General features: G+C 42.6%; 4 protein-coding genes across 9 annotated transcripts; 3 read left to right on the forward strand and 1 right to left on the reverse strand.

The window, feature by feature from the left end:
- Positions 1-9,579: 9,579 nt before the first annotated feature.
- Positions 9,580-53,020, reverse strand: CEP126 (centrosomal protein 126). Of its 2 annotated transcripts, none has more exons than XM_068930396.1 (12): positions 52,860-53,020; positions 51,712-51,837; positions 42,101-42,246; positions 40,630-40,735; positions 30,294-30,492; positions 19,182-21,312; positions 16,913-16,927; positions 16,260-16,384; positions 15,870-15,936; positions 15,164-15,373; positions 11,842-11,906; positions 9,580-10,034 (listed from the first exon to the last, which is right to left on the reverse strand). In XM_068930396.1, exons 1-12 carry the CDS (start codon positions 52,931-52,933, stop codon positions 9,939-9,941), a joined length of 3,360 nt encoding a protein of 1,119 aa, XP_068786497.1. In that variant the 5' UTR covers positions 52,934-53,020; the 3' UTR covers positions 9,580-9,938. The 2 variants fall into 2 exon arrangements, with proteins under 2 accessions (XP_068786497.1, XP_068786496.1); XM_068930395.1 differs by having other exon boundaries at positions 15,870-15,957.
- A 2,703-nt stretch (positions 53,021-55,723) lies between these two features.
- On the forward strand, positions 55,724-67,894 carry ANGPTL5 (angiopoietin like 5). The gene is made up of 8 exons (XM_009674342.2): positions 55,724-55,845; positions 57,548-57,695; positions 58,666-58,769; positions 59,333-59,426; positions 60,351-60,451; positions 63,173-63,293; positions 64,354-64,539; positions 66,788-67,894. Exons 1-8 carry the CDS (start codon positions 55,747-55,749, stop codon positions 67,105-67,107), a joined length of 1,173 nt encoding a protein of 390 aa, XP_009672637.1. The 5' UTR covers positions 55,724-55,746; the 3' UTR covers positions 67,108-67,894.
- Positions 67,895-126,180: 58,286 nt separating this feature from the next.
- On the forward strand, positions 126,181-130,300 carry LOC138065831 (PHD finger protein 7-like). 3 transcript variants are annotated; one of them, XM_068931235.1, is made up of 9 exons: positions 126,181-126,416; positions 126,886-126,977; positions 127,506-127,607; positions 127,898-128,022; positions 128,587-128,749; positions 128,838-128,944; positions 129,048-129,161; positions 129,580-129,698; positions 129,892-130,300. In XM_068931235.1, the coding sequence occupies exons 1-9, from the start codon at positions 126,383-126,385 to the stop codon at positions 130,065-130,067; spliced, it is 1,032 nt and encodes a 343-aa protein (XP_068787336.1). In that variant the 5' UTR covers positions 126,181-126,382; the 3' UTR covers positions 130,068-130,300. The 3 variants fall into 3 exon arrangements, with proteins under 3 accessions (XP_068787336.1, XP_068787338.1, XP_068787339.1); XM_068931237.1 differs by having other exon boundaries at positions 128,874-128,944; XM_068931238.1 differs by having other exon boundaries at positions 126,209-126,416; positions 128,587-128,701; positions 128,874-128,944; positions 129,892-130,299.
- A 4,723-nt stretch (positions 130,301-135,023) lies between these two features.
- Positions 135,024-139,143, forward strand: LOC138065832 (PHD finger protein 7-like). Of its 3 annotated transcripts, none has more exons than XM_068931239.1 (9): positions 135,024-135,259; positions 135,729-135,820; positions 136,349-136,450; positions 136,741-136,865; positions 137,430-137,592; positions 137,681-137,787; positions 137,891-138,004; positions 138,423-138,541; positions 138,735-139,143. In XM_068931239.1, the coding sequence occupies exons 1-9, from the start codon at positions 135,226-135,228 to the stop codon at positions 138,908-138,910; spliced, it is 1,032 nt and encodes a 343-aa protein (XP_068787340.1). In that variant the 5' UTR covers positions 135,024-135,225; the 3' UTR covers positions 138,911-139,143. The 3 variants fall into 3 exon arrangements, with proteins under 3 accessions (XP_068787340.1, XP_068787341.1, XP_068787342.1); XM_068931240.1 differs by having other exon boundaries at positions 137,717-137,787; XM_068931241.1 differs by having other exon boundaries at positions 135,052-135,259; positions 137,430-137,544; positions 137,717-137,787; positions 138,735-139,142.
- The last annotated feature ends 4,354 nt before the right edge of the window (positions 139,144-143,497 follow it).

A 143,497-nucleotide genomic window follows, 5' to 3' on the forward strand; every position in this document is an offset into this window, starting at 1 on the left:
ACGCGTTGCTGTAACACTGGGGCCAAGAGTTTATTGAGAAGATGTTGCGTTATTTCTTGGAGTCTCTAGCAGGAGTTCAGGTAGAAGAGAGCAAAGGGAAGATCTAGCTAAAAACCGTGCACCTTTACTGGGAGAAATGTGTTTTATTTTCACGGAACAAAATGCATAAATCAGAGACGCAGCTGTCTGTATTCACCACACCCCCTTTCCCTGGTGCCCCCTGCCCTGTAGTGTTATTCTCTTTCTTTCTGCACATGATGTGACTGGTCCCATGCTCTTTACTAGAGTCAATGGTCTGTAGCAGCAGTTTTCCGTGATGTGGAGCTAGCTGCCAACTGAAGATTTGCCTAACGTCTTTTTTCTGCTCTTTCTCCTCACATACTCTCAGCTGTTTAATACATGCAGACTGGCCACAGAATGTGGGCGTGACGTGCGCATCAGATGTCTGGGGGAACGTAACTCGGCTTACAGGAGCATTACTTCAGTGGTCAATATTGGACAGTGATTAACAGGCTAACTTCAGTGTAAGCGTATTTATACGAGCAACAGCACACAAGTCGGTGCAGGTGGGACTGGTAAGTCACATGCCTTGATAAAGACAAACCGTCTGTGTTTTGCGGGAGTATGGAAAAGCGGTGATGACAGCTGGTGGCACTCACTCACTGTGAAGGCAAATGCCTTCCGTACTCCAGATACCCTGTCCTTTAATCTCGCCCGAGCTGTGCTGGGTGTGCTGGCTTCTGTGTGACTTCAGCTTTTGCCATAGCAGGCTGAGGTAGCAGAACTGGCCCACAGGCTCCAGAGCTGCCTTGTCAACACGCATGCCTGCTTTCTAGCAGGGTGAGATTGGGGCTGGACCTCTGTCTTCTCTGTAACAGTGGTCAAACTGCTTGGCAGCGTTATTGAAACATTAATTAATGTGCTGTGCATCCTCAGCAAAGAACAGGTTTTAGGGCAGTGTCTTCATGACCTTTCATTCAGCACAGAGTCTCTGGTGGCTGGAGATGGAAAGCAGCTCTCGGGATATTATTGTTACTCCACCTACTAATGGTTCTTCTGCTTTGACAGAGAATTCTTTCAGTGACTATGTATGATTTGCAAATAATAACCTCTCTTAAAGTGACTTAATTGTGCACAAATGTAAGTATGAGAAAAGATGTTTTAAACCATATCTCCACAGATCCTTAAATGTAATCAGCTTGAGTGAGATGTTTGATACAGTAATCATTCTGAGTCTTACTAAGGCCAAAAACATAAGCCATAAATAAGTGCACATTGAGACCACTTTATATTTGACTGGATGCTTTCCTGAGAACTTTCTGACCTAAGTGTGTGACAGAAGCTTTCTTTTTTAAATAACTTTATGAATGTTTGCTGGCATGGCAAACCAAAAGAACAAGATACAATAGCCTCTTGGTATAAATCTCTGTTAATGAGATCAGGACTAGAAACCTCATTGTTCAACTCACATTCTGTCTGAACGCAATCTGCTTCTCAAATTATAAATCAGGGGCAAGACACTGTACCATTGTGTAACTCTACACCCTGGCTCTGGAATGTTTCCTAGTCACAAGAGGATTGTCATCATTTCATTTACGAGAGAACTATCAAACAGGCTTGGCCCATATTTGGTCTAAAAAACCCCCTCAGATGAAGACAAATCCTCCCCTCCCATACAGCTGGGTATTTTTGTAGCAACAACACAGAAGCATGCATTACAGTATGCCACATCCTGAATTCTAAAAATAATAGGAAAAGTTATTATGTCTATCACTTTTATTATTGTTAATTAGCAAGCATTGAGAATTTGTTTATATACACCCTATATATATCCCTCCCTCTGGAACACAAATGCACATATATGTAATAAGATCATGGAACTGGAAGGTTTTGTTGTGTCTTTAACAGCAAAGGATGCAAAGGCGATGCCATCCCACAAGACCATACAGCACATTCTGCTTCAGAAAGCAGATTCCTCCTGCAGATCTCGGACCCTCAGGAAAAGGGACTTCACCATAGGGTGCAGACGGTGCAGTAATTTTCAGAGATCTGAAGGAGATAATTGCTTTCACGTTTTCATCCAGCTTTCTAACAATCCAAGAATAGGAGGAGGGTCTTACTATATTTGTTACTGGCATAGGAACTGTCTAGGAAACCCCAAGCTCATGCTGTTCAGCTCCATCGAATCAAGGCTCTTATACCCTTACCCTAAATATATTATTTAGCTGGTCAACCAAGTCACCTTTTGTTTCTGGTGGGACTCAAGCTATGAGAATGCTCTAAAGGAAGGGAGAGAGGTTCACGCATAGCGCACCGCGGTCTTGAACGGATTGTGCAAGTAATGTTTACCTTTAGTTTGATGGACAAGCTGAAATGAAATGAAAATGAAAAGGGGAAATGAGAAATGAAAAGGGGAAATAATTTCCATTGGCAAGACATGATCAAAATATTTAACCGGACCCAAAACGAAACATATCATATAGCTTTTGGCTGATCTTTTGTTAAGGTAAATTTAGCCTCTAAACCTTGTTTTGAAGTCAGAACTATCTTTTAAATATAAAATATTTCAAAATATTTCAACAAAAATATTTCAACTTTTCTGAATTTTTCTTCTCTTTGACCAAAATCCTTAGCTGACTTTGAAATATTTTTTTCTTCTGAAATAAATGTTTTTATTTATTTCAGCCTTCTCAATGGCACCGTTCTTCAATAACCATCAAAAAACAGACAATATGTTCCATTCCACTGGCATTTTTACCTAACTGAGAGTACAATATTAAAGAGATTCAGTATCCCATCACTAATATGAAAAATTAAATATTAACTAGCATTGCTGAAAATTAGAGAAAAGACATAGGCAAGTAACTCCCCTCCCCTCCCCTCTCCTCTCCCCTCTTCTGTCCTCTCCTCTCTGCCCTACCCTTTTCTCTTTTGTTTGCCTTCCCTTCCCCTTCCTCACCTTGCCCCTTTCCTTGCCTTTTTTCTTTTTGCTTTGCTTTGCTTTGCTTTTCTTCCTGTCTCAAACAGCATGAACTGCTGGACACAGATTAAATAAAAATGTTGAATGATTCCTTCCTTCTCAAAACAAATGCGAAATAAATATATACAATAATAGGGATGTTATATGTAGAGTTGTATCACACACAGCCATTTCTGTCACCTGGATCACTGCCACCATTGTTTTTGGGTTCGGAATTATATTCAATACTGAAGGAATCCTGAGGCTATAATTTGAAATACAATTCCAGGAAAGCTGTGGAGTGCATATACTCCCGGCTCATCTCTAGTCATGTGGGGTCCGATTCACTCTGGGTGAATTCTCTTTTACAAAACCAGTGGAGTTACAGCAAGGATAATTTTGAGCTGATCTATTAATGACTATTATGATGAGGCTGATTGATTAAGGACATGGAATCTCCTGTCAGTTTTGTCAAGCAGATACAATTATTTTGGTGTATTTGATGACAAGTGGGTCTAATTATTGCCACACACCAATATATTTTAGATGTTGCACCCTGTATTCACTCTGCCCACATTTTGCTTATTTCTTTTCTAGTATGTGTTGTCCTTCTGGTTTTGTTTGCAGAATTCAACAGCATCACATTCTCTGCCACAACAGGAGCTTTACCATGGCTCCAGCCATGCAACTGAAGATTTGTGTATTAAAAATACTGTATTAATACAGGAAACTGAAGATACTAAGGGTGCCTTTAGTCTCTAATGTTTTGATATACCCGCTGTCCTAATAGCATGTGGACATATAGAAAGGCAGTGTTTACTTCTGTGATTTGACACAAATGTTGGCTGCTCCCATACAGTCTCATAAAGTTGAATTTTACTTGTTCTTCTTTTGACTGCAAAATACTGAGTGTTTAAAATGTTTGAACTGGATTAAAGCTGTCAATAGTGGTTCGGCTAAGGCATTCATCCCTTCACAAGGCTCCAATCCTGCCATTCTGTGAATCCAGTACCTACAGAAAATACTTTTTCCAAACGAGAGCAAATTGGCCCAGAACACGCTTCTAAATACTACTGGAGTTTGCTGCTGCCTGGACTTGATGCTAATGCAGTGCAGTGATGAGGATGGGATACAAATAAAAACTCTGAAATTTAGAAAGTATACAAAACCTCATCCGTCCAACATTTATTGAAATGAATAATATTGGTCACCGGTTCAGGCCATAGAGCCATGCCCCTATATCCTGCTTTCTATCATGGCTATAGATGGAGACACGTATATATGTCCTGAGATACAAATATATCCTGCTATTATCCTTTGTTTTTTCCCCGTTGTTCACTGCAGGATAAAGATGTACAGCAAACTGCTGGCATCCACCAAGTGGTTGACAAGGTAAAAATTGTTGCTGGGGTCACAGCACTTCATCTTCTTGCTTGTAACCTTCAACAGCCTGGATAGCCTGGGTCCTTGGCAAAAGTTCCAGGCTAAAATATCCCTTGGGATTCTCATCAGCCTCTTGTTATGTTTTGATTCTGGCGTTAGCCACCAAGTTATCATGAAGCCCTCCTTCATTTTCTCCATGATAAGCCTCTGCTACGGTAGCAAGAGCTCCTGTATGCTCAGCCGACCTGCAGCACCCATGGCTGCCTCCACCACGACCAAGGCAAAGGCAAGAAGTAGAAAGAATGCCCTGTGGCCCTTCTCTAAGGAAGGGCAGCCTGCAGACCTCAGGCGCAGACTAGAGTCTGAACCAAGCCGAAAATGGACAGAGTGAGGACAGAGCAGTCTCCTCCTACCTGTTCACTGCTGCTCTACTTCACTGCTCTGTTCTTCTCTGTAATTGCTATTTAGTTTTTAGAGAAGGGAAAAAAACAAACATACATGCTCCTTCCTCATAGTTTTTTATTTTTCTCCCCCACGTGTTCTGTTTCCCCTAAGTTTTCCCTCCTGCTATGAATGGGTTCTTCTTTCCCCTCCTTCCCTTTGCATGGATCTTCCCCATTTCATGTGTTCCTTTCCCTTTCCCTTCTCTTCCGCTCCTGCTACTATGTGCCATTTCTCTCTCTTCCCTTTTCTCAGAGCTGTTCCAGCCTCTTTTCCACTTGGGCCTGACAAGTCAGATCTCTTTAGAAACCCCTCTACTCTCCCCCACACTCCAATCCCCCTTCCATCCTGAAATGTCTCCCTTCAACATTAAGGTGGAAGCTTATATCCCACCATGAACAGGGGGCCTACTGCTACTGCTCATCCCTGAGAAGAGCTGAATGCAGGGGCGGGGAGGCTGAAGGAGGAAGGTCTCTGACCTCTTTTAGCTACCCTCTTCCCTCCAATCATCACTCTAGTTATTGTTATCACCAAGACCTTATCAACAGGACAGGCATGGACCCTGCTGCCCCACGGCCCTGGATGGCAGAAAGGGCCAGAAGAGGAAGGAGAATGAGAGTCTTGTTCAGAAACCCCACGTTGTTATGACAGCCTCAGCTGCAGCCCAGGCAGGCCCTGTCCCCTTGCCTGTCCCCCACCGGCTCTGAGGATCTGGTGTGGTCCCCATGTGGCTGCAGCTTCACCCACCCTTCACATCCTCAACTGCTGCCTTCATGACTGTCCCCTGTGCCTCCAGCATCAACAGCAGCCAGGGTCTCTTCCCACCTTGATCAGAAGGCCTTGTGTCCATTGCCTCCTGCCACCAGGGCTGGTGTAGATGGTGAGCTATCAGCGGGTGCTGCCGTCCAGGATGTAGAGGAAGATCATCTTCCTGGCTTTGCAGGCTGCTGCAGAGGCGCAGAAGGGGATGTTGGCAGAGGTGTTTTTATACTCTGCAAACCCCTGACCAGGGATATAGATTGTGTTAACCTCAGTCTCACGCTTTCTTCAAACTCTGGCCTTCTCTCAGCCTCATCTGTGCTCTGGAGACTGTTTTGTCAGGGATGCCCTCACCTAACTCTGCTCCATTGCCACGGGGAGCTGGGATATTCTCCCTGGCTGCTTTCTTGTGTTAGCTGACATGTTGAAGACAATATTACACTACCATTGTAACTTTTCCTGGGTAGAGTAAAGCTGCAATGGGTTTATTGTTACACACAGCATACTGACACAGAGGAATTATGGAATTGCTGCAATATTGCCTTCATTTTGCCCTGGAGTCTTACTACTTGTCTACAGGCCTCTGATTTCTGCAGTGTTTATTACAATTGGGTTTGCCTGGGCATTGCAGTAATATAAATAAAATATCAATGCTACAGCTAAATTTCCCTTATAAATCCATGATTTAAGGATAGGCCACTTTACCCAGAGTACAGAGGCTCAAGGAGCAAATTAGACTAAGGGAACCTCAGTGTAAAGCAGAAAATGTCTTTTCAAGGAGAGGAACACATTCATTTTCTGTCAATCTTATCAATGAAAAATGTTGTGCTCCGGTTCTCCTGTATGATTTTGTATGACCTGTTAGTCTTTAGCCTTTTGCTTAAAGAGTATTTTATGCCACATGGGAAAGGATAGGTACTGAGGATATATAGTTATTTTTGGAAGGTGACCATTTGAATGTATGTTTCTGTAAAAGCACGGAGGTGTACCTGCACCTGAAACTCTGTCTATGGGTAATCAATCAAGTTGAAAATCAGGCATATATGTGCATATGTAAACAAGCTTTAATTTTTTCTATTTAGGTCTGTATTGGAAAGCCATAATTTTAACCTGGTTTTCATGTTTTCCTCTCATACTGAAATTTGTTTATAGAAAGAAAATAGATCAATTTATTTAAAAAGTAGCCAAAATGGTAGGCAGAGTTTTTGAAAGAAATCAAAGGTACCCAAACGTTAATAAGTCCATGTCTAAACTAAACTCATTGGGTTTAACCTAGTGACCTCTTCTTCATACTTGAAAAATAAAATTAAGCCTTTTTAAATTTCTATGCAATAGAAAAGCCTGGAAACGTCAATCGGAAGAATAATCATCAACTAATAGGAACAAAATAACTTGCTGGCTCTTTGAAAGTGCTCAGTATCCAGTAGCTGCCACTGAGTCCACTGTAGCAGTGCACATTCCCTATTTCTGACAATCCAACTGTTTAGACACCTAAACAAGCAGTATATTTTAGTATCATTAAAAGAGCAAAAGTGATCTAGAATATAAGATTATTATATTTTAGCCTATGACTCTAAACTAACTACCTCTTGAAAACATTTTCCTAGAAACTTAAATGCAGGCACCTGTTTCTGAGAAATCTCAGCATGTAATTAAGAGAGGAAGCCGACTCACGGGCTTTGCTTTCGCCACCTAAACTGATTAACAGGAGAAGAAACCTTGTTAAGCTGGCATTCTGGCTCGCTGACTAGCAGGGTTGTTTTTGATCTGTGGCCTCTGGTATCTGGATTATTTGCTTTCCCTCTCTTAATCTCTGTGGGGAAACTTTTCCTTGCTATTTAAATATTAAATCCTCACCATACTGGAATGTTGCAGTATACTGCATACAAACAGAGATGCAAGGGCTCATTTTTTTTCAGTGCAAGCCAATTTTGAATTCAACTAGGAAGGCCTTTGTTCATCTGCTCTGAGGATATATACACCTCTTTTGCTGGGAATTCTCGATATATACATATATTTGAGTAACAAAGATCCAGTAAGTATTGAGGCACATCAGAATCCTTTAGGCATGTGGGCTGCAGCTACAGCTTCCCCCTTCTGGCAGCACTGGACAGGACAGATAGCAAAAGTTATCATAAGAGACACAAAGTTTCTGCAATTTTGATGTTAAATACAGTTTATCTAAACAGGCCCCAGATCAAAGTCAACCCATTTAAGTCTATTAGACTTTTCCTCTAAAGATGTTGTGAGGCCTAGCTGCAAGACAGCGGCAGAAGAAATGGTTGTTCCATTCTTCCAAGCATTATTTTGAGAAAATCACTCTTCTGCTAAGCCTCCTTTCTAAAATTTCAGCTGCTAACTACTTGCTACACACGTAGCTAGCTTTAATCTTCGCTGACGTGGGCAGCCAGCAGGGAGCTATCAACCCCTGATAAATTGTCCATTTTACTGATGGGCGCAGAAGAGAAAATACATTTTCTTCTTGACTTTTTACAGCTGGTTCTCTCCTAAGCACTCCTAAAGCACTTAACTAAAGATGCTGGTATGCTGATCTTGGTATTACGGAGAAATAGAAAGTTTAAAAAATACTTTTGTCAAATGTCGCTTGATGTGCTTCTCTTGGGAAGATGCATTCTACTCAGAGCAGTGCCTGTGTCCTTCCGGGTGCCTGTTTCCATGGTTGCACTGGTACAGCACTGAGCCCGCTCCTGAGAAATGACTTCTCTAAGCTGCCATACACTTTGACAAAGGCTACCGATAGCACTAAGTGTGTTACTGAGTGGGATTACTGACTGAGTGCGGTTCAGGCACATCTCCAAGGGAAATACGCTAGCGCTTAAATCCTGAAACTAAACCTGCAGTTCTTACTGTCTTGATATGAAGGAAAAAATCAGGTATCTAATATAGAGTTATAAATCCAGAGATTTGGTAGATTGTTTTTATTGCTTTTTGTTGCTGGCTACCAGCTTAGGTTTGTTGATTGATTCTGTATATTGTACACACCTTCCACAGCTTTTTACTTTGTACTGAAACAGCAGAAGAAGAGCAAGAGGGAGGGATTTTAAAAGTTACTGCTTTTTAGCTATTAACTAACTTTACAAATTTAGTTATCGTGCTAGTTAACTAACTAAAAGGCCTTTCATCTGGATCTGTTGCCGGTCATAACAATGCAGAAAGGTTTATCACCAAATGCATCAAATCTCTTGACATGCTGATAGTCACATTACAGATGAATTTAAAATTGAGGGACCAATGTATAATCTGCCAAACCAAGAATGCCAAGACCAATTTGCCCAGTGAAGTCACCACCTACAAAGACAATTACAAGCATCTAGCTCTGCAGAATGCCACTTACACATGCTCTTGGATTATATACGCCTTTATGCAGAATAATTAGTATTTGGCTCCATCTAGGTATTTAAACATAGAAACAGAGTCCTGATTTCCAGGCCCCTTGTCCCCACCTTTCTTGATGTATTCCCCACTATTCAGAGATTTTATAAGGTGGATTACAACGGTGAAGCCAATCAGGAAAACACAAAAAAGGGTTTTGCTGGTGAGCTGGCTGGGTCCTTATGGCTTTATGTTTCTAGAGTAATTGTTTTAGCCTAAAGCTGACATTGATGTGTAGAGGTTTCCAGAAGTGCTTCAGTGATAGCGCATCTACATACCAATAGCTTTAAGCTTCTTCTGAAGCATCTTTCTAATTTCCTGACAATTTCAGCTTGGGGTTCTTTACCTGAGGAGCTGAGGAAGAACTGCACTTTTAGTGCAAATAGTGACAGCCATTGTTGAGAAAATCTGGAGAATAGGGAGTCCAACAAATTCAGACAAATTCAGCAAGAACTGCAGGAGCAGATGGCAGGAGAAATACAATGTTGGGGGCACGGTCAGTTTTATAGCCATCAGAAGTAACTCATGAATAAGGGCAACAGACAGTCTGCAGTAATTTATAATACAACCACTAATATGAAGATAAAAGGTGAAACTCCATGCATCGTTTACTGATAATCAGATCACTTTTACAATATATCTTTCACAAACGTAATAGAATTTATTAGCAAATCTTAAAAAAACAGTAAGTTAGAAGATCAGTTTAAACATAATTTAAGCAGCAAAATAATTTTTTTTTCATTTCACTTTATAGATACAGGAAATTTACACTACCAATATAAGCACTAAAAATATGAGGTATTTTTACTATTTTAATATACAGCATTTTACAATATAGCATATAATACAGTAGAATTAAAAATATTTATCAGTCACTGACATTCATTACCTGAGTTACTTTCATCTTTATTTTGCTGCTTGTTTTATAGTGTCAAATAATATATACTTTACATACAAAGTACATAAGGCTGCAATCCCCTGGTGAAGCTTTTTAATGACAATGTCAGTATCTCCTCTGCAATTGCAATCGATTGCTAGCAGATGCATTCTGATACTGCTGTGAGTGTAGTGTAGTGTTCACAAAAGGGGTGGATATAGTCTACAATAAAATGAAGAATGATCATATATATATATATATATGTGATTATGTATAACATATAATTCAAAAAACATCATTTGACGATATCATGTGATCTATTTTTCATTATATGAACAATTGTTGACCTTAGCTGGATTTAGGGGTTGGTATTACAGAGTTCAATGTCATTCCTATGAAATACTGAGTAAAAATAGGAGAACTAAAGGGGGAGATCGTGTCAAATGACATAAACATTAAAAAATCAATGGCTTCTCATAGCACAAGATTTGACAAATCTCAGTCAACTATACATTTTCTGCAGCTGGGAACTTGTCTGACAGAGGTTAACTCTTATCATCAAGAGCAATGCCAGGCCCATGTGCGAGATCTGAATCTACAGCTACAGTAGACTACTGTTTAAATGCTTAAATATATACTTGTTGGGAAAGAAGGGTTTTAAATGTCCATCACAGAACTCATGGCTCCAGAAACTGGACAACCTGAGTAATGTCTAGTGTTTATTTATTACTCATGCAACAAAAATCTTGTGGATGAAGAATTAGGGGGAGAAAGGTTTCTCACAGACCAGCCAGCCAAGAAATCTGACTAGAAGAACCCAGGAAAATGTAATGGTGGGGAGTACAGCTATAAATCTATTATTATTTTATTTTTATTTTTTTAAAGTTGGATAGGATAAGAAGAAAGCCACAGAAAAACCCAAGGCTCAAAAATGCTTTAATAACACATAGTTAAACCCAATAAAGGTAACTATATTACACTAATTGCTGAAAAATACAAAATTTACACGTTATTTTGCCATAAAGAATTAAATTTTCAAGACAGGAGGCAGAAGAGAGCAAGCTGAGGTTCCAAGCCACACACAATACTACAGCTCACAGGAACAGAGCTAATGGACGTGCTCTGTGTTCTTTTCACACACCTGCTTCTAAAATAGACAATCAATCATTTGGAATTTAGGGGCCTGGATACTTTCTGGGGTTTTTCCATCTCAAATTCAGGAACTGGCAAAAACTTTCTGAATAATGAGTATTTTCTCTAACATTCTGGGTAACAATTTAACCAATAAATAACTGTGTGAAGTATACAGTAATTTATTTCTATTTTTTCCTAGGAGAGTGTGTGTGTGTGTGTGTATCTATCTATCTAGTAATGGAAGAGACAATAAAGAATTATAAACACTAACTTCTGAATTATAAACTGATAATTTGAAATATAAAGGTTGTGCTTTTTTTGGCAGGGGCACTCATCTGCCTTTTTCATCCTCTATATTCCAGGTATCCTGATATTTTTGTTTCAAAGTGACAGAATCCAGAATATATGAAACATAAAATATAAACAGTTACAGAAGAAAGGTAATGCCTATTATTTATAGAATATGGCATGTCTGCAGGTCAAAATGATATTGTATTACCAATTACTTTATGCACTCTCATGCATCATTCTCCTCCCTCCTTTCTGTATTGCTAAGAAACAGAAAACAACTATGAGCTCTATGTAGTTCAATTGATCCTACTGAATTCCAGTCCTTGAAGGTTCTCAGAACTTACTGGGTTTTTCCGGTGCCTTCAGATTCCAAGAGGAACTGAAGACAAACGACGAGACAGTTTGGTATAAACTGTTAAAACCTGATCACAATACTATAAAGTTTGTTAGTGGATTCTTTTTTGTATGAATGGAAATTTGAAAATCTGGAAAGCCATTTAAACAGACTAATGTCAATATTTTCAATTATATTTTTACTATAAAATAAGCCATAAGGTCAGTTTATAGAAACTAAAGCTGAACACAATTAAGTTAAAATTCTTACCAAAGGGGCGATTATCTGTAACACACTTGAAATAGATGTGTTTCTGGTAATGGCTTCTTGTACATCTAAAAATAGCATAAAATTATATCATTACTATTATTTAAACCAAATACTAGAAAAGAAGTATGATTTGCAGTCAAATATTTAGCATAAAAATTTCTGAAGACTGTGGTAATGTGATTTAATAGTGCTGTTCATTCCACCCCCCCCCCCACTAACAGCTGTTGAAATATATACCATATCTGTATTTTTAAAATAAACAAAGGAGGCACAATAGCCTTCTATCTAATTTTCTTTCCACACTGCATGTTGTTAAGATAAAAGGGGAATTGATGTAATGGTGTGTGATGAACTTTATGTATAATTTGTAGCAGTATGGAAAGTTAGTCACGTAAGTCTACCTGTAAAATTTCACAACTTCCTACTACCACTTTTAATTCCAAAATAATTAAGCAAGCTAAGTAAATGTCTAAATTTATATATGTGTATTCTTTTCATTTTTTTGCAATTACATCATTTGCCATCAGTTAACTTATATAATTCTGTCATTCTTTAATATTCCTTACATTTTCCTTATAGTTCTCACAACGTTTTCCTTTCACACTTTGCAAACTTAAGCTTTACTGCTTCCGGTTCCTTTGCTGTTTTTAGCTTTGCCTCTTTTTTTGTCCTTTCTCTGTTACTTATGCAGCAATTTATTTTCCATTTTCTTGTATTTCTCTCTTAATATGCCCTGTCTACCCTGAGCACATCATACTAAAACTCCTCACCTGCAAAAGAAGGAATTCTTTACTTCTATTTGCCTGGAAGCAATAACCATGAGTTACAGGGTAATGAAATTCTGAACCACTGTTTGACAGGAGTGGGAACTGTTGTTGCAGAGAGTTTCTAAGTGGTTGCAAAGTTCTTTTATCCTGCTGTTGCAGTCTAGGGGAAACTGAAGCCTTTTTCCCCAAAGCCATGCAATCCACCATTTGATGCAGGAACATATGGATAGTGTGGAGGAGCTTAATGGCATAAAATAAGCCTCAGTTTAGTTTAAATCCAGTCATCCAGAACTATTTGAAAGTGTGAGGGTGGAAGAGAACTTGGGTGACCTGACCATGAAATGATGCAGTTGACAATTTTTAGGGAAAGAAGTGGCACAGCAAAAGAAAGCCAATGGATTTAAGAAAACAGATTCTAGTAAATGCAAATAATCGGTATGTAAGATTTCATATGAAACAAATCCAAGGAAAGGGAAAATTCAGGAGAGGTGGCATTTCCATGAAGAGGACACATGACAAGCAGAAGTTAGGCCAATGATATGGAAAGCCAAGAAGTCCAGTAAAGAAGCCTGCACGGGCTAAATCACAAGCTACCCACTGATTTCAAATACAGGATGGAGCTCTAAAAACGCAGAAACTATGTCAAACTACTGACAATTTGTATGAACGACCTGTGTGACCATATAGGTCAAAGCAAATACTAAACACTAGATACAGTAGCAAAAGACTCAACAGGTCATTCCAGAAGCATGCTAGCTGAAATAAGAAGACCTATGAAAACATTAGCTCACTGCTCACTGGAGAGGAAAATTATGACGAGAAGAACAAGTACAGACTTTTCTCCACATTCTTCACCAAAATGTCAGCTGTGATCAGGTAGCTCATATAATTATCATCAGTATAAAGCAGGCAAGAAATCACAGAATAGTTTGGGTTAGAAGGGACTGCTGGAGGTCATCAGCCTGGCATAGAGAGAGAACAGGTTAGAGAACACTTGGGTAAGTTTGGCATTTTTAAAATATTTGGGCAAGTGATATTCACATAAACATTCATAGTTGGCTGTAGGAAGCTCAGAACTGTACTCATTGTCTTTTAGAATTCATGCAGAAGAGGTAGTCTTTTCTAAAAGACTAGAAAAGAGAAAATGAAAAGCCATTCCCTATACATTGAAAAAAAAAAGCTGGGGGATACAAACCAGTCACTTCAACTGAATTTGCAATAAGTACTGGAACGTATAATCAAACAATTTAAAAGTACCTTTATTCTATGATAAATAATGGTCGAGAACTGGGTTTGCCAAGAACAAACTGCATAAAATCATCCCGATTTTCTTCTAGGACAGGTTAAAAAGTTTTGGCAAGCCTTTTGCCACTAACACTCTTGTGAGAAGTCTACGAAGGCTTAATGTAAATCCATGCCAAGATTATCTTTTGTTTTGGATAGTCGAATGGGCCTTTGCACGCTTCTGATGTCCGCTCACTAACATGCATGGAATGTTATTCATAGTGTGAAAAGAAACCTGATCCACAGTCATGGGCTGTATGGAATGAAATTGCCACCCACATCCTTACAGACTTTAGGTTTTTCAAATCTGACCCAAAAGAAACTTGTAGAAATGTGTGCAAAATTGGTGGGAAAGAGCATTAAGATAGTGTCTATAGTATCTATCTGTAGTGGTGCATCGTCACACTGCAAGTAGAACCTTACCGCAGTCTGCCTGTGTCTGGCACCATTCAGTATTTGCATTAATGATGTGGATGACAGAATAGAAAATGAGCTTATTAAAACTGCAGACACTACCAAGCTTGACTAGGCTGCGAATCTGTTCAGAACTACAGTTCCAAAGTTTTTGCTATTGTAAGAAAGACAAAAGATACTGTGATGTGTAAACAGAAGAATAAGACAACTGAAGTGCTGTGTCCAGTTCTGGGCATGGTATCTTAAGGAAGAAATGAACCAACTGGAGAGAGTCCAGAGAATAACAACAGGACTATCAGAAGTCAATAAGACAATCAGAGGTCTAAAATTACCAATGGTGAAAAGTTGAAATAAAAGGGAAAATATTATAGCCTTCAAATGCATAAATGACAGGTGCAGAAAGGATGTTCTTTAAGTCTACTGTAATTAGGACAAAAAAAGTTGTTATGTCAAAACTTAGGATGCACAAGCATTGCAACAGATTCCTAAGTGAGGCTGGAATCTTTACCTCTGTACACTTTAAAGAACAATTTTGACAGACATCTGTCAAAAACAACAGCTGCAGTTGGGCTGATCTAGTTTCCATCTAGTTTCTGAAGGTGTCCTCCAGTCATACTTCTCCACAATTTTTTGACTGAGACAAAGTTGCCTTTATTTTTAATGAATTTCCATTGACAATAAGATGGGTTTCATGATTTTTGTCTACTGTTGGCTACATTTACTTAAAATAAAACGCAATGAGAAGAAAAACACTTCTATCCACTGAATTCGTGTTTTTAATCCAAACTAACTAATGAGAATAAAATACAACGTTACTTAATAATTTGATACAGAATCCTATTTATTATCAAACTCACTTTGTAGCCTTTGATTGAGGTGATCAAGAGACTGGAAAATCTTCTGTTCTTCTACTGAAAGCACACTCATGCCTAGACACTGAGCCTTGTTAAGAAGCATGGGTTGTTTGGCTGGTTGTGCGCTTTCCATAGCTGCCAGGATTTCATCTTCTGCACGTGATGTACCAGCTAGTTGTTCTGCCATAAGAAACTGAACAGTGCTCTCTGAAACTGAAGAGATTACAGAAGTAACTTTTCAAATGAGAATAGCTCGTAACATTCAAAGATATACTGCTTGCTTTCATGACTTTATGTCTGCAAAACACACAAAATACACATTAAAAAAACAAAGAGGTGGCTAAGTCAAGAAGCACCATTCGTAAGAAAATGGCCTAATTAAAATCATTTGTGCATCTTACAACGGCGTGACACCACAGCAAGTTCTACCAGCCTCACAAATATATAACAATAGTAACAAACACCTGTCCATATTGCTATAATATAGTTAAATACAAAGGGAAAAGGATTGAAACTTGACTATATTTCATAATGCTTTTAGAAAGCCATCAATATCATGATGCACATTGCTATGTCATACATTTCTGTGAAAAAAACAGGTCTATACAACATTAGAATCGCTGATGCCAAAAAACACAAACGATGTTACATAGCAGATATTTTATGGTCACTATTTTATCTATAACAAAGAACTGAAGTGCTACTGTACCTTCATCAGATTCATAGGTGTTATTCATATTTTGTGCTGGCTCAAATGCAGATTGAACAGGACTCAGCTGGACAGAATATATTGAATTCTATTAAAATATTACAGGAACATTTTAAATGTAACTTAAGGTAACTGGAACACTTTTTGCATATTTTTATTTATTATTTCATATTACTAACTAATATTTTCAAGTGCAAAAATATTAGCATATACTAACATAGTGTATGTGTTCTAGTTGTTTTTATTAGGTTTCATTATCTTCATTAGCAGTGACAGAGAGTTGACTAAGCATGAAAATCCTGTGGCACAAAAAAACTCTTTGATATTCCTGAGACTCTCTTTCCATTTTGGGGATTAATAATCTTTGTTTTTATAGTATCTAATATTTACCTGTGTATAATGAGTGGGCTTGCACCTTGTAGAGGCTACAATTTGTCGTCTTCGTTCCAAAAAAGCTCTACGTTTATTTTCACAGCTGTCAAAACCATAGTTTTGTCTTGTAACAGGAACAATACCTTAAATGAGATGCAGATAAAAATAAGCCAAAAGTATTTAAACACATAATAAAGACACTGATAACAAAACTACTAACGGTAGGTATATTCTTGTGTCCAAATTCAGATGTTTACCTTGTACATGTTTACTTCTGATCTCTCCGAGTATACTTTCTTATAGTTAAAGGAGAAAACCAGGCACTTCTAAGGCATATTTCATTTCATTTCATCTTAGTGTGGGACTATCAAGTCCATATGATTAGTTTGTATGTGGAGGTTTATAAGCAGGTTAGGTGAAACTCCACTTTGAATCCTAGATAATCAAGATAGTTTATACAAAGTAAGATGCACCATGGTCTTAGAAAAAAAGGGCAAAAATTAACAGACAGTCTTAATGAATTTTACCATTTGCAGAAGAAGTAAATTCATCCATCCTAGAAGCAGATTTGAAACTAGTCATCAGGCTGCCACCAATGATAGTAATATGGTTCACATTAGCTTTAGCAGCTTGCTATTTAGTTATGTATGAATTATTGTAATGTGACTCACCGTGCTGAATATCACCTGAAAGGGAAAGAAAATGTGATCATGTTATACTGAATATGGAGGAACATTTAAAAAGAAGCAAAGTACCTCCCTGCTGCATTAGTAATCACAGTGTTTTTCTGATAGATTAACTTCAGTTTTTACTTTTCAATATGCATCAACATTTAATTTAAGTAATAGGCATGACCTGCCTACGCCTATCTGTGCCTACGAAAAGACTCCTTCAGGAAATTTAAGACAAAAAATTAGCAAGTGGTAGGATCTTTAGGGCACGAGATACTGAGCAGTCTACTCCCGTTTAGCTCTGAGCATGTGAAGTAGCCCCACGTTTGTCACAGGCTAAATGTTAAACACATTTTTAAAGCATTTTACTGGCATCAAAGAACTTAAAATAATTATAGTATCCAGCTAAAGAGAATAATACATGCCAGCCAGAAAACACATCATTGAAGCCTAGAACCCCGTTTAAAGGAAGATCCTCATGTACAACAATTTTATTTATTAATCTTGTTCCAACCTATTCTTCTTTTAGCACACATTTGGCCACACATTGCAACAGATCGTACTTTTTAGTCTCCTCATGGACTTTATTGAACCCTGTAATACTGCTACAACAGATAATTCACTTAAGAAGAACAATGCAGTATTCAGTCTTCCTTAGCAAGCACTTCAGGACGAAGACTGCGATGCTCTCTATGCACGTGCAGGCAATTGAACAAATAATAACAGCAAGCCATTAGGAGTTATCTAGAGTATTTAACACAAAGAAGACTTACAAAATACCTAAGCAGATACTGAAAAAGAGCTACTCAAATTATAAAAGGAGGTTCATCAGCTCTTCCTCTACAAGAATTTGAGCTACATGACATTGGAAACGTAGCTTGTAAAATTGCAGTGAAGACAGTATTAGCAGTGCACACATGCCCAAGTTTGGACCATTAAGCTTCCTGTTTCACTGATTTGATGTCAAAATGAGGACATAAACAGGCAGGTATCTCTGCTGGAGGCATCAGGCATGGTAGCATAAGGCTTCTCAATTTATTTCCATGTGAAATCAAGTAGGTTAACTTAAATAACACACAGCTTAAGTTCATCTGTTTTATTTTGAACCGGAATGGACAAGTAGATTAAATTTCATTATTTCTTCCCCCTCCTTTAGGCCAAGAATATTCAAATACCTCTGCTTGTTTCCAACAGAACTGTTCCAAATCACCTGATAGCTAAAGCTATATATCTACTGTATATAAAACTAGAAACCCACTTTTTACATTATGGAAATTACTCATCTTGCTAGAAGGTATCTTTGAGCTGCATAACGGATCCTCAGAATGATCACAGTATGTACAGAAGTATGATATGCTGCTCATACATGAAGCAGGCTTCATAGCTTTAGGAGCTCAGCCTCCAGCTGCAGCCTCCAGTAGGAAGCAAAGCAGGAGACAACTCTTGTAGTATAAATTACGAGCAAAAGGATGCCATCACTGCCTGAAGGCACAGATATAGCTAGGCAGCAGAGGAGAAACAAGGCAAATCAAAAAGTTCAAAACACAGTCTAAAATGTGAAAAACAGGAGATTAAGATTTATTCTCCTGAACTTTCTGAGATCTCTCTCTTTTATCTTTTCAACAATTTTCTGCATCACAATGTTCCCAAGATTATTTTTAACAAAATGCAGTATTGGTCCTTAAATTTCTTTAAATTCTTTATAAAGTAGACATATTCTTCAGTAAAGCAGAACTTGTCTGGTAGGGGAATTCTTTCATTATTAAATTTAAATCCACAATTTTTTTGATCATGAACTGTATTAATGAGACTAAATCTTAACAATTTTAGACATTTACAGTGTCAGAATTTTAAAAACATATTAGATCTACATTTTTTCACTCTCAGGTGGCGTGATTGTCAAGACAGCAAGCTTCAACTCCCAGTCAGCTTATAAAACTTGCTCATATAAACTTACTCTCTTCCTATTATATAATTATTTAACCATCTGCCACATCTGCTCATTAGTTAAGAATATAATCTCAAGGAAAATACCTCCTTCTCATTTAATACTGTAGAGAGCTTATAAAAATGGCAATCTATGTTTGACAGGCCTCTGGGACCAACAGAACATAAATGATAACGACAAATTAAAAGTTGTTCATACTGGCTGTATTGTGACGAACAGACAGCTAAATGTTTTAACTGAAAACAAATTTGTGATATAATTTTAAAGGACTTTGTTCTGAACATCCCCCCACTCCAAACCCAGAAACATAATGATTCTTACCAGTAGCACACTCTTTCTGAGCTAGGGCATTCTGCACTCCTTGCCATGAAGTACTTGTTTTTTCACCTGCTGGGATATGATCTAGAGGTAATCCATTTTCTGCATTAACAGGTCTTCTTTTAGTGCAGGTTACAACTGAACAGTTTTGACAGGCACTTGCCTGAACGCTATTTACAGAACAAATATTTTTTGTCAAAGGTTTATATTTGGACTTGCTACAGGAAGGTGCAGATAACATCACACTGGCCAAGTCAGAAGTACAAGGAACACTCTTACTTTTTTCTGTAAGATCTGTATTTAAAATCCAATCTGCTAACCAAACATGCCTTTCATTTAAATAGTTACTGTTTGTATTGGTAGTTTGAAGATTTGAAGAAGGCAGTGGTTGACACCCAGGGCTGGCTACATTTTCCCCAGTTCTGTTTCCTGGCACAGGTGTAGATGGTGGGTGAGGTGCTAAAATTTTCTCTCGAGCTTTTAGAATTTTGTTGGCTTCAGTAGCAGACTGTGGACGGATAATAGTGCCTGTTCTATTCTTGGGCATAAAACTTGACTGGCCTCTTGGTCGTCTACTTATCTTCACCTTATTTTTGCATTGATTACTTTTATGAATTTTAGAATTGCCACTACTTACTGGGGGGTTAATTTCTTCACCTTTTGATGCCATCCAAGCTTGCTTAGCATAATAGGAGCCAGGAGACATTAAAGTATTCAGGGATAGACATGCATTGTCTGATTCTCCAGCGTTAACACTTGGTTTTGGTAACTGAGAGTATTCCTGATGATTTTTTCTGCACGCGGAATTTGAAGTGTGAGCAGCAATACTTAAATTAGTCTTAGGAGCATTACTTGTAGTTTCAACACACTGCAGCTGCGCAGAAGATATTTCACTGGTGTTCCCATCATTGCATTTTTCATTATTTTCTATTATTACCTGGTGCATTTGATCAAACCATCTTAGGTTTCTATTGTTTTTTTCATTTTCTGCATTCTTCTTTTTTATTTTTGCCAGTTCCAAACTGTCTCTGAGAGAAGACAGAGGTTGAGTTCCACAATGGATCCTGCCGTTCATATCTAAGGCTTTGAAATGACTATGTTCATATTTAGATTCTTTCTTTAAGATACCTTTGAATAACTCTGCTTCTTTTCTCTCATAAACGCTGTTTTTCAGGTTTTTGTGTTGCACAGGAGTGTCAGAATTGAACTCTGTATCAGACAACAGAGACACAGTTTCAATCATATTTCCCTTTTCTTCTTTATTCTTTGCTTGCTTCACATTGCACAGAACGGAGGCACTTTGTATGTCTTGAAACACAGATGATCTTGGATTGATGTTATCAATACCTTTAATATTTTCTTCTTTTGTTTCCGTAATTTTGCCTAAAGCATTTTTAAAAAAAATTGTACTGATGTTTTTGTCTTTTTCTGAAGTACTAGCTGAGCAAGATGTGCCGGGAATGCCAGCGGAATACCTCTGATTAGGAAATAAGATTACAGATGTTGCAATAGGTTGATAAGAGGTTTGTACAGACGCAGTTCTTCTTTGTGTGGTCATTTCAGAACTCTGATCTTGTATCAAATCCTGAACTCTATCTCCTGAAACGGCCCAGGTGTTGCTAGGCTTGAATACAGGATTATCAGTGGATAATGTGCTAGCCATTTCAAAAGACAAATTGTTTTTTCCTTCTTTTATACTTTTCAGAAAAGTAAATGGATTATTTATAGGGCTTTCTTGCTTATCAGAGGTAGAGACCTCTGTAGGTTTTTCTTCAGACCTGCAAGAAACAGATGATTCCTCTTCTGAATTGTTTATATGTTCAGCAGGAGTTAGAACGCTATGTTTAGCTGAAGGGTCATGAATAGGTAAGTTTTTCTGGTTGTTTTGGGAATCTGCATTTCTCAGACAATTATTTAGATGCATATTTTTAGAAGAAGTATTTTCAGCTGAATAAAGTAAACCACCATTTCGTGTCTGTGATTCTTCTGGATTACACCCAGCACAGGCGCCTTGTGTAGTTGAAGATGATTCACTTGATGTTACATAATTTCCATTTTGTTCTCCGGCTTCAAGACTGTCAAGGCTTGACAGGCTTTCAGAACTGGCTACTTTCTTGACTTCTTGATGAAAATTCTGAAATATAGACATAAAACAAGACTTAAATTTATTATACATTTTTTTTTCAGTAGTATTTTTTGAGTAGTTTTCATTAATGAGAGCTTAGGCTAAAACAGAATCAATATTGCACCTTGTGTTTTTAAGGCTTTGGGTCATAGCAACATGAGTGTTTCCATCAACTCAAATGATATCTGTGCACAACTGCAAAAAAAACTTGTCTAGGGAACAAGTTCTGAGGAACGTGCTGTATAGTTCAACAAAATCCTAAATTTTATATTAATTCTACAAAATCACAAAGGCACAAGATTTGGGGAGTCTAAAGAGGACTGTTGTGTTTCAGTCGCCCTATGACACAGGATGGTTCTTCTGCTCTAACATGAAAGGGAGTTTACAAAATGAAGGAGAATCTATGAAAATACAAGTTTGATATTGGATCTGCCCCAAACTGGAATTTTTGTATAGTACTAGACTGAGTAAGTTTATCTTAATAAAAAGTGGCACGAGTGATTAGGATTTACACCTTGCCATGGTAAACACGGAAAATATCTCTCAGCTATCATAACTATAATGCCTCGCTCTTTTTTATATTTCAGAAAGAAGAAAACACCATGTGATCTATAAGGCTAGATCAAGCCTAAAGGTACACAAGAGTTCCATCCACTTCCCCAGCTTCTTTGTGCAACACGAATACAGTGAAGATTAAGAAGGTCAGGCACCACCTGAAGCAACAGTGTGATGCCTTTAAATGTATATGTATTACACATATTTTCATTGCTAATACTGCTTCACCTAAACACTGAGATGATTGACATGGCTGAAAAATACACACTTTTTAAAATGTAGAACTTGAAAACACAGACAAAACATCAGAGAAAACATGCTTTCCCTCTCTCTCCCTCTCTGCTGTTATGTTCACTTCCAGAAAACAGAGTGGCTAAGTGATTTTAGAATGAATGTTGGAGAATATTCTGGTGAAAAAAATAAGAGAAGCTGCGCTGGGTATATAAAGCAACCCTGAGATTTTTTTTTGACTAGTTACTTCAAATGGGAAGTGTTTCATGTAGCAAGATCTGTCATGCCAGGTAAGTGATTATATATCCTTTGGCAATTACAACAATATAATTAAATTTTTGAAAACTTACTAAAGAAGGCATAAAATTAATCCATTCTAATAACACTGTTATAACATAATATTACATCATTTATAGCTGTACAAATATCTAAAATTGCAGAATAAAATGCTTAGTGAGTCCTGAAAGACTTTTTATGATTAAATTAAATTTTATCTTGCAGCAAATGTTCAGATATTGGTACCGACTTCTATTACAGTTATGATCTCAGATAAAGAAACCAAATACAAGAACAAAGAACCAAGTGTAGGCAAAGATTCCTTTAGGGAACATTTTCAAACTAAGGCTACACAAATTGGTGTCTTTTTAAAAGAAAAGAATAAATAATGCTCTGTTAGTTATTTATTAACCTTTATATTTAGCTAAATTATATTGTTAACCTCTGCTTGAACCTAATCAAAGAAGGAAAAGGCATATGCTTGGAGTATTCTATATAAGGCCAAATTTAAGAACTAACTCTGAAATATTCAGACAGGAAAAAACAGTAACAAGAAGTCATGGGTGTTAAGTCTTATTTCTTGTTTAAACAGGAAATTGTACCTGTTTAACTAAGGATGTGTTTCTAAAATGACTGAGTTAAATAGAGGAAACATTTTTCTAAAGACTATTGATTTAAAAACTGTTCTGGAGCAGGTTAGTTTGAACCGGTAAATGTGAAGGGTGCAAGGAAAGCTGCAACTTTTAGAAACAACACAGTACTACCCACTTTTGTTCCAGGCTGAAAACAGTCTTGGTCCTTCGTTACATATAACTTTGCTCCTTTTGTAAAATAAAATCTCTTGGAGACTAAATCAGCTGATGCAACCTTGAGAAAATAAGTTAGGAACTAAGATAAATAAAGATGGATTATTGACTTATACTCTTTATTATTATTATTATTATTATTATTATTATTTATTAATACTCTGCTTAACTCTCTAAAGAAGCTGTGGAGATCTAGGATTATTATAGAAAAGCTTTTTTATTTCCTGGAAGCTATGTCTACCTGCACTCCTACCAACACCACATTTTTTTCTACGCTAACTCCTAGGTCCTGACTCTTAGGACCCCTATTCCAGATGCTAGTGTTCTTCCACACACTAATTAAGGCATTCAGCTCCAAAAGCTGAATTTCTAATGCTAATTATTAAATGTTATTTAAATTATCAAATCATTAAATGCTGCAGCCTGAGCATCACAACGTATAAGTGTTTCTAGCCCGTTAATAAATAAATTTTCTTAAAGCAGGCATCATCTACTCTGCATTTAAGAGACGGGGTCATAAAAAATAGAAAGGGACTGCATAATCGAAAATTGTCATAAAGCAAAAACACGGAGGAAGATTAAGCATGCGCATGCAGTATTAATTCTGGAGCTTCTTAACTTTGAATTAATTAATAATCATTTCAATGTTATCTGTAAAATGCAATGATATAATTTAATTAGCAAATTCGTAGTTATTTACTAATCTCTTGTTACATTCAATGCCATTTTGGTTATTCCAAAAAGGAAGAAGAGAGATCAAGTAAAAAAATTATCCATTTACATTTTTTTGTAATTTGCAGATTGTAGGAGAAAGTCAAGGTAATGATGTTTTAAAAAATATTTTGTAGAAAAATCTAATTCCAGACAATAATTCACAGACAGAAATCAAAGGGGAATAACTCTGAGATTTTTTTCCATTTTAAGGCAAAGAAATAATCCTCTCTCTCAGCAATGGCTAAGGTCTTAATAGGGAGACTTAAAGCTCTGAAATGATCCTTTTTGGAAAATCTTTCCAACAAAGTCTGATTGATGGGGAAAGAATAACTGATGAAGGAAAGTATTTCTTCATCTTCTAGAAAACTCAGAATCTGCCTTCCTGCATTATTCTGATTCAGATTTTGATGTAAAATACATAAATAAGATAATAAAAGCATTAGGGTTTACAGATTTGAATGAACTTAAGCTGTAGTATTAAGAAGTAATTGATTGATATTATTTGACCAGCACACACCTCTTAAAAGTCTCACACCCATACAGAGTGTTAATATAATCTTTAGAATAATTGTTAGTTCAGATAAGGGATTATCCTAACTGGTCTATCTGACATGCTAAAAAATTAATACATTATTTTGCTTTCTAAAGAGCACTAATTTTTTTTTTTCAACAACGTAAATATATCACAGTTTTTCAAAAGATCTTGTGCACTACAAAGCAGCAGCAAAGGCAGAAAGCCAGAAAGTGTGGTTCAACGATTTACACGAGGAAAACCTAAAAGTCCATTATAGAAATATTTTTAATATTTTATTTATTTATACCTCTTTAGAAATAAGCTTTAGTGAGAGTTACACATAATTGTCAACATTCTCTTCATGTTTCATTAATCTAATCACACATTTTGCAAAAATTTAGTGACTCTTACATTATCTGCGTTACAAAGTTCATTTTTTCAAATTAGATATTTTTCAAGACACTTATACCACTTAAGAACTTTGGATAACATGAATTATAGGAACATGTACAAGATTTCTACCGATACCTTGCCTAAAATAGCCTATTGAATTTAAAAGGTGATTTTTTTTTTCTTGCTACTGTTTAATACACCATAATTCTTTGAGTTGCTTGTTACAAGGTCTTTCAGTAACCCGACTCTGCTTATTCCCATCCTCGGAATCCTGGGTGCCTGGTTTAATGCTCCATCTCCCAAATGGCGAGCCATACCTCCTTAAGGAGAGATGCCAATATTAGGCATGAACTGCACAGCAAAGCTCAAGCTACTAAGTCCTACAGCAGTGCTGCTGGGGATTTATAAGAATTAATATAGCACAAAACTGAAAGAAGTTGCCAAGTTTCTGCGCTCCCTAGCCACCACTAGCCTAACAAGACAGAAGAGGCATACTTGAAGAAAAAAAAACAAAGGAGTTAAATTCTGTTTCGCTTTCAACTCCACATAAAGAGGTTCATTTAAAAAATAAAAAATGAATTCTGCTATCTTGGAAAGGGCAGAATTACTCAGGACAGTGATACTTTAATTTTCATAAGAAAGCTTCCACTAAGACATTAGTATAAACTCTTTCTGACAATATCAGATGCTCATAGTATAATATAGAATACTGGCAGATCAGCACGCACAAAGCATTTTTTATCTTCCACTCCCTTCCTGCAAGTGAACATTCTATTACCTTAACTGCAGCAAATTAAAAATCAAATACTGTTATTTTTTCCTCTATTCCTCTCCTTTAGCTACATTTCTGAACCTTTTACTCTGTTCCAGTGTAACAAACCACTTCAAAGAGTTCAAAGTACGGTAAAAATAATTTAGTGCACAGATGCATGTATATATATATATATATATATATATATGTATGTAGATATATATGTGTGTGTGTTATGTGTACATATATATGAATATAGAAACAAAAAAAGGAGTCATGGCCTATCACGTGCGGCAGTTCTAACGAAAAAGTATACACTTCTAAAGGAGGAACAGGTATTTATTAGATTACAGTTCTTGCTTCTGTGGTTTGTCAGATATGTTATATGTAAAGCAATCCTAACTTACCCCCAAGCAAAGCATTTATTAATGTATTTACCCATCTTGAAATAAGTTCCTTTGTACTGAAAATGCCGTTTCACTTCAACCCTACATTATCATCTGTTAAAGCAAGGCTATGAATTGAGGCAAGATGTTCTTCAAATAACTAAACATCCAGATTGTCAAATACTGATACGAAGCTAGTAATGTCATTTTCTACAGCACAGGCTTAGAATATACCATGATTCCACTTAAATAAGACTACACTTAAGAATACACAATACAAAATAAATTATTCTGCATTTCAATGTAAATTAGTAACCTATACTGCAAACGTGAAGTTGCTTCAACATAGTTGAATAGCAAAATAATCTGGAAGACATTGGCATGCTGCAATATTGGTTGAAAGCCAGTAAGAACTGGAGGCTATCATCTTTCTAAAAGGATAAGGAGCAGGGAAATCACTCCAGTGTCATGTGATTCAAGTGATCAACACAGGATATGTTAACATGCACAATTAAAAGTCAAAGCTGGCCAACACTTTTTGATCTAAGGGGACCACAGAAACCTATTTGAGGTCTTTGAACGGTACTCTTCAAAATCAAATGTGACTTCAATTCAAATCCCATTTTGAACTAACCTCCCTTAATCCTCCATTTAAGAATCTGTTTTCCCATTAGCTAGCCCTGGACGTTCTACAATTACTTGAGAAAGAAGATTTTATACACGGGTCACTCACTTTTTCCTGTTCTTCTTGTCTATATAAGAGTAAGAACGATCAAATATACATTGCAGAAGTAACTCTTGTTTAACTCATTTCAATAATAATACAAATGCACTTGAAAATGAATTCAGTTTTTCCATCAGTTACCTAAAGCAATTCAATTTCATAGACACAGCTGAACCTCAAAAGTACAGTAACCCAAACAGCTAAGGGTCACACAGGCCAACTCATTCACGCAACTAAGGCTACGTCTACACTTACGTGTTTGCGGCATCCTGCCACTTTCTTTAACTATTTAATAAAAATATACATATTCTTTATTACTTCCTAGTCACTTATTCCAAATATGTAACATACAGAAATACATATACATTACAATAGGATACAAAATTTTATTGTATTAGAGATAAGAGAAAAATATCTCTCTGGCCTCATGGTTTGGGTTGCAGTTTCTGAGAAATGATGCTTGTGTTCCAGCCCTCCTTTATAAATACTGGAGTATTTTATGCCAAGTGGAACAGTATCCACGGAAAGACCAATACCGAGTACATCAATGGCTGCACAATATGCTTGAGAAAAGGACAGCCAAGTTTAAATTCCTGCTTCAGCTCAGTCAGAGAAAGGATTTCAATTCAGATTTCACAGACTCCACTTGAAAGCCCTAATTACGGTTTTATAAAGGAAGGAAAAGAAAAATATGATCTCCATGTTGTAACCTATAACTATTTTATCTTGTAAATTAGCTCCTCCTTCCAAATATTTTGTTTAAAAACATTTTACCTCTATCTTTTGGCTTAAGTTAATCAAACAGTCTAATTAGCCATAATTTACTTTGCTGGAAGAGCACAAAGAATTGGACTGGCCAAAAAATGTTTTCTGTGCCCACCAAATTAAAGAGGTGACGAGAAGAAAAAGACAATGTACGAATAATATTATTCCTTGACACAGTTGAGCCATTTTAATGGAAATTTTCTAAATTATTTAGTGCAATGCAGGTGCCAGAAGTGGAGAATTTCAACCCAAACAGTTAACATTTGGAAAAAAGATATGCAATTGAAAATAAAGTCTTTTGGTGAAAAGCTGTTCAGCTACAGACAGTGCTATCAGCTCCACCTTAAAGATTTTTTTTATGCCTACATTAAAATTGGAAAAGGACTGTGCAGCAAAACCTGTGCTTCTGAATGAAGTTAACAACACTACGATCTTCAAAATGGAGCATATTTATGGACATATAACAAATGATGATTTGATGCACCACTGAATTTGGTTTGATGGCTCAAACCTAACTGTCACACAAAATAAAAATCTATCACTAAGTATTTTAAGCACAAGAATTTCGGAAAATGGTAGAAGGGTCACTAAAAGCCTTGACTTACTGCTGAAACTATACAAATCGTTAGAGATGGAAAGCAGGAAATACAGCAGATCTAGTGGTAAGGGTCTACATAGAACTTTATTGCCCTGTAGGAAAGAAAAGAATTTTAGGAATCTTTATAATCCTGTTGGGCCTGTAAAAACAGAAACAAAGAGAGGTCAGTCAAAGGATCTCAATGGATGGTTAGACTGCAAAGCATACGCACAGAAAAACAGTTTGACGTTACTTTCAGAAAGACGAGAGCTGTTGAAATGATGGACAACAGACAATAACAGGACTATTGAAGCCCATCCATGTCAGTAACATTAGTAAGTGTATTACACTGATTCACATCACTAAAAGTCACAAAGCATATACACATCAGCACAATCCAAGTATTAAATCTTGAAACTCAGACCTCAGAACAACGACAATAGCTTTCCTAATGATAATTTTTCTAATTCGGGTCCAAAGCATGTTATTTCAAGAACAAAACTCCAAATGTTTCAAGTATAAATATTTATAATTTGAAACTATTTATCAGAGGGAAGAAGCTGAGCAACCCCTAGTGGTAGCAGAAAAATAAATTCTAGGAAAAAAAGGCAGAACATTTTTACCAAACCCAAAGCATTTTCAGAATTTCATTAAAACTTGTAAACATAAATTCCTGTATTATATGTAGTATCCATAAATGATTATTTACAACACTTAGAGGAAAAATATAAGGAAAAAGTTATATATAATTCAAGGCCATTTTTCTATAGAATTCAAATAGAACGTGATGATTTTGTTTGATGAAATACAGTCTTATGGTATACTAAGATTTTTTAAAAAACTTTTTATAATCAAAGATGATTGATTCAAAGAGATTGCTTCCCCCCCCCCCCCCCAATTCTACTTGGCTACTGCTTCCTTGAGGGAAGGAGTTGCAAACACTATACCAACCAAATGCACAATCTGGTATTTAAAAAAAAAAAAAGTGTAGAACTTTCTACATTTTTTTTGAAAGTGGCTATAATTCAGTTTTATAAGCATCAGCTGTCTTCTCTGAGTGGACATTCCCTCCTTCTTCTTTTAGGCTTGGAAATAAGAATGAATACAAACCAACACACTTGCCAGAACAAACTGTACTTTCAGTCTCCTCAACATTCATGAAACTTATTCCAGTGAAATGAGATTTTCTCTATTATCGAGAATTCTAGAGATTCCCATGAATACCCATTTGAACAAAGCAGGTACAAAGACAGAGATAAATATGTCTGAAGGCATCAATATGTATATCAAAGAACTCAAAATATGATATGTGACTGCATATAATCCTTCAGAAGTTATCTGTGCAGGTATATTAAGAGGTAAAGCCTTTGCTCTTTTGCCACTAAGGATCCCATAGCTCTAGGTGTCACCAACATAAAGGTGCTTCATTGTGCCAAGGTCATTTCAGACACCAACAGTCCAGTGGGATAGTATTTTAGAAATATGAGAGTTAGTTCAAAACTATGTCCTCTTGTTTGCAAAAAAAAAAAAAAATTAAATACATATTTCCAATATCAAAGACAACATTGACTGACCTAAAGTCACACACTTAAAAGTACAGTTTAAAGAAATTACTTAGGAGCTCAGTTCTCGACTTTCATTGAGTTTCTAAGGTGAATTTTGAAACCAATTTGGATCCAGAAGTTAGTTTAAGCCCAAAGTTAAGGAGTACTCCAGGGTTGTTACTGGAACACTTGCATCTATTCCAAAGATGACAAAAAGGATACAGAATCTCATGAAACTTGAAGTCAATGCCTAAGAAATTACCACACATCAGAACTAAAACGACCTACTATAATTGTAGTTTTACAATATTTTGTGCTGCTTTGTAGCATTATAAATATTTTGTGCTGCATTGTACAATCAGTGAAACAGAAACTTAAGTGTGAACTGCAAGTAGCCAATTTAAGTTTAGAGCTAGCACAAGACTCCTGTGATAGACTTAACGGCCAGCTACAGCCCAGAATTTGGACACACAAATTTTTGGTTTACAGAAAGAAAGACAACATGACAGGTATCTTTGTGGAATTTGGGACATTCTATGCTGGAAATGGCCCTAAATTGTAAAGATTTCTGATTTCTAATTGAAACAGTTTTATAAGCTATACTCTAAATGATCTATTGGTAGGGCATACGCAGTGTGCCCTCAGATGCTGTTTAACTGATAAAGCGTGCCTAATGGACTCTTCATTTTTATCGTACTCAAGAAACTTTCTATTGCATTTAAGAATCGTTATGAATCAAATGAAAATATCATACCTCCAAGCTGCTGAGATGCTGTTTTTCAAGGAGTTGTTGTATTTCATTCAGATTTTTTTGGAAGAGAAGCTGATTACAATCCATGTTTGTTCTACTGCTCTCCTGTATCATTTTATCACAGCCAACCATCGCTGAAATTTGCTTCTGATGGAAATAACTGTTTCTAGATGCTGATGAGGATGAAGTGTCATCTGTGGTTCTTGATGCAAGGAAATAACTTATTACTTTGACTTATTTCTATGCGTCAACTATATGCTTTCTAACATGTTCCTTTCCAAAAGTATACAGCATCAATAAATGCCTGGCAATTAAATGATAGCTAAATGATATGTAACTACAGGTGGTGCTGTTAGTACTGTAAGGTAAGTTAAAACTGTGCAACGCTTTCCATTCTAAACTTTCTTTTCCATTATTTATAAATTGCCAGACTTTTCTGATTGGGTTATTGGGTGACTGCCTCAAGATGAATTATTCTCGAAAATGTCAGCCAATAATTTGGTCATTTTCACGAACGGAACATGGAGGATTTTTTTTAAACAAGTAAAATGGCCTGTATCTTTCCATAAGGTTGGCCTTTATAGAGCATGACTATATACTGTTGCTCTCAGATATTCCCTTACTTCAGATGGCAAAAAGGCTTTGTATTATCTGAACAGCCCAACTCTACTGACACTACAGTTCATCAGTAATGTGGGACATTAAAGAATCTGTATTTGCGATCTGAAAAAAAAATCTTAGGAGTATCTACTGCAGCTGTGTACTGCGGTCAGGGTGAGCCAAAATCTCGACCGAGGAAACCACAGGTTTCTACAGGCTCAGAATTAGCAGGAACCATGGGGCTAGTTGACACCCAGAAATTAAAGAAGTCAAGAAGCAAGTTAAGTCAAATGACAAGGAAAATGCACGATCAGAGGCTGGGAAGACAGGGAGTCTGTAACAAGTTAGGGTCAAAAATAAATAGCAGACAGTATTGGAACAAAACTGGGTCAGATCACCAGGAACCAAGATCTGGAAAACAAGGGGTGAGAACTAGGTATCAACAACGACAAAAGCAAGAAATAAGTTGTTTTAATCAAGAAAGAAGGCAGGCAGGCAGGCAGGCAGGTGGAAGGAAGGAAGGAAGGAAGGAAGGAAAGAGAAAGAAAGAAAGAAAGTGACAACACCAGCTCATAGGCAAATCAAGCCTTAGTTTCTTGGAAGCATAACTACCACAGGCTGCTGGCTGTAAAGTTTGACTGCTTAGGCAGAATACTTTAAGAACTGACACTGACCCTACCTTTTGGCTCCAAGCTGGTTCAAGGTCCCTAAACGCACTTAGTCAGGCATAACCAAAGTGGGACTTACAGAAATCTCTCACTAGATGCAGAATGTGGATTCTGATGACTGTTCAGAAGAGCCATAACCCTTCCAATTGATTAGAAAGCCAAGCTCATGCCTTGCTGCTATAGGATCAGGTATTCATTCTACTTCATAATGATTACAAATGGTAGTAGGAGGAGAATAGATCTTGGAAACAGATTATCAGTATAAACTTCTACTGAAGTTATGTGTAAAATTGGTATATTTTTATGAAAGAGGGGAGATGCAGCCTTTATTTTACCAGACTGATCAGATCCAAGATTTGAAACGATACTTGGTCTCAGCAAACCCTGCATTATGAGTAACTAACCAAACCTTATTGTCTATTCACTAAGCAGATGCTTTCTAACAGTCCCCAGATGCATCTCTTATATAGTTCCTTAGTAGCATCAACACAGTCCTTCAAATATTGCGAAATCTGGCGAAAATGCTTGGCTAAGTTTGTACCGAAAGTGAATATTTATTATGTAGGCAACTACAAATGAAATCCATATTTCCAAATATTTCCCTTCTTTTTTTAATGGAACCTGGCCTGACAAGATGATCTATCATCCACATTTTACCACTCCTCATCTTTAGTGAAGGTGACGGTGGGGAGAGGTGTTCCTTTTCAGATCTGGGCAATATACAGTTAAGGAACTAGTAACAAGGTAAGACTTTTCGTGCTACACATAACTAACTTCCCTAAGAGCTGACACCCCTATTCAGTAAATTTCAACTTTTATGCAAAGTCACAAATATGGACACAGACCTTATCCTTTTCGGTTGCCTACCCAGCAGAGATGCACTATTAGGAGATGTGTTCCTAGTTGCAGACGGGTACTGCATGTCTAAAACATGTCAAAAAACTCAATAATCCTTTTCCTTCATTTTTCCCATTTCTTCAGCTTATGTTTCCATAACACCCTCTTCTGAGCCTTCACCTGCTTCATCGTCCTCTGGTATCTACAATTAGGGTCCCTATTAAAATCAGTCTATTTTCTTTTTAGTTCATCTATGTCACAAGGCGTAAATAGTATAACAAGACCTTTCCTGTATTTATTATAACTTTTAAAATTATAAAACCATGGAAAATGAAACTTTTATCCCATCAAGATTATTATTATCTCAGAGCGCAGCGAACAGAGGCAGTGAACAGACGCAGCAGTTTGCGCAGCAGTGTCTGGGCTCTGCCTGGGCCTTTTGTGGGCCTTGTTGGAAGTTGTGGAGACTTTCTGGGGACCCCCGAGGAACTAGACGGTGCTTGCTGCTAGCAGGAAGGGAGAGCTGGGCAAGGACTCCTGCAGGGGACCTTGACTTAACTTCTCCTGGGAAGTTCTAGCTAGGTGGGGCTGCTGCTAACGAGCTCTCTGGGCTGCCCTGCTCAGAGGGAGTTGGGGCTTTTGTTTCAGGTGGCTCCTGATTGGGTGGGTCAAGCACCCTTGTGAGTCACTGCTAGGCAGAGGCCTATATAAGAGCCAGGCCTAGAGCACAGCTCCCAGAGTGCAGCCAACAGAGGCAGTGGACAGATGCAGCAGTTTGCGCAGCAGTTTGCGCAGAAGGCGAAGAAGGCACCTCTCCATTTTGCACAGTGGTGTGTCCTTCCCTGGGGCATGGTCATGACACGCCGCAGAGCACGTTCCCCAGTGGCTGCGGGAGGTGCTGCATTGGCTGTGTCTGAGGCCTCAACCCAGACAGACCCTCTGACAGCAGATGCAGCTCTGCAGGTGTCAGGCTGCAGGCAGTGCCTGGGGCCTCTCCGCGAGGCCTGGGCTGACAGACAGCTCTCCTGTGTGAGGTGTGCTGTGGTTGACCAGTTGCGTCACCAGATAAAGGAGCTACAGGAGGAGGTTAGTAGGCTGCGTAGCATCCGAGAGGATGAGCAGGAGATTGACAGGGCATTCTCAGAGGCTGTGCAGCTCCAGGAGTCCCCTGCCCCCACTGCAGCGGAGGTGTCAGAGGGCTCAGCACCGTGTGTAAAGGTGCATCATAACGCTGTTGAAGAGGGCTGGAAGCTGGTGACCTCTCATAGAAGGAGAAAGGCTCTTGCTCCTCCTCAAGACTTACCCTTGAAGAACAAGTTTAGCGCCCTCCAAGCCGAGGAGGAGCTGGGCATGGCTCCAAGGGAGGCAACTGGCCGGGCAGACCCTGTGCCGTGCAGGAACCCCCGGAAGAAACGGCGAGTGATTGTTGTGGGTGACTCCCTGCTGCAGGGGACAGAGGCACCTATCTGCCGACCTGATCTCTTGTCCAGAGAGGTGTGCTGCCTGCCAGGGGCTCGAATAAGGGATGTCGTGGAAAGACTGCCAAGGCTTGTCCATGCATCTGACTACTACCCTCTGCTGATCTTCCATGTGGGTGCTAATGACACGAAAGGCAAACTGGAAACCATCAAACAGGACTTCAGAGCTCTGGGAATGGTGGTCAAGGGTCTGGGAGCCCAGGTGGTTTTCTCCTCAATCTTGCCTGTGAGGGGAAAGGACAGGAGGAGGAGTAGACAAATTTTCCAAATTAACAGCTGGCTGCGCCGCTGGTGTTGGCAACAGGGCTTTGGTTTCTATGACCATGGGACCCTGTTTGAAGATCAACAGCTGATGGGGAGAGATGGGATCCACCTTACCAAGCGGGGCACGCGTATCTTTGCCAACAGATTGGCCAGCCTGGTAAGGAGGGCTTTAAACTAGGCAAGATGGGGGAAGGGGAGTGGTATAGTGGCAGGGGAGTGGGTAAAACACCGCTCAAGTCAGGATGCCTCCAGCGGGTGCATACAGCCAGGGGAGACAGCATGGGACATGGCTATGGAGTCTCCTCTTGCACCTCTTCTGGGAAGCCTGCGTGCTTGACTGGCTCTCTCAAATGCCTGTATACCAATGCACGCAGCATGGGGAATAAGCAGGAAGAGTTAGAGATCTGTGTGCGGTCGCAGGGCCATGATCTCATTGCAGTGACAGAGACATGGTGGGATAGTTCACATGACTGGGATGCTGTCATGGATGGCTATGTGCTTTTTAGGAAAGACAGGCCAGGAAGGCGAGGTGGTGGAGTTGCTCTTTATGTGAGGGAGCAACTAGAATGTATGGAGCTCTGCCTCGGGGTGGATGAAGAGCAAGTGGAGAGCCTATGGGTAAGGATTAAAGGGCAGGGTAACATGGGTGACACTGTTGTGGGGGTCTACTACAGGCCACCTGATCAGGAGGAAGTCATCGATGAGGCCTTCTACAGACAGCTGGAAGAAGCCTCACGATCACAGGCCCTGGTTCTCATGGGAGACTTCAACCACCCTGACATCTGTTGGCAAGACAGCACAGCTAGGCACAAACAGTCAAAGAGGTTCCTGCAAAGCATTGATGATAATTTCTTGACCCAGGTGGTGGAAACGCCAACAAGGAGAGGTGCAATGCTAGACCTTGTACTAACGAACAAAGAAGGTCTAGTTGGAGATGTGAAGGTTGGGGGCAGCCTTGGCTGCAGGGACCATGAGATGGTGGAGTTCAGGATCCTGCGAGGAGGGAGCAGGGCAATGAGTAGGATTGCAATGCTGGACTTCAGGAGCGCTAACTTTGGCCTCTTCAGGAACCTACTTAGGGGAATCTCCTGGGGTAGGGCCCTAGAAGGAAGAGGGGTCCAAGAGAGCTGGTTAATATTCAAGCGTCACTTCCTCCAGGCTCAGGATCAGTGCATCCCTCTGAGGAAGAAGTCCAGCAAAGCGGGCAGGAGACCTGCATGGATGAGCAAGGAACTGCTGGCAAAACTCCAGCAGAAGAAGGAAGCGTACAGAATGTGGAAAAGGGGACAGGCCACTTGGGAGGAATACAGGGACGTTGTCAGAGCGTGCAGGGATGCGACAAGGAAGGCTAAGGCCCAGCTGGAATTAAATCTGGCAAGGGATGTCAAGGACAACAAGAAGGCCTTCTTCAAATACATCAATAGCAAAAGGAAGACTAGGGAAAACGTGGGCCCGCTGCTGAATGGGGCGGGTGCCCTGGTGATGAAGGATACAGAGAAGGCAGAGTTATTGAATGCCTTCTTTGCTTCCGTCTTCACTGCTAAGGCCAGTCCTCAGGAATTCCAGACCTTGGAGACAAGAGAGGAAGGCTGGAGAAAGGAAGACTCTCCCTTGGTGGAGGAGGATCAGGTTAGAGATCTTTTGTCCAAACTGGACATCCATAAATCCATGGGCCCCGATGGGATGCACCCACGAGTGCTGAGGGAGCTGGCGGATGTTATCGCTAGGCCACTCTCCATCATCTTGGAAAGGTCCTGGAGATCAGGAGAGGTGCCTGAGGACTGGAAGAAAGCCAATGTCACGCCAGTCTTCAAAAAGGGCAAGAAGGAGGACCCAGGAAACTACAGGCCTGCCAGCCTCACCTCCATCCCTGGAAAGGTGATGGAACAGCTCCTCTTGAAGGTCATCACTAAGCATCTGGAGGACAAGAAGGTGATCAGGAGTAGGCAGCATGGATTCACCGAGGGGAAATCATGCTTGACCAATCTGACAGCCTTCTCTGACGGAATGACTGGCTGGGTAGATGAGGGCAGAGCAGTAGATGTTGTCTTTCTGGACTTCAGCAAGGCTTTTGACACTGTCTCCCATCACATCCTCCTAGGCAAGCTCAGGAAGTGTGGGTTAGATGAGTGGACAGTGAGGTGGCTTGAGAACTGGCTGGATGGCCGAGCTCAGAGGGTTGTGGTGAATGGCGCAGAGTCAAGTTGGAGGCCTGTGGCTAGTGGTGTCCCCCAGGGGTCAGTCCTGGGTCCAGTCTTGTTCAAGATATTCATCAATGACCTGGAGGAAGGCACAGAGTGCACCCTCAGCAAGTTTGCTGATGATACTAAACTGGGGGGAGAGGCTAACACACCAGAAGACTGTGCTGCCATTCAGAGGGACCTGGACAGGCTGGAGAGCTGGGCGGAGAGGAACCTCATGAAGTTCAACAAAGGCAAGTGCAAGGTCCTGCACCTAGGCAGGAATAATCCCATGCACCAGGACAGGCTGGGGGTTGACCTGCTGGAAAGTAGCTCTGCCGAGAAGGACCTGGGAGTGCTGGTGGACAAGAAGTTAAACATGAGCCAGCAGTGTGCCCTTGTGGCCAAGAAGGCCAATGGTCTCCTGGGGTGCGTTAGGCAGAGTGTTGCCATCAGGTGGAGGGAGGTGATCCTGCCCCTCTATTCAGCCCTGGGGAGGCCTCACCTGGAGTACTGTGTCCAGTTCTGGGCTCCCCAGTACAAGAGAGACATGGCACTCCTGGAGAGAGTCCAGCGGAGGGCTACCAAGATGATTAGAGGGCTGGAGCACCTCTCCTAGGAAGAAAGACTGCAAGAGCTGGGCCTGTTCAGCCTGGAGAAGGGAAGGTTGAGAGGTGATCTCATCAACGTGTACAAGTATCTGAAGGGGGAGTGTCAAGAGGATGAGGCCAGCCTCTTCTCCGTGGTGCCCCGCAACAGGACAAGAGGCAATGGGCAGAAACTGAACCACAGGAAGTTCCATCTGAACCTGAGAAAAAACTTCTTCACTGTGAGGGTGACAGAGCATTGGAACAGGTTGCCCAGAGAGGTAGTGGAGTCTCCTTCCCTGGAGATATTCAAAACCCGTCTGGATGTGATCCTGGGCAATATGCTCTAGGTGACCCTGCTTGAGCAGGGAGGTTGGACTAGATGATCTCCAGAGGTCCCTTCCAACCTAAACGATTCTGCGATTCTGTGATTTTTAATTTTATATAACTTGTATAATTTATATAAGATTTTATATAATTCTCCAAAAATGTTGCCCGAATTGTACTAACTCAAGCACAGATATATGTTTGACAGAGTCTAAAAAGGAATCTCATTTTTGAAGAGATAGCTGATAGCAAAAAGGAAGAAAAACTTCTCATTTATTTATAGTACTCAGAGAACTGGATTTTCTATTCTTTTGAATGGCATATATCCTCCCTTTCCAACAACCCTTCCATACTTATCCTCTTTTAAAGACTTTGTTACTGCAGACTGGATTGACATATACCTGCCTCCCTCCCCCCATCCATTTTTTTGGAAAATGACCCAATATCTATTTGAATGTTTAGATCGTTATAAAAGTTTTCATATTCCAACTTTTTTTTGAAATAACATCTTTAATATGTCATAATTAAATTCTAACCCGAAGACTAAGCCTAATCAAATCCAATTGTTTTTAACACAATCAGGGAAATGTATCTCGTACAAAGAGCAGTAACCATTTACACACCTAACGTGCATACATCCCCTTGTCTGCCAATCATTTGGTCAAAATCTTTGCTTCAACATTTAATAACTAAAATTTACTGCAACCAACGTAATTTTACTGTATTTAAAAAATACAACCCCTCACTCCTTAGATACTGCAGCATTTTTTACCTCCCTTTAAGAACAGGTACTCTGCTCCATTGCATAATTTAATTTTTTACAATTATTAAAACAGACATTAAAAATTCTAGAACCTTATAAATTTCACCCATATCCCGTTGGCTTAGCAGCTGTATTTGTCTTCAACATTTAATACAGTATCCATCTCTCTATTTAGAATGGGACTACTAATGAATTCTAAACATTCTACTTCTGAGGCAGGGTAAATTGTAAAGATGAGACAAGTTTTTTTTTTTTTTGAAGGTTTAAAAAAATAAAAGAAGGAATAGAAACACAGAAGGAGATCTACTACCTCATCTGAGCTAGTTACTAGCTGTCCCTTAATTTCCAGTTAATGGGACTGTCAGATATTTTTTTAAGCTTTACGTCTCAGAACCAGTGCATGGTTAGCTTCTCAGAATGATTTCTCTATCAAAGCTTGTAATGCTTTACTGATTTGCAAGAAATACATCTTCCCTCTATCTTCCACTTTTGCAGTTTTTTGATCAAGTTTGAAAGCTATATAGGTCACCTTTGTGACCCATACTACGAAAGAACTCTGGCTCCCAGACCAAAACAGTTAGCTACTGAACTAGAAACTGCCTAGCACTAACATATTCTGGAGCAGACTAGAATAATCCATGCTGCATAGGATTTGTTCAATTTGAGCCTCAGTACTTACAGTGGGTAAAGTACTGGGTGAGATGCAGATAAAAATACACAGAGTACTTTCTGTCGCAAGGAATGAAAAAAATAAACAAATTCTGTTAGCGTTAAAATGAGCAAAGCCTTCTTTATTTTCCTCATTCCTATGCACAAGCCTGTAGGGCAATAACTCATTTCTTCTCCCCTTACTACTACACCCCCAACGCTCTCCACATCCTCTTTCACCCACCTCACATGGCTCCTTCCCAAGTTTCTTAGATACCAGCTGGACAAGAAGCAGCAGATTTTGTGGCTGGTTACAAGATATTGACATGCTGACAATCTTATTAGGACTAACTGACTTGTGACCTGCCAGTCAAAATGGCTCGATGTGGACTCAGCTTTTAAGCCTTTTTCATTCTGGGGTATTATGTTTGAATAATTCCTCCTTTACCCCATTGCCAATTTCAAACTTTTAGAAGTATAATTACCTTTGAGATTCTTCACTCTCTCTAAAATTTGGTTACTAGGGAAGACAGACTGTAAAAGAATAGGAGCATATAAAATTAATCTCCTTAGGAAGTCAGGTTAAAAAAATGAAAATGAGAAAAAGAATGCACTATCATTCTTATAGGACAGTGATTTTTTAAAATTATATGGATATAATAGGGAGTGCCAGCAGTGTTATACTGTAAGAAATTGAGGAAATAACGTGTGGTTGGAAGTCTTGAGAGAAAATTGAGAGTCCTGGAGGCACAAGGACCAGTTTGAAGGAAGATGGAACATTAAGAAAAAGGATGAAGGTAGTGAGCTGCTGTCCTTAACAGAGCCTAACAGTAAAACGAGACAAATGATCAGGGAAGAGACAAGTCTCAGAAACATCTACATTTTTCTCCATAATTTCAATTTATATTTGACAGGGAGATTTTTGTTTTGTTTTGTTTTTAAGGCTGCAATCCCCCTTATTATGTCAAACCAGTGTAGCTGTTGCAGAACTATATGCATTTTAACTTGTAAAGAGAGTGAATATTTAGCTCTGAGATGCATGAAATAGTCTGTAATTTTCTCAATTGCCTAATTTATTGCCTGCAATCATATTAATCATCAGCATTAGAACTGTAGAAGTGGTAGTAGCTTACAAATTGAATATTAAAGTTACATTGAAGAGCACACCGAAGCCTAAAAGTACAGAGAGACTTCTTTTAGATGGAATACATCTATATTCTGAACATCTGCACAACTTACAGCATGAAATAATAATAACAATAATAGTAATAACAACAACAGTGGTAAAATCCTGGACTGAGTGGATAAATAAATGAGAGGTGGGAAGGGGGATAATCAGGAAGGAATATCAAATATTGCAGATAAACTACACATGAAGAAACATTTTGTGATAGGTCAAGGTATCTCAGAAAAAATAGTTTAGGTAGAACAAAAAGACTAGAATCCAAATTGTATGTGATATAAAACAAAATTACAGGGGAAATTGTGATCAGGAAATGAATGGGTGTTCAGATTCTTATAGAGCATGAAAAATTGGATGGAATGACATCTGGAAAGAAAACAGGACCATGGGATGAATATACATGCTAAAATATCCTTGACTGTCAAACGGGAAAAACCTGGATGAGAAGAGGTAAGTTATCTAGATAGAATACTTTATACTTCATAGAATTACAGATGGTTTGATAACTATGCCAATTTGAGTCAAGCTATAACTGGATGGGGACAGGGTTAGCCCTGACTGTACCCAGACTTTCCCTAAAGCCCTGAAGGGAATAGTTTGTATCAGTTCCTTTGCTGTTTTGCCTAATGGACACAAACAATTTAAGGATGTTTCATAATATTTTCATTGGAATAGTTCATAAGAGTGCTTTCTTTGCCACTAGAGGGATTGCCTACAATTTCTAAGGGAGTAAATATCTGCTGTTTATTGAATACACTAAGCAATTTACTTCTTTTGATCATGAGAGTAAACAGAAATGCTTACCTGAAGTTGGTTCTGTTTCTGTTAGGCAAATAAAACCCCGGTGTTAAAACTGATCCTTTAATTTGGTCAAGAGCTTCTTCTAACTGAAAAAATGCTTTTGTCTGGACTAGAGAGATTAGAATAGAAGATGTAATAGGAAAAAAATATTTTAAAAGTTATATTATCTTACCACAAATGTTTTGATTAAGATTCTTAAGTTTGAAGACCCTAAATCCAGACTAAGTTAAAATAAACTAAATGGGTTGATCTTCAGAAATGCTTAAGCATCTGTGGTTCCTCTGAAAAAAAGCCATTCTACTTAAGCGCTTACAGTAACATATGGATTCAACAATTTTGATATTTGTTTTTAGACCACATTATTGAAAAAGTAGGCAGCTAAAAATACAGCACCAACTTTGTTTTTACATCAAGATTATTATGCTCACGTAACAAGCCAAAATTATAGCTTGCAAGTATTTTACAGAGGCCAAATTGTGACTTAATAATTGAATCGGAGAAAGAAAGAGTCCAGGCAGACACAAGTTTTTGCCTTTTACAAATAAGGAAAGGTAGGGTAGAAGGTCGTAGAAGCAGAATTGCTATAGAGGAAAATCAAGGGAAAAAAGAAAAGATTTGACATATTGCTAAATAGTCTGAGATGTTAGCAGAGCTATGAAGAAGCTCTAGAACAGTACCATTCTATTTTGTTTTTTTAATCTGACATTTGATCTTCAAGTCAGAGACATTACCTCACAGTTGGCGCAACTGCAGTTGGGAGAGTAAATCTGTTAAAGAGTATCTAAGTAATGTACCATATCTTAAGAGTTTCAACACTGGAAAGTTGACTTGAAATCAGACTTGGCTGAAGTCGTTAAAAACTCCTGCCAGTCTGCACTGATTCCAACAAAGAAGGCAGGAACTGAGTTGAAGTGATCATTACTTCCCAGCAGGGATAGAACAGCTTATAAAGCTGTCTAATTCAGTTAAAGTTATGTAATACACTAATATATTCTAAAACTGCTTTTACTTAATGATAAACAAAATCCTCATTCTTGAATGTTTCATATTCAGGGGTTCAAACAGGGGATCATTATATTATCCTAATAACTTTTCAATGACCTTATATAACACCTTATGCACAGCTGTGAAAGCACAATATTATAAGCAATAAGCACACTGGAATGAAAAAAGTGGAGGAGAGAGGAAAAAAAAGGAAGCTGCAACATCCCTGGGAGATCATTACATACTGTGATTGCAATATGATGAAATATCTCATAATACAATTTTTAGAGCAGAAGTGTATTTTTTCATTTTCTCTACCCAAGTTTGTTGTAAGTATCTGATCTGTGCTTCTTGTCAATCATGTTTTGCTTATACTAACGAATTCAACTGATTTGAGAGAAGTTAATTGTTCAATTTGGCCTCAATTATATTTTGTTGACAAACAGAAATGCATGCATCACATATAACTGTGAAATTTTAACTTACAAACCTATTTTCTTGTGCTGAGGAAAAGGGACACGAGCACGCTGGAACTTTTCAGTTGCTTCCTGAAGTTTAAGTTTCCTTTGCTGCAGAACTTGCTCTCTAAGTCTTTGTTCTTTTTCTTTTTCTTGCTTCCATCTTTCTTCAAGGGCTCTGTGTTTAAAAAGCAAATGTAGATGATACCTGTTTTTAATAACGACACTAACAGAAATACCTTTAATTTATTTACTTATTATCTTGTAATTTTAGTGCACAGGCTTGCTTCTCCACAAATTACATGCTGTAAACTTCTGCACAGCTGGATTTTTAGGGTTCATCTGACACTAAACCACTAAACCAGACAGCACAGGACAAAGAAGGGACACGCCACAATCATTTTATTTCCTTAGCTTTAATCAGAGATTTGATTCCTTCTTATGAATGAACATGTAGATTCAACTGTTTCTTGTCACCAACATCACTTTCACCACATTCTTTACATTACCATGCAAATTTGTCATAGCGGACAAATCAACAGGAAACTGAAGTGCAATTACTGTGTGTGCCTGCTTTTCAGGAGCTGTGGGGAAAAAAATACAGTTCAAAAGTGGTTATTCAGAAATAACACAAAGGAATTAGACCTTCATCTATAAATATATAACAGTTTGTATCAGCTTCCAATTGTTGAGAAACTTCCTTAAAGATTATTGGATTAGTAGCACAAAATGGAATAAAATAGCAACTTGAAGCTACCTTTTATGATTGACAAAATCAGTTATTAATATCAGCATATGCTGAAAACGTGTCCTTCTGCTAGCTAGAAAGCAAGCCAGGTTCTAATCTAAAACAACCATTGTCACCAAAGCTTTCCTTCTGCAGGCACAACCTTGGTGAAGCTATGTGGAATTTTTATTCCAGCTGACAAAAGCATTAACTTTTGCTGACAAAATTAGACTACATTCTTGAGTGAAATATACCCTCTACCAGTAAAACTGTTGGCACAGTGCCTATGTTGGCAAAGTAATAATTAAATATGTAACTCTTCAAGTTGAACTTCTAAAAAGTCTACTGCTCAAGGATCACAGCAACTGGAAGCTTCCTGTGTTTAAATTCTCTGTATGCGAGAAACGCTATCTGACGGGGCACTAGTGCACTAAGTAGGCTCCCACTCCAAGTCAAGATTAGTGGTAAAGGAGGCAGTAATTTTTAGCTGAAGGTTTTTTCTTTTTCTCATCTCATTCCATACCTTTAACAACTTGTAGTTGCTTCACAGAGCTTGTTGCTTAATGGAGCATAGCTGCTACTTAACAGACCTACTCCGCAACTCTGGCTATTTTATTTATTCTTCTCTTTTCAGGAAAAAAGTTCACACTGTAATATTCAGCTTTACCCTCCCCACTCCCCTTTCAAAGTGCTGACTGATCACCTTTAAAAACAAATAAACAAAAATTAATTTGCAAATATCTTGGAAGTCTAAAGGCCATAATTATACAATAGTAAAAAAAAATAGGAAAAGAGACAACAATAATTCCCAAATACACACTTTTATGGGTACATCAGCTTTAACCCTCTTGGAAGCCAAAGTGTAACAGACATAGAAATAAAGAACTTCCGCTTTTTTTGTAAATTCATATATGCACAGTTATCAGAATGCATAGTGAAACTAATTCCCAAATTTATGGACAAATTATTGTCAACAAAGAAATTGTAGACAATGAAGAAGAGGCAATATACATCAAAAAGATAAATACAGATTTTATGCAGCTATTCAACTCTTACATTACAAAGACTACATACGTGTATTTCTGGTACAGTGATGACTGTACCAGATTAGAAGTTCACCATAAAACTTCTCTCCATACCGTAAGGGAAAACTGGAAGTTGTGTCACAATACAACCTTCTTCTCTCCCCTTGACTGCCACTAGCAGGTGTACCTCCATATAGCTACAGAATTAATTCTTTACACCTCCCACACAATGTTAAACTCAAGAAAGACAGTGGAAAAGACAAAAACAAGAAGAGAAACAAAAAGTACAAAATGAGACACTACTTCTGCTAATGCATACAGCACCCTGGACCAATGTTCTTCAAGGTCAGAAGTTGAGAAGTTAGTGAAAAATACAACCAATTACTACTTCTACTTGGAACAATGATATCCTTCCTCACAAAGCTCCAAGCGTCCCAATAACCACTATTCATAACAACTGTCTTGGAAAATAGCTGCTGAGACAACATGTATTCAGGCTGTAGCTTACACTTTATGTTAACAATGTACTTATTACAAATGTTACTTAATATATTCGTACTTTCAAAACTCCAAGTTAGTTACTGCAGTTGAAGATACCTCATCTTCTAGAAAGGAAGAGTTATAAAATTCTGTAGCTTTGAACAAAGGCCAGCGTAGAAGGTAACAAAGATTCCAGCAAAGAGCAAACCTAACAAAAAGCGTGACTTAAGAAAGCATAAAAATAAAACAGACTTTTAGGCCAAATATACAGTTATTTCTAGAGATGCTAGAGGTACAAAAGCTTAGATAGCCCCCAATAATTAATAGCAGATGTATTTGTTCTGTTCAGAAGATAGCTATCTAAAACTCACTAAATTATTACCAGAATCTGTACGAGAATGATAAGGTACCTTCTGCTTGTTTGAGATAGTAAATAACAAAACAAACCACACTAAACTGTACCACAGAATGAATAGCTTCATTGGAAGTTTTAATATATCCCTTCATCTACTGGAAAAGGGAAACGTTCATTTGAACTTGCCTAAGAAAAATTAGCAAATGTAGATGAAAGTTTAAAAAACAGTTACTCCCTAGAGGGCAATATACCTTGCACAAACTAAGTTCTACTGACTGCGAAGAAGCATCATTAACTTCCACACTAGCTATCTTGACTTGCCTAAATTAGAAGTTTTGCCCCTACATAATCCAAGGAAAAAGACAGGTAGTCTGATTCACTGCCTGGAGAAGCCTAAATTAGAACCTTGCTCTGAATTGCCAAAAAGCTTACTTAATATTTCAGCAATGCTGCAAGATGTTGTTTTTGTCGTTCCTCAAACAAATGTGCAAAAAATCATATTAATCATTATTAAGCAATACAGATCATTTTCAAACAAATAATTGTTTTAAATCATTTATAATTTATGCCATATAAAAAATAGTATACTGAAATTAGGTCCAACAATATACAATAGAAAACAATTAAAGGAACAATGGACAATATGTGTTACTTCATTATTTTGATTACATATCATCGAAACATAGCATAATTCATATAACATGATCCAAATACAGCACATTTCATTTGCAAATTTCAGTTTCTCAGCAAATAGGAATGGTACGTCTTGAGGCACAAGGTGAAGACAGACAAGTAGTTATCCAAATATAGAAAGAATTTGCAGAGAAAGATATCCAGTTATCCAAATATAGAAAGAATTTGCAGAGAAAGATATCCACATAAAACGTCTTCTTACAGTTCAGTTAAAATCTCACAAGAACATTAATTGGTAGTACAATATTGAAGTTTCAGAAATAAAGTTCATTATCAACTTTTAATATTCTAATATTTTGCTCAAGGTAAAATCTACTATAGAAATCTGCAATATTTAATATCTTCATCCTGACTGAAAGTATAGGAAAATAACAATACAGGAAACAGACTTCTCATCCTGGAAAGTATTTTAAAGACATTCTTCTCCATCCCCTGAATCTTGCTAAGAAGTAACTCAAGAAGGAATTTATTTGAACTACAGTTGTTAAATTCAGACATGTGGGAAATTCTACAACTTTGCACCTGGAGTAATCGCAGAGAATAACACCAAAAAGGAAAGAGTAAATTTTGACAGAGCCTTTCACTATTTATTTTTTAAAACAATTTCAGAGTGTGGAGTAAAGTATACACTCTTCCACATTCCTAATAACTGGAATATAAAAAGACTCTTGTTCCATATAGCTGGAAATGGGCAAGTCCAAATGCTGATGCAAGAGGTCTTTCTCACCACAGCTCATCACAATCGCTATTTGGTTTGGATTACGATGAGAGGGAGGGAAAGCACCTTAATTTAAACGTAAGGAAATATATTAAAGACATTCAATGAAGCCTGCATCATTAACTTCTTGACCTCTCAGAATATAAATTGCAACACCCAGAAGCGTTACGTAAAACAAATAATTTTACAAATGTACAATGGCACCTTACAGAAAAACAGTTAAAACGAATGTTAGTTCACCCACTATCCTTAAACCACCAGCTAGGGTTCAGATCACAGATGTAATATTGGCAAAAGAATATGACTTAAAGATGAGGAGTTAGCAGAAGTATTTCCTGACTGGTGTTTTTTTAACCTAGTTTTTCTGTCTACTATAAACAATCCAGCAGAGCAGCAATTTTGCAATGGCTGCCAAAATGTTTATAGCAAACGTGGAATATGAAACTTAAAAGGTTTAGCAGTTTTGCATATGCATACACTATGTGGAAGGTATTCTTATGTTAAAAATAGATTAGCCAGATGGCGGAACCATTTCCTGGTTAATTTTATTAAATTATTTCCATAGTGAAGTGATGAATGCTACATTCTCAGGTGGACTAAATGCTTATTACTGCCTTGGATAAAAATAAAAAAAGAACATATACAGTGTATATGGAATACTAAGAAATGAATTTTTTGATACTGAGTTGATATTATTCATTAGGATAAAATTATCCACTGTCATATAGTGTTTACAAACCAGTGCACAGTAACTTTAAAATTGATACAGAATGGTGTTTGTATATTTAATGATTGCAGCAAGATCAAGAAAAGGGCATAAGGTCGTGTTAAGCTCAAAATCTTTCTTAGGGGCGAAGAGTAAATACACCTTGCATCCCTAAAAAGGTCTGCTTAGGTTGCTCATAAATCAATTATTTACTTTAAGTGAGATATTTGCCAGGGCCATAGCAACACACATTAACTGCATTCCTGGTCTTCTCTGATTACCTTATGCTGAATACAAAAGTACTGCCTCTTAAAATGCCACGAGGGCTCACAGAGCACTGTCTCTCAAAATGCTGCAAGGGTTCACAGAAGGATTTCCCACATTTTCCACCGATTTGCTATGCTCAAAATTTTATTTATGGGGAAGAAAAGGAAGCGCACGTTATATATATCTGTATCTATATGTAAAGCCAATAATTTATTGTTAGTAAGACTGATATCTTAGCGTTCTAATCATTATAAGGTTCTAATCATCATATTCCAGATTTAATTTTTACAGAAAAAAGAAAAAAAAAAACACAATTAGAGTACTTCTATACAGAAAAAGATTCAATAATAGAAACAATACAGTTTAAGTTGCTATACACAGTTTAAGTTGTTAGTTTCTACCCCTGCTCCTCTGGGTCTTACAGTTGGTAGTTTCATTCTGGTGGTGGTGCGGTGTTATAGCAAGTTGTCAGCATCTGAGTCCTTTGTTGGGAGGAGTATGATGTTCATGTTGACGGTTTCTTCCTCACTCTAGGACCCACTTGGAGCTACTTTTATATGCTTGCTAACACGCTTTTACACCTTTGCTCTTTCTTCATTGGTCTGCAGCTCCACATTACATTAGAATTTACTACATATGGTATCTTTTATGTTATGTTAGATACTATTTCTTTGTTTTCTTTGCTATCTCTAAAACCAATTTTGTCCAGTTCCTGGTCTGCATTTCTTTAACTGACCATTGGTGAATTATTTATAGCCATGGGGTCCCCAGTGCCCATCTGTGCGCCATCTCTTATCATCCAGTGCCTGTACTCCTCTATGCTGCGTCCTGCATCTCCATTTCTTAAGGCCTCTGCTGTCATACGGCCTGTGTTTCTCTACCATACCTCGTGTTAGAGTCGTAAATATCTCATTCCACATAGAGTAACTGCTTGTTACTTCTATCTGTATAAAACTATGGCTGTACCACACAAAGATAAATAAAAGCAAAATAAATTAGCCACAGGACACCTGGTCAATTAGAGAAACTGCTGTCACAGCTAAACCAAGTAAAACAAAGCTGCAGGCAGGTCAAAAAAAGTTCAGACACAGCAAGCCTGAGAAGCCTAAATAGCGAGGCCCTGCAAACTCTGCACAAAGCCTGTGGCCTGCTACTAGCAATGGCAATGTTGTATTACAGGTCTACTCGGTTACAGTGATCACTACTTTTTGCACTTTCATTCTAAAGTAGAATTCTTACCAATTTACCCTTTCTATTTAATAAATGCTAAAGTTTTTCTTCCATTTCTGGCACTAGACTGCTTTTCATTCTGTATTAACAATGCTGATAAATAATTTGAAGAGCTGTTATTAAATAATCAATGATAATCAGCCAGTAGGTGGAGCACAAAGCTTGTGCAAATGTTGAAAATAAAGTGTTTTTGAAAAAAGTACCAGTAATGTAAATAGATTGAAAATTGATATACTTAACAGGGAAAATAATTCTTTTCCCCATTACAACTGATAGTCTAAGCATTCAAATTTCAAGGTAATTCAGCATGTTTACCCAAGACAACTGACTGTAAGGTTTACTTAAAAAATGCGTATAGATAATTGCATAAAGAGATTTGCCACTTATGGAACCGACTATCTACCTGAAACCAGTAAAATCACAGTACAGCAGGATACACATTTTGCATTGAGCAATTACCATGGGATGGCTACAGTCCCCAGTAAATTTGCAGCTGGTTTTTCAATAGTACTGTGGTATATAAACGCAAGATATGATAGTTTATTCATTTATATCAAGTATGTCCTTAGTCAGTACCTCTTATTTCTGTAATATTATCGTTCAAACAAAATATTTATCTGTGAGCTACTGCCCCAGAGCATACTAATTTTTAAACTGGCCTCAAAATTGCACCATCATGCATTAGTGAGGCAATGAAGGAATGCCTTAACTGATATGCAGGCAAATCGTACAAAGATGTAAAGATAATCTTGGTTCATTACAGTTACACTACAGTAAACCTTGTTCATTACAGTTAAGTAAAACTGTCAAAACTAGAGAGTTGGGTCAGTATAGGAAATGCAAAGGACTGTTTCATGACATCAGATAGGATACAGCTATCCTTCCCTTTAGGTATTTATTTGGAAAAGATCTGTAACTTAAGTTACTAACACTTTGCTTTCCAAAGCTATACCTGTTCTTTGTTGTAAAAGTGATGTTTTTGTCTTTCACTAATAAACTAATTAACCAAGAGCATCTTATCAGAAGCTGAGTATTTTTAATGCTGAAACTGCTCTATTTTGGAGGTATTGACAACAGATCAATACATTAATTTCTGGGGAAATGTCATTATAAGTACATTTAGAAAAGGCTGAAAACAAAAGATTTAACTTTACAAGCTCTCTGTATATGGAATTCTCATTAGCTTAAACCATGCTAGGCAGTAAGGGTTATCAGAGTCGGAATCAAGCTTGGTATGTAACTTGTACTTTAAAGGTAGGCTTGTGGTGAATAGTTCTTCAAAAAGTGACAGGAAAAAAACGAAACAAAACACATACAAGTTTTCCTCCACAATGCAATAGAAACTGAATGAACCTAAAGGACACAAAAGATTGAGGACAGACTGGAAGCTGTGCTCTAGCTTCCCCACACCTACTTACTAAAGGAAACTCATTGCTATTATTTTTCAGCAGGGACTTTTTAAAATGTAAGGTTAGAGGGATAAAATGGATAGTCATACTTTGCGGTATGTGACTGTCTGCTCCACATATTGAAAGAAAAAAAAAAAAAACCACAAGAAACAATTTCCAATTTGAAGTTAAAGAACAACAGTGCCAAAAAAACTTCTGACACATGCCTGTAAGCCCTGCCAGGGAGAACTTAGGGTGCAGCCAGGTGCGAATGTAGACCATGAGGAAGTAATGCTACCCTTAAGAAGTCATCATCACAGCTAGCAACTTTACATGTTTAGTCTTAAAACATAATGGATCTTGGCTCATGCCCAGATCTGAGGCATGACTTGATGGCTGTTCCATTAGGAGATCAATCACCTCCTATCTACATAATTGTCTGGGAAAAAATATTCAGTATCAATCAACTTTTTATTTCCAAATTGCTTTCTTTTATATATGCAGTGAACCTTAATTTTGAATTTTGTTTCACAAGTTATTAACACTGTATACACTTACTATCTTTCTAACTTTAGACAACTCATTTTCAGTTATTAGGGGGAGACTCATCATGACACACTTCCATCTAAACTGCTTATTATGCTTGTAGTTATGCTATTATGTCATTCTCAATCATCACAAATGGAAACAATTTCATTTTATGATTACCACACCTAAAATTTTAACTGGCTCACCTGCGTAACTTAGATTTATACTGTGTTTCCTAAGGCTACAATGAAATTCATGTGGAAATGTATTTATATATCCGTGAGTATTAGTTTTGATTATACTAGTCCAGCAAAAATATGCAGACTGGCTAGTGTTTGCTTTTACATTGGAGTATAGTATTTCAAGACCAGTAATATGATAAACAGCATCCATTTCAGGTGCGTGGTGTTACAGCAGCACCATTTCAGAGAACTAAGATATTTTATCTTTCAGCCAAGACTCAGCTTATTACTATCTGCAAAAGCTGCAGGTCACACACTGTCTTTAATCAGTCCCAGGTGATTATACTTCCTCCTCCATTTTTCTTTATATTTTAAAATATTTGCTGACAGCACACTGTATCAAGCCATTGTCAAGCTATAAGGGCTGTATAAACAATATCTATTGCTTCTGTTCTGAGTTATCAATATATTTCAACTGTAAACATTGTGTAACAGAAATCATCTGACATGGAACTGCAGTGGACGAGCATTTCAGAGTCAACACAAGGCAGAGGAAACAGCTTTGAGGCTGCGGGTTCGCTCTGAACTGTCTCAGAGGGGAACCCTTCTGTCTCCGCTACACACACAGCCTAGTTTCTAGGTCTATGTGACAGTATCTTCTGAGTGCCTGGGAAGATCCCTCCCTGCCCGTTACACTGTTTACCGCACTTCACCAAAATGTCTCAGGATGTAGTTTATTTGATCCATTTGTCATAGAGTATTTCATCGCTTTGCATTTATCATGTATGTAGAAAGGCAGAGCATTCAAAGCTTCCTTTAAAATAAAACTTTATTACAAATATATTTTGGTACTAGAAAGCCTTAATTTTGAGTTTATTGGGAAGTGGGTGTACAAAGGCTCACCACATAGGAGAGTCACACAACTAAAAGTGCATACACTTCAGTAGACAATGGTAACGGGAGACTTCCTGCCCGCTTATTCTTATGGTGTATCTGCATTATTATACACTCACTGAAGCTAATACAAAAATTGAAGAAAATACTAGAAATGCAGGTCAGAGGCACAAAATGAAAGCACTGCTTACTTTTATTCTAAACAATAAAAGGGTGCCTACAGGAAGTTTCCAAGAAGTAATTCAGTAACTCTGAATATTGTGCTTTTTGTATGTTCTATAGCAAGAAATTAGATTAGTGAAACTTTAAGGCCTAGACTCTTTCAGAACAAAACAGTGACACTATTTAACAGACTATCTGAACATGCAAACAGTAGAAATATATTCAGCTGTCTCAAAGCTTTGACTCCATTCTTTACAGTCTCCTGCCAAAAGAACCTTATTTACTTACTTCCTTCTTCTATTTGTCTCTATGGAAAATTTTTGTGCCCTCCTCCGATGTGTTTTTTGATCTTCTTTCAGTGCCTGACGTTCTTCTTCTAAATCCCGTTCACAATGAAACTTTAAAGCTCTATCCCTAGTATCATGCTAAGGATAATGAAAACATCTGTATCAAACATCTCAGAAAAAGGTATAATGTCACTGAGGATTTATTATGTACCTCTTTGGGAAAGGGCAACCTTTAATCATGAGATACCAAATGTCACTATGCTTTTCAACTAATTATAAAACAGCTGGTCCCATAAATATATACTATGGTAGTACTTTACTTCTTGTTCATCCAGAACAAGTTTAATTGCATCTTACTATTTACAGTGACTTTAACAAACACCAGAGGCTTTGCATGCAACATTTATGATATCAGCTGATGAAATCTCACTTTCTTTGGTTTATTTGATGATACATCTTTCTGTTATCACAGAATCGTTTAGGTTGGAAGGGACCTCTGGAGATCATCTAGCCCAACCTCCCTGCCCAAGCAGGGACCTCTAGAGCATATTATTATCTAAATCTGTGACATACGGACACATTTATCACAGGGAAAGTCTGTCTGCATACAGAGCCCTCCCCAGTTCTAAGGGATTAGCTGAAATGCATTCATACCACTAGATAAAACAGCTCTCCTTACTGTAAGTACAGGCAGAGCTTAGAACTTTTATCAGTATCACTTAAATCATTACTCACATCCAAGTAAGAAAATAGGGATTCTGGAATTAGGATGGAAAATATGCTTTCCAACTGGCAGTATCTTCAAGAAGAAAAATAAAAAAAAATGCTAAGAGGACTGTCACTCAACTTTTCTGTGGTAGTCTAAAAGATAATAACGTACAACGAGCTCTCCTTCAAGTCATCACCGAAGCAATACCTGACAGACAGAATTTCTGTTTCACCAGCCACCACCCCGACAGCGGCGCTCCGCCTCCTTGGTTTACGAGCGTCAGGGTGAGAGAGATCATCAGGTTCAACGTTTTCAACTGATTCTGTCACGCCCCTGCCCCCCACGGGGCACCCCACAGAGCTCGCCATCCCCCGCGCGGCCTGCCCCCTCCGCGGGGCGGCCGTGCCCCACGCTGCCCGCCCGCGTACGCGGAAGGATACGCGGAGGCCCCACTGCGAACCGCGAAGTCCCGGCGGCCGCCAGGGAGGTTTCGGCCCTTCCCGCCAGGCTCCATTCAGCGGCGCGGGGCCGGGGCCCCGCTGGTCAGGGCCGAGCGCGGCCCGCCCGCGCCGCCATCTCGGGACCCAGGGACGCCGCTGCCTTGGCAACGCGCGGGGGCGGGGCCTAGGCGGAGGGGCGGGGCCTCAGGGCGGCTCGCGCCCTGTCGGGGCGGTGTCGCCACAGCGGCCTGCAGAGCGGCAGCGGCGAGGCGCCGCGCCGCGCCGCCTCCCGCCACGTCCCCCGTCCTGCATTCCGTTCACAAAGAGCAGGATTTGCTTTATTTTGTTGTGTTTTTAACTGATATCGTAGTAAACACATTTCTAAGTAGTTTTGCAGGACAAATGAAACCCCTTCCTGGCCCCGCTGCCGTTTGTGGGTGTGCGGAGCTCCGTGTGGACGCGTCTTAGATCTGTTACTTGAGGCTGTGGCTTGGAATTCACAACATAAGGTTTTTTTTTTTTTTTAAACGGGGTGCAGAAATAGCAATAAAAAAATTAAACTATGTGTGTGAAAATGAGTTAAAAAACTCACGCAAAGCAAAAAAGTAATTTGCTCTGAAAGAATGAAACACTGCATTTTTGTTTTCAGGCAAAGCAGGGTGTGTTGTCCTGGGATATTGCCATGCCTGGGATGAGTTGTCAGCACAAGGCTAAATGCCTTGGCGATTTCCTGGCGAGACGTTTCTTGGCTGTTCTATTTGAGTTTGCACCAATTCCTCTCTTTTTCAAAGAGTGCAGCTGTTCTATGTCTTTGACTAGAAGGGTAAAAATAGTATTCTACACTTGTAAAACGCTTTTTTCACAGCCCCCCAACAAATATTTTTAATGCAGCTTGTGAGGTAGGTGTTACTATTACCATTTTATACGAGGCTCAGATTACCGAACATGCTTAATGTTTATAGCATCCCAGTTTTATAGTTGAGAGGAAAACCCTGAAATGGAAGCCTTTCATCTCCAGTTCAGAACACCAGCCCCAAATTCTCCTTTCCAACCAATTGAATTAAGTGTCGCAGGTAGAAGCCTAGTCGCTGCTATTTCCTCCACGTGGTACTTTTCCTGTTCTTTTCAACCTACGTAAACTTTTTAAGACCCACTTTGCACTGCTTCATTTAGGATGCGGTTGAAGGCTTTCTCAGGATCAAGACCTGATCCACCCAGACAGGACTGTAGTGGAGCTGCGAAACTACTGTGGAGTTTGAGCCCACGTCACACCTGGAAAGATCATAGTCATCTCCAGCCTGGCAGGACTGGGACTTCTTTAGACTTTCTGCAAGTTTTGATGGTGTGCAGCATCAACTCCCACCTTCTGAAGTTTAGGATTAAAAATAGTCTTTACATATCTTCTAGTCTTTTTTTTTTAACTTTTTTACTTCTTCATAACTCTCTTTTAGATTTATTAACTGTCTTCTCCTGGTGAAAGATCTTAGATCTTTCAGTTTGTGGGATGAGAAGGTGGCTAGCTGAGGACCATATATTCTATAACTGTATGATTATTCTGGGACAGGAAGCAGCCTGATCTCATGCCGTTACAAAACAGAAGGTCTTACTCTGGCAACTGACTTCAAAGAAGTTTCATAAATTTTAATATGGGCTACAGACTGATATTCCAGTGAAGGATGAAGATCAGTTCCTAAATCTTTATGGGACAGATTTTGACATGATTACAAATCTTAAGGCTGGAACATAACTATGCTGCTGCAGAAACACGTTTTCTTTCCTTTTGGTCCAGGGGGGATTAATCTGCTTTAGCCCTTTACTTCATATCTTACTTTCCTCCAAGCTTCAGGTTAACTGAAGGCCACTGCATGGGGTGAGGAGAGATAAGAAGTTCAGTCAAAGTTCTGATCTTTTTTAGTGCTACTTTTTAACATTTGGCTCCTTTTCTTAGTTCTGTGTATAAAAAGAAGAATAAAAACTGTTATTTCCTCCTTAATGTCATATATGGGCAGCCATGAAATCTTTTCACTTTCTTACCTCCTTGTCAGAGACTGTATTTTTGGATCATAGACTACATCTTTTTACAAGAGCATCAGTCGGTGCACTAGTTACATTCTCGTGTTTCTTATTTTGGAAAAATATAACATGCTATGAAGTACGTTAGAACAAATTAAAAATTGGATTTTGTAAGATATCAAAAAAACAAAGTTGTTAGTAATTTCACCAGCAGCTGAATGTGCTCCACTCATGAGGAAACCAGCTGCAGGTGCTCCATACCTTTTTGATATTCATTTCCAAAGAAAACATTAGATTAAAAAAAGATTTTTTTTGTCCCATGTGTAAACAATCTTCAACATAACACAAACTATTATTTTAAAGTAATATTTTTCAGTTTTCTGTAAGGAATTTGCTTTTAAGGCATATTCTGAAATTGCCCCACAGCTGGATCTAGTGCATTACCACCAGACAAGTGTAAACAGCTTCATTTTAGTTACAAAAACCTTTGCAAAAAGATGAAAACAGTGATTAACACTTTTTCCTTTCAAGTAGCCCAGACTTGCCCAGATTCAGTACAAACATACATATATACCAATGCTCAAAAATAGCATTTAACAAGATCTGCCACAGTCTTATCACAATAAAAATACTTATACGCTCGTGTGAGTCATATAAAGATAATAAGCAGTAACTTCTCTCAGGTAAAAAGCAATGCAGTATATAAAATCTAGTGGAATGCATTTTATTAAACCCAGGCATTAAAGAAGTGGTGTGTTGGCTGCTCTTTGTGCTGTACACATTCCCAAATAGTTAGCTCAGGGCTTCGGAGTGTGCAGTTCTTTCCACAGAAATTCAAAACCCGTCAAAGCGTTTGCATTTCTTCAAGTAAAAGATGATCCCCTTTCGGGTAACTTCATTTGTTTGTCTCAGCATTTTTTTCTTCAGCTGGGGAGAGACTGTGATAAGTAATGTCAAACCTTGTTCCTCCAAGGTAAGATTTTCAATTATATTGTTAGCTAAGATAATGAAGGTAACTGAATAGTTTCTGAGAACAGTGACAGGTGTGTTTAAAATGTAGGTTGCTTTATTCGGGGTAGATATGAAAATATAGAAGAATCAGGTATTTTCATATAGCTGCATTGAGATTGTAGCAATTCTGTGTATAAGGAGAAGAACGTTTTTGTCTTAATGTCTTTCATTCACAGCTCAGCTGGTAGGGCCAGATTTTTATCTCACTTGCATCAGCGTAAATGCAGAGCAACTCTGTTGTCTTTGGCAGTTTCACGGTTTTTATTTGTATTGCTGCGGTCAGATTTAATTGTCTGTTTCATATCTGCTCCTTAACAAAATAAATGTTGATTTAAAATATTTGCTTGACAGTATTTAATTGAACATCTGGTGAGTAGCTGTGATAAAGCGATCTATTTATAAGTTTCAAATGATTTATTTATAACTCTTACAGAAATTTCCTTCCTTTATTTTGTACTTATTTCAAACTTGGAGAAACATACTCTTTAAATTCTCTAGCATTTATTTGAGAAACAGGATGCAATTAAATTAATAATTCAGACAATTTTTTGTAAAATCTGTTTGTTAACATTTTTCTGTAATTTTTACTTTCACTTTTTAAAAGCAAAAATCAGGAAAGAACTGTTCAGTGCTGTACCAGTGTAGTGCCAATACCAGAAAGAGAAATCTGAAGCAGGAAATGAGAACAAGTATGTTAAAGATGCAATCGAGTCTAAATAAGTTTTCTTTTTTTGAAGATCTGTATGTTTTCAAGGGTCCTATTTACATTTCAAAATACTGTGTGCAAACAGTGTACAGTGCTAAGATCATGCAATTAAAGCACAGAGACTCACATCAAAATATGTTTCATAATGCTTTCTGTGATGACACATATTTCAGGAATTACTTTTAGCATTTGTTTATGTGATGAGTCAGGGACATTCCCTTATTTCTTACACAGGTTTGTCACATGGCACCGTGGAAGAAAAAAAACATTAAGATATGCAAATATTATTTTAAAATAACATTTAGAGATGTAGCAGTTTGAAACTGCTTATGCCATTGTTTTTATTATTAGCGTTTCACCTGGTGGTATCCCTCTGAATAATGTCCCTTTGTTCTTTCCTCTACAAAAGCCTTTAAGATATTTTTCAAATGTTCGGTTTGTCGGCAAATCTGCTTGGGAGGACTTGTGTGCATAGCTTAATAACAGGTGCAAATATTTACAGTGGAACTGTTTTGATAATATGTGGTAAATGCAAAAGCCTGCTCCTTTCCAGTGAAAATAACTTTGTTAGCCTTTGAGATGTCTGTTGGGTATGGTGATCCTCAAAATGTGAGCTTCCTAAATGCAAGTGTTTGCATTTCAGGCCTCCAGTTTACAGTGCTCAGAGGTACAATACTTTTTCAGAAATGTTGGTAGTATTTTCAAAACTTATAGAGGTTATTCTTTACCTGTGACATGCTCTTGTGAGTTATGGCTAAGGAGAAGACATCTAACGGGAGTTAGTCCTGCAGCTGTGTAATCTTAGCTCTCTCAATTATTGCTTGATAGAGCTTTTTTTCAAAAAAAAAAAGTTTTGACAGAAGATCCATGGAGTAATCTGCTTCATTTTGGCAGACTGAGCAATTTTATGTATGCTTTATGATCAATTTATTTCCCCCTCCGTTGTTTGGTACAACAGGGCACAAGGAATGTTGGAGCTGTGGAAGAACCACTCAAGGCAGAAGAGAAAAATAAATCTGCAGATATTTCAAAACAAAAAGAACAATGCCTTGTACCATGTGATGTTCAAGCTAAAATTTTACGAGGGGAAAAACATTACATGTGCAGTATGTATTCATAAAGAATACTCTCAACGACAAGCTATGCAATGCCGTGCTATGTAATCCTTTGCTATGCTATGCTGCGCTGCGCTAACTTACTTGTTAATCTTCCTGAGCACATGTGACAGCCTTTGACCCTGCTGCTCAGGCTTGAGTATTGGTTAAAAGAAGGGTGCAGTGTAGGCAGCCGAGGTGCCAAAAGTAAAATATAATCATGCTAGCCTCTCTCTATAATCACTGGAGGCAAATCCAAGCAGCAGCTCAGCCCAGCTAAGTCTGTGTTGTCCTCTGAATGTCTGTAGCTCTCTCCGCTGGAGAGGAAGAGTAAGGTCTCTGTCTCTCATGTAGGCATCACAGACGCCTGAAATTAAGTGGGAAGAAATCTATACTTCAGCCTGCCTTTTATAGATGCCTATATAGAAGATGTGTCAGTATGCGCTGTTCACTGCCTTGACAAACCACCCAGCAATTGATCTAAACAGCCTCAGGATGTTTTGTCTTGTCTTTCCTATATAACTTTTAATATGTATTATTAATTACCTATATAGCTTACTTTTTGTATATTTAGTATCAGGGCAAAATCCAGGAGCATGAGTATAAGTAGTGAATGTCAAACGATTGACATGTAGGATGACAGGAAACCTAATGTATCTATCTTTTACCATTTGCATTTGTGTTTCTATGGTATCTATTACCTGGTTATCCAAGTAGCCCAAGGATAAGATGAAATTCTCCTTTGTAGAGGCAAATCTTCAGAAGAGTCATCATGTCTTCATTGCAACCAGTGAGTCTGAGGTTCCGAGCATCTTTGGGTTTAATCTGTGGTCTCTGTACTACTTAGATCTCATTTTTAGGCACCCTGAAGTTAAACACCTTTAGTATTCATTTAGACATCATAAATAAGCATGCCACTTATTCAGTCAAGAATGCTTCTAAATTTATGTTAACAAAGTGGATGAACATATTTCTTTTAAAGGAAATTTGCAGAACTCTCTTGTTGAATATGCAAGAAGTACAAAAAAAATGGTAAGAAACATGATGGATGATCAACAATCTTCTTTGGATTACCTTTCTAATCAGGTACATTTTTTATTTATCATGTGAATTTTTATTTATTTAGCACTACAATTATTGCTTAACTGGAGAAAATTAAGCATTTATAGTGTTATTGAAGCAGTAGAATTAGCGTCCCTGGTACCTATGCTTTTTACTTTAGGTAGAGCATGAGTGTGATTTCTACAAGGAGAGATTAGCACCACCTGGTACATAATTTAGTGGCACACATGACAGTAAGACAGGTGACAGCCCATTCCTCCACATAGTCCCGTTCTATTTGTGCAAATGACATGCATTATATTACCATTAAATTTGATAGTGTTTTACAAACACCGTGCACTCACTCAGCAGAGAGACAAAGCCTTAATCACACCAAAAGACTTTTCTTGAATTAAATTGGATTGTGTGCAAAAATGATGCATGCAAAAATAAAAACTCAGACCTGTTAATATGTTAAAGTTATGATTCACTAACATATCACAAAAATGAACTTCAGAATATATTTATCTAGGAGTCAAAGAGAAAATCTTTAGAATTCAAAATTTCTCATTGCAATCTATTTAAAGATCTTTTATTTGAACTTGCAGGTGAATGAACTCATGAACAGACTACTTCTTTTGAATGCAGAAGTTTTAAGAAAGCATTTAGATCCACTTCCTTACAAAGCAGTTCAATCTCATGGCAAGTTTTTTTTCCCATTTAGCCTTGCTATTTTTGATTTTTATCTTTGTGAGTATCTTGACAAAGAACTAGTTAAAATGAAAGGTAAAAAAAAGATAACATTTACAGTATTTATTATGTGTCAGCATGCACATAAACGTTGGAAAATTTGTGAACTGTTTAAAAAATCTCATTGAAAACAGTACTTTAAATCACTTGCAAACTGATAATTCTGGGCATCCTATTTAGCAACCTGTTGATTTTTATACAAAATATGATCATCAGTTCGTAAGTGGACTGATCTTTCTAAGTACTACTTTCTTTTGTAGTAAAATAAAGTGTGCAAAATCCTTCTTCAAATGGGATGGAAGCCACCTGTGCACTGGACTATCTTTCAGCTAATCTTTGTAGTGCCCACCTCAACTAAAGGAAATGTTACCTCTAAGCAGCCCTATTAACTACTTACTTGAATATGTTTAACAGGAATCTGGCTTAACACTTGGAAGCAAAGAGTTTTTATACATACAAATGATGTAAAAGCTTTTACAACTGTGAATACAAGTATTTGCAAGAAGTAATCATCCTTCTCCAGATGAAATGTCTTTTCACTCAGTAAGAGCGTTACCCAAATAAGAATAAGATCCATAAAACAAGACACAGATGTACAATCTTTATGTTCTGTGTAGTGTGAGTTAAGATTAGAAAGAACTTTCTGTATACCAGTTCCTACTTATGCTTCTTTCTGAGCTTACCGAAGTTGAGAGAATTTTCATTTATAAGGTAAATTCATGATAAAACAGGATGTTAAAGTTTTTGTGACAACAAAATGCAGTTTGGGATCATTCATGCATTCCCAACAAAATTCGTTGTCTCTGTGCTTAAACTGTATTTGCTTTTTTCCCAAATATTTTGCTAACAATCTTCATCAAATACTTTGTTCTCCAGGGCTGGATTGCACTGATATTAAAGATACCGTAGGTTCAGTTTCAAAAACTCCAAGTGGTCTCTACATTATCCATCCAGAAGGATCAAATTATCCTTTTGAGGTAATAAACTTATCTCACATAATAGTCAAAATTTGCTTGACAATATGCTCTATAGTATATTTAACAGATCTGAAATATTTCCCTTGACTGTTTTTCCAGAGGTGAATAAGTGTATTGTTATCCAAATGTGTCTGCTTTTATTATAATTTTGAAGATTTTCCCAGTTTCTGCAAAGAAATTTGTAGAAGTTGACTAACTTTATAGTTTTTCTTTATATATAACAAAGGGAGGATGAATCCCTTTATCCCCAGCCAATTGGAACCCAACAAAATACTACAGAAAAGAGCTCAAACTTGTTATGAAAAGGCTTCAGAAATATGTTAGGACCTGAAAAGAAAAAAGAGCTTGGTTCTGTAGCCCCCCAACAGAGGACCCTATCATACTATCTGCAAAATATAGGGAGCTTAAGGAAAAGATCTGTAACTCGTCAGTAACTTCCTTCAAGGTAAAGGAAAGGCAAAGATAGATACAAGCATTCACAGAACAATCATACTAGTACTGTGAAGAAAACGCTGTCTGCCTCACCCGCAGCTGAGCCATAGCACAAAATACATTTGTTTCAGTATTTCTTCTAGATTGAGGAACTTGTCTCTGATGGGGGGCGGGGGGGCTGTTGAGGAGGTATTCATACCTCACACAGATTACTGTTACTGAGAGAGAGTATGACTAATCTCTGTGAGAAAAGTGATTTCTTAGTCCACTTGTAGCTTTTAGCAAGTATATTTGAAATGATAAGGTTCCTTTCACTTCAAAAGTATTTTTGACACTTTTGCACATTTAAAATTACTGCCAGTGTCTAAAGAAGTGGGAATCAGTTATATGAGTGGAAAGATTCCTTAAGGAGAACAAGAAACAAAAGGAGAAATCATAAAAATTTGATTAAAACCATAGGGTAACAATAAATAATGAGAAGAAACATCTGCATGCATAAGAACGTCTCACTTGTCTGATAGAAGTTATACAGAACTGAAAAGACAATGCCAAAAAGTTATCAGAGAAAAATATCTAAAAGATGTGTGTTCCATAAAGAATGTTATTTTATGGAACACTCTTCAGTGCAAATCCTTCCATGTGCTGAAGCATAAAAAGAGTACAAGAACAAAAGACTCAAAACATTGATACATAAACAATAAATCATAATGCATTTTAAGGAGCTGATAGCCAAGAGTTTTGGAAGCTTTGAAAACTAGCTAAATAAGAAAAATGCACAGAGGCAGAATACTGTAGTAGCACACTAAAAAACAGAAAAGAAGGCCAGCTTGAAATAATTTATTTCAATGAGTACCCTTTCAGCAGTGAAAAATAAGCTGCCCCTTAAATGCAACTGAAACTAAAATTTTAGTCGTTAGTATCATTTGCATAAAGGTATCAGATGAATGAAGACAGCTATTTAGAAAATTTGATCCTGTCTTCATGTTTTCATGTTTGAAACCTCGTGTTTTCAAAAGTGACCTCAGATTTGGATTCCTAACCTGAGCTAATTTAAACTTGAATTCCAGGAGCTCTAAAAATATCCATTTTCAGCCAGAGCTGCAGGTTCTCATCGTCTCAGAAAATTAGTCCCAAATGGGCATTTGTGTGAGCATTCAAACATGAGGCAATTAAAAACAATTTCACTTCTGGAAAACTGAATTGTGATCACTTTCTGATACATTTTTGATGAGTAAACGTATATCAATGATTTTTCACAGTGGGTCAGAAAAACTAAGTGATTGTTTGGAAATATGTTTCTTTATGTGCACTAAAGATGGAAAGGGAAGAAATATTCAGTAGCGACATCCTCATGCCCATTTCATTTAAATTGCACTAGCGCAGTCGCACCCCTCGTACCTTGCATGATATGGGACATAAAGCAAGCTGTAAAGTAGATAAAATATTGTAAGGCTTTCAGAAAGGAAACCATTGCATCATCATTTCCAGCACATAAGAGATTAAGACACTATACAGCAATGACTGTTCTTACATACCTATCTCATATTCTTACTTGGCTGTTGTGTATTTAGGTGCCATATCAAAGTAACTGGCTGATAACCTTTCATGTACAGCCAAATCTGATCCTTTCAAAAGGTGTCAACACTCCCATTGATTTATGTTGGTTCAGAGTTGGATATTGTGCCCAAGCTGGCTTTTGTTTGTATTTTTGACTCATACTGAGACGAGTAGCAAAGCATGCAGTCATCTCTCAAGACAGTGGATAAGGCAACGGGATTGTTTTTAATGTGTTTTAGGTATCTGCATCTAAGTATTCATTTTGGAATCATATGTATTTCTTTTTATTCCAGTTCCACCCTCCTTGGGTGACTGAAATTACCATGTGATTCTCCTGGGAGTAAAGCCCATCATCTTCCAGTTGTCCTTTCAAGCACATGATCCTTTCTATCATTGATTCAGATACTTGTGCTGCAAGGGTTGTTCAAAGCCTCCATGACATTGAGTTATTTGAGAATCCAAAATTCTCCAGGTTGTATTAGATCACACTGCAGCTCTGTACTGATTGAGGAAATCTCCAACTGAAACAGTCTAACAAGAACATATAAGACAGTACTGCAGCTTCCGTTCAGTTCAGTTCAGTTAATTTTCTTTGGGCTTTTTGTTAAAATATTTGAAAAGTATGTTGCTTGGCAAAACATACTGAATAGTCCTCTTTGTTTTATTTAAAATGTTATTTTCTTTATTACAACTGCTTCAAGAATCCTCTCATCTTACCTGCGTCTGTTTTAGGTTTTGTGTGACATGGATTTTCAAGGAGGTGGATGGACTGTGATTCAGAAAAGAACTGATGGAATCATTGAATTTCGGAGAACATGGTCTGAATATCTGGATGGATTTGGTGACCTATCTGGTATTACTTTTAAATATTCTAAAGGCTTTAGACTCAAGTATTCTGCTGTCTGTATGTGAGCTACATTCACACTAAACTTAGTGGGATTTTTAATATTATAGAGACTACAGGGTAAAGATCCTGTTTCTTATTTATACTTAGAGTTTCTTTTTCACCAAATCGATTCCTTGATCTTCTCAATAATGATTCTTGCCCTAGTGGAATCTTTAGCCATGCCCCGTCCTCAGACTCTTTCTCACAAGACATGTTAAAAAAGTTGCAATATTTTCTTTCTGAAATAATTGAGAAATTATATTGCCCCCAAATTTTTCAAACTTAAAAAAGCCTTCGTTGGTTTTGATCACATTTTCAAAATATTTTCCTCAAGCAGAACAAATCAATGATATTTCACCACAGGGGATGCCAAGGTATAAACAGAATTGAAATATCTCAGTAGCTAAAACCAACACAGCTGTGGTATTATTTTTTCACTGCCACCATTCATCCAGCAAGTCCAAAGACAGTTGCTTTTTCTGGAGTTTATCTGGGAATGCAGTGAAAGCACACAACTTTTAAGCTATACAAGCAAGTGCGGTTCATATGGGACAGCCTTTCATGGAAAAAAGTGTTATTTACAGAGGCGGCAACTCTTGAGCAGAGGGTTTGAGTTTTGTTGCATTTCATACAATGATGACATTAATCATTTGCCAGTATTGCCTTTAGGAGTGCTCCGTTTAGCACTCCTGATGGAGAGCACATCCGATTTTTGCACCCTTTCATATTATACTGAAGATGAACACTTGAAAGTTACCATGTCGACAATTTACTAAAATTGTCACAGGGAAGAAAGATGGTGCACACATGAGAATTCTGTCCATGGATTTTATCAATGAAGTAAGGAGACTTCTCTTTACTTTCATTAATCTTTCAAAAGACTGTGTGCCTGTCAGACAAGTTTTATTGCACTTGGTTCAGGAAGTAAAGCAGTAAAACGAAAAGAAACCATTTTCTTTTACAAATTCTTTTTCTAGGAGTTTATAATATTCTGTTGTTATAAATAAACATAATATTTCTGTTGTAGGGGAATTTTGGCTTGGATTGAGGAAGATTTTTCATATAGTAAATCAAAAAGCAACTAGTTTCAGTCTCTATGTGGATTTGGAATCTGAAAATGACAAGCATGCTTACTCATCATATGATGGATTTTGGATAGAGGATGAAGCATGTTCTTTTAAAATCCATTTAGGGCGTTATTCAGGAAATGCTGGTAAGACCCTCCTTCTTAGTGTTTAAAGATAACTACTCCATTTCTTAAGGTGAAAAAACAAGCATTCGAAAAGTAATATTTAATTAGAATAACTTTAAAAATGTTTTCTCTATTTATAATGTATTTATGTACATAATGAATGCTTATGCAGGTAAATGACTAATGATGTAGTGTTTGGTTATGCCAACATCAATCTTTATATAGTAAGAAATCACTTTATCCTATTACTTCAAGGTGTTCAATGGAATAATAATTGAATAAACACTCCTTGGATAAAGAAAATGTAATAGATTCAAGTTCAAAGAAAATATAAATAATATATATGAGATTATATGTGTGTGTTTGTGTGTGTCTATCTAATGGTTCCATTCTTTATATGTCCATTACCTCATCCCACATTTGCTGATGTCAGTGGAAGTCTTCTTGATGTTACTGCTTTGCTTAGTTCAGAAATGCCCAGGTGAAGGGCATTCTGTGAAGGACAGAATAAAAGACTGATCAGAACAAATTAGGTCTATAGTGTGCAGCAGTTACTGGCTGATATATAAACACTGTCTCCCATCACATCCTCATAGGTAAACTCAGCTAGTGTGGGCTAGATGAGCGAACAGTGAGGTGTCATTGAGAACTGGCTGGACGGCAGAGCTCAGAGGGTTGTGGTCAGTGGCACAGTCTAGTTGGAGGCCTGGAGCTAGCGGTGTCCCCCAGAGGTCAGTCCTGGGTCCAGTCTTGTTCAATATATTCATCAATGACCTGGAGGAAGGGACAGAGTGCACCCTCAGCAAGTTTGCTGATGATACTAAACTGGGGGGAGTGGCTGACACAGCAGAAAACTGTGCCACCATTCAGAGGGACTTGGAGAGGCTGGAGAGGTGGGCGGAGAGGAACCTCCTGAAGTTCAACAAAGGCAAGTGCAGGGTCCTGCCCCTGGGGAGGAATAACCCCATACAGGCACCAGGACAGGTTGGGGGTTGACCTGCTGGAAAGCAGCTCTGCCGAGAAGGACCTGGGAGTCCTGGTGGACACCAAGTTAACCATGAGCCACCAGTGTGTCCTTGTGGCCAAGAAGGCCAAACCAGGTCTCCTGGTTTGCATGAGGCAGAGTGTTGCCAGCAGGTCGAGGTGGTCCTGCCCGTCTCCTCAGCCCTGGGGAGGCCTCACCTGGAGTATTGTGTCCAGTTCTGGGCTCCCCAGTACAAGAGAGACAGGGAGCTCGTGGAGCGAGTCCAGCAAAGGGCTTACATGTTGAATGGACTGGAGCATCTCTCAGATGAGGAAAGACTGCAAGAGCTGGGCCTGTTCACCCTGGGGAAGAGAAGACTGAGAGGGGATCTTACAGGAAGCTCTGCTGAATATAAGTTAAAACCTCTTTACTGTGTGGGTGACTGAGCACTGGAACACGTTCCCCAGAAAGTTTGTAGAGTCTCCATCTCTGGAGATAATTCAAAAGCCGTCTGGACGTGATCCTGGACAGCATGCTCTAGGTGACCCTGCTTGAGCAGGGAGGTTGGACTAGATGGTCTCCAGAGGTCCCTTCTAACCTCAACCATTCTGTGTGATTCTGTGAAAAACAGAATATTAAATTACAGCTACAGACTACCTGTGTTAATGTATACATATACTATTAGCTATACTAAATGTCTAAAGACTCTTGTTAACCATCGCACCATGTCTTACCGCTCTTTTCTAATTTTTTGCTTCATGTTTACTAGTATGTAAGAATGTTTACCTTGTCAAAGTACTAATTATTTTCTGTATGCGTTGGTGCCTTTTTCTACCTGTCTTTGTCAGAAACATTATTTCTTCGGTAAGATAATAGAACCAGTAATCACTGACCTCTGTGTTTTAACAATTCAGTTTTATGTCATGACTCATTCTGGGGCTTTGGGCAAATCGCTGGAACATATGAAGTTAACTACTTTTTGTTTCCTTATTTTTTCTTCCACTTTCTTTGAGGACAGAAGGCTTTACCTTCATAGGTAGTGTGCATCATTAAAAGTGACAACAAAATAAAGATATTTCATCAAATTTCAACTTCTTCCATACTTCTCAGTATTCTATACTTTTTCTTTCTTGTATCCTCAGCACATTACCAACTTCTTATTTGGTGCTGTCTTGAACAGTCTTTGAGAAATCTAGCTTCCTAATAAATTCAGAGGAAAAGTTTGCAAGGTATGCAATAAGTAAGAAATGTGTTTTTCCACAAATAACTCTTTTATTGTCATTCTGTTTTATCTGTTGTACTTAGGTGATGCATTTAGAGGATACAGAAAAGAAGATAATCAGAATTCAATGCCTTTCAGCACATTTGATGTTGATAATGATGGATGCAGGCCAATCTGCACTATTAAAGAACAGCCTGTAAAGAGCTGCAGTAACTTCAGTGATAAAACTGGATGGTGGTTCAGCCAGTGTGGCCTTGCAAATCTTAACGGTATTCATCGCTACACAGGTAGATTCCTTGCGACTGGGATTCACTGGGATACGTGGACAATGAACAATAAACCAGTCAAAATTAAATCAGTTTCAATGAAAATTCGGAGAACCTATAATCCCTATTTCAATTAACCTATGGAAATAGAAATATATCTCTTGCAGTTATGTCGAATAATGTATCAGGATAACATTAATGCCTTTCCTTTTCAGTTAAACAGTTCAGTCTTAAAACTTTATTAGCTATTTCCATAACATAGTTACTAATTTCCATTATGAATTGTCAGCATAGATGTTTGTAGTGTTTCTACTTGAGCGAGAAGGGCCTAAGAATAGAGTTTTGGAATAAGGATGGAGCTTAGAGTGTTTATCAGCTTATATTCAGCTCACTCTCAGAGGCACTGGAAAAATTGTAAAAAAACACATCACTTGATTTTACACTGAAAAAAGAGTAATGTTGGATTTTGAACAAATTTTTTTATGTTCTCTGCACATCTGAATTGCCAAGAAATTGCAGCATTCTTTTTTTTTTTAAAAGTCATATACCTGCTGTTTCTGTCATCATATTTTGGAAAAATACCTTTTCTTCACCTTAGCTTAATTTTCCATAACAAGCACTTCTTTCTAAACCCCTTCTCAGGCAAGATACACTGACTTATGTCAGCACATATGTAAGGTTCAATATACTCTCAGGGCCTGATTTTTAAACAAGGTACACACATACAAGAACTATGGTCTATTTTTTACTTAGGTTTCACAATCATCACGTTTCATAATCAGGTTTTGCTGCACCATTAGGATTTGTCTTTTTCACAATTCACTAACAATAAACAGGTGTAAACACGTGAACATGTGTAAACGTTTCATATAACCTTTGGAGTTCTAATTTTTGGAGATACAGACCTGATCTTGCGTTCTTCATTCTGACTGGCATTCACTTTGTGAACGTTCATGTAGTAATGAATAAAAGATTGAACTTGTACAAATCCATTTTAAATTAAGTAGTGTGAATTGTTTGAATATCTCTGAGTAAAAATGGGATAATATCAATAAAAATGTGAATGTGGTCAGTACAGTAGTGTTTCTGGAATGAGTATCCCTTCTGTAGGAGTTATGCATAGCTTTTTCTCTTCTCTGCTTCGGTTTCCATAGATCTACTCTGTAGTAACATGGAATTAAATGTGTTAAAAACTCTTATGGGTTTCCTCCTCATTGTCTCAGACTCTGTATAAGCATTAGGATAGTGAGTATAAACCATCATCAGCTCAGAATTACTATGTTTTAGCACTTCTTTCCATGGATATATAAAACTACAGGAGGATGGATAGTATGTACACCCTCTTTGTCCCTCCCTCTCTCTCCAGGCATATTAAGAATGCATTCCCTTTCTAATAGCAACATGGACCCAGAAGCCTGATAAAGGTAGATACTAAAATGAAAGAGCTTCTCTATTAAGACTAACAAGCATTAGAGCAATATGTGGCTCTTTAAAGGCCATTAACTCTGGCTGCAAGCCTGGGTGTGGTCACTGTGTTAGGGTTATTATGTCACCAGGAGTCCCTTGCAGGGGAAAGCACAAGTGGATAGATTTGATAGAAATTTAATGGTAGTGAAGAAAGCCTGAACGGTAGTGGGACTGATTCTCTGACAACCAGGTCCAAACCTGTGAGCAGAAAAGGAAGAGTCTAAGTACGGAATCTGGATGCTTAGTGTAGAGCTAGAGACTACTGACGCTCTTGGGGTCCTTTGGAGTTTATTAGAAATCCCTGCTTAAAAATGAAGGTGGTAAATGAAGACCATAGATGTGTGCTGGCAGATCTTACCGTGTTTAATAATCAGGTTTAAATTGTCCTTTGTTGACATCTGTTAGGTTAGCTGGCAGTAACAAGTCCCAGAGGAGAAGGGCTTGAAAGCTTGAAGAGTCATTCTTGCAAACAGACACTGGATCTTGAATCCAAGTCAAAAGTGTAAACCTATACAAGGAATGAATTGAACTCTAGATAGTAGTATTTGGGAGGCAAGGGAATACTTACAGTTCCTTAGAAAATGTAAACATTTCCAAGGCTCTCTTGAATTGAATACATATGCTTTAATATCATTAAGCACTATTCTAATAGCAAGGTCACAGGTAGACACTTGTGTTCTCCATGGCTTAGGGTTCCATTGCTTTGTAGCTAAAATGAATCCATTTTGCCTCAGTCCTGCCTTGTGTCTTAATTGTGCTGTGAGGTTTGAATTCGCAATAACGTGCAAGCAGGATAAAGTCCAAATTGCAAATGATACTCAGTTGTTAACTCCTTTAAATCACTCAGGTATGATTTTTCAAGATGCTGTTCTTAAGCAAAAGGTGGACAACACTCTATTCCTTTGCCAGATTAGAAATCATGTATGAAAATAGAGATTGTTATTAATTTCTCTTATGTGCCATTTTATCTACCTGTCATTATCACTCTTAATGCTTCTATGACATCTATAACAAGTATTTAGAGAACAATTTATAGCATTTAATGATTTTACTTCTTTTCATGGAATCTAGCAAGTGAGAAAATCTGAATAAGGATTCTATAAGAAGATTTTGTGCATGGGAATCTCAGTCTGTCACTATCTAAGTATGCTGAAGTGTGAGTATTGGTACAATCTGTTTTTGTTTTAAATGTGAGTGTATGCAGACAAAAGGAAAGCAGTACAAATTAGCTGGCAAATTGCCTGGTGCAAACAGACATTTTAATTTGGAGATAGTTTTCATCTGAAATACAGCAATGAAAATAGGATGTTTTCCATGTAATAGGTGGCTACTGTCTTCAAAGGTTCATTCTGTTTCCTCTCTTTGAATAAGACAGCTGAGAAACAAATAGTTTTTTAGTTAAGCATAGAGAATATTCAAGGGCATCAAACTGATTCCAGGGGCTTGTTTTTAGTATGTACAGCTGATGGTTCCAAACCATATATAAGATTTTAATTATCATATGTTTAGGGAATAATCAGCTAGTTGTTGCCCATACAGACTTCAACTAAATAAAAAGGATCATGTCGGGTGTGACATATTTAGATAAACTGACTGAATGTTCCAAATAAAAAGTAGCTTGGTTAAACTACACTTAATATCTATTCCAGGCATGATAGCTCAGACTATGAAAAATTGTCTTTAAAGGACATGTAATCTCTAATGTTATGAAACTGCATTTCTTTCTTTTGTTTTCTTTTTCCAAGAGCATGTCTTCAATTTGTAAATCCCCGTTTGGTGAACTCAAATGTTTTGACCCAGTTTATGATGCTGCAGTAATATAAATAAATGACAACATGGTTTCCATGGCCTGAGTACTACTGACGTGGCATTGCAGGGTTCAGTGTATTAGACATCTGGAAATAACAAAACAGTACAACCAAAGGCATTTTACTTTCCGCTTAGAAAGACCTTAATTGAACAGTTAAAGAGTCACTAAATTACTCAGATTACTTGCTCTTTTACTGTAAATTCTGAGATTGATTTAAAACTTTATAATCGACCATGTTTCATTAACAAGAATAAACATTTTCATCTTATTATTGGTGTCTGTTACAGAATGTATTTATAAAACATACACTGACTGTATTGATACTCCATTACAAAATATATAGTATGCTTATGTGCATTTTACAGTTTTCTAAGTTTTAAGTAGGAAACTTTGATTCATAGCTTGACTCTCCATTTTAGTTGGTTGCATGCAGAAATTGACACAAGTCTTCCCAGTTATTTAGGGATGGCTAACATAATGCATAATTAGTAGGGAGTTGTTTAAACTGCCGTCTCAAAAATTGTAGCTTGAAACGTACTATATCAGATATTGTGCAAAATTTGTTTGACAACCCTTGCCTTGAAGATGTATCAGCCTGAAACACAATATCAAGAAATTCTGATGCATGTCACTAGTGGATTAAAACATCGCATAGCTCTGCTGCCAGTGTACAATGCTATATGAAGAAGTTTCTGAGAATGAAGGAACATATTTTCCACAGAATCACAGAATTGTTTAGGTTGGAAGGGACCTCTGGAGATCATCTAGTCCAACCTCCCTGGTCAAGCAGGGTCACCTAGAGCATATTGCCCAGGATCACTTCCAGACGGGTTTTGAATATCTCCAGCGAAGGAGACTCCACTACCTCTCTGGGCAACCTGTTCCAATGCTCAGTCACCCTCACAGTGAAGAAGTTTTTTCTCAGGTTCAGATGGAACTTCCTGTGGTTCAGTTTCTGCCCGTTGCCTCTTGTCCTGTTGCGGGGCACCACGGAGAAGAGACTGGCCTCATCCTCTTGACACTGCCCCTTCAGATACTTGTACACGTTGATGAGATCCCCTCTCAATCTTCTCTTCTCCAGGCTGAACAGGCCCAGCTCCCTCAGCCTTTCTTCATAGGAGAGGTGCTCCAGCCCTCTAATCATCTTGGTAGCCCTCCGCTGGACTCTCTCCAGGAGTGCCATGTCTCTCTTGGACTGGGGAGCCCAGAACTGGACACAGTCCTCCAGGTGATGCCTCCTCAGGACCGAGCAGAGGGGCAGGATCACCTCCCTCCACCTGATGGCAACACTCTGCCTAATGCACCCCAGGAGACCATTGGCCTTCTTGGCCACAAGGGCACGCTGCTGGCTCATGGTCAACTTGTTGTCCACCAGCACTCCCAGGTCCTTCTCGGCAGAGCTACTTTCCAGCAGCTCAGCCCCCAGCCTGTACTGGTACATGGGATCATTCCTCCCTGGGTGCAGGACCTTGCACTTGCCTTTGTTGAACTTCAGGAGGTTCCTCTCCACCCACCTCTCCAGGTCGCTCTGAAGGGCAGCACAGTCTTCTGGTGTGTTAGCCTCTCCCCCCAGTTTAGTCTCATCAGCAAACTTGCTGAGGGTGTACTCTGTCCCTTCCTCCAGGTCATTGATGAATATATTGAACAAGACTGGACCCAGGACTGACCCCTGGGGGACACCACTAGCTACAGGCCTCCAACTTGACTCTGCACCATTCACCACAACCCTCTGAGCTCTGCCATCCAGCCAGTTCTCAATCCACCTCACTGTCCACTCATCCAGCCCACACTTCCTGAGCTTACCTAGGAGGATGTGATGGGAGACAGTGTCAAAAGCCTTGCTCAAGTCCAGGGAGACAACATCCACTGCTCTGCCCTCATCTACCCAGCCACTCAGCCTTCTCTGATGGAATATCAGATTGGTCAAGCATGATTTCCCTTTGGTGAATCCATGCTGACTACTCCTGATCACCACCTTGTCCTCCAGATGCTGAGAGATGGCCTCCAGGAGGAGCTGTTCCATCACCTTTCCAGGGATGGAGGGGAGGCTGACAGGCCTGGAGTTCCCTGAGTCCTCCTTCTTACCCTTTTGGAAGACTGGCGTGACATTGGCTTTCTTCCAGTCCTCAGGCACCTCTCCTGATCTCCAGGACCTTTCCAAGATGGTGGAGAGTGGCCTAGCAATAACATCCGCCAGCTCCCTCAGCACTCGTGGGTGCATCCCATCAGGGCCCATGGATTTATGGATGTCCAGTTTGGACAAAAGATCTCTAACCTGACCCTCCTCGACCAAGGGAGAGTCTTCCTTTCTCCAGACTTCCTCTCTTGTCTCCAAGGTCTGGAATTCCTGAGGACTGGCCTTAGCAGTGAAGACTGAAGCAAAGAAGGCATTCAGCAACTCTGCCTTCTCTGTATCCTTCATCACCAGGGCACCCGCCCCATTCAGCAGAGGGCCCACGTTTTCCCTAGTCTTCCTTTTGCTATTGATGTATTTGAAGAACCCTTTCTTCTTGTTCTGGACATCTCTTGCCAGATTTAATTCCAAATGGGCCTTAGCCTTCCTTGTCGCATCCCTGCACACTCTGACAACGTCCCTGTATTCCTCCCAAGTGGCCTGTCCCCTTTTCCACATTCTGTACGCTTCCTTTTTCTGCTGGAGTTTGGCCAGGAGTTCCTTGCTCCTCCACACAGGTCTCCTGCCCACTTTGCTGGACTTCTTCCTCAGAGGGAGGCACTGATCCTGAGCCTGGAGGAAGTGATGCTTGAATATCAACCAGCTCTCCTGGACCCCTCTTCCCCCCAGGGCCCTACCCCAGGAGATTCCCCTAAGTAGGTTCCTGAAGAGGCCAAAGTTAGCGCTCCTGAAGTCCAGTGTTGCGATCCTACTCATTGCCCTGCTCCCTCCTCGTAGGATCCTGAACTCCACCATCTCATGGTCCCTGCAGCCAAGGCTGCCCCCAACCTTCACATCTCCAACTAGACCTTCTTTGTTCGTTAGTACAAGGTCTAGCATTGCACCTCTTCTCGTTGGCGTTTCCACCATCTGGGTCAAGAAATTATCATCAATGCTTTGCAGGAACCTCTTTGACTGTTTGTGCCTAGCTGTGCTGTCTTCCCAACAGATGTCAGGGTGGTTGAAGTCTCCCAGGAGAACCAGGGCCTGTGACTGTGAGGCTACTTCCAGCTGTCTGTAGAAGGCCTCATCGATGACTTCCTCCTGGTCAGGTGGCCTGTAGTAGACCCCCACAACAGTGTCACCCATGTTACCCTGCCCTTTAATCCTTACCCATAGGCTCTCAACTTGCTCTTCATCCATCCCGAGGCAGAGCTCCATACATTCTAGTATGCTCCCTCACATAAAGAGCAACTCCACCACCTCGCCTTCCTGGCCTGTCTTTCCTAAAAAGCACATAGCCATCCATGACAGCATCCCAGTCATGTGAGCTATCCCACCATGTCTCTGTAACTGCAGTGAGATCATGGCCCTGCGACCGCACACAGATCTCTAACTCTTCCTGTTTATTCCCCATGCTGCGTGCATTGGTATACAGGCATTTCAGAGAGCCAGTCAAGCATGCAGGCTTCCCAGGAGAGGTGCAAGAGGAGACTCCATAGCCATGTTGCATGCTGTCTCCCCTGGCTGTATGCACCCGCTGGAGGCATCCTGACTTGAGCGGTGTTTTACCCACTCCCCTGCCACTATACCACTCCCCTTCCCCCATCTTGCCTAGTTTAAAGCCCTCCTTACCAGGCTGGCCAATCTGTTGGCAAAGACACGCATGCCCCACTTGGTAAGGTGGATCCCATCTCTCCCCATCAGCTGTTGATCTTCAAACAGGGTCCCATGGTCATAGAAACCAAAGCCCTGTTGCCAACACCAGCAGCGCAGCCAGTTGTTAACTTGGAAAACTCGTCTACTCCTCCTCCCGTCCTTTCCCCTCACAGGCAAGATTGAGGAGAAAACGACCTGGGCTCCCAGACCCTTCACCACCATTCCCAGAGCTCTGAAGTCCTGTTTGATGGTTTCCAGTTTGCCTTTCGTGTCATTAGCACCCACATGGAAGATCAGCAGAGGGTAGTAGTCAGATGCATGGACAAGCCTTGGCAGTCTTTCCACGACATCCCTTATTCGAGCCCCTGGCAGGCAGCACACCTCTCTGGACAAGGGGTCAGGTCGGCAGATAGGTGCCTCTGTCCCCTGCAGCAGGCAGTCACCCACAACAATCACTCACCGCTTCTTCCGGGGGTTCCTGCACGGCACAGGGTCTGCCAGGCCAGTTGCCTCCCTTGGATCCATGCCCTCAGCTTGGAGGGCGCTAAGCTTGTTCTTCAAGGGTAAGTCTTGAGGAGGAGCAAGAGCCTTTCTCCTTCTATGAGAGGTCACCAGCTTCCAGCCCTCTTCAACAGCGTTATGATGCACCTTTACACACGGTGCTGACAACTCCGCTGCAGTGGGGACAGGGGACTCCTGGAGCTGCACAGCCTCTGAGAATGCCCTGTCAATCTCCTGCTCATCCTCTCGGATGCTACGCAGCCTACTAACCTCCTCCTGTAACTCCTTTATCTGGTGACGCAACTGGTCAACCACAGCACACCTCACACAGGAGAGCTGTCTATCAGCCCAGGCCTCGCGGAGAGGCCCCAGGCACTGCCTGCAGCCTGACACCTGCAGAGCTGCATCTGCTGTCAGAGGGTCTGTCTGGGTTGAAACCTCAGACACAGCCAATGCAGCACCTCCAGCAGCCACTGGGGAATGTGCTCTGTGGCATGTCATCACCATGCCCCAGGGAAGGACACACCACTGTGCAAAATGGAGAGGTGCCTTCTTTGCCTTCTGGCACCCTGCTGCACAAACTGCTGCACAAACTGCTGCACAAACTGCTGCACAAACTGCTGCACAAACTGCTGCACAAACTGCTGCACAAACTGCTGCACAAACTGCTGCATATGCTCACTGCCTCTGTTGGCTGCACTCTGGGAGCTGCACTCTGGGCCTGGCTTTTATATAGGCCTCTGCCTAGCAGTGACTCACAAGGGTGCTTGACCCACCCAATCAGGAGCCACCTGAAACAAAAGCCCCAACTCCCTCTGACCAGGGCAGCCCAGAGAGCTCGTTAGCAGCAGCCCCACCTAGCTAGAACTTCCCAGGAGAAGTTAAGTCAAGGTCCCCTGCAGGAGTCCTTGCCCAGCTCTCCCTTCCTGCTAGCAGCAAGCACCATCTAGTTCCTCGGGGGTCCCCAGAAAGCCTTCACAACTTCCAACAAGGCCCACAAAAGGCCCAGGCAGAACCCAGACACTGCTGCGCAAACTGCTACGTCTGTTCGCTGCCTCTGTTGGCTGCGCTCATTTTCTTTCCCTCCTCCCCCTGTCCCTGATACATAAAAGGTAAACTAAAATACTGAAACGCTAAATGCAGTAACATTCATTAAAGTTCCCTTTAACCTGACCTCTATCTCTGTAGCTTCCCTTGTCAGGAACCCGGAACAAAATCTGAGGAAATGTTAGCACATTGGGATACGGAGCTCAACAAGAACTCTTAAAATGGTAGCAAGGAAGAAAGAATAAGAGAGATGAGACTAGGCCTGTAATTAACTTGCACATGACTGTGTTTGATAAGGCAAGAAAGAAGAAATAATGGCAGATGATTTGAATTCAGGTTCTCCCCTTTGTTGTTTGTTTTTAATGTCCAAGTCCAATATTCTTTTAGTGAAGGTGGTAAGTATCTATTACATATGGCTCATAATGTAAATGACCCGTTCTGTAACCATAGCTTCATTTGGAAACTCTGATCAGAGGCTAGCCTATGTTAGTTTTCCTGTTTACCTGAAAGTATACAAATTAAGCCCACAGCTAGGCTAACAAGCATGAGCTCTCATTCTCCTCTACGCAAGGTTGGTGGATGACCCAGTCAAATAGAAACAGTCCTGACTTGTCCTGATCTTCTGATAAAATAGCAATCCTGTTTTGCACAAGTCATCCGGTCATACCATTCCCAAAACATACTGTCTTTATCAGCCTTTAATAGGAACTTAGGTAGAACCTAGTAGCTCCCTGTGAATCCTGTGGTCAGACGATGTTGCTGAGTCTATTTAAGGGACCAGATTCCATTCAGGCGTGTATAAAGCTGTAGCCTTTTAACCCCCACAGCCCAGAGACGGTTTCAGTAACTGTGGCCGTCAATCAGGCTGGCCTTTACGTGACCCCAGGGCCAGTATCTCCAACCGGACTGGCCAAGGGGCTACCCCAGGTGCTCTGCTATTTTGGAGGACCTTACATCCAAGCCCTCCAACAGGTCCGCATTCAAATGAAGGATTGGCAACGGACCAACCAGCACACGCCACGTGCCCATAGGTTTGCCTACAGTCACCATTTGGCTGCCTACAGAAGGGCTGCAGCTGCATGGTGTGTGTGTGTGTGTGTGTGTGTGGTGGTAACGACGGCAGAGTGGGACAGAGCCAGAAGAGCTGGATCACTGCAGCTCAGCAGCCTTGTTAAAGGCTGGAAGGCGCCAAGTGGCCTTTTTCAAGGCCTTCACCAGAAGCCGCGGGACAGCGGATGGAGAGGCCGGGGCTGCCGTTCTCCATCCTGATCCGGGACACTGGACCGGGAGCTGCCGAAGGAGCCTCCGGAGGAGCCGCAACATCAGAGCCAGCGGACACGTAAGAGCCAAAATGGGTCAAATACCGGGGGACGGCGCACCAGAGAGCGTGGCGTGGAGGGGACGGCACACCCCCGCCCGTGCGGCCGGATCCACAGCACGGTCACAGCTACCGGGGGAGGCGCGTTTGCCCTGCACGGCCTCTTGGATGCCCTTGTTGTTAGTAGTAGTAGTAGTAGTAGTAGCAGTACATATACCCCTATATATATTTTATCTCAGCTTTTCCTTTGAACTGATTTGTTATGCCCTGTATATGTGTATCCTTATATTGTTTTATGTATCCACCCCTGCTGTAAATATTGTGCATATATTTGGGTATCAAAGTTTCAAGGTTTCTAGTTATAATTGTTCCTGTTATTGTTAATTGTTAAACTGCCATTAAAGGGTTATTTTGTTATCGGTATTGTAAATCCATTCATTGACACACAAACACCTATACCGCCACCTCGAATCTGATTACTTTGCGGTCTGTTATCCGCCATTCCCACCATGCCTTTTGGTTGGGGTGCCCGCCCCTCTGGGTCGGACCGGGACAAAAGCCAGGAGGAAAAGCTCATGCCCTTTAGAAGATTTGTGTGTTTGTGTGTGTATGTGGGCACATGGCAGTGTATAATATTGATGCTTTAACGTGTAATTTCTGGGCACCTTCACTATAGGCTTTCTCTCTCTCCTCGGTCTAGCTACCTATTGCATTTAGTCATGGTGCATGTAAAGAACTTATAGAAAGACGTATTCATTATATGAGGTTATAAAATTATTAATAAAGTTCATAGAATCATAGAATAATTCAGGTTGGGTAGGGCCTCTGGAGCACATCTAGTCCAACTGCCTGCTAGCAGCAGGTCTAAATAGATCAGGTTGCTCAGAGACTTGCCTCTTCGAATCTTGAACATCTCCTAGGATGATCTCCCAACCTCTCTGGACAACATGTTCCACTACTAGACCACCTTCACGGTGAATCTTTTTTCCTAATATCTTATTGGAATTTCCCATGCTCCAAATTGTGCCTGTTCCCTCTCATCCTATCGCTGTGAAGAGGCCAGGTCTATCTGCTTGTGTTATGTCAAACTGCATTAAGTGATCCCTAACTCTGTCTCGCTCTACTGTGGATATGGCTTCACTCCCACAGACTCTGCTAGTAAGCATGAGAAACCAGAGAAGGCTGAGGACAAGCCTTACCAGTGAAAACTGAGGGAAAAAAAGCACTATTTCAGCCTCTTCCATGTCCTTTGTCACTAGGTCCCCTGTCCCCTTGAGCAATGGGCCTACCTTCTCCTTACCTTTTCTTTTGCTGCCAATATACTTATAAAAACCTTTCCTATTGCCATTTACTTCCCTAGCTAGTTTCAGCTCCACTTGAGCTTTGGCTTTCCTAATTCCACTACTACATGGCAGACAATGTCTTTTTGTTCCTAGAAATAGCCTGTCACTGCTCCCACGTTCTGCACACTTCCTTTTTGTGCTTGAGCTCAGTCAGGAACTCCATGTACATCTGTCCTGGCTTTCTGACATGCTTGCTTGACTTTCTGTACTTTGGAATGGGTAAGCACATGTATGCATTTTGGGACATTTATCTATATTCTAAAGCTCTTTGAAGAAAAGATTTTTAATTGTAAATTTTTTATAGCAATTATCATAACAGAGTGAGGACCACTGGGGGCCTAAGGGTATTACTACATTTCACCTACAAGAATTCTACTTTTCTAAGAATTGATTGCACCCCTTTCTGGAGAAAAATTTGACGGAAGGTATATAATAAGTCTATGGTTAAAAAAGACACACAAGTTCATTGCAGTGCCATTATTTGTTACAAAAGTGGTGACATCATCCAGATTACAGAACTGCAGGCTAGCAGCAAACAGTAATATCATTTTCATTTGTAAAGTCAAGTTTCAGTAACAAGTCTCTAGTGCACAGGGAAATACATGTGAACCCTTCCTGTAACTATAGTAAATAGAATGACTTTGCCAAGAATGAAGCAAGAGGATAGGATTGGTATTTTCAAATATACAAACCTTAGAACTCGATCTTCACATGGTTTTATTTTTTCCATAATTCCAAAGTTCAAAGGTGACCAAAAAGTAATGTGGCAATGGCAAAAAATAAGCCTACAGTATAAAATATATCCACCTTATATCACGTTAGGCCCTTCAGGTAAGTACCAAAATTGCAATGTGGTGAATTTTGTTCTGAATATATGACTAAATTAGGAACTTAAGGTAGGATCCATTATTCACAGTGCAGGCCTAGACATACTTGAAACCCAGCTATCTAGTCCTGAGCTAAATTATAGTGATTCATTTCTTCTGTAGTGTTTCAATTTCCCATAAAAGCAATGGAGATTCACGTTTTGAAAACCTCCAGAGACAGTTCCAGTGCTTTGCTCTCTTCAGTGACGATAACAAAAAAAGAAATTTTAGTGTCTTCTTCCACTCAGGATCATAACTCCTCCCCTCTTGTGAGGATATGTTTGGATTTTATTTAAAATGATAAAAATGAATAGCAGTGGCCATATGTGCTTTGAATATTGGCTGGCAATTTCAGTGTCTACAATACTTGGCCATAAGGTAGGGGTTTAGATAACCTCAGTTCCAGAGAGTTTAAATCAGGTCACTTGTACCTAGAAGGTGACCTTGGCTGTAAGTTCTTATTGAACCTGAGCCACTCAACTGTTGTGAATGTACAAGATGAGAAGGAGATGAGGTAGGAAGGCTTTCTCCTCTGAGTATAAATGAAGTTTATTTTAGACAGGCTCTGGACAGAAAAACACAGACAAACCTAAGAAAAGGACACACCTGAATGCTCTGTTTTATGTGCTCTTTTTTCCAGACTGCTGACACTTGTATTGCTGATGACAATGTGTAATAGTTGACTTCCACATTGAGAGTAGAGATTGCTTTCAGTCCAAAATTAGCCTAGTAGATAGGACATGGGTCTGCTGGACTTCTGGCTGAAGAGTTCCTAAAATTAGATATTCCATTTCATGGGTGGCTGCTCTGACCACTGATATGTTAGGCAGAAGATAGTCACCACTATGGTCAGCCACGCCATGATAAAAATGCTTGAATGAATCTCTTAAAAATTGGTAGAAAATGATAGTTTCTGAGCTGGATACTGAGCTAAAACATAGCTTGATTTTAGGTGATTCCACTCCCAGTGATAGACTCCATTAGGTTTTGTAACACTTTATCTTAAACCAAAAGGTAAGGGAGTACACTCAAATGATGCATTTCTTCCGTACAGAGAAAAATGAAAATTGACTTCTGATGATAAGAAGAGCATATTACTAGTCTAAGTCTAGTAACGATTCAGTAATTGAGTCACTGTTCAAAACTTAGGAGAGATTTATCCGCATAAAAAGTTCCAGTATATAACAGTCTTATGGTGGCAGTTGAAATTTCACACAAGCGAGTTCATAAATGGGTGGAAGGGATAATTACAGGATTTCCATAGATGAGAAATATTCAGGAGTAAGATAGTAAAGATGAAGTTGGAAGGATAAAAAAATACACCTATGGTAGACTACGTGAAAAAAAAGAAAGAGAACATTGCCAATCTTCCTTGCTTGCAGATACCTTTGAAACTTGAAGAGACTCCAGTGCATAAAGCAGAAATTTCATACATATACAGCAGACATTTAGAAAAAAAATGTGCCAAGGCTCTGCACCTCTCTAATTGCCCTGACAAATTGCTTCCAATTCCTCTGATATTCATGAGACTGATGTGATGAAGAAGGTATGCTCTCTGCTAGCATTTTCCTAGTCAGAGCCAAGATACAAGCACTATGAAAGAAATAACCTCTATGGACACTGACATTATTTTTGAAAAATGAGGCTACTTGCTGGTTGACTCTGTAACTCCTAATAGTTAGAAATGCAACAGTCCCAGACAGTTGCATTTCGAAGAATAGATAACGTCTGCTTTGAACTTGCTAAATGTTGCAAAATTTTTTATAGGCATAATACACAAAAGTTTAATAACATCCTCTTGCTTTGGCAGGATTATTTTCATAGCAGAAGGCATGCTCTAATTGCAGATAAAGTGCATGACACTTGTCTTCTCTTTTAATTGCTTTTGAAAATTCAAGAGGAGACTGCAAAAGTTGTGTCAATGAAGAAAATAGAGCAGAATACAACTTCTAGTTGTTTGGCTTGATCAGTTGTAGCATTATGTTTAAAAGCAATTTTTAGGAGAAACATGCTAAAGAACATCTTTTCAAACTGATCACTACTAAGAAACCTACCAGAGAGTTCATGGGACCAACAAATAATGCAGATATAAATGCTGTGCCTGCATCTTGTACATTGTGTACAGTTCTGGCCACTCCAGATGAGTCAGTAAAATCAGAATGCTGCCTCAGAGCAGTGTTCCTGCAGCGGTGAACTTGTGCTTATGCAGAGGTTTCCATCTGGAGGTATCCTGAAGTCTTCTTTGCAACTTACTTTCTGAATTTGCCTACAATATCCAGGCCTAACTATCCGAGCAGCCAGATTTCTACACTGACCTCATCAGTGGAAAAAAAAGGGTTTAAATTATCATATGCTGGGACTTTTAACTCGAGAGTGTAGTTAGTCACTGCTCTCCGTCTCATCAATGGAGAGAGAAAAACATGCATATCAGGAGGTTGAGTCTTAAATGGATTTGAACTGCTTTTTGGAGATGTTTGCTTGTCTCTGTCAATTGTGTATGCAGCCAAGGAACCCTGTGCTTCTGACCTGAGCTCAAGTCAGTGCCTAGACCTAGGTGGGATGAACCAGGGCCCTGGTGCCTGGAGACCTCTATAACTTGATTCATTTGCCTACACATAGGCATCGATGCCACCCAAAATGCCCAGGTGCATCTGAGGTATCTCACACAGGCCCCATTGCGGAGCTGCATAGGCCAGGCAGGATGCTCAGGGACGTCTCAGAGGGCTTGAGGTGCCTGAACCCTTCCCAGTAGGAATGGTTCGGCTGTCTGCAATGACAGAACAGAGGTTAGATATATATTCTGCAGTGACATCCTGATAAGGGCAGGAGAGTATGAAATGGGTCTGCAAGGAAGTGAAACTGGATCTCATGAGCTCTTACATGATACATACTGATGTTAGCTCTTGTCTTTCTCAGTCTTTGCAGTAGAGGTTCATGCCATAGATGTATTTGTTGTCCAGATAGATGAGCCTCCAGCTGCAAACCGCATTTAGCTATACGTAAGTGATGTTGCAAGTACACCAATCCTACTTCTGACTTTGATCCTTTCTAAATGTAGCCATTGCCACTAGGTTTATATTTACTGCACCTAAAATTGAAGAATGGAAAGCATTTTAAATTTACAACTAGTGAATCATAATACCTTCTGGTGATCTTATTTTTGTTTTGCGTCACTCCCTCTGAAGAATGCTCTGCAGAAGCTACATTACAGGCCTGGAAGCTCGCAAAAAAATCCATAGGCAGAGAGGAGCTGCTTTTTGTGATTTTATTTGCATAATGCTAACATAAGTGTATAGAAATTTGAAGTTATTTATAAAAGAAGCACTGAAAACATGCACCTAGAGTTCCAAGCTGAGTATTGATCTGCCACATGTTTTTATCTGTAAACTGCACTTTATTTTACAACTCATTGTAAAATGAGACAAAATCGAGGAAGGAAAGGTATCTTTAGCTTTCAGTGGATGCAGTGAATTTTACTGTAATGTACTATATTTGTTTACCACAAGTTTAGTTCTTAGTTTATGACATGCTCTAGTAATCCCTTCTCATATGGAAAATGACAAATGTCAGTATATTGTGCAGGATTTCATAAACATGTAAATCCAGCTGCTTTCACTAAATAAAGCTCGTCTGCCCCATGAGTTCAGATTTTGACTTTGTACGTGTGTGGGTGTAGAGAGAGATCACATATGTGAAGACATACCTTGTTGTTTTTCTCTAATGCAAGACTCAACAAGAGAGAAACCTGGTAAGACTAATACACAGCTGGACTGCATGCATTTATTTTCCATGTACTTTTCTCCATTGCCTAAGCTTTTCCCCAGGCTTGTAAATCTGTTTTTTTTTTTTTTTTTTTTTTTTTTTTTGTAAAAGGCTCTGCTTGGCAGGTCACTTGCAGACAAGGCTGTACAACAAACGCAAGACCTCACAAGCAATTATCAGGCTCAGCTTTCAGGCCAGCAGAGCCTCCTTACAAACCCCATGCAATCCCTAAGAGTTTTTCCAAGTACACCTCTTTCTTCTCCTCTGTCAGCTAAGGAGAACTGCCAAATGGCTATACTGCACTTGATTTAGAATCGGAAGAATGTGACGGGATGGAAGATCAGCCCGGTTTTGACCCAGGGGTTTAGAGACGGGATGAAAGCACAGTGCCGGTCAGGGCCGGTCAGGCTTGAGGCAGAGGGCGGCAGAGCTCCTTCGGCCATGGCGGGCCATGCAACAGCGGCCCCGCTCCGCAGAGCCCTCACTACTGCTCTGCCTGACTGAATCTCGGCAAAAAACAGGACTACTTCCTCACGGCAGGGCCTGGCTGCCCCGGGGCTGCCCCTCCGCGGGGGGCTGCCAGGCCGGGCTCCCCCCGCCGCCGTGGCGCGCCCGGCGGGGAGCCGCAGAGTCCCGGGCCGGTTTGGCTCGGCTCGGCTCGGCACGGCTCGGCTCGGCCCGGCCCGGCCCGGCACAGCACGGCTCGACTCGGCACGGCTCGGCTCGGCTTGGCTCGGCCCGGCCCGGCCCGGCACGGCACGGCTCGGCTCGGCACGGCACGGCTCGGCTCGGCTCGGCTCGGCCCGGCCCGGCTCGGCCCGGCCCGGCTCGGCTTGGCCCGGCCTGGCCCGGCCCGGCCCGGCTCGGCCCGGCTCGACCCGGCTCGGCTCGGCCCGGCTCGGCCCGGCTCGGCCCGGCTCGGCTCGGCCCGGCTCGGCTCGGCTCGGCTCGGCTCAGTTCGGCACGGCTCAGTTTGTTGCGGCTGCTACGGCAGCAGTTTTTGCCTTCCACTTTCCACGAAGTGTTTTCTGTTTTTAACCTCAGTCCGCCTGGCACACATTATCCTCTTGCTTTGATATAAATTGTCTTTATATCCCTTCATTGCATCCACCAAGGAAGAAGCCGTGGAACAATAACATGGAAATAGTTGTTTCTGTAGAAACTAACGGTAGCGGGAGGGACAGTCCGTGCTCAGCGGAGCGCTGTGCTCCTTGTGTAACCCAGGCTGAAGTCACGGGTGTTTGCTTCCCGTGGTGCGCACAGAGCTACCCCCAGAGCCTACAGTGATTACTAGTGTGTCAGCGTGCTGTAGTTTTTATGCTTTTCTGTTTTTATTGTATGTTTCTATGTTTTTATATTTACTCTGTACACTGCCCGTGGAGAGACATATTTGATATGTAGTGCTAAGGGGAGAGGGGCTCATTGCAGTAAATCTTCACTCGTAAAAGTAACTCCATTGAATGTGCTCTGTATGTGCAGGTACAGAATGTTAATAAAATAGAAGATAGAAGTGTAATTGGACTGGTCGTTTCCAGGGTGTTCAAGCTGTGCTAATCAAAACTACTGAAGCGCCTTTGTAGGATGCAGCTACAGAAGGGGCTGGAGACAACTATGGTTACTACCTGTTTCTGGATGGGAGATGGGTCTTCAGGGCAAGTGCTGGAGTGGGTAGGAAGAAATTCATGTCTGTCTGTAGAAAATTGGACAGATGAAACTGTGAAATAAACCCAAAGAAAACAGTAAAGCGACCCCAAACTTGGAGTCCGCACAGAACCTGTGATAATGAGGAAGGGAGAAGAATGGGAAGCTATGCAGTCCAGTATCCTCAGTGTGGGATTTACCCTCTCCAGTCATGGTGGTGATGGTCATTGCAGAAATCCTGAAACTTATTTACCAATGAATTGCTAGCTAAATGAGGTGACACAACAAAGGCACATTGTAGTTCTAGATATGTTCTTACCATTCCGACTTACCTCGTAAAATCCATTTACACAGGGTGGGCAGTGTGGAGTAAACTTGGGTATGAATTTTTATCACTTTAGCTCTTCCACTGCTTGTTTCCTGCTGGTTTCCGTACTAGGGTATGGCAGCAAAATCAGGGGAACTGGGTGCAAGTCTGTGCACAAGCTGAGAGAAATCTGTTTCTGCACCATATACTGTAGTACTCTGGAGTCAGAAAGCTTCAGAGAGCTTGCTGCTCTATTCTGAACCCAAGATCTTGTTCCATGAGTACAGTTATATCAGGCAGGGACAGAGCCAAGCGTGTCAGAGACCAGTTCACCAGCACGCATTGCAAATGGGGATATATCCAGGAAGAGTGCAGAGATTTTGAGTCCAAGCAAACTGGAAGCAATGGCAAGGGAAAGTTTAGGGTCCTAAACCTTGATTTTTGCATTATGGACATAGTTTTGGTGTGCATTAAGTAGGTTGGTTTCCCAAATACGGTATGCAACTGGTTTGGCATAGGGACACCAGAACAGGTACAAGCTACAGAGAAAGACGATAAAGAAGAAAAAGATGATTCAGACTAAAAAAATCCTTTAAAATAGATTGGGCAGGTTCGTGGAAGATGAATGGGCCGAGGGGATTACATTCAAAGACATAGACACCAGATCAGGAAACTCCTGGACTAGAGGTTGCTGAGGGTAGGGTGCGTATTGCTTTATAACTTTCATAGGCATCTAATCTTGACTCCCACCTGAGATAGCATGCTTGCATAGGTGGACCTTGGTGTGGATATTCTATAGTTGGCATCAGTACTCTTGGTTTAGGTGTTGTAAGTGCCCAGAAGTTGCATTTACACCACAGAAACAGGAAGCACTGTGTAAGTCCTAAGGTGGATGGGTAAGGCTTGTCAGTGCCTTAACTGCTCTTGCCTAGAGCTTGGGTGTACGCTACACCCTTCTTCATCTTAGGGTTTTCATGCAAAAGTAGTATGTGGATTTCCTAGGCAGGAGTTATTGCCGCTTTGCCTCTGCTTGTGCCTCTGTTCCTGACCCATGTGCAGAACAAGGATCTGTACCTCGGTGCATGAGTTTGAGCCTGCATTTGATGCCCAAAGTCGGCCAGCGCCAGATGGTGTGAAGAGCCCTGATGTGCCGATGTGAGGAGTAGCCTAGTGTGCTATAAATGAGGCCATATCTTTGTTCTTGTCAACCTCTCCGTGTAGACAGGCCTTCAGGCTAAGACTGTCCAGACACTGTTAACACTAGCTGTAATCAGGTTAGTTCAGGCAATGACACATCTGAGATTCACTTTTGTTTCTGATATATTTAACTGTAGTTTCCCATAAACTAGCACATGGACACACTATTCTGAGATGACAATCCTTGGATCTTCGTTAATTTTATGCTACAGTTTAGGCAGCCAGCAATAAGCTTATGCAAAGCCTTTTATAAATTTTCAGTGCTCAGGAATTTAGGAAACAGCTAATATGTATTTTTTTGCCTTTGAACAGGAAACCAGGAAACAGTGTAATTGCCAGTGCCAGCAGAGATCACTTTTAGGAAGTTGTTTCATGACTGTTCTGAATGTGACAAATACGTATTTATAAATGGCTATATGAAAACATTTTCTATGAAGTAATTTCTTCCCATCTTCCTTTTCTACTTTCCCTATATCCTTTGTTGCAGATTATAGTTTTCTTTCACTTTTTTTTTCCAACAGTCAGTTGACAACAAACCTACCTCTGACGAAGCTATTCAACTGAACCAGGGATAGGGAAACTGAGAGATGTATAAGAGAATGCAGTAGTTGTTTCCAAGTCTCAGGTGCTTTATGATATATTGCTGCAGATAAGGAATTGCAAAAACATCAATTAAGTTTGTACAACTAGCAGATATAAGATATAAGATAAAAATAATTTTATCTTCTGCAGTTTTGGTAAGCAAGAGCAAATGTGTGAGTCATGAAACTGAGAACTCAGACTGGACATAAAAAGTGAAAAAGAATATTTAGAAAGTAAGGGTTCATTTTGTATATCTTCTGCTTATGACAACATATTGATTTTTATGTTTGTTACTATTTTTGCTTCATAACGCTCAATAAAGCCCTGCGTTATAGCAAGATTAAGTATATTGCAAGCCATCCTCTACAGCAAACATGCTCTGTGCATGCAAACCATGCTGTAACTTACTTGTAATATAGCTACATAAGATTGACAGTCTGCTAAAATGCAGAAAAATAAATAGAACAGAGTTCAGCAGACAAGGTTGTAGAAGCTGGAGAAGTAGTTGTAGTATTACAGAGTATTTTGATACAAAGCATATTAGATATACAATTTTAATAACTTTTTTCAGTTAGAAAATTGTAATCAGAAGAAAAGGCATACTTTTTATCTTCTATGAAATATGCGAAGAGAAATAGTTATCTAATTGTTTAGGTGTTTTTGTAGTTTGCTTTACTTTCTTTTGCTAATATATTTTTAAGAGCTTAAACAATTTGTGCCCGTTTCCTCTCTGTCCTTTTTAATTAATTTAATTGAAAGACAGAAGCAAAAATAACTCCTTCATTCTAAAGAAAATGAATGATTGATTAGTGCTCATCTTTCTAAAATATTTTTTATGCAGAGAGCTTTCAAAAAATGTTCAGATGTGACCCATTGTACAAATTGCTATTTTTGCCATAGCGTATAAAAGACAATCACTTTGCTTCCAAATGACACATAGATACCATGAAGGTGCAGTAAAACGAACTGCTCAGTAGCCTAATCCTTGACTGAACAGTAACCCAGGGGTGGCAGCACCTGCTTTGCATTCAGCAGTACCCACAGACATCTCACAACAGCTCAGTTCTGCAACGAGGAACAGCAAACACCACACATGCAAATGTGTTCACAAGGATCTGTTTTATAGGAGATAATACCTCCTGGGTTGTTTTTACCCTCTTCCAGCTTTGGAAAAGATGATCTGCAGCAGCGGGAATACTGAACCAGCACAGTGTAATACTGGTGCTTTATGGTCTAGAAAGCCCTGGAAATAAGAGTTTTCATCCAAAATTTTCAAGGTTCATTTTTTTGGATAAAAGTTTACAGTTTTATTTTTGGGGAAGCATCTTTCTCCTGTGCCCCTTGTCCATGTCCTTACAGAAGGACACTTCAGGAGCCTGTCAAGGCTGCTACCACATATCTCAGTGCTGGCTTGGTGGCCTTGGGTGCAGCTCTCTGGGGCTTTGGCTCCAAAGTTCCCTAGGTTTCCTGACTTTAGATGTTTTTTCATTACTGTCATAAAACTGTAATCTCTGAGCCAACAGGTGCCCCAGCAGGTTGCTGACAAGGAGGTCAGCATGGGGTGGCTTTGCTGTGGGGGCCAGCTTTGTGAAAGCAGTTCCCTCCATGGGGCACCGTCTCAGTAGATGGCTGAGAAATTTCCCTCGATCTGGCCAGACCTAGAGAGTAATGATGAACGTGCTGGGGTACACTATGCTCAGTCCAACTCCAAGCACAGGAGAGACATTAACAAACTTACTAAGAAAATTTTTAATCTGGAACTCTTTTTAAAAAATCAGTCAGTCTCATTATTTTTCCAGTGCAGATTTAACCTACCGCATGTCAATTTGTCTTTCTCTCCAGATATTGCTTTTCTTTTAGAGGTTTCTCTCTTCCACAAAATTGCCATAGATGGTGGGGCAGTTACACCACCTGGGAAGGTGGTGTTCAGTTCCCAGTTACACCACCTGGGAAGGACCATGGGGCAAGGTGGAGCACAGGCACTCCCCTGAGTGCAGAGCAGAGCGTCAGTGGCATCGCATCGGCAGGTGAAGGCTGATGAGATTTATTAATTCGGCTGTGACATGGGTTACTACTGCAGCGTCATTTGTGCTGTTGTATATTGGAGAACTTACCCCTGAGCTGAAGACTACCCTAGGAGGAGGTGTTGCCGTCACTCCTGGCTGGGGATACCTGGCCCGGGGAGGGAGAATGAGGAATCTGCCGTGGGAATTTCCTCTTTGCTCTCCTCCAGGGCGCGCTTTAAAGCCTCAGTCAGCGACGACACCGCTGTGCCTGCTGATGCTGTTCTGATGCTCACTCACATTCATGCAAGCGCTTAATTTAGCTGCCTCTGAAGCAGTTTGGCTGGTACACAGGCACACAGCCTTCTATGCCAAGCTGTTAGCACAGAGCCATCGAGGTCCCCCGTGCAGGTCAGGCAAGCTGCATCTTTTTTGTGGCTTTAAAGGGAGGTAGTCTGTAAACTAGCTCAAAGGGGTTAAAAACAGTACCTAATCCCATTCTGACATTAAATGTAGTCTCACTGAATGCAAATGAAAGATGGATACAGTCAGAAAGTTTAGGGAGGATAAATATGTTTGGAAGTACTAGAAAGAGAGGTCAGCTTTCAGGTTGTCCACTGAACTATGCTGAATAAGTTCAGGAAGTAAAAGTATCCTGCTCTTAATTGTAATAGGATTTAAAAATGCTATTCAAAGCACACAACTGAGAGGAACCAGAAAAAATACGAATTCAATTTAGATTTTATCTATGTAAATCCGTAGTAAATCCATTTTTTCCCAGTGATAGATTTTTTTTAACAAGAGGTTTTCTCAGAAGTGTTCCCAATTAGCCTATCTTAACTCCTGCTAGCATCTTTCTCATTAGTCTGCAATTAGGTAGAGGGTTTATTGCCAGTGTGTGCTGGAGGGAGGCAGGGGATTCTATCCATTTATTTTCTCATGTAATGCTTGCTTATTTTAATCACCAAAGAAAGAGGCAGTACAATTAGGCAAAATGGTTTTATAAAACAGTCTCTACTGAATAATTCTGTTTCTCGTCAGCAACTCCGATGTAGTGAGAGAGCAGCACATGTGAAACTGGACGTGGGGTGGAGGCTCTGAAAAGGGGAGTCTGCCCCTGACTTGAGAAAGAACTGTCCTCTGCCGCGATATGCTTAGTAGCCACTACAGTGTTTTCAGGCCTACAAGTAAACAATTACTCTTGGACAAAGTTTTAAGACATCAGGCTGGGAGGAGCGATCTCAGAGTACATATTGGTAGGATATTAATATCTAAATTTAAGTTACTTTTTAAAAAAGAATAAAAGAAATTGCTTCGAGCTCAGGACTTGTATTGCATACAACTAGGAAAACTGAAAGTAAAATATGAAATGCATTGAAATTGACAGATAAATAAATACCAAAAAAGAGCTAGTTCAAAAACCTTGTCTCTCATTTATTTGGCTATAACTGCAGGTGGAAATATAGTCGTGTTGCCTCAGTTTGATTTCTGTGACAAATGTGATTTAGTCATAGGCAAGCCAAAGCCTGAGGCCAATGCATTGAAAATGTAACTGCTTGATTTATACACATAAATAATCCTTAGAGAGGTCTATAAATATCAGTTTTATAATGTTATTGTCTTGAGACAAAATGTCCATAACTTTAGATTTGATTCTATCCTGCTAGCTGCTAATTTCTTTGAGCTAAGCTTTTTTTTTTTTTTTTGTCTGTAGTTTGGCGGAAAAGAAAAAGGAGGGGGAGAGTAAATTTGTGCTGTGACAGTTATAGAGTTTTTTGGCTGTCTTGCAGTTGCAGTCCCAATCTCCTAAAATGAAATGGAAACCTGAGTGAAATTAGGAAATGAAACAAAGCAGGAGAACATAGCCAGCTTTTTAATGGCCTTTGGGCTCTGATGGATTAAGGTAGGTACATGGGGAGATGCTAATTCCTTCATTGGGTACATCGCTGTTGGGGATTTGGGGACACTTGGCAGCACTCGGGGCTGCCCCGGGGCCTGACGGGGGAACGGCTCCGCACGCCGGCAGCTCCCCAGGGTCTCCTGCAGCTTCAGCACCAGTGCTGGGACTAGCTGCATATACAATTATTAAGTTAATTATATATTTACCAGAACTGCTGTCTGGCGTTTTTCTGGAAGCTGAAGTCTTAGTTTAGGAATCTAAGATGAATCAATCAAGGCAAAAGATCATTAGTTAAAATCTTTAATTAAATTTGATACCACACATATTTCTGTAAGAGCTTCCCTTGAGTTGTGTTTATAGTGTAGCACTGCATTGTTATAAAGTGAAATCTCTTTATGTTCTTCCTTAAAGTACAATTGAATCTAATTAATTCTTATTGAGCTACTTCATTGAAATAACTATATGATAGTTTAAAATCTAAAAGACTGTATATTTTTGTTGCTTTTGAACAATGTACCCCACAAACCTTCATAGGATGCATATGATGAGCTTGTGGTAACTTTTAAAGTGTTTCTTAAAGAAAGCCTCAGGTTAATTTAATTTCAGGGCTCTAATAAAAGAACTTTTAAACAGATAGGAAAATGCTATAGTTTATTCAGAGACAATCAAATCTAATTTTATTGACTAGTTGATGCTGTTCATTATTAAACCTCTGTCTTTTCTTGCATCACAATTTACAGTTACTGAAGATAGTCTCTGTATATATGACTACGCTAATAGGTATAATTAATGCAATCAACAACAGAAATAGTCCCAATTATTTACAATCCGTCTCAAATCACAACAAATAAGGAAGTGCTGAAACTCTACATTTAACTTTTTCGGAAGCCAGCCAAGAGCAAGAAAAGCTCACAAATATATATCACTAAATCAGACTAAATATGTACCATTTCTGATTAGAGTTACCAAAAAAAAATCTGTGGAATGTGGGTTCTTCCTCTGAGGAATTTTTCTGAGACAAGGATATTAGTGAGGGATATAGGAGCTGATTTGTAAAGGAAGTTATAATTAAAAGTATATGGTATGGTAAAGCATATTTTGGATTAGATCATCTCCAGAGGTCCCTTCCAATCTCAGCCGTTCTGTGATTCTTAAGTCCCACCTCTCATATGGTGCAGATACTTTATTTCCCATTACTGGGAGAGGAGCATCCAGCTGACTTGCAGCTGTGAACTCCGCCAGATGGGAGGTGTCTGAGTGGCTTATCCTGTTGGGCTGAGCAGGGGCCATCTGCTTCTTCCAAATACGAAAAGAAAACTCATACCAGTGCTGGTGCTCTCCTTGTGTCCGATACTGGCCAGGCTGGAGCACCGCTGTCAGGTTGCAGTTCCTGGGGAAGTGCATCCTGAAACTTGAGAAGATGGAAATGCTTTCAGAGTCTCTGGGCAAGCCTGGGAAAAGGTAACAGTTAAGACATGTCCTCCTTCTCCTTTAATATGAGTTACACAGGGTGACACCTGTGTACCTTTAGAGATACACCTGAGGCCTCCTGCACCAGGAGTGCCAGGAATGCTGGTTGAGTGCGCAGCTGGATGCAGAGGAAAGGAGATGAGCACATCTTTGCCTGTCGCCTGGGACCACTGAGCCTTTCATTGTCATGTGCTGGATCTGGCTGGCTGCAGGAATGGGAGCTGGTGCTTCCCATGTGCCTGCTGGCACTTATGTACCCCGAGCTGCTGGGGTTGGGACTGACCTTCTCAGCACGTGCTAAACTCACAGTGAACTGATGGCACAGTACACAACAGAGTGACTAATTTGGGACATTTTTTCTCTAAGGCTAATGCACTATGCAAAATGCATCTATGTCCACTGCAGCTAATACATTGTATGCTTCTACTACGGATTAAGATGTTGTCCTGGTAGCGTTACCCCTTTAACAGCAGAAAGGTTATCTGTAAGGTCTTGCTTAAATAACTGTGAAATGTTGTAGCCAGTGCAGAGAAGATGCTGTTACTTTTTTAGTCAATGCTGCTAGAATACTTCTGATAGTTTCCTGAAACTTGAACCCAAAGCTGTTTTCAGCCAACTCATATCAGTTATAACTGATTCTATTTTCTGATGTTTTTTTCCTGTGATTTAGAAGCAGAGAAGAAGGAATACATTAGGCCCAAACAATTTCTGTATTTATAAAAGTTCTTCAATTGGTTTGTGTCTTCACTTCCTAGAAGGAATGGTTGGAGTGGGTGAAGTCATTTTGCCAGAAGGTTTCTTTCGGCCTGTCAAATATTTCATTTATTTGGGACAGTGTTGTCAGTCTGAGTGATGCTGCTGACAGGCTCTCAGAGCACTTTGTTGAGTTACATATTTGCTCAGAACAGAGATGTCATTTGACAGGATCTGCTGAAGAAGTGCAGCTAGCAGGTACAGCTACAAGCATAGGTCACCTATGTTTTAAGGAAGCAGGGCAAGAAGGGATAGTGTGTGCCTTGGGAAGGCATTGGGTATTGATCCACAGCCTATTGAGATCAGTAGGAAAAAAATCTTTATAAAGCAAATTGCTTTTATGAAAATATTGGTAGGCAGATCTGCAATTGTAACTTAGACATCTCAGCAAAGATACAAAAATAGCCTGTGTGATCTTAGACAACCCCCAAATTACAGTCTTTCCTGGACCTTTGGCTTCAACTGTGGGGGGGACATGTTGCCCACTTCGAGCCACAAGCTGGGTCCTCTCCTGAAAACAGACGTTGCAAAGAATAAAGTGGAGCTCATTCTTTTACTTTTATTGGGTATGATGAATTACTGGCGACTCAGTACTGATCTCTGAGGAAGCTTTACAGAAATATGTCCATTTGAGAATGATTCCCCAGCTGTCAGTTAGCCAGTTCTTAATCCATTCTTTAGCTGCACTAGGTTTAACTGACATTTCAACCTACTAATTCATATATAGAAATGTTACATGCTACCAAATTAGGTGCCTTACAAATTCTATTATATTTTTGCCGTTGCCTGTATAAAACAGCTCATAGTCTGATAAGAAAACAAGATCTACTTTATTTGAAAAGATCCACGTTCTTTAAAACCATGCAGACAGGTATTTCGTCGCCATTTCTACACTTTCGTTCTGTATTAATCAGATCCCTTACAGGATATTTTGTATTTTACCTGGGATTAAGATCAGGCAAACTGTCATCTAATTCTGTCAAACATCCTACTTGTCCTTTTTTAGTACTTTTGCAGACTTTTAGTCCTATGGGATTCCCCTTGTATTCCAAGCTCTATTAAAATTTAACACCAGCAAGCAAGACATCTTATCTACGATATGTGGAGGTAAAGTTAATGAATCCTGTTGATTTTAGAACATTTCTCCATTTCTCCATGAGTGATGCTGTTTAACATCTGCATTTAAAAATGCTAGACTTTTACCATCCTCCTGTGACATCTCTATTGATTTTACTTGGAGGCAGCTGCATTTTCTCTCAGCTGCTTACTTGTTACTGTACTAGGAAACCAGAAGGACAGGACTTCCCATGTCTCTGTGTATACATATAATATATATTGTATAACATGCTTACATAATGTTTGTATCTGTGATACCTCCGTATGTGTTGGGAAGACCCAGAAACGTATGGCATAAAATCACAGAATCTCAGAATGGCTGGAGTTGGAAGGGACCTCTGTAGAACATTCAGTCCAACTCCCCTGATCGAAGTAGGGTCAGCTAGAGCTCAAGGCCTTACCCGGTTGGGTTTTGAATATGTCCAAGGAGGGAAACTCCACAACGTCTCAGGGCAACCCATTCTAGTATTTGATAAGATCCTCTTGAGCTTTCTCTTTGTTGGCCTGAACAGTCCCAGCTCACTCAGCCTCTTCTTGCATGGCAGATGATCCAAGACTTTAATCATCTTTGTGACCATTTACTGGATTCATTCCAGTACATCCATGTTTCTTTTCTACTGCAGAGCCCAGGACTCTGGGCATGATCTCACCAGTGCTGAGGAGATGGGAATGTGGAGGTAAGAAGGTGATCAGGAGTAGTCAGCATGGATTCATCAAGGTGAAATCATTCTTAACCAATCCGATAGACTTCTGTGATGGAATGACTAGCTGGGTAGATGAGGGCAGAGCAGTGGATGTTGTCTTTCTGGACTTCAGCAAGGCTTTTAACGGTATCTCCCATAACATCCTCATAGGCAAGTTCAGCTAGTGTGGGTTAGATGAGTGGACGGTGAGGTGGATTGAGAACTGGCTGGATGGCAGAGCTCAGAGGGTTGTGGTCAGTAGCACAAAGTCTAGTTGGAGGCCTGTAGCCAACAGTGTCCCCCAGGGGTCAATACTGGGTCCAGTACTGTCTAACTTCTTCATTAGTGACTTGGATGAAGGGACAGAGTGCACCCTCCGCAAGTCTGTTGATGATACTAAACTGGGAGGAGTGGCTGACACTCCAGAGGGCTGTGCTGCCATTCAGAGGGACCTGGACAGGCTGGAGAGCTGGGCGGAGAGGAACCTCCTGAAGTTCAATAAAGGCAAGTGCAAGGTCCTGCACCTGTGGAGGACTAACCCCATGCACCAGTACAGGCTGGGGGCTGACCTGTTGGAAAGTAGCTCTGCCGAGAAGGACCTGGGAGTGCTGGTGGACACCAAGTTGACCATGAGCCAGCAGTGTGCCCTTGTAGCCAGGAGGGCCAATGGTCTCCTGGGGTGCATGAGGCAGAGTGTTGCCATCAGGTGGAGGGAGGTGATCCTGCCCCTCTCCTCAGCCCTGGGGAGGCCTCACCTGGAGTACTGTGACCAATTCTGGACTCCCCAGTCCAAGAGAGACATGGCACTCCTGGAGAGAGTCCAGTGGAGGGCTACGAAGATGACTGGGGGACTGGAGCCTCTCTCCTATGAAGAAAGGCTGCTAGAGCAGGGCCTGTTCAGCCTGGGGAAGAGAAGACTGAGGGAGAATGTGATCAGTGTGTATAAGTATCTGAAGGGAGGGTGTCAAGAGGATGGGGCCAGACTCTTCTCCGTGGTGCCCAGTGATAGGACAAGCTGCAAAACGGGAAGTTCCATCTGAACATGATGAAAAACTTCTTTCCTGTGAGGGTGACAGAGCACTGGAAAGGGTTGCCCAGAGAGGTAGTGGAGTCTCCTTCCCTGGAGATATTCAAAACCCATCTGGATGTGATCCTGGGCAATATGCTCTAGGTGACCTTGCTTGAACAGGGAGGTTGGACTAGATGACTTCCAGAGGTCCTTTCCAACCTTGGCCATTCTGTGATTCTGTGATACAAAGTGCCTCTCTGTCCCGGGAGGAGCCCTTTTTGTCTCACTGTTCCTTCAGTGCTCTGCCAGGGGCTGAAACCATCTGATCCACAGTAAGGCAATCTCCCCGTTTGGTAGTTAGCTCTGCTTCTCACCTTTGCTCTCTTATTTTGTTTCTTTGCTTTCTAGTTTATCTATAGTCTCAGGCTGACCCCCAAGCCAGTCCCTCCTCAGGGGAGTGATAGGCGCCACACAGGCAAGCTTGGGACTCAGGATGGTGCAACCCGTAGAAGAGGGGTTTGCTCTGGGGTGCTCCCCAAGAGTTTAGGAACCCCGGGTGCACCACGGCCAGAGCCACCACACTGTGGGGTTGCCGTAGCCTCATGAGTGCAGAGCAAACCTAGTCAGCAAAGGAGAAGTGACACCGCAGACTCACACTGTAAGCATCTAGATACCTTGGAATTGCGTACTGATAGCTGTTGAATGTGCGTACTGATAGCTGCTGACTGTGCACACTGATAGCTGTTAAACGTGCAACTGTTAAACATGCGCACTGATAGCTGTTGAATGTACTGATAAGCATCCTGTTGACCATCCTGTCAGCATCCATACTGTTATCAGCTAAGACCATCTGTTCCATTGTCCAGCTGTGGTCTGGCACTGATTAATGAACTAAGCCCGGGAAGGATAAAAGAGAGTAAGCCACATACCTCTGTGTGGACTCGGACTCACCGTCAGCTGGCCTGCGGACCCGACAACCCACCCATCAGTGGGGACGCCCCTGATGCCAACTGCCAGAGAGAACCTGAATCCTCTTGGCGCAGCTCGAGCGTGGTGAGAACAATCCGGGGAAAACTATACCGGAGGGGTGGCCCATAAGGACAAGGAAAGGGCGAGAGCGGTCATTATACCGTGCATCCGAGAGCAGTCATTGTACTGTGCTTCCGTGGCTTAACCATAGAGCTCTGATATGTGTGTGTTTTTGATTCTTTACTATACTTCTTAGCTTTGTTATACTTGTAGATTGTCTGCTGTTAATGGTTTAGTGTTGTCCAGTGTCCGTCATATGTGTAGAACCGCTTAGATCTAATAAATTCTTACATCTGACAAAGAATGATCTCTCGAGTTCAGTGCAACTAATCCCAGAATACGAAAGAATCCCGGACGTCCCTCTAGTGGCGCGTCACAGGGAGGTTGCAGAAGTAGTATTTGGGAAAGCAAGTCACCGGAGAAATGTATTTCTATCAGTGATAAAGTTCAGGTAAGAAGATTTTCCTTCCAAGATTATTGACCTGACCCAACTCTCAATACCCAGATAATTTCTTTCCTATATCCCCTCTGAGTAGCTAGCCCAGAAATTAAGTAATTCTGAATAGCATCCACTTTGGGATTAAATTCATGATGGAGAAGTCCCTGCTTTGAGCTGATCATGATTTCATTTGGACAGATGTTATTCAGACCATTTTAAATGGCTTGTCATGAACCTGAGAGCCCAAGGAGAGTCATAAAGGCGAGACAGTGGAATTTTTAAGAGTTAACAAGAAGGAGAAATGGAAAATCACCTAAAAGAGAGGAGGTAGGAATAGTTTCCATCCATCAGGTAAAAAAAGGTACAAAGAAAGGAAAAGAAGCACAGGAAGTCAAAGAGAGAATTGAGCAAAAGGTAGAAACTGAGAGCTGTGGAGGATGATGCAGGAATGGAGCCCAGGACAGCACTGTCCCTGAAGAATCCAGAAGCTGATGTGAAGAAGTTTGAAAACTGGAGAAGAAGCAGTGCAGGGATGGAGAAATGCAAATATGATGTGATGTACATTTGTAGCTGTGGGGAGATAGAAGCAGGATCTTGTTTTGATTTCTAAATTGAAACTTTCACAGTGCTTTAGAAAAGAACGTACTGAGCTATGTCTTTGTTGAAAAAGCTTAGGTAACAGGAATGCATTGCCATGAAGATGGCTAAGCAGTACAATAGCGTCAGTTATAGATGCTGAGTTAAATTATATCCTGTTAGTTTTTTTTTATAGGATATGACAAAGAAGTTGCCATTTTAGAAATTATTGAGGCTGGGAAAATATTCCTCATGAGTTCTCATTTAGTTTTACACAAGTGGGAAAGAGTTTCCTGTCGCTTTTTTCCCTAAAGGATTGCTCTGCCCTGTCCACCAGATTTATGCCTGCTGTGAATGAAAGCTTTTATATGTTCACGCATTTACTTGAACAAAACCTGTCATCACATCCTAGAACTCCCCAAACAATAGGCTCATGTGAACAGAGCATACTGTTAAAGACTTCCCAACTAATGCTGATTTATTAAAATGCCAGTGATAACTTGAAGAAACGTGTACATTATGTGAGTCATTCCTAACTAAAACAGGAAACGCAAGATCAACAGAAGGACTGGTGAAACTTAAAATCAGCAGGTCCCTGAACCAAACAACTCAAAAATGGGGATTGACTTTTATACTGCATTTTAAAGTCTGTACACTAATGCTATACAATTCATCTTTGTTTTCAGCAGCGCTTTAATAAAATATTATCTCAGTAGCAGTATCTCATATAGCATTAAAAGGCAAATCTATAAGGTTCATTTCTCTCCATTTGACTGCTGAGGAGTTGTAGGAAAAAATGAAAGATTTGCTTTCACAATTCACCTGAAAAGAAGTGGAGCTGATGCATAAAAACAGGAATGCAATTACATGTAACAGGAGTTCCAGTAAGGGAAGCTTTTGAAATACTAACGGGAATGTTATAGAGCAAGAAAAAGGAGGAATTTTTTAATGTTAGAAGTCATTAATGCAAAGGGTTTTGTGAAGTATTCCTGTATATATGTGTGTGTACATATATGTACATATGTATGTGCACACACTTCTCAAGGATAGATATATATGAATGTGTACATAGATAAGTAATTTTATCCAATGATCAAAGAGTGGGAAAGTTGTAATGCCAAGCACCTGAAAATATATGACTGCATGACTAAATGTTTAATTCTGTGATTGCATATTCTCTTCACATGGGTACCATCCCTCGTTTAGTGCATAAGATGGACTGTGTTCAACTGAACAGTATTTTGCTTTACATTCATTGTTCAAGCTGTGACCTTGTATTTTATTTGTATATACTTCTCTGAAAATAAAATTAATTACTTCCTTGTGGTGTTTCCATGGCAATCATCATGTGGAATAGAAGTATTTCTAACATACCAATTTAGTTTCACAAAAATATTGTGAGATGAAGGACTGTTTTTGTCCCCATTGTACATCCTGGGAACGGAGGCACACAGAGATATCAACTGAATATGAAGCTTTTTCAAAATACTTTGAATTGTATAGCATACTTTATACTTAAACCACAGATGGAAATGCTCAGCACTGCAGAAAAACAGACCCCAGAGTTGCTAGTCAAGTATCCAGAAAACATGAAACATGGAATTAGTTACCCCTCATGAAAATCTTGTCTTATGTTACTTATCTATATTCAAACTGGCGTTGAGCAGCAGATTCAGGGATAAGATCAGTCCTTTAGGGCAATCAACGAGCTGATCTCTGAGGCTCTAATGTGATTGGGGGATATTACAAATCTATGACCAAGTTTCGTAAGAGCAGTCTGTTTAGCAGGTGTCTAGAGCAGCCAGGAGAAGGATGTTGTTGAATCTGGAGGTGGAAAGGGGAACGACTTAAACATTTCTCCTTTTCGCATGTAATATTGTTATTCAAGTCCTAAAACTCTTTCCCTGGTTTGGGTGCCTGAATTAACTACTGGGTGTCTTTTTAACTTTAGACAACTAGCTCATACCTAGTTTTCAAAACCGCACCTACTTTTACAGAATGACATAAGGGATTAAAGAGCTCCAGAAAACAGGTTGCAATCTCCAGCCTGAAAGGGATCAAACCTATATTTTCCACTATCTTGGTTTGTGTGCTAATGATTAGGTTTAATGGTGTATCCAAAGGCAACATTTCATATTCCATTAAAGCTTTTGTTTCAGCCTGAAGTCATTCACCCAAGAACTTGCTTCTACTTTGGTTATCTGTTGCATATAGTGTAATGGATGTGATTCTCTGTTCAAGTCCTGGGTAGGTCTATGTGCCTGGAAAAGTAGGTGACCAATATTCCCAGAAGTAAAAGACCACACAAAGCTCAGAATGACCTAAATCAGACCAATGAGACCAGGCTAGACAAGTAGGGACAAGTGAGAGGAGTGATGCTCTGCAAGAAATAAGCAAAGTAAGATCCAAAACCTTCCTGGGCTAAATAGCTTTTCAGAAGGACTTTGCTGATGTTAAGAATACACTTCATGTTAGAAGGAATAACAGATAGGGCTGTGACTATCACAGAGAAATTTATGACATATTGTTTATTTATTCATACTGGATCCTGCTTCACCAAAGAGTATTTTCAGTGAAAATGTTGAATGGCAAGAGGATTGCTTTGGAAGATGAGAGGAACACTAATCCCTCTAAGTCTTGCTACGAGGCTATGACAACCGCTCTGCTTCCAAGCAAAAGTCAGAAATGAATACAGTCACAAAATGAGCTGAGGCAAAGTAGTCACAGAAGAAAGGAGCTGCATATTACATTTCATCAATATAAGACACTCTTTGAAAGGAGAGATAGCGTGTTAGCAATGTGGGCAGCCATTAAGAGAGACTTACGGCAGGAACGCAAAAGACAGCTCTTTAATCTAAAAACAATTTATGTGAAGTGCTTCAGCACTGTGATACCATGTGTGTAATGTTCATGGACTGCCCATCAGAGTGCATTCAGTCTAGGAGTGATGCCACTAACCAACTGTATGAATAATACTCAATAATGTTTAGTCTGTGAGACCTGGAACATAGAAAAGGCACCACTTGTGCAGGTCCTTGTAGCCTCAGTCCTGCTCATACCAGTAAGCTGATGCAGTTATGAATTTCTGGTTGGATCCTGTATAAGCAGTTTCACCCAGGCTGGTAACTGACTTAAAGAAACAGTGATGATAAGCAGAAGTAAAATAAGTAACATTTATGCGAAAATAAATATGAAATACCCAGCCTTTGTCTTGCCTGATATTGTAATGCTAGCTAGATGGAGCAAAAACATGTGGGTAGCCAATGCTGACATAGATCCTCTGCTGTAATAATGTGCATTGTGGAAATACACAGGGCATGATTCTGCATCTTGTTGGCCTTACAGCAGTTTAAACCTGTAGTTTTTATTTTTGCTGCCACACTCTTCCTATGGTGCAAGTAAGACAAAGGAATTAAACAATAGAGGAATTTCTCCTTTAATTAACAGAAGTAAGACAAAAAAATTAATAATAGAGGAATTTCTCCTTTGATTACTTTTCTTACTGTAAAAGGAAGTTAAAAAAGAAGGTATTGTTAAATCTCATAGAAATGGAGAAAAAAAGATCAACTCTTGGAGTTCTTAGTGTGAATGGCTAGACTGCCAAAGGTTTAAGGAATATTTATTGGACTTTCGGAAACTGTAGGATTTGGTAACTAGTAATGTCTCAAGACATTTTTCGTGTTCTGATGGAACTTAACTTTCCCTCTAACAATAACCCATGTGTTCACCTACCCTTTACTTGCTTTTAACTTTTACAAGGTCCCCTTCATCAGATGCACATTCTAGGTACTTTTCATGAATAACTCTTGTGATCCCACTTTTCTATCAATTTTACTTAACCAATCAACAATATTGAATCGACCTATTTCATTGTAATCATAAAGAACTACACCTGCAAATTTGATCAATGTCTTAATGAGGCCCCATTTCTTGCTAAGCAGTTCCTGAACATACTGAATTAGTACTACAGAGCATTATTCTTTGCTTTTACTTCCTATCAAGAGTAGCAGTAGTGTAATTTTTATGAAGACTGATATCCAGTAAACTGGGTAATTTCTAGCTCTGCATAATAATACGCACTGTGATTTGCAGTGAATTACTTTATGGTTTATACAAGCAAGATATTTTCTATAATTTCCACCCAGAATAGTAGCTCCATATAAGGCTGGAAGCAATGCAAAAATAGTGGTTTTAACAGATGATTTTGGTTTCTCCTGAGTGAATGCTGGAGAGTGATCCAATTTTTTAGAAATTTGCTGTAGAAAGATACCTTTTATATATTTATATTCACATCTTGTTATTGTTTACGACCAGGGGTTTAAACTGAGTTTAAACTATTGTGCAACACTGCCTACTCTTGCAATTTCAGCAACTCCTGAAGACAGTAATCTTAGCAATATATATACATACATAGACGTATACAACACACACAGGTTATACTATACCATAAAATGTAGCAAGCTCATCGTAGCGTACCTTTCACAAACAAAAATTACTGTCTGATATTAGAAGAACAAACATATTAGCTCTTGATATATAATATTATTTTTAAATGCTGCTTTTCTGATTTCTTGGATGAGGGTTGGAGGTTACAATGCAGCGAAAAAGAAGAACAAATTCAACTACTGAGTCAGTGTACTGGGAATACAATTTATTACAAGAGCTAATACGGCGCTCCATGTTAGGATAACATCTTAATGCTTTGCAGTCTTTAATATATTCTTCCTTACCATGTACCTGTGAAACAGAGGAATACCGCTGTCCACAATGGACAGTAAAAGGAAATGTTGAACCACAAAGGTAGGATTTAGATGGCTTAAATTTCTCTTAAATCTTTGACCTTAGCGTCATTTACTGGATGCCCATGAAGGCCCAGAGACAACCAACTAGAAAATCAGTCATGGGGAATTGAAGCTAACGGATTATGGTCTTGAGTGACTTACCCACCACATTATAAGAAATCTTTAGTTAAGGGAAGGACTCAGGGTTTTTTATTTCTGGATTCACAGTCATATCTTTACCATTGGATTATCAAATCTAATTTTACCCCAAAGAATGGGAGATTCATACAGTTGTTTCTATCCAAGTTCCTTATGCAGCTTCATTCAAGTTTGGTTTATACACACGGATTCAAACACTTCAAGGAATGCTGGAATCGATGTGAAATTGTGCTTGGAGACTGAGCCTCTGTGTGAGTGCTCACATTTGTAAGAAGGACTGAGTCTGCAGCCATTCCCTTAACAGGCAGAAATGGGAGTTATAAGAAGTTCTAAGAACGTGAAATATATTCAAATAAGTTCTAATTAGAACTTACAGAAATAAGAGTTCTAGAAAGAATTCTCTGCCCACCCAGGCAGGTCCAGCCTTACACATGGCCCAAAGGCATGGGGTGGCGGGCAGCTCCCGCCTGGGTACACAACTCTGCCTAGAGCAGGAGAAAAGGGTGGAAAACAAAAGCAGAGTGAACTGTGTAACAGTGACATTACTTCTGAGGCTGATGAGCCAACTGGGAATTTTCAGTAAAAGGATGATACGCCAAGCACCAAGAAAGGGAAAAAACACCGGGAGGAAGGAGGGAGAGAGACGGAGCAGGGTGCAAGAAGATTGTAATAGTGACAAATGTAGCATCACAATTTTGCTATGTTTTACTACACCTCAGCACATTTTTCCTTTTCTCCAGTCACAATATCTCTGCCTTATTGGTGCACTGCTGTACCTTAGCCACAGCGTGACAGCTGAACTTAGGGCAATCGATTACTATTTGACTAAAGACATGCTTCATATTATCTTTAATACTATAGGGACAGTGGTCTTCTTCTGGCAAACTGCAACATACTTGAACACATGCTGATCCCATTTTCCTGCCAGTCTTGAGTTCTCCTGAAATGTTAGCCCGGTGTATAATGTCAGTGGGTGCAGGGGGAGGATAGTTTGGGTGGCCTAGTTCCTCTGCATCACCTGGCCACTGAGACCTTTATCTATCTCTACTATTCTGATTTTGTGTTTGTCTGAGCACTGGAGAATCATGCCCAGAGATCATATTGCTAAATGCAGTACTGAGAAGATAATTTCATAGCAGTTTCTCACTTTCCATGTGTCCTGGGGTATTTTCCTCCATAGGACTGGCCTAATGATAGGAATGCAGTTGAAAATTTCTGTGATTACTTTCAACAGATAATGTGAGAGAAGCTGGTCCTGATCTTACTCTGCTGTCAAACCATCGATTTCAGAGAAGAGTCACTGGTCTAAAATTGGCGTGGTTGACCACTGAGTCAGGATCTTGGTTTCTATTTGATTGATAAGAATGTCAGATGTGAGAACTCAATGCTACGGAAAGACATTAGCATAGAAATGATAACATTAATCTTATACAAAGGAAAGAAAATTGGGAAAATTTTAAATGATGTTGCAATTGGAAATACAAAAAAAGCAAACTTTGATATGTACCACACAAGGATTTTGAACTCCAGCAGCTAACAGCGTGGATGAAGAAAGCTGAGATTAGATTTTTAGCATTTTGAAGTTAGATAATGTAACTATACATGTTTCCTAGCACAATAAAAAAGCGACTTACTTTCTTCATGTGAGACTTTACTCACTGGAACTTCAAAAGAAAATATAAACTTCACTTTTTATTGTTTCTAAACTGGAACATTTTTGCCTCAGTGATTCATATGACATGAATACATGGTCTTAAATATACTTCTTTTCTCATTAAAATAAAAGCATGAGCTTGTGTCACCCACCACAAGCTATTTAAAGTTTCTCGTTATTTAAGGTCACTGGTTTTCAAACAGGAAGTGGAAGCATGCTGTGGGAAAAATCTCTAGTGTAAATGTTTGAAAAATACTGACAGAGTGTAAAGATCAACTACGCACAAAGGAATTAGAAGTAAACTCTGTGTGTGTGTGTGTGTGTGTGTGTGTGTGTGTGTGAGTATGTGTGCACCAAATCACAGAAAGCCAGCATCTTCTAAGATAATATTTCTGGTTTTTTTTACTATGATTTCTATGTTTCTTGTTAATTAATCATTCCTCAGTAAAAATCATGGTGGATTTACGCTATCTCCTGCTATTATTTATTCACATTCTTTGTAAACTTACTATGTAGAGTAACATTCTAATGAACTCCTGAGTCATCCCTGAGGGAAATATAGCTATGCTACTGCATAGCCTACATTCCTTTGGCAAAATCCCTCAGTCTGACATGGCTGGACCACTGTTCAAAAAGGCATGAAAGATTCATGGGGTTAGAGATAGGCAGCACAAACAAGAGGAAGTCTGACTCTCTAGTTAGTGAGATGGGTACTCCCCAGGGAGAGGAGGAATCCTGGATTTGTTCCTATCTCCTACTGTTGACTCTCCAAGGAAAGTGCCTAAGCAGATTCAGAAGAAGGGATGGATCTTCTTAGGAACTTTCCATCCCACTGTGCTTCTGAGTTCTGTTCCTACTACGTGATTTCTTTCAGTCCTCAAGAATCTTGCTTTGCTCTCAATAGCAACCAAGGGAGAAATTATAGGTTGTATTAGCTTTGGTGAGGAAGTGGGTACTTCATTGCCAGCGTCTAGCTGCTATTTCCTGCCACTGTGCCACTGCTGGCAAAGTTGTGCCTGTACAATTGCCGTGGGACTGCACAGTAAACTGATCACTGATATGTTCTAGTTAACTGCTGTACTTTTTTAGGCTTAGTCTTAATTCGGCTTGTTTCAGCGCTCATGTTTACAGAGCTGCTCAACAAACAGCTATCTCAACGTAGCTAATAGGACTGCAAGGTGTGGCACAGGAGGGAGGGAACCAGTGGAGGGGGAGGCAAATTCGATAAGATGAATCATGAACAGCAAACCTTCAGGCCAAGTGATCTGAACACAACAGACCCAGTTCCCCATCCCTCTTCCTTGGACATTCAGTGTAGGAAGGCTACTTTGATTGGGATGGAGTTGCCTTATTCCAGCTCAAGCCTCAGGAAACTGCTCTTGCTAATGGGATTATGCATAGTTCCAGCTAGCCACGTCACTGCCATTGCAGCTTGCTAGGAGGTAACAGCCTTCCCTGCTGTCTTCAAGCTCAAAGTTCAAGAGCTTTATAGACCCTGTTGGGATTAGCCATGCAAGACCAAGCACCTGGGCAAAGGTGCTGAAGGGAAGTTATGCAGGGGACTGAGCGGCCAGGACCACTGTGGTTAGCTTGATGGTGCTGCCTGCAGGCTTGGACTAGGCCTGCTGTTGCCCAGTCACCCTTTCAGGCATCCTCCTGCCACTTTTCTTAAGGATAAGAAGTACATTTTTTATTTTCCATTCGGGAATTAATATCTCTGCTTAGTCCTTGCTATCAGCCTTGTGATTTCATACTTCTTGAGCATCCTGGGATAGAGATAACCTTGTTTAAACAGTTAAAATCCAACAAATGAAGGCTGAATTATGCTTATACCTTAGGTTTTGTAATTTCTGTTTTTTTCTTCAGATTCCCACTAGAGATCCTGACTTTACCTCCAAGCTCAACTTCATAAGTCTATGCTCAGGCAAAGCATTTATTTTGGGAACACGCTGAGCTTATTTGTTATCTGTCTCTTCTCATTCCTCAGAAGCCCAATTTTTCCTTTTCTCTCTTTTCATTTATCCCCTGGCTTCTTTAACCATAGATTTCTTTCACAATCAGCCATTTCTTAAATCCTCTATAGACTATAGACTCTCCATTTACACCTACTATCTTTTTTAGTTTTAAGGCTTCCATAAAAATTATTTTTCTCCCCTCACCTGGCATATATATTCCAGCTAGATCTTGCCTTCTTGACCTGTTGATTAGATATCTGCTACCTTTTTAGACATTGGGTATATGTAGACTTTAGAGCACACTTTGAAGGAAAGAATTATTAAAGGTATGGAGGTGAATAGAAAAGGCATTAAAATGCCACATGGCTTTACTGTGCCTCATTAACCCAGTATCTTTATTTGATAAGACTAATTCCTGCCTACACAAAAGAAGTGATATCTAATCTATCTGGGCATCAGGATAGCACATGATATAGAATCACTATGGAAATTACTAATTAAATGGAAGAAGATGGGGATTAATGCAGAAATTATAAAGTGTGTCGTGAATTGACTAAGTAGAAGATGGCAATAGGTGGAGCTGAAAGGGTAAGCATCAGCCATGAGGGATTTTACTAGTGGAGTTCCTCGAGGATAATCTTTGAGATTGCTTTCTTTAATACTTTGATTCATGACTTGGGCATACAGCATTTGAAACGTAAGAATAAATCCCTTTACCAAGTGGAGAATGATTACTGAAGTAAAGGAGGAACAGAAAACAGGAGGTATAGGATGGCACTGGACATTATTTTCTCAGTTTGAGGAGGACCGTGGATCTCAGGCCTTCTCCCTACTGCTCCATCACATACCAGTGATGCTCTGCCTAATACTACTTCTTGGATAAGTCTGTCTTGAGCACCTGTGTCAGTACCTTCCAAAACCGTCCGTGCAACTTCATAATGAAAATCTCTGAACCATTATGGAGAGATTGCTGGTATGGTGCAGAGGTACGGTGTGCTAAGCATTCAGGCAAAGCCTGCTGTTTAAAACCTCAGCTTCTTGAAGAAAAGAAATTCTTTGTTTTGTCAGCCATCATGAAACTTCTCTTAACACTACAAAAACTCTGAATAAGAGTTACATGACTTTAATATATATAATGCAAATATTAAGAAATCAGCTTCTGCGCTTGAAGATAGACCCTGGAAAATGAAATGTAAGGTGCTTTAAAGCAACCTGGAGTCTGGTACAGCTTCAAGGTTGTTTCATCTGTGCCCTATTGTTAGCAGACCTCAGTGTCTAACTTGCAAGGGAATTCGTATGCCCTTCCATTTCTGGATCTGTTTTTTTGATGTCCCATACTTACCCTTGCCTCCCTGAGGTTAATACTGGCAACATGTGAAGATCTCACTTACTGAAAGTGCCTTGGAAGAGTTTCTATGGGCATATTTCTCAGCAGCACAAACCTTATCCCAACCCTAATTTCCTCCCCCTCCATTGCACTGATAAAAATGTTTGTAGTGACACAAGGGGAAATGAATCAGAGCCTATTTCTTCGTTCTTTCAGGTCCTCTTCCCTGGGTGCTGAAGACTTTTGGTGAATAAAACCTATTGGACTTTGAAGAAACTGCTTTATTATTTCTGAATACTGTTGCTGCTCACACACAGCAAAATGTGATTCTTGTAATTGGAAAACTCGCTGGACCTTTGAAAAGGATAGCTCCATTGGACCTATACAAAGAGAGATCGATGATGACAGGTGTAACTCCATGGCCTAGTCAAGGAAAGAGTGGAATTTGGGGTCCCATTCCAAAATGAAATAAAGGCGAATGATTGTCACTTGGTACATCTTTGAAGGATCAGCTCACCCGGATATATTCAATACTTTTCTCCATGTCACTAATATACGAATATACATCGATAAATCCAGGTTACTTGAAATTATTGATCAAAGTTAGAACAAACAGCGAAATGTTTAATATTTCCATAGGTACATGACCTGTCTTTTACAGTCAGTGAGAACAACTACAGAGAGCAATATCTGCAAACCGATAGTAATATTATATAAAGCTGACATATTAGTCTCTTAATTTCCACTATGGAAATCTCTAGAGAGTGATCCATTACATTAGTGGCGAGCAGCTCTGTGCCAGCCTTCAGCTGCTCTCCATGCCGTAGCTTGTTTCCCAGCATCATTTATGACATCCAAAACTTACGTGACTGTAGGAAATGTTGGTGCTATTTTGGTGTGAGACCAGGAAAAAAGATTAATCTCCTTCAGCCCTCAGAAGGATGACATAAAGCATCTGCATTATTACTACTTTAATGTGGTTTTACACTTCTACAAATACTAGCTTTGGTTTATCTTTCACATAGGCTACTATAAATCAACTACAATTACACCAATGTAAAACTGTTGAAAATTGGTAGATTCACTATATATTCATGTTCAAAGTTTTAAGAAGATTCAATTTTGTAAGAAAAAAATGTTTCACAACACTTTTTGGCTATTGTTCAGGGTGATGCTTCAATATTTACAATGAGTATGTTGAGTTCAGGTATGGAAATGATATAGATATAGAAAAGATCCAGCAATAAAAAAGCTACAAAATTCAAAAAAATCCACGGTACATATGTGAAAATTTGAAGGACTGTAATATTACCTTATAGATAATTATTTCAACACTAAAAATAATTATTCAACAGTCTAAATAGTAGAAGCCTGAAATAGTAACAAACAACGCACAAAGAGTAAGTTCCTAAAAATGTGTGCATACTGAGGTGAGATGGAATTTCCAAAAAATTGACTAAAAAATGGGATTCCATCAGAAAATTTGAGACTTGAAGTTTTTTTGTATCCTATTTTTCATTTAGTAGTAACTAAAATTAAACCTCTTTTGTGGCAGATTTTCTTTTTTAAATGAAACCTCCAAGCTTTTTTTTGAGGGAAAAAAGTAAAAAAATTCTGAGCAACTCTTATATTCCCTTCTGATTTCCTAACTATATTCTTATAAACTGGATAGGGCATAATCTTAAACTCAGCTCTATTAATAATGCTACTTACAGGCACATATGTTTTAAGAAGTGGAACTGACAGGATGTATTTAATATGAGCCATAATTTACTATTATTTGAAATAACAATCAATCTAAGTATTCATGAAGGACAGGAGGAAATTTTAAAGGATAAATATAAACAATTTTCTTTATGACTGATCTTATACAGAAGAAAGCTAAAACCACGTCAATATTACAGGTTTATTCTTCCCACTTTTATGCCTTTCTTGCTATTGTTGTTTCAAACAAAATGTGAAAGATGAAACTACCAGAAGATGAATCAATCCAACTTCCTTGAAATCCTTTCCCTACTAGTAATATATGACATCATAAGTAACACGGGAAGAACAAAACCTTTTCCATTTTCCTCAAGAAATCTTCAGAGACAAAAAAATCTCATGGCATAATTCAGAGCATAAACTCTCCAAGTCATTGCTGATCATTTTTCCAGCTTTTGAACCAGGTGGTAATGCAAAATTCTTCCTGAAAGCCAGTAACTTGCACAAATGTACCCAGCAGCACAACTCTCTAGGTGGCATCCAGATACAGATATAAACTCTTCCTGGTTTGTGCTGCCCAAGGTGCTTGACATCACTGGTGGACTTAGTTGCATGAGTAGTGATTCAATAGCTTTGTCAGCATTTTCATTGGTTCTGTTCATATTCAGCATTATACAGCAGGGACATAGGCCTCAGATAGTCTTTCAGATCTACTGGGGTATGCCGAGAGTGAACATTTAGTGTGTGACTTCTTACATGTGAAATGTATGAAAAAAACTTTATTCTGTGTTCCTATCTGCTGTCCTCGATAACTCAGAGCAGGAGGAAACACCGGCACAGCTTACGTAACCCGTCTGGCTCATTGAAGCCCAAGAGAGTGAAAAGGAAACTTGTCATCTTTAGTCAGTGAGAAATGAACCAGTGCCATTTCCCTGGAATGGGGATTAATTTCTAGTGGAAAAAGTTTTAGGCTAGTGGTGAGACAATCCTTGAACTAGCAAACTCATGAGCAAGCACAGTAGCAACGAGTGTCCTTATAACCAGGGATTTAAAGAGCTTGGAAGACGGTAAAATTACTTTAAAAATTGTTTCTCAAGGAAATTCCTGTACTCTGAAGGAAATTTTTGTCATCTGGTTATAGGAATAGAGAAATAATTTTGAAAATTTGGATTTGCACAAAAAATGAAGATTATATTAGCACAAACATTTGCTGTTTCACGTGTTGTCCAAAATGGCCTTTCCTCTTTCTAATGCACTTCCGGGAGTGCAGGTTTGCTATAGTGAACTGCTGCCCCTGCAGCCCATTTGCTTATTAATTTGAATTATGTCAACAAGACTGCTGAAAGCTGGTTATTTCTTAAAGCAAAACATATGTGCTACAAACCTTGGCCTTCCTTTTCAAGCTAATGCACGCAAGGAGTTTAATTCTGAACTAATAGTGGGTGCCTAATTTCTCTGTAGAACTACCTGCTGCTCCCACAGAGATCACAGAAAGCAGCAGTATTGGACCCATTGGCTCTCCATGGTTCAACAGTGACAGTGTACTCAAGGCAGAGACCTTTTGCACTCATAAAATAGAAACATGCTAAGCAGGATTTAGTTAAGGTTTGCTTGCTTTGAACTCAGATATAAGTAGACTAATATGGTAACCAATGTATAAGTATTTTTTACCTGGTGGCCGGGTAAAAATAGCATTACTGCGCTGGTAACAGGTCACATGGCTGATGCTGTGCCTTACACTATGTCTTATGGGAACTGTGCAAGCTCTGATCTATCTTGTTACCAACTTGTTAAGAGAACTTGTGCAACTTGGTACCCAGTGTCTCCTATAAGGATGTACAGACGAAGCATGGGATAACAGCAAAGGTCTTGAAAGTATGGGCAGGTTGAAAAGAGAGGCTCGAGAACTATCGCCAACTAGGTGATGGTCACCTGCTGGTCATTGAAGAAGGGCAACCTTAAGAGCTGCGAAGAGACTGCTTTTGCTATAAGACAGGAAGATGCATCTAAGCGAGAAAGACAGACAGTGAAGAAGCATGATACCTGCCACAGCCTGGAAAATAATCCCTCTAAGCATCATGCAGTACATAGTTCAGGGGCGGGGGCCACAGGCTGAGAATTGCCCGGAGAGTGAAACTTCTTATGGAGGGAGGTGATCTCAGAGGGGAGGACAAAAGAGGGAAGATAGCTGGCTTTAGCAGCTGCCACCCCTGTCAAAGAGCTCTCACGACTGACTACCTCTGCCTGGGGGACTCAGACCATTGAGGACCAGACCCATCAATGCTGGCTATGCGGCACTGGCTTTATGGGACTGTACACTCACAGCTAATTCAGGATAAGACTGTTAAAGGCTAATTGCTGTGATACGTAGTGATAACCATTGATAACGAGTAAGAACTAATTATTAGCAATGTGTATTGTTAATGAATGTCAATCTAGTAACTATTTTGTTTTGAAGTTTGAAGTTGACTTGATTTATTAGTCTTCTGAATACTCCTGTTACAGTGATCCCCAGTTTGCTGATATATGCATATATTCCATTGCAACAACAGGCATACAACGAAGACACATTTGGCGGATGTTATTATCTAGGGACTTTCTGGTAGAAGAGTTAGGATTTCCCTAACTATGATCCTAACTCTTTAAGCTTAGATAAGATGAGTATAATGACTGGCTGTGACCTCTGCATGATATAGACCAAAGTACTTCTCCCATTATTGTGTCATGTAATTTGTTCATCTGTGGATGGAACAGGCCTGTGTTACAAAGGTGTAGTTCAACTTTTCTTTACTCTGTCTTGGAAATGAAGAAATCTATCCATTTTACTCATCCATTATCAGGGTTTTGCAGAACAGATGATTCTTATGTTGATCTAGTCGAAGCTTTATCTTCACTTGTCTTGGATCTTACCTTGCTTTTGATGGACTAGAGTCACACCTCAGAACTCTTTTGCAAAATTTTAATAACACAGAAACCTGAATGTTCCCTCACATATACTGAAACATATTATCAGGATTGCATCTTGTCTTCTTTGTTTCTTATTGCTTTTGCAGAAGGTGCTAACAGCATTCAACTGTATTTTATGGCAACATTTCTACTTGCAAAGTTTTACATTGTCTATAGTATCACAACTAATGATGACTTGCTCAGCAATAACAGTAAAATTGATTTTATTAGGGTTGAGAAATAACATAGAGGACATCAATGGTAAAAACAATCCTCTAGTCTATACTCACCAATTTCAAGATTGCCGATCTGCATACGATGCAGCTAGCCTTCTTCTCCAATAACTTAATCCAACAAAGAACTTGTCTATTTAATGTAGTAATTGAGGAATCTAAGTCCAGCATTATGACTGGGATTTTATCTCATCTGACTTTAAATCTCAGTTTTGTTGATTCCTACATCTGAACTAGACACCTGAGTTAGGATTTGTTTTTAACCGATAGAAGATCGATGATTTCAGAGTGAGTTTTATCAGACCTGTTTTAGAGGTTTATTTTAGGATCAGATGATTTATACCCTAGTTTTGCCCATGAGAGCTCTGAAAGGTGATAGGAATCAGGACTTTCCTAGTTTTGCCAGTGCTGTGCTTTAGTCATATCACCTTTTTGTACTTCAATTTTCCTAGCTATAAAAAAGGTCTATGAGGATTTATGTGTTTGTCTCAGTGCTTTGAGATCTTCAGCTGAGAAATATTGTAGGTTGTTGTTTTATTACTGTTATTAACTCATCTCAGCTGGAAATTACTTGCTTCATATTTTACAACTCTTTCAAAACATTCTACACTAAAAGCTGCCCTTAGTATCTTGAGAATCAGATGTTGGACATAACGCAGGAAAAATAGATGCAAAAGAAGAAATGCAGAAATATACAGAGAATTTAATTTAGTTTAGCCTCTGATTTTCTATGCTCTCATATTTCATATCCAGAATTTGTAGTGTAAATAATTGACAGCAAAAATTAATATGTTCATTCATATATTATATGTGGAAGAAGTCATTTGTGTCTGCTGGATACTAAAAAGCCATAATGTCGGAACATTTGTACCTTAAAGTGCTGTTCCATTACACATACTCCTTTTTGATGTGTCTCAGCTTATTGAAGCCTTATTCCTAGGAAGGTGGAGAGTGCATACCTCAGATGTTTACTCATTATTGAAGAAGAAGAGGGATGGTGAGAGCTTGTCTGCCCTTAAATTGTTGGTCTCACTTGAATTATACAAGCAAATCTTAAGTAGTAATCTTTTCTCACCTGGAAATGCTAAAACTCTCTGTAAAAGCATTTTATAGTGGAACAGTAACACCTACAGCAAAACCGTATAGCACTGTAAAGGGATGTCCATTCAGCAAGCAGCTTTACTAACTGACAACCTACCTGTCCTTCCTATAAAGCTTACAGACCCTCTGGCTCTTCCTGAAGAGTGGTTTATCTCAGTGCACTGCAATTTGCTTCAAGCAAAACTTTTAAAAATAGTTAAATAGAGGATTTGAATCGTTGTGACTAAATAGACTGGGGAGCACCCATCTGAGCCATTGAGGAATGGAAGCTCTAGGGATAGTTACCTTCAGTGGGCAGGGGATGACTGTGACTAGGACACAATCAAACCTTTAGTGTCAGAGCTGGAGCCAGGGGAGGATGCAGTAAAGTTCTGTGGCTGTGCTGCCCTCTTTATATCACACCAGTGCAAAACCTATCTCACAATCCACCTGCATTCAGCCGGATGGGATCTTTCCGAGGGTGGATTTTCACAAGTGGTTAAATTGGCTCTGTAATTAAAGGTGAATTGATACAAAGATGAGAAGAAACTTGGCAAAATGCTGTGAGTTGCTGCTCAATGTTATTAAGTGTCATCTCACTTCTTAGCTGCTTCAGCTACTAGACTGACTCTCTGAAGTCAGCATTACTGATGCTGTGCATTTTGGTTCCCAAAGACTAAAATCTTCCCTTCTGGTATGGAGTCTTATCATTTGTCTTCGTGTCCATCTTTTAACACCAATAGAAAGTGAATTGACTGCTGCATGAACTGGAGATTGCGTGCAGCAAATCTGTAGCCTTGAATAAACTGTCAAACAGCAAAAGTAATTATGATCAACTTTCTTCAAAATAACAAGCCTGAAATAATGCCTTGGCTTTACCAGTTGCTATTTTCTCTAAGCTAATTTAACATACTAAACCTGTTATCAGGCATTCGTTCCAAAGACTTTTAGCTGTATTAATGGGTACAAGCACAAGCATATTGGCTTGCTATTTGCTGTCAGTGTGTCTAATGGGACTTGTAGGGGGTGTGCATAAAATCTCACTGTTGCTAATGAGGGCGGTAATGCTATGTTGAATTTTGGTGTTCCCAGAGCGTAGTGATTGTCTAGGCTATAAATGGTATCATGGGGTAGTGCTATACCATTACTGCTACTACTAGGTGCATTAGCAAATGCATTGTATCTGCTTTGTGTTCTCTCCTTCTGTTTTTCCTGGTAAGGAACTGAGCACAGCCTCCCCTGATGCAAATTAAGATAACTTGCACTACCTTTGGTGAGAGCTGAGCCTTAATGACTACCTTCAAATGTGTATGCATCTAGCATATATTGCTAGGTTTGGCAGTAAAAAGGGGTGTCAGGGGGCAGCTGGAACATTTCTGTTTCATGTTAGCGCTGCTGACGTGAGATCTTGGCATCAGTAGCCTAGAAAGATTCTAGAGGTCCCATGGTCAAAGTTGAGATGGTGACGGTATGTGGGGGTATACTATAACAAACTCAGGCAGTATTCTCTCTTTATTCTCTCAAAACAAATGCCCAAGATAAATTGCCTTGTATAGTCGTACATCTTCTGCCTCCTGATGAGTGTGCATGCATAAGGGGAGTGCAGAGACCCAGCCCGAATGCATTGCAGCTCAGCAGCTCCAACTACAAAAGAGGACCGCTTGCAGCTGTTAACAGTTATTCTCAGTGTGAAATTTGTCTGGAGCTGAACCAGGTCTGTTCCCCCTTGAGCCTGAGAGGGCTGGAGGATATTTGCATCAGGGAGTGCAGTCCTGGCATGGTGCAGGCTTTTCCTGGTGCCAGTGGGATAGAAGGATAACATGCAGAGACCCAAGCTGTCTTATCATGCACTAGTACAGAGCAGGTGTAGCATAGCCACAACCATGCAGCATTACTTTAATATTGCAACTGAGCTGAATACCTATGCCACGCGCCTATATTAATAGTACAGTGAAGCATGGGCAAAACAAGGCTATAGCTGGGTCTTAGCTGATCAGTCCTCCTGGCAGTGCTGTGCTATTTGAAGGATATCTACCACAGGCTGCTTTTGCAGGGAAAATAGACTTCTATCCTTCTTCTTCACCCTCTACTTTCTAATGATGTATCTGGAATATTCATCTCCCTGTATTTCTGTTTAGAGAAGAGGTACTATATAGCTTTTTAAAATGATTTTCATTTTTAAGGTATCTGAGAAGTCAAAACTATCTGACATCTTTTAATCGAGCACTTGCAACTCCCAGTTGGCAGCCAGCAGCTGAAATATGCAAGAGTGAGTGCCCTGCTTTCTCTGGAAGTTAATTTAGTTCATTTGATGGTACAGTAAGAAAGAGAAAGCCAGCTTTTTCCAGCAGGCTGAGTCGTCAGAGAGATTTAATTTCTAAATGGTAAATAGCAAGTGATGGCCTTTGCTACCTAACAGTGCTTGGAAACTGGCTTCCAAAGTACAGGTAACACGAGAAAGGGAAAGAAAGTAGGACACAGTCATCAGATTGTTTCAAACACTTACAGGCTGCATGGTGATGATGAACACTAAAAGCTTTTGATAATCACTGAGCTGAGTTATTTTTGTTGTTATCATCTTGTTTCTGCCAAATGGACTGTGCCTGGCCTATGAAGAATATAATACACTGGTTCTCAGTGTGTTAGGTTAGGAGGGATCACTGTGACTAGCTAATGTCATAATCTAAAAAAATAGGCAAGATGACTTTGATTAAAGCATATCTGTCTTGCGGCCAAAGACAACTCCTTCTTGATAAACTTCTGTGAGCTCATTATCATCAGATTTCTGATCCCCACATATGAGCAATTTCATACTGATCGACTCTGTGTCTTTGAATTAATAGTTATATTAGGCACCAAGTCTCTCTCCAATGCAGGAGCATGAGACACCTTAAGGTGTTTCTACTCTTGCATCTTAGTTTAGGTTGGGAGTGCACTTTAGAAGTCAATCCTGGTCAGCACCACTTACTGTGCTTCAGTTTGCTTTGTACTTTTGCCTCAGAGCACACAAACTCAATTCCTTCTGGAGCAACTAAACTGGAAGATGTGCTCCAGGATCTCACCTGATGCCCTCTGCCCACTAAGAGATATTAAATTCCCAGGGCCAGATTAGTGTTAGTGTGAAGTTAAACCTCCCAGTGTGCAATTATTGTGCATTTTGGGTCTTCAGCACCAGATGTTTATGCTTACTGATCCACTTCACTTGCACTGCACTGCTTTTCAATGTAGGTGAACTCTTTCGATAGGATCCAGAAAAAACAGTGACCAAAGCAACCCCTGGTCCCCATGCCCACTAGGGAGAAGCACAGCGTTTAACAGAGAAATAATACTGAGGGCAGAAGTATGTATGGAACTGTACTCGTCCCAAGAGCATCTGTGTGCCTGAGAACTACACGCCAAGACTTCTTCCAGAAATAAGTGCCTACATGTTTTCTTTTAAAAATGAGAGAAAGGGTCAATCTTCATGAAAGAAAATAAAATATAAACTGGGTGACAGGGCCTTTGCTATTACCCTCTTTCTTCAGTAGTTAGGAGGTTAGAAAAGTTGCTTGTCATTTAGAAGTTTCTTAAGCTAGGATCTGAAGTTTTCCTTGCTGGCTCTCTTGCATTTGAAAGTCAGATTTTTTGTGTGTACTTGTGTATTAAGACTCAGTGGATAGGCCACTTGCTTTCCTGACTTTGGGCCTGCATCACATATTTCTTTTGCATCTGCTGAATCATTCAGTAGAGATATCAGACTATTAAATGTATTAAAATTAGCAATGTGACACAAATTCATTTTATACCATTACTACTAATTTATTATTTTAACATTGCAACTTTCATTGCTTGAAAATGTACTTAGGGACACCTTCATTTTGATAAAAGCCTAAAAATAAAATTTGAACAGCTGGGTGACTCATTAGATGGGAACATAGTTTTTGCTTCCCATGACCCGTCTCCATATTACATTGAACTTGGAGGGTCTCCCTCCAAATTTTCTAATTATTTTGCTAGAAGCTCCATTATAGAAACTGAAAATAATCCACCAGTTTTGGTCTGATCCCACAAAATGCTGGAGAATTGTTCTGAGAATGGAAAAGCATCATTCTGACATAGCAGAAAACAGAGTGCACGGAGAAGGGTACAGTTGCATGCTACTTCATACTCTGTTTATGAGATTGTTTATTCTGCAGTAACCCAGGTACGGGGTTTTTTAAAATTACATTTTGAAAGCTTTTGAATAAACAGGCTGTTTGCAGTTCCAAGGCAAAAATAAACTTCTCTGCAAGATATGAAATCTTAAAGCAATAAAAGCCTTATGTGTTAAGTTCTCCCTGGTATTCTTCTGGTCAGATTTTTCCTCTCACACACAGGAATTATACATCGGAGCATTGAAGACAACAGAGTTACAATTATATTATATTGTTCTATCTAGAAAACGAATAGAGTCATTTTTTTTTCTTTTTTATCTGAAGACAGGGGCAAAACTCTCTTATAAATAGGTTTTATAGTAAAACTCAAAATCTGGAACTGAGTTTCTCATATCAGTGTAATCCTTAATTCCACTGTATGGAAGAAAAAAAAAAAATCAGTGGTATCACAACTGAAAGCGTTTGATGAAACCACTTCCATGTACTTGTTACAGCATGGGCTGGAGGTAAGATTGATTTTGACCTATTTTAAGTAGTGAAGTCAATGGTTACAGTATATGAAAACAAATCAGCTCCATTCGTAAATATTCACTTTCAAATCAGCTGTTACAAAGGTGACATGAAAAGAAAATCAAGATTCTGTAGTTAATAAAGTAATTGTAGAAATGCAGCATGAGTAATATGAATCAGGGTACATATTAAGAGGAGAAGAAAATTACTTTCCTACTTCACAGCAAATTTTGACACATTGAAAAGTGTCCTATCTGAAACTATCCTAAAAATTCTCAATTAAAACTTGACAATGTAATCAGCTTGGGACAGTAGAAACATTTGCTTTGAATTTAACATTTATTTTAAAAAGGAAACCTTTTTAGCTTAAAATATACTCTATTTTGGAATGAAAATAATTTGACTTAAAAGCAGAATTTTCATATGGAAAATAGGATATTGTGGCAATCACAAAGTAATTAGGAGAAAGAAGTGCAACATTTTATTTCTATCATTTTTTCCATAAGATTCATGCTTCAGATAAAGAGATATGTTTTGCCAAAAATCAGTCATTGAAAAATTCCTGATCAATTCTGGTAGATATATTCTACTTTCAGAATATCATTCATTTGAAGAGTTAGTCTGAATCATGGAAACAGTTATTTTTCAGAATCTCATTTCAGATTCTGTATTTTTCTCATGCTGATTCTACTCTTCTGAAGTATTTAACTTGCATGACTTACATTATTGGTTGTTCTAAAAACCATGAACAGCTGCTGTGAATTACTATATCAATGCATTCTTCATGCACAGGCAACGCTGTTAGGAGATCAAAAGCATAGCCAGTCAGAGCATTTTGTCTTCTGCTAAAAGAGACTAGCAGCGATGCGCAAGTCCACGGTATGTTTTGTTTTTTAAAATCAGAATCAAGTGCTGATATTTGATATTGTGGGCCTGGTTTTCTAGTCATTCTTAGCCTCTTTTAGTTAGTGTAATTTGGCCTACCTTGAGCTCAGGTGTTAGCTGTGAAGTGTCCAGTATAAAGCTGTGGAGCAATCATGCTACATAGACGCTGAGAGTTGGGGGTATAAAACTCGTTCACCTGCATTAATAATACTGCTTGTGCATGTGGAAACTCTTAACTGTTCCTCAGCAAAATATTGCACTCATAAGTGTTACAGTTTTTGGAGTCCTGATGTTAAAAAGAAACTACAGTGCTCATTTTGAACTTAGCTCTGGAAGAGAAATATATAAGTGCAGAGACTGAAGTGACCAACCATATCAGTATTGACAGGTTATCTCCAGAAAGCCTCATAGTCAATAGCAAAACTCCTGCGGGTTTAGTAAGACTAGGATGTAGCCCAGCAAGAATCAATACTATCAATACTATCCCTAGCACTGCAGAAAATGTTCATGATCTTTTGGGGCAAGTGGCCTGGAAGTCTGAAACGTCCTCTTTATATGCATGTAAGAGCCAAAAAACAAGCAGCATAAAAGCTTTTTATAAATAAGCATTTCCTCTGACCCATCATCCTGTTTCCTATGTAAATTCTGACTGAATCATTAAATCTCCCACTGTTCCCACTCTACAGCTAAATGTGAAGTTGAAGACAGGCATGTTGTTCCCACCACTCAATATATGTTTATTTTTTCAAATGCAGAATTTTAGTTTGCCATGCTCCCTTTAAGTGGATGAGATTCCTTTTCCCTTGATTTCATTCCAATTTAACTTAGGGGGAATAATATTCTATGGTATGATATAATGGAATCTCATGTAACAGAAAACAGTGGCTACTGCCTCTTTGTGAAAACTTCACTGATTCGGGAAAAGGTCAGAGAAGGATTTCTGTCAGAAACAAGTCTTCACCAGTCTTTACAGAATATAGCAAGCACAGCTTAGTGACCAGGATGGACATAGACCCTGTATCTTTCTAGATGTGTCACAGTGTCATCTGTTTGCTTTTAATGACTTGTACGTAATTTGTTAACTAATGGCCTCTCTATTAATCAGTGTACTATCTTGATTATCAATCTTAGATCCTCCATAAATAGCAAACAGAGAGAGGCGTTGTAATTCAGAAGGCAAAATCTTGGCCTCCTGAATTTCCAAAGATTTTTCTGTGATGTGAAATCAGCGTTACCTAGGATTTAGGTTTGACATTAAGGCAGCGTTGACAAGCCTTACCACATGCCTCACGATGAAACTCAGTTCTGCGGCTTAGCTTGTTACCTTTTAGAATAGAAGAGCTCTGACCACCTTTCATATGATCACAAACCAAGTGCCATCTGGTTATTCAAGTCACTATTTGCCTCTTTTATTTAGTGTAATTTGGCCTGTCTTGAGCTCAGGTGATAGTTGTGAACTGTCCAGTATAAAGTGCTGGAGCAATCACACTACATAGATTATGAGAGTTGGGGGTATAAAACTTGTTCACTTGTATTAATAACACTGCTTGTGCATGTGGAAACTCTTAACTGCCCTGATGGGATGCACCCATGAGTGCTGAGGGAGCTGGCGGACATCGTTGCTAGGCTACTCTTGATTGTCTTTGAAAGGTCATGGCAATTAGGAGAGGTGCCTGAGGACTGGAAGAAAGCCAATGTCACTATAGTCTTCAAAAAGGGCAAGAAGGAGGAGCCAGGGAACTATAGGCCAGTCAGCCTTGCCTCCGTCCCTGGAAAGGTGATGGAACAGCTCACCGTGGAGGCCATCTCTAAGCATGTGGAGGACAAGAAAGTGATTAGAAGTAGTCAGCACGGATTAATCAAATGGAAGTCATGCTTAACCAACCTGCTAGCCTTCTCTGATGGAATGACTGGCTGGATAGATGAAGGAAATGCAGTGGATGTTGTCTCCCTGGACTTCAGCAAGGCTTTTGACACTGTCTCCCATCACATCCTTGTAGGTAAGCTCAGGAAGTGTGGGCTAGATGAGTGGACAGTGAGGTGGATTGAGAACTGGCTGAATGGCAGAGCTCAGAGGGTTGTGGTCAGTAGCACAAAGTCTAGTTGGAAGCCTGGAGCTAGCATTCAGAACTGGGTCAGTACTGGGTCCAGTACTGCTCATCGTATTCATTAGTGACTTGGAGGAAGGGACAGAGTGCACCCTCCACAAGTCTGTTGATGATACTAAACTGGGAAGAGTGGCTGACACACCAGAGGGCTCTGCTGCCCTTCAGAGGGACCTGGACAGGCTGGAGAGCTGGGCGGAGAGGAACCTCCTGAAGTTCAATAAAGGCAAATGCACCTGTGGAGGACTAACCCCATGCAGCAGTACAGGCTGGGGGTCTGCCTGCTGGAAAGTAGCTCTGCCGAGAAGGACCTGGGAGTCCTGGTGGACACCAAGTTGACCATGAGCCAGCAGTGTGCCCTTGTGGCCAAGGGCCAATGGTATCCTGGGGTTATATTAGGCAGAGTGCTGCCAGCAGGTGGAGGGAGGTGATCCTCCCCATCTCCTCAGCCCTGGTGAGGCCTCACCTGGAGGACTGTGTCCAGTTCTGAGCTCCCCAGTCCAAGAGAGACATGGCACTACTGGAGAGAGTCCAGTGGAGGGCTACGAAGATGACTGGGGGACTGGAGCATCTCCTATATGAGGAGAAGCTGAGCGAGCTGGACCTGTTCAGCCTGGGGAAGAGAAGACTGAGGGGGAACGTGATCAGTGTGTATAAGTATCTGAAGGGAGGGTGTCAAGAGGATGGGGCCAGACTCTTCTCCGTGGTGCCCAGCGATAGGATGAGAGGCAACAGATACAAACCGCAAAATGGGAAGTTCCATCTGAACATGAGGACAATCTTCTTTACTGTGAGGGTGACTGAGCACTGGAACAGGTTGCCCAGACAGGTTGTGGATTCCTCTTCCCTGGAGATATAAAAGAGCCATCTGGACACAATCCTGTTCAACTTACTCTAGAGGACCCTGCTTGAGCAGGGGGGTTGGACTAGATAGTCTCCAGAGGTCCCTTCCAACCTCAACTATTCTGTGATTCTATGAACTGTTTCTCAGCAAAAAAATTGCATACACAAGTGTTATAGTTTTTGGAGTCTGGATGTTGCATGGAAACCATAGTGCTCATTTTGAACTTACGTCTTGCATTATCACGTGTTTTTCCAAGATGGTGAGCATAAACATGATTCATGACTATGACTCTACTGATGAAGAGAAATTTATGAAACTGCAGAAATCATTCCTTTGACCCAGGTCTGAGACAGGAGGTTACTAGTGCTGAGGGTTCTTCAAAATGAAGTGTCTAACCAGCGCTCTCTGCCCTTCCTCCCATGTTTGGGGTTAAAAGATAGAAATCTAAGTGTGTCCTGAGAAAATTTACCTTATTTCAATGCTGAGTTTTACTGAATATATTGAAGAAATATTTAGGAGTTTTCTTGCTCTTCAAGTTGCCAGCACCATGGTAACATTGGGGCAGTCATCTGTTCCATGGCCTCCTAAGTTCATGGCTTAAAAGTAGCTATGGGAGGTGAAGAGATTGTAAAAGGCAGAAGTATTCTCTACAAGCAATTCTGTGTTTAAAAGTAGACAAGTATAAGTCCTGTTTGGTACACTTCATCCAAAAACAAGTGTTGCCTTAGTTAAGAAGGTGCTAGACTCTGTTTAACAGTTATCATATATCTTACTCCCTGGATCTTATGGAGCACTGTTAACTGGGCCATTTTTTAAGCTCTAAGTAAACGTAAAAAGGTCAGGAGAACTTTCTGAACTTATGCTGGCATTCTTTTAGAGCAGGTGGAGATGACATTCTTTGAAAGTGACTTGTTCAAATGACTCCCTTTCAGTATCAGTAATCCTATGCCATAATCACAGAAAATTTCAAGGGAATCTGAGTAACCCTCTGAATTTTAAACCTCTCAGACAAGTTACTCTTTGAGAGTGACCTTTTAAATCACTTTATGAATTAGAAATAGCAGTGTTTCACGTACAAAGGAAATGTACAGTACACTTGAAGAGGATCACAGTAGGTCGTGGAAAACAGACTCTATTACCCAAGGGAGCAATTCCCCTCTGGCTCACAGTCTCCATTTGTAAACGCCATGTGGCCTGGATGTCAAAACACTTGGCATCTCTGCTTTAAATGATTTGTCATGATTGCTTTTAAAGTTCAGAGCAATTGTTCACGGCCTCCCTTGAAAACCCACAATAAATATTATCATTGCAGATGAACTTGATGGTCTTTGAAGCTGTTTTGATTCTAAAAATGGTAATAGAGCCTACGCACAATATTTCATTTTCCAAAATTATCTTGTATACTTACAGCACAAAAAACATGTACAATTGCTTTTTTCCACCTGAGATTCATTACTCAAGAAGTACTGCGGTAGGCTGCACTCTGCCGTCACTTTGCATTCCAGTGCAATTTCACACAGGGAATTTAATCCTGAACAGCAAACAAGACAAAGGGCCTGATTCCGCATCAGTAAAACCAGAAACCTTTATAGCTAAGCTCAGTAGGAGCAGTATCAAAGTATTACAGCTAAATGCTAGGTGGTGCTTTGGTGGCAGGACCACTAATACTCCACTGCACAGGGAAATCAGCAGAGAGCTTGTAGTGACCAGTTTCTGAAGGATGAAAACTAGAAAACAGATCTTATTTTTTTTTCTCCTTGTGTGAAAAGTAACCTCAAGAGTCATTGTAGAGTAAACCAGTTTGACAGCAAAAGGAATAACTGTGGGATGAGAACTGCTGGAAGGAAAAATGCAGTTATCACTTTTTGGCAAATATCCTAGAATCCTTTTCATGGATTCTTTGTTTCTAACACACAAAAGGCTTCTCCCCCCCAGATCCTCTTTCAAACCAGCAGAAAGGTCTAAGCTTGGAAAGCAGAACAGTGGGAAGAGTGATTAGAAAAGCCTCAGTTATTAAAAGGAAGTTTAATCTATAGCTGTTTTGTGTATTGTGATTACCAACATTTCCAGCCCCAGATATTGCACAATGATGAAACAGGACCTTAAGCATGAGAATGACTTAAAAGTTACATTTAATGTATGGATGAAAATACTCAGAGCAAAGTTTAAGCTCATCAAGCTTAAATGAAAACCGCCTGCATAAAATCACAGGTGCTTGGAAACAACATTCTCTTGAGATATCCAAGTTTTGTTTTATCCTTCCTAGTTTTCTTTTATCCAGTTTATTTTGCCATAAGGTAGCTAAAATTTCAAATACTATCTGACAAAAAAGTCTTGAGGCTGTGGTCTCATTTTGTTAAGTAAATTAAGGTGAAATATTGGTGCTATGATTGTCTAGATGCATTTTTTGCTTTTTACTTGTTTTAAACTAACCTACCAGGGTTTCTTGTTTCTTCCTGTTCTTAATTTGTTTTGATTCTTTGCTTTGCTTTTTCCAAATTTAGTTTTATTTTTTATTACGATTTTGTTGAGTTTCATTAATAGGAACCGTTCTATCATTCTCTTTTGGTTTTTGAAACAATATATGCTCTATTTTGCATGAAGGACACTATACTGAATGAAGCTGCTGTTCTGTATAATTTTCCATCTGGAAGCAATAGTCAATTTCAGTCTGATCTAACCCTCTGTCAGATAGGTTTAAATAGTAAAAAAAGACTAGGTTCAATTTTTAAGGATCTACACTAAAAAACTAAACTAAAAACAGGTAGAGAAACTCTGGGAATGAGGCAAATGTTAGTCAAGCAAATTCCTCTGCTGAAACAAAAAAAAATAGCAACTAACGAAAAATTAGGACAAGCAGACCAATTAGTATCAGATTTCATGAAAGAAATAAATTATGCCCTGATTTTAGAGGAATTATCAACCTTTCATAAGAACGTTTAAAGTGAAACAGGTAAGTTCTATTTAACTAAAACTGGGTCCTATATTCATTTGATTTTAAATTCAAGAATTTGGAATATCAAAAACACTTTGTCTACCTGTGAATGGGGTGCAGCAAAAGGGAACCACCCTGTGTCTCACTATTAGTAAAGAGTTGGGTTGCCCCAAGGGAAGAAGTGACGTCCCACCAGGTAGCCAAGGGCTTTGCTTGGGCCTTTTCTCCTCCCCGGCAGCACTGGCCTGTCACAGTGGGGGAAGTGTGTCACCCCAGCGGTGGTGGTGCGTGACAGTGGGGGTCTGTGTCACCCCAGTGGTGGTGGCGGGTCACAGTGGGGATCTGTGTCACCCCAGCGGTGGTGGCAGGTCACAGTGGGGGAAGTGTGTCACCCCAGCGGTGGTGGCGGGTCATAGTGGGGGAAGTGTGTCACCCCGGTGGCAGTGGTGGGTCACAGTGGGGGAAGTGTGTCACCCCGGCAGCGGTGGTGCGTGACAGTGGGGGTCTGTGTCACCCCAGTGGTGGTCCCAGGTCACAGTGGGTGAAGTGTGTCACCCCGGTGGCGGTGGTGGGTCACAGTGGGGGAAGTGTGTCACCCCGGCAGTGGTGGTGGGTCACAGTGGGGATCTGTGTCACCCCAGTGGTGGTCCCAGGTCACAGTGGGTGAAGTGTGTCACCCCGGTGGCGGTGTTGGGTCACAGTGGGGGAAGTGTGTCACCCCAGCGGTGGTGGCAGGTCACAGTGGGGGAAGTGTGTCACCCCAGTGGTGGTGGCAGGTCACAGTGGGGATCTGTGTCACCCCAGTGGTGGTGGCGGGTCACAGTGGGGGATCTCTGTCACCCCAGCGGTGGTGGCAGGTCACAGTGGGGGAAGTGTGTCACCACAGCGGTGGTGGCGGGTCACAGTGGGTGAAGTGTGTCACCCCAGCGGTGGTGGCGCGTCACAGTGGGGATCTGTGTCACCCCAGCGGTGGTGGCGTGTCACAGTGGGTGAAGTGTGTCACCCCAGCAGTGGTGGCGGGTCACAGTGGGGATCTGTGTCACCCCAGTGGTGGTGGCAGGTCACAGTGGGGGATCTGTGTCACCCCGGTGGCGGTGGTGGGTCACAATGAGGCAGGTGAGGCGGGCGGCCCAGGCGGTACTAAAAGGGCCGCGGGGCGCGGGCAGCCCCAGGCGGGAGGCAGCGCCTCCGAGCACGGGACAGGTGAGGGCAGGGGAGGTGCCGCTGCCCCGCGCAGGGCCGGGCCCGGGGCGCTGCTGCAGCCCCGCTGGGCTCAAGGGCTGCGGCCGCGCTGCCCTGGGGCCTGGCCCGCTCCTGGCCCTGCGGCAGAGGCGGAGACCCACCGCCCCGGCCCGGCGGGAGGCGGGAGAGCCCAGGCAGGGGCTAGCGCGGGGCTGCCGCGGGAGCAGCAGCGGGGCCCCTCGCCCCGGGGGCTGGCGCTGGGCTGGAAAGTCACCCTGGTGCCGCTGCCCCGCCAGGGTCGGCGCAGGAGCGTGGGGAGCGGAGAGCCCGGCGCGGCTGGGCCAGGGCTTTTCCGCAGCACTCGCCGTCGACCCGCGTGGAGCGCGCCATGAAGCGCAAGGCCCCCGACTCGAGGGAGGAGGGTGAGAGCGAAGGGAGCGCCGAGGTGCCCGCAGCCCGCGGCCGGGCCAAGGGCTCGGGGGGCGGCTGGCGGGCGGCGGCGGGGAGGCCGGAGCGGCGCAGCGTGCCCGCAGCAGGACCCGTGCTCTCGCGCGCGCGAGGCCTGGGGCGTGGGGAGGGCCGTGCGGGGAGGAGGGCTGTGCCGGGGGGAGGAAAGGCCGGTGCTGCCCAGGGCTGGCCGGGAGCGAGAGGGGCCGGGAGAGGCGAGGGGAAGGCGAGGGCAGGTCGTGCCTGGGAGCCCCTGCGCCCGGGGCGGGAGCCTCCTCTGGGTCAGCGTGGGGCTGCCGGGGAGCCGTGGGGCGGCAGCCAGCACGTGGAGGGCGTCTGGGCAGCGGGGTGAGGGCAGGCCCTTGCGGGGGAAGCCCTCCAGGACCCTTTCGCAGGCCCCCGCGAGGCGCTCAGTGCTTGTGGCGTTTGCTCTCCCCTCCGCAGCGTGCGTGCTGTGTCGCCGGGCCGATTCCGACCCAGATAAGTATGGGGAGAAACGGCGGCAGGACGGTCTCTGCGCCCATGAGAACTGCCTGGTGAGTGTCCCTGGGGCTGCCTCCAGCTTCCCGCGGTGGCCCAGCCCAGCAGCCTGCCATCTCCACACCCAGCCGGGCAGCTTTGGGGCGTGGGGGTGCGCCTGGCTCTGGGGCTGTGGAAATCCCATCCCAAGAGCTCTGCGAGTGCCGACTCCTCCTCGACGCCTCCGGGAGTGCCTTTGCTGCCCTCTGCTCGGGCTCTCGTCGTCTGCCCCAGCACGGCGTGTGCTCCGCTCAGCAGGGCCCAGCAGGCCAGCGCTGCCTGCAGGAGTGTCCGCCAGCCCCTCGCCCGGGCTCTCTGCGCCGCTGCCTTCCCAGCGCTCAGCACAGCCTGGCTGCCCACCTCTCCCACTCTTTGTGCTACTTGTTGTGGAGCAGCTCAAAGGCCCAGGAGCATTGCAGCTCGCTCAGTGCCAGGGAACTGAGCGTGGTGTGCCCCGGCCCTCTCGCCAGTGCCTCAGCACCGGCCGGCAGCAGTGGGCCGTGCCTGCCTGACCTACTGAGCTCTGGGACTTTTCTGTTTTTCAGTATCTTGCCAGCGGGCTCCCTGTGAGAGGCACCAACGAGCTGGGAGCCAACAAGTTCCTTCCGGCGGATATCAGGCGGGCAGTGAAGCGGGCAACTCGGAAGGTGAAGAGCTCGTCGGGGTGTGGGGAGGTCTGTGCCAGCATGGGTTTGTGCAAGCTCAGCCTGTGCCCTGGGGAGGAAACCTCGGGCTTTTCCGTCAGCTCCGGGCAACGCTCCCGCAAGCGGCAGGAGCTGCAGAGAGGCTCCAGCAGAAGCAGGAATGCCAGTGCCTGAGGTGGCTCTGCAGGACGGGACCCAGCAGTGCCCACGTGCCTGCAGCCTTCCCAGAGGTGTGGGGCAGGCCTTGGGGGCCCTGAGCGTGTCTCTGATGGGGCCTGCTGTGCTCTTTGCAGCGCTGCTACGTCTGTGGTGAGCGGGGAGCCACCATTAGCTGCCGGCAGAAGGGCTGCAAGCGCAGCTTCCACTTCCCCTGCGGCTGCGAAGATGGCTGCGTCTCGCAGTTCTTTGGGCAGCGCAGGTAAGAGCTGACGAGCCTCGTGCTGGGCCGCCTTTGCCTCCTTTGCCCTGCTGGCAGCACTGGCCAAGAGGGCGAAGCAGCTGCTTGCTCTGCTCTGCGGTGACCCTGCAGGAGCCCTGCCAGGGCCAGAGTCAGGGCATGGAGGGCTCCTTTATGCACCCCTTTTGCCTCCTCTGGGTGCAGGAGCAGAGTGGGAGGGTCTGTCCTCAGCCATGCCCTGGCAATCCCTTGTTCTCGGCTCCCGGGGGAGCTGGGGAAGCAGCAGCTGTGGCTGGGGGCTGGAGAGCCAGTGTGTTGGTCAGGCCTTCTGTCTGCAGGCAAGGTCCCTGAGCTTGGCGTGAGTGCGCCAGAGCCCACCTCAGAGGGGTGATGGCGGGGCCTCAGCTAGAATGTGCCGGGACCCTTGGGTGGGAGATGCATGGGCAGGAAGGGGATGGGAAGAGAGACATGCACACATTGCGCAGGCAGCAGCCAGCCTCTACAGCCTGTGGGGTCGTCTTGTCCAGAAAGGCGGGAGGACTCCATGCGTCCTGACCTCGCCCACCCCTTCTGTGTTGCACCCAGGTCCTTCTGCCGGGAACATCGCCCAGAACAAACAGTGCAGGTGCAGCAGGATGGGGAGACCTCCTGCGTCATTTGTCTGGAGCCCGTGGAGGAACAGCTCTCCCACCACACTCTGGTGTGCCCTGCGTGTAGGCACGCGTGGTTCCATCGGGGCTGCATCCAGGTAGGAGGCCCTTCCAGCGCCCCTTGGGCATGGCGGGTGCCCAGCAGTGGGCAGTGCCCCACTCACGTGGCTTGTGCCTCTCTTGCAGCAACAGGCTCTCAGCGCTGGCTTCTTCTGCTTGCAGTGCCCGCAGTGTAACGACAGGGAGACCTTCCTGTGGGAAATGTCTGCCATGGGGATCCGAGTGCCCCTCCGGTTGGTTCTCTTCTGCCCTTGCCCCGTGCCCACGAGACAGAAGGAGGGCACGAGCACGAGGGGCAGGGGAGGCTCATGCCCTTGCTTTGCTTCAACCTGTCAGACAACCCACCTGGGAGGCAGAGGGGGCCTTTGCTGAGCTCAATGAGAGGCACAGCCGCTGTGACGCCAGCCGGTGCCTTTCTGCGCGAGGCAGAGAAGAGGCAGCAGAAGAGGGGTAAGTCAGCAAAGCAGCAATTTCCCCACTGCCCATGTGGTGGCAGGTGCCCTAGTGGCAGTCTCGCGGCATCTCTGAGGGTCTTTGGAAGGTGGATGGACGCCCTCCAGGGGCGGAAGAAGAGGCAAAGGGACAGCCCTTTTCCATGGGGAGGCTGTGCTGCCAGGGCAGGAGGGATGGCCCTGCTAGCGCTGGCCAAGCAGTGCGCCAAGGAGTGGAGGGTTCGCCTGGGGCTGTGCCCAGGCTCTTCACCTCCCCAAGAGCTCTGGGAGCAAGGCCTCTCGGCACTGAGGTGGCACCAAGCCGGGGAGCTCTGCCAGGCACCCTCTTGCTCGAGTCTCTTTGTCCTTGGCCGCCTCCCTGGTGTCACCGCCAGCACTGGCTGCCACTTTGGCCACCAATCCGTTTGCTCTCCCAGGCCGTGGGAGCTGCTCCTGTGCTGCTCCTGTGCTGCCAGAGGCACGCACCGACGCTGCTCCGCCTTGAGGCCCACCACAGCCACGTGGGAGTGTGACGACTGTGCGGGTCTGGGCACTGGTAAGCGGAGAAGCTGTGTCCCCCTGGGTGCCCCCGGGCCACAGCCAGGGCCAGGCAGAGCCTTAGCATGGGTGCTCAGGGCGGGCTTGGCAGAGCGGTCTCTACTGCCAGGGGGCCACCGCTCTGGCCTCCCCTGCCCTGGGAGTGTGGGGGCGTGGGGCCGTGCTGCTGACCTTCCTGCCTCTCCTTGCAGCCTCCAGCGCGCAGTCGGGGCCGGCCACCTCCAGCAGCAGCAGCAGCCAAGCGGCATCATCCCCCAGCTCCCAGGCTCCTGCGAGCAGCAGCCGGGCAGGCCGGACTGGGCCAGAGCGAAGGCCAGGCCGCTCGCGGTTAAGGCGCCGCTCACAACATCCCTACAGCCGGCCCTGAAACGTCAGCGCTGCCCCAGCCCACACGGGCTCCTTCTTGGCAGCTCTGCGGGCCAGGCCTTGTGGCAGCCCCAAGGGATGCCACTGCTCCCCAGCCGTGGCACCTGCTGCCTGCGCCCGGCCTGCGTCCACAGTCCAGATGCGCTGCCTCACCCAAGAGGGGCGCTCCCTTGCAGCCACAGGGAACCACCCTGTGTCTCACTGTCAGTAAAGAGAATTGTATTTGAGTACCGTAGCAAGAGCTGTGGCCTTCTTTAAGTGCCGAGTGAGATCCAGGGATGCAAGTCACCTTTGTTGCAGAGTTAGAATTGCTGTAGAGCTGCGGTATACACCCCGCGTGCCCAGGGCCCTGAAGTCCTGAGTAGCCAGGGTGGCCCAGGAACTCGCCCACTGGTCTCTGTACTGAGGAGACTGTGGGTCAATTTGGGACAACGGATCAAGTGGAGACAAGGTCACTGCCTGCAGAGACTGAGAGAGGTGGGACTGTTTAGCTTGGAGAAGGGCAGGCTCCCAGGGGGAGCCCGTCAATGTTGAGAAGTACCTGATGGGCGGGTGTAAAGCAGACGGAGCCAGACTCTTCTCGGGGCACTCCGTGAGTGGATGAGAGGCAGTGGGCACAAACTGGCACGCAGGCAATTCTCTCTGACCCTAAGAAAACCCTTCTTCCTTGCGAGGGTGGTGGAACATTGGAACAGGCTGCCCCAAGAGGTTGTGGAGTCTCCATCCTTGGAGATGCTGGAAAGCTGACCAGCCACGGTCCCCAGCAACCTGCTCCAGCAGACCCTGCTTGAGCAGGGGGCTGGCACCAGAGGATCTCCAGGTGTCCCTTCCAACCCTTCCAACTCTTCTGTGCTTTTGGGAACTCCGAGCCACTGGCACAATGCCTTTGACTGATTGTCACAAGAGCTCTCCAAGTGGCACTTTCTCTCGGGCTTCTCCTGCTTTGCCTGGCTTCCTCCATAGGTGCAAGCTGGGTGCTTGTGTGTGTTGATCAGCACCTTGCGTGGAGGCTGTGGCCATCCCAGAAACTGCGTGTTCGGCCATTCTGTCGGCCGGGGCTCAGCTGCGGGGGCCGGTCTGTCTAGCTCACAGGGTGGGTCTCTTCTTTACATGAGACAGGGTGTGCCCGGGGGCCCCTTGGTGGCCTCCTTGGACAGGTCCGGAGCCCTGAGGCATGTTCCAAGTTCTTCTTTGTCCCGCGCATCCACCACCTCCGTGGGTGTGGTGTAGTCCTCCTGCAGACTTGAGGTTGCTCATTGCAAAGGTTATAGCCTTATGAGTGGTCCCCTGCCAAGTCATCTGGCTTAGCATCCAACCCCTTGGTCCCCCTCAGGGCTCCCTGTAGTTTTTGTTTCCTTCCTTCAGCTGTGACCGCAGTTCTTCTCACTGACCACGTGGCTGCGGCTGATCTGTTTTATTTTAAGGGGTGCAGCCACATTTCCCCCTCGAGCCTAATGGCATAGCAGAGGCCTGCTATGGCAGGAGAGAACCTGAGAGGTGGAGACATAGGATGCAACAGAGGAGTACAGGCATGGGGGGATAAGGCATGGGGCACAGGCCGTCCTTGGAGACGCCACCCCTACCCACAAGTCCCCACTGGGCAGCTAAAGAAGGGGCGACCTGGCGCTGGAAAAGAAAAACATTGTCAGGGTTAACCGAGAGAGCAAAGAACAAGTGTCTGACCTGAGTAAAATGCACCCCATGTGGTAAGTGTTAAAGGTGGAGCTCATGTGGAGCTGCAGGGCAGCGAAGGAAGGGCAAGGTGCAAAAGGATGTTGGCAAGCGTCTCCAAATGGCCCACAGTGGGTGCTAGCATGAGGAAGAAACCATCAGCGTGAACATGAGCCTCCTGCCAAAGGCCCAAGGACTCCAGGGGCTGCCAACTCACTGCAACGCCCTTCCCTCCACCTCCTCCAGACTGGAAGCCCCGACCTTGGGCGCCAGAGGAGTAGGGGAAGGGTGAGACAGAAAAGAGGCAGAGCCTGAGCACTGTGTGCAGACAGTTTTGAACTGTATTATTATTCTAAGAGGATCATTACTGACGCTTGGGTCTAGGTGGACCAATGCTCGGCCACAGAAGGGCTTCGTACTGCACTGTGGGCAGAGCCCACTTGACCTGGGCCCACTTGTCTTCCGCTTTCCAGATGGGCCAGCCTCAGCTTGAAATTGCCAATGTAACAAGGCAAAGTTCAAGTAACACAGCAGTTGATTCATGAAACCAGAGGAATTCATGTAACCGGACCAAGGAGGACTTTCATGCCTGAACTGCCTAGGCAGGATATTTTCGGAAAACATCCACCCGAAAAGCAAGCAAGCAAGCAAGCAAGCATGTGAGGCGTGCAGGCAAAAAACTGTGTGGTCCTTTGGGCAGGCATAATTACTTTGTTCTCTGTTTCTTCAAGGGTTCGCCCTCAGTTTGGGACAAGATTTGATGGAAAAGCAGATGTTCAGCTGCCTACTTCTCATCAGGACTGTCTTGACTGGCAAGGCATGGGCATTCGGCTTGTCAAGCAGCCCCTAGCTGTGTGTTGGATTTCTCAGGAAGAGGGCCCAAAAGGATTCTCTGTCAAACTTCCGTGTTAGCAGGACAAGGACAAGGTTGCCCCAAAGGAAGAAGTGGCACGTACCTCCTCCTTGGGTAGCCAAGGGCTTTGCTTGGGGCTTTTCTCCTCCCCGGCAGCACTGGCCTGTCACAGTGGGGGAAGTGTGTCACCCCAGCGGTGGTGGTGCGTGACAGTGGGGGTCTGTGTCACCCCAGTGGTGGTGGCGGGTCACAGTGGGTGAACTATGTCACCCCAGCGGTGGTGGCGCGTCACAGTGGGGGAAGTGTGTCACCCCAGCAGTGGTGGCGCGTCACAGTGGGGATCTGTGTCACCCCAGCGGTGGTGGCAGGTCACAGTGGGGGAAGTGTGTCACCCCAGTGATGGTGGCAGGTCACAGTGGGGGATCTGTGTCACCCCGGTGGCGGTGTTGGGTCACAGTGGGGGAAGTGTGTCACCCCAGCGGTGGTGGTGCATGACAGTGGGGGAAGTGTGTCACCCTGGCAGTGGTGGTGGGTCACAGTGGGGGAAGTGTGTCACCCCGGCAGTGGTGGCAGGTCACAGTGGGGGAAGTGTGTCACCCCAGCGGTGGTGGCAGGTCACAGTGGGGGATCTGTGTCACCCCAGCGGTGGTGGTGCGTGACAGTGGGGGAAGTGTGTCACCCCAGCGGTGGTGGCGGGTCACAGTGGGGATCTGTGTCACCCCAGCAGTGGTGGCAGGTCACAGTGGGGGAAGTGTGTCACCCCAGTGGTGGTGGCAGGTCACAGTGGGGGAAGTGTGTCACCCCGGCAGTGGTGGCGGGTCACAGTGGGGATCTGTGTCACCCCGGCAGTGGTGGCAGGTCACAGTGGGGGAAGTGTGTCACCCCAGTGGTGGTGGCAGGTCACAGTGGGGAATCTGTGTCACCCCTTTGCATGAAGGACACTATACTGAATGAAGCTGCGGTTCTGTATAATTTTCCATCTGGAAGTAATAGTCAATTTCAGTCTGATCTAACCCTCTGTCAGATAGGTTTAAATAGTAAAAAAAGACTAGGTTCAATTTTTAAGGATCTACACTAAAAAACTAAACTAAAAACAGGTAGAGAAACTCTGGGAATGAGGCAAATGTTAGTCAAGCAAATTCCTCTGCTGAAACAAAAAAAAATAGCAACTAACGAAAAATTAGGACAAGCAGACCAATTAGTATCAGATTTCATGAAAGAAATAAATTATGCCCTGATTTTAGAGGAATTATCAACCTTTCATAAGAACGTTTAAAGTGAAACAGGTAAGTTCTATTTAACTAAAACTGGGTCCTATATTCATTTGATTTTAAATTCAAGAATTTGGAATATCAAAAACATTTTGTCTAGCTGTGAATGGGGTGCAGCAAAAGGGAACCACCCTGTGTCTCACTATTAGTAAAGAGTTGGGTTGCCCCAAGGGAAGAAGTGACGTCCCACCAGGTAGCCAAGGGCTTTGCTTGGGCCTTTTCTCCTCCCCGGCAGCACTGGCCTGTCACAGTGGGGGAAGTGTGTCACCCCAGCGGTGGTGGTGCGTGACAGTGGGGGTCTGTGTCACCCCAGTGGTGGTCCCAGGTCACAGTGGGTGAAGTGTGTCACCCCAGCAGTGGTGGCGCGTCACAGTGGGGAAAGTATGTCACCCCAGCAGTGGTGGCGGGTCACAGTGGGGATCTGTGTCACCCCAGCGGTGGTGGCAGGTCACAGTGGGGGAAGTGTGTCACCCCAGCGGTGGTGGCGGGTCATAGTGGGGGAAGTGTGTCACCCCGGTGGCGGTGGTGGGTCACAGTGGGGGAAGTGTGTCACCCCGGCAGTGGTGGTGCGTGACAGTGGGGGTCTGTGTCACCCCAGTGGTGGTCCCAGGTCACAGTGGGTGAAGTGTGTCACCCCGGTGGCGGTGTTGGGTCACAGTGGGGGAAGTGTGTCACCCCAGCAGTGGTGGCGGGTCACAGTGGGGGAAGTGTGTCACCCCAGCGGTGGTGGCGGGTCACAGTGGGGATCTGTGTCACCCCAGCGGTGGTGGCGTGTCACAGTGGGTGAAGTGTGTCACCCCAGCAGTGGTGGCGGGTCACAGTGGGGATCTGTGTCACCCCAGTGGTGGTGGCAGGTCACAGTGGGGGATCTGTGTCACCCCGGTGGCGGTGGTGGGTCACAATGAGGCAGGTGAGGCGGGCGGCCCAGGCGGTACTAAAAGGGCCGCGGGGCGCGGGCAGCCCCAGGCGGGAGGCAGCGCCTCCGAGCACGGGACAGGTGAGGGCAGGGGAGGTGCCGCTGCCCCGCGCAGGGCCGGGCCCGGGGCGCTGCTGCAGCCCCGCTGGGCTCAAGGGCCGCGGCCGCGCTGCCCTGGGGCCTGGCCCGCTCCTGGCCCTGCGGCAGAGGCGGAGACCCACCGCCCCGGCCCGGCGGGAGGCGGGAGAGCCCAGGCAGGGGCTAGCGCGGGGCTGCCGCGGGAGCAGCAGCGGGGCCCCTCGCCCCGGGGGCTGGCGCTGGGCTGGAAAGTCACCCTGGTGCCGCTGCCCCGCCAGGGTCGGCGCAGGAGCGTGGGGAGCGGAGAGCCCGGCGCGGCTGGGCCAGGGCTTTTCCGCAGCACTCGCCGTCGACCCGCGTGGAGCGCGCCATGAAGCGCAAGGCCCCCGACTCGAGGGAGGAGGGTGAGAGCGAAGGGAGCGCCGAGGTGCCCGCAGCCCGCGGCCGGGCCAAGGGCTCGGGGGGCGGCTGGTGGGCGGCGGCGGGGAGGCCGGAGCGGCGCAGCGTGCCCGCGGCAGGACCCGTGCTCTCGCGCGTGCGAGGCCTGGGGCGCGGGGAGGGCCGTGCGGGGAGGAGGGCTGTGCCGGGGGGAGGAAAGGCCGGTGCTGCCCAGGGCTGGCCGGGAGCGAGAGGGGCCGGGAGAGGCGAGGGGAAGGCGAGGGCAGGTCGTGCCTGGGAGCCCCTGCGCCCGGGGCGGGAGCCTCCTCTGGGTCAGCGTGGGGCTGCCGGGGAGCCGTGGGGCGGCAGCCAGCACGTGGAGGGCGTCTGGGCAGCGGGGTGAGGGCAGGCCCTTGCGGGGGAAGCCCTCCAGGACCCTTTCGCAGGCCCCCGCGAGGCGCTCAGTGCTTGTGGCGTTTGCTCTCCCCTCCGCAGCGTGCGTGCTGTGTCGCCGGGCCGATTCCGACCCAGATAAGTATGGGGAGAAACGGCGGCAGGACGGTCTCTGCGCCCATGAGAACTGCCTGGTGAGTGTCCCTGGGGCTGCCTCCAGCTTCCCGCGGTGGCCCAGCCCAGCAGCCTGCCATCTCCACGCCCAGCCGGGCAGCTTTGGGGCGTGGGGGTGCGCCTGGCTCTGGGGCTGTGGAAATCCCATCCCAAGAGCTCTGCGAGTGCCGACTCCTCCTCGACGCCTCCGGGAGTCCCTTTGCTGCCCTCTGCTCGGGCTCTCGTCGTCCGCCCCAGCACGGCGTGTGCTCCGCTCAGCAGGGCCCAGCAGGCCAGCGCTGCCTGCAGGAGTGTCCGCCAGCCCCTCGCCCGGGCTCTCTGCGCCGCTGCCTTCCCAGCGCTCAGCACAGCCTGGCTGCCCACCTCTCCCACTCTTTGTGCTACTTGTTGTGGAGCAGCTCAAAGGCCCAGGAGCATTGCAGCTCGCTCAGTGCCAGGGAACTGAGCGTGGTGTGCCCCGGCCCTCTCGCCAGTGCCTCAGCACCGGCCGGCAGCAGTGGGCCGTGCCTGCCTGACCTACTGAGCTCTGGGACTTTTCTGTTTTTCAGTATCTTGCCAGCGGGCTCCCTGTGAGAGGCACCAACGAGCTGGGAGCCAACAAGTTCCTTCCGGCGGATATCAGGCGGGCAGTGAAGCGGGCAACTCGGAAGGTGAAGAGCTCGTCGGGGTGTGGGGAGGTCTGTGCCAGCATGGGTTTGTGCAAGCTCAGCCTGTGCCCTGGGGAGGAAACCTCGGGCTTTTCCGTCAGCTCCGGGCAACGCTCCCGCAAGCGGCAGGAGCTGCAGAGAGGCTCCAGCAGAAGCAGGAATGCCAGTGCCTGAGGTGGCTCTGCAGGACGGGACCCAGCAGTGCCCACGTGCCTGCAGCCTTCCCAGAGGTGTGGGGCAGGCCTTGGGGGCCCTGAGCGTGTCTCTGATGGGGCCTGCTGTGCTCTTTGCAGCGCTGCTACGTCTGTGGTGAGCGGGGAGCCACCATTAGCTGCCGGCAGAAGGGCTGCAAGCGCAGCTTCCACTTCCCCTGCGGCTGCGAAGATGGCTGCGTCTCGCAGTTCTTTGGGCAGCGCAGGTAAGAGCTGACGAGCCTCGTGCTGGGCCGCCTTTGCCTCCTTTGCCCTGCTGGCAGCACTGGCCAAGAGGGCGAAGCAGCTGCTTGCTCTGCTCTGCGGTGACCCTGCAGGAGCCCTGCCAGGGCCAGAGTCAGGGCATGGAGGGCTCCTTTATGCACCCCTTTTGCCTCCTCTGGGTGCAGGAGCAGAGTGGGAGGGTCTGTCCTCAGCCATGCCCTGGCAATCCCTTGTTCTCGGCTCCCGGGGGAGCTGGGGAAGCAGCAGCTGTGGCTGGGGGCTGGAGAGCCAGTGTGTTGGTCAGGCCTTCTGTCTGCAGGCAAGGTCCCTGAGCTTGGCGTGAGTGCGCCAGAGCCCACCTCAGAGGGGTGATGGCGGGGCCTCAGCTAGAATGTGCCGGGACCCTTGGGTGGGAGATGCATGGGCAGGAAGGGGATGGGAAGAGAGACATGCACACATTGCGCAGGCAGCAGCCAGCCTCTACAGCCTGTGGGGTCGTCTTGTCCAGAAAGGCGGGAGGACTCCATGCGTCCTGACCTCGCCCACCCCTTCTGTGTTGCACCCAGGTCCTTCTGCCGGGAACATCGCCCAGAACAAACAGTGCAGGTGCAGCAGGATGGGGAGACCTCCTGCGTCATTTGTCTGGAGCCCGTGGAGGAACAGCTCTCCCACCACACTCTGGTGTGCCCTGCGTGTAGGCACGCGTGGTTCCATCGGGGCTGCATCCAGGTAGGAGGCCCTTCCAGCGCCCCTTGGGCATGGCGGGTGCCCAGCAGTGGGCAGTGCCCCACTCACGTGGCTTGTGCCTCTCTTGCAGCAACAGGCTCTCAGCGCTGGCTTCTTCTGCTTGCAGTGCCCACAGTGTAACGACAGGGAGACCTTCCTGTGGGAAATGTCTGCCATGGGGATCCGAGTGCCCCTCCGGTTGGTTCTCTTCTGCCCTTGCCCCGTGCCCACGAGACAGAAGGAGGGCACGAGCACGAGGGGCAGGGGAGGCTCATGCCCTTGCTTTGCTTCAACCTGTCAGACAACCCACCTGGGAGGCAGAGGGGGCCTTTGCTGAGCTCAATGAGAGGCACAGCCGCTGTGACGCCAGCCGGTGCCTTTCTGCGCGAGGCAGAGAAGAGGCAGCAGAAGAGGGGTAAGTCAGCAAAGCAGCAATTTCCCCACTGCCCATGTGGTGGCAGGTGCCCTAGTGGCAGTCTCGCGGCATCTCTGAGGGTCTTTGGAAGGTGGATGGACGCCCTCCAGGGGCGGAAGAAGAGGCAAAGGGACAGCCCTTTTCCATGGGGAGGCTGTGCTGCCAGGGCAGGAGGGATGGCCCTGCTAGCGCTGGCCAAGCAGTGCGCCAAGGAGTGGAGGGTTCGCCTGGGGCTGTGCCCAGGCTCTTCACCTCCCCAAGAGCTCTGGGAGCAAGGCCTCTCGGCACTGAGGTGGCACCAAGCCGGGGAGCTCTGCCAGGCACCCTCTTGCTCGAGTCTCTTTGTCCTTGGCCGCCTCCCTGGTGTCACCGCCAGCACTGGCTGCCACTTTGGCCACCAATCCGTTTGCTCTCCCAGGCCGTGGGAGCTGCTCCTGTGCTGCTCCTGTGCTGCCAGAGGCACGCACCGACGCTGCTCCGCCTTGAGGCCCACCACAGCCACGTGGGAGTGTGACGACTGTGCGGGTCTGGGCACTGGTAAGCGGAGAAGCTGTGTCCCCCTGGGTGCCCCCGGGCCACAGCCAGGGCCAGGCAGAGCCTTAGCATGGGTGCTCAGGGCGGGCTTGGCAGAGCGGTCTCTACTGCCAGGGGGCCACCGCTCTGGCCTCCCCTGCCCTGGGAGTGTGGGGGCGTGGGGCCGTGCTGCTGACCTTCCTGCCTCTCCTTGCAGCCTCCAGCGCGCAGTCGGGGCCGGCCACCTCCAGCAGCAGCAGCAGCCAAGCGGCATCATCCCCCAGCTCCCAGGCTCCTGCGAGCAGCAGCCGGGCAGGCCGGACTGGGCCAGAGCGAAGGCCAGGCCGCTCGCGGTTAAGGCGCCGCTCACAACATCCCTACAGCCGGCCCTGAAACGCCAGCGCTGCCCCAGCCCACACGGGCTCCTTCTTGGCAGCTCTGCGGGCCAGGCCTTGTGGCAGCCCCAAGGGATGCCACTGCTCCCCAGCCGTGGCACCTGCTGCCTGCGCCCGGCCTGCGTCCACAGTCCAGATGCGCTGCCTCACCCAAGAGGGGCGCTCCCTTGCAGCCACAGGGAACCACCCTGTGTCTCACTGTCAGTAAAGAGAATTGTATTTGAGTACCGTAGCAAGAGCTGTGGCCTTCTTTAAGTGCCGAGTGAGATCCAGGGATGCAAGTCACCTTTGTTGCAGAGTTAGAATTGCTGTAGAGCTGCGGTATACACCCCGCGTGCCCAGGGCCCTGAAGTCCTGAGTAGCCAGGGTGGCCCAGGAACTCACCCACTGGTCTCTGTACTGAGGAGACTGTGGGTCAATTTGGGACAACGGATCAAGTGGAGACAAGGTCACTGCCTGCAGAGACTGAGAGAGGTGGGACTGTTTAGCTTGGAGAAGGGCAGGCTCCCAGGGGGAGCCCGTCAATGTTGAGAAGTACCTGATGGGCGGATGTAAAGCAGACGGAGCCAGACTCTTCTCGGGGCACTCCGTGAGTGGATGAGAGGCAGTGGGCACAAACTGGCACGCAGGCAATTCTCTCTGACCCTAAGAAAACCCTTCTTCCTTGCGAGGGTGGTGGAACATTGGAACAGGCTGCCCCAAGAGGTTGTGGAGTCTCCATCCTTGGAGATGCTGGAAAGCTGACCAGCCACGGTCCCCAGCAACCTGCTCCAGCAGACCCTGCTTGAGCAGGGGGCTGGCACCAGAGGATCTCCAGGTGTCCCTTCCAACCCTTCCAACTCTTCTGTGCTTTTGGGAACTCCGAGCCACTGGCACAATGCCTTTGACTGATTGTCACAAGAGCTCTCCAAGTGGCACTTTCTCTCGGGCTTCTCCTGCTTTGCCTGGCTTCCTCCATAGGTGCAAGCTGGGTGCTTGTGTGTGTTGATCAGCACCTTGCGTGGAGGCTGTGGCCATCCCAGAAACTGCGTGTTCGGCCATTCTGTCGGCCGGGGCTCAGCTGCGGGGGCCGGTCTGTCTAGCTCACAGGGTGGGTCTCTTCTTTACATGAGACAGGGTGTGCCCGGGGGCCCCTTGGTGGCCTCCTTGGACAGGTCCGGAGCCCTGAGGCATGTTCCAAGTTCTTCTTTGTCCCGCGCATCCACCACCTCCGTGGGTGTGGTGTAGTCCTCCTGCAGACTTGAGGTTGCTCATTGCAAAGGTTATAGCCTTATGAGTGGTCCCCTGCCAAGTCATCTGGCTTAGCATCCAACCCCTTGGTCCCCCTCAGGGCTCCCTGTAGTTTTTGTTTCCTTCCTTCAGCTGTGACCGCAGTTCTTCTCACTGACCACGTGGCTGCGGCTGATCTGTTTTATTTTAAGGGGTGCAGCCACATTTCCCCCTCGAGCCTAATGGCATAGCAGAGGCCTGCTATGGCAGGAGAGAACCTGAGAGGTGGAGACATAGGATGCAACAGAGGAGTACAGGCATGGGGGGATAAGGCATGGGGCACAGGCCGTCCTTGGAGACGCCACCCCTACCCACAAGTCCCCACTGGGCAGCTAAAGAAGGGGCGACCTGGCGCTGGAAAAGAAAAACATTGTCAGGGTTAACCGAGAGAGCAAAGAACAAGTGTCTGACCTGAGTAAAATGCACCCCATGTGGTAAGTGTTAAAGGTGGAGCTCATGTGGAGCTGCAGGGCAGCGAAGGAAGGGCAAGGTGCAAAAGGATGTTGGCAAGCGTCTCCAAATGGCCCACAGTGGGTGCTAGCATGAGGAAGAAACCATCAGCGTGAACATGAGCCTCCTGCCAAAGGCCCAAGGACTCCAGGGGCTGCCAACTCGCTGCAACGCCCTTCCCTCCACCTCCTCCAGACTGGAAGCCCCGACCTTGGGCGCCAGAGGAGTAGGGGAAGGGTGAGACAGAAAAGAGGCAGAGCCTGAGCACTGTGTGCAGACAGTTTGAACTGTATTATTATTCTAAGAGGATCATTACTGACGCTTGGGTCTAGGTGGACCAATGCTCGGCCACAGAAGGGCTTCGTACTGCACTGTGGGCAGAGCCCACTTGACCTGGGCCCACTTGTCTTCCGCTTTCCAGATGGGCCAGCCTCAGCTTGAAATTGCCAATGTAACAAGGCAAAGTTCAAGTAACACAGCAGTTGATTCATGAAACCAGAGGAATTCATGTAACCGGACCAAGGAGGACTTTCATGCCTGAACTGCCTAGGCAGGATATTTTCGGAAAACATCCACCCGAAAAGCAAGCAAGCAAGCAAGCAAGCATGTGAGGCGTGCAGGCAAAAAACTGTGTGGTCCTTTGGGCAGGCATAATTACTTTGTTCTCTGTTTCTTCAAGGGTTCGCCCTCAGTTTGGGACAAGATTTGATGGAAAAGCAGATGTTCAGCTGCCTACTTCTCATCAGGACTGTCTTGACTGGCAAGGCATGGGCATTCGGCTTGTCAAGCAGCCCCTAGCTGTGTGTTGGATTTCTCAGGAAGAGGGCCCAAAAGGATTCTCTGTCAAACTTCCGTGTTAGCAGGACAAGGACAAGGTTGCCCCAAAGGAAGAAGTGGCACGTACCTCCTCCTTGGGTAGCCAAGGGCTTTGCTTGGGGCTTTTCTCCTCCCCGGCAGCACTGGCCTGTCACAGTGGGGGAAGTGTGTCACCCCAGCGGTGGTGGTGCGTGACAGTGGGGGTCTGTGTCACCCCAGTGGTGGTGGCGGGTCACAGTGGGTGAACTATGTCACCCCAGTGGTGGTGGCGCGTCACAGTGGGGGAAGTGTGTCACCCCAGCAGTGGTGGCGCGTCACAGTGGGGATCTGTGTCACCCCAGCGGTGGTGGCAGGTCACAGTGGGGGAAGTGTGTCACCCCAGCGGTGGTGGTGCGTGACAGTGGGGGAAGTGTGTCACCCCAGCAGTGGTGGTGGGTCACAGTGGGGGAAGTGTGTCACCCCGGCAGTGGTGACAGGTCACAGTGGGGGAAGTGTGTCACCCCAGTGGTGGTGGCAGGTCACAGTGGGGGATCTGTGTCACCCCGGTGGCGGTGTTGGGTCACAGTGGGGGAAGTGTGTCACCCCAGCAGTGGTGGCGGGTCACAGTGGGGATCTGTGTCACCCCAGCAGTGGTGGCAGGTCACAGTGGGGGAAGTGTGTCACCCCAGTGATGGTGGCAGGTCACAGTGGGGGATCTGTGTCACCCCGGCGGCGGTGGTGGGTCACAGTGGGGGAAGTGTGTCACCCCAGCGGTGGTGGTGCGTGACAGTGGGGGAAGTGTGTCACCCCGGCAGTGGTGGTGGGTCACAGTGGGGGAAGTGTGTCACCCCAGCGGTGGTGGCAGGTCACAGTGGGGGAAGTGTGTCACCCCAGTGGTGGTGGCAGGTCACAGTGGGGGATCTGTGTCACCCCAGCGGTGGTGGCGGGTCACAGTGGGGATCTGTGTCACCCCAGCAGTGGTGGCAGGTCACAGTGGGGGAAGTGTGTCACCCCAGTGGTGGTGGCAGGTCACAGTGGGGGAAGTGTGTCACCCCGGCAGTGGTGGCGGGTCACAGTGGGGATCTGTGTCACCCCGGCAGTGGTGGCAGGTCACCGTGGGGGAAGTGTGTCACCCCAGTGGTGGTGGCAGGTCACAGTGGGGAATCTGTGTCACCCCTTTGCATGAAGGACACTATACTGAATGAAGCTGCGGTTCTGTATAATTTTCCATCTGGAAGTAATAGTCAATTTCAGTCTGATCTAACCCTCTGTCAGATAGGTTTAAATAGTAAAAAAAGACTAGGTTCAATTTTTAAGGATCTACACTAAAAAACTAAACTAAAAACAGGTAGAGAAACTCTGGGAATGAGGCAAATGTTAGTCAAGCAAATTCCTCTGCTGAAACAAAAAAAAATAGCAACTAACGAAAAATAAGGACAAGCAGACCAATTAGTATCAGATTTCATGAAAGAAATAAATTATGCCCTGATTTTAGAGGAATTATCAACCTTTCATAAGAACGTTTAAAGTGAAACAGGTAAGTTCTATTTAACTAAAACTGGGTCCTATATTCATTTGATTTTAAATTCAAGAATTTGGAATATCAAAAACATTTTGTCTAGCTGTGAATGGGGTGCAGCAAAAGGGAACCACCCTGTGTCTCACTATTAGTAAAGAGTTGGGTTGCCCCAAGGGAAGAAGTGACGTCCCACCAGGTAGCCAAGGGCTTTGCTTGGGCCTTTTCTCCTCCCCGGCAGCACTGGCCTGTCACAGTGGGGGAAGTGTGTCACCCCAGCGGTGGTGGCGGGTCACAGTGGGGATCTGTGTCACCCCAGCGGTGGTGGCAGGTCACAGTGGGTGAAGTGTGTCACCCCAGCGGTGGTGGCGGGTCATAGTGGGGGAAGTGTGTCACCCCGGTGGCGGTGGTGGGTCACAGTGGGGGAAGTGTGTCACCCCGGCAGTGGTGGTGCGTGACAGTGGGGGTCTGTGTCACCCCAGTGGTGGTCCCAGGTCACAGTGGGTGAAGTGTGTCACCCCGGTGGCGGTGTTGGGTCACAGTGGGGGAAGTGTG

Source organism: Struthio camelus, chromosome 1, assembly GCF_040807025.1.
Source record: "Struthio camelus isolate bStrCam1 chromosome 1, bStrCam1.hap1, whole genome shotgun sequence".
Taxonomy (NCBI): Eukaryota; Metazoa; Chordata; class Aves; order Struthioniformes; family Struthionidae; genus Struthio; species Struthio camelus.

What these genes read in the sequence shown, in the direction of transcription:
- ANGPTL5 (XM_009674342.2), top strand. Translation starts at nt 55,747, where the DNA reads ATGATCCCCTTTCGGGTAACTTCATTTGTTTGTCTCAGCATTTTTTTC. An exon ending in TGGATTACCTTTCTAATCAG is followed by an intron (nt 58,770 to 59,332) that starts GTACATTTTTTA and finishes TTGAACTTGCAG; the next exon opens with GTGAATGAACTCATGAACAG. An exon ending in TGGATTTGGTGACCTATCTG is followed by an intron (nt 63,294 to 64,353) that starts GTATTACTTTTA and finishes TTTCTGTTGTAG; the next exon opens with GGGAATTTTGGCTTGGATTG.
- LOC138065832 (XM_068931239.1), top strand. Translation starts at nt 135,226, where the DNA reads ATGAAGCGCAAGGCCCCCGACTCGAGGGAGGAGG. An exon ending in TCCATCGGGGCTGCATCCAG is followed by an intron (nt 137,593 to 137,680) that starts GTAGGAGGCCCT and finishes CCTCTCTTGCAG; the next exon opens with CAACAGGCTCTCAGCGCTGG. An exon ending in CTGTGCGGGTCTGGGCACTG is followed by an intron (nt 138,542 to 138,734) that starts GTAAGCGGAGAA and finishes CTCTCCTTGCAG; the next exon opens with CCTCCAGCGCGCAGTCGGGG.
- CEP126 (XM_068930395.1), bottom strand. Translation starts at nt 52,933, where the DNA reads ATGGAGCCTGGCGGGAAGGGCCGAAACCTCCCTGGCGGCCGCCGGGAC. An exon ending in TCCTCAGCACAAGAAAATAG is followed by an intron (nt 40,736 to 42,100) that starts GTTTGTAAGTTA and finishes TAATCTCTCTAG; the next exon opens with TCCAGACAAAAGCATTTTTT. An exon ending in AGCCCACTCATTATACACAG is followed by an intron (nt 15,958 to 16,259) that starts GTAAATATTAGA and finishes ATATTTTAATAG; the next exon opens with AATTCAATATATTCTGTCCA.
- LOC138065831 (XM_068931235.1), top strand. Translation starts at nt 126,383, where the DNA reads ATGAAGCGCAAGGCCCCCGACTCGAGGGAGGAGG. An exon ending in CCCCGACTCGAGGGAGGAGG is followed by an intron (nt 126,417 to 126,885) that starts GTGAGAGCGAAG and finishes TCCCCTCCGCAG; the next exon opens with CGTGCGTGCTGTGTCGCCGG. An exon ending in GGGATCCGAGTGCCCCTCCG is followed by an intron (nt 128,945 to 129,047) that starts GTTGGTTCTCTT and finishes TCAACCTGTCAG; the next exon opens with ACAACCCACCTGGGAGGCAG.